The 144,179-nt window shown below is 33.8% G+C and overlaps 1 protein-coding gene, 1 long non-coding RNA gene and 1 other non-coding gene across 14 annotated transcripts; all 3 read right to left on the bottom strand.

The window, feature by feature from the left end:
- Positions 1-42,318: 42,318 nt before the first annotated feature.
- Positions 42,319-48,547, bottom strand: LOC107887313 (uncharacterized). 12 transcript variants are annotated; one of them, XR_005913884.1, is made up of 7 exons: positions 48,395-48,534; positions 48,217-48,313; positions 46,324-46,393; positions 45,232-45,913; positions 45,072-45,165; positions 43,244-44,274; positions 42,319-43,136 (listed from the first exon to the last, which is right to left on the bottom strand). It is a non-coding gene; the product is annotated as an uncharacterized lncRNA (long non-coding RNA). The 12 variants fall into 12 exon arrangements; XR_001681115.2 differs by having other exon boundaries at positions 43,244-43,591; positions 44,160-45,913; positions 48,395-48,545; XR_005913876.1 differs by having other exon boundaries at positions 43,244-45,165; positions 45,857-45,913; positions 48,395-48,545.
- A 15,767-nt stretch (positions 48,548-64,314) lies between these two features.
- Positions 64,315-64,421, bottom strand: LOC121225509 (small nucleolar RNA R71). The gene has a single exon (XR_005923384.1). It is a non-coding gene; the product is annotated as a small nucleolar RNA R71 (small nucleolar RNA).
- Positions 64,422-69,795: 5,374 nt separating this feature from the next.
- On the bottom strand, positions 69,796-139,293 carry LOC121217894 (uncharacterized). Its single transcript, XM_041094478.1, has 5 exons — positions 139,079-139,293; positions 138,271-138,554; positions 137,780-137,979; positions 137,139-137,437; positions 69,796-69,964 (listed from the first exon to the last, which is right to left on the bottom strand). Exons 1-5 carry the CDS (start codon positions 139,291-139,293, stop codon positions 69,796-69,798), a joined length of 1,167 nt encoding a protein of 388 aa, XP_040950412.1.
- Positions 139,294-144,179: the final 4,886 nt, after the last annotated feature.

The raw sequence follows: 144,179 nt of genomic DNA, 5'->3' as shown, positions 1-144,179 counted from the left end.
TCATATAGCCTGTAACATCCTACATTAGGGTCTAATCGGAACAGTGGTTTTGAGACCATAAATTCTGGAATAGATTATTTTATGATTATTTGATGGTCCATGATATGATTGTATGCTTGTGTAAAATTTTCATGAATAAATTCTATGCCTAAGATGTCCAATTTGACTTTAGGGACTAAATTGAATAAGTTGCAAAACTTGTGTTCTAGAAGCTTTAAGCATGAAATTGCATTGGATTATTAATTAGAGGTTCTGAAATAGAAATTATACCAAGTTCTAAAAATTTGGACAAAAAGGGGCATGAATAGGAAAATTTTGAAAGAAAGGCCTTAAGGGCATTTTTGTCATTTGGTAAATAAAAGAATAAAAAGGGAAAATGAAGTGAAAATCTTGTCCATCTTCTTCAAGCCATAGTCGAATTTTACAAGGGTTCTATAGCTAGGGTTTTCAACTTTTCAAGCTTCATTGTAAGTGCTCCCTAGCCTCTTTTTTATGTTCTTTGCATTTTTGAAGTCATTGAAGCGTGATCTATCCATATCTACCATTATTTTGAGCTAGGGTTCATGCATGAAATTTGAACCATGTGTAACATGGTTGCATCTTGATGTTCAGTGGAAGAATATGAATGTTTGATGTGTGATAAACATCTTTTGCTAAGTGATTTTTAGTGAAAACACCTAAAAATGACTTGTTTGTAAAAGGTGTAAAAATGAGTAGTGGAAATGTGAAATAAAGGAAAATTTGGGCTGATATGAGGTAGAATATTGATCGGCTAGGCTTGGATAACCAAGAAATTGCGTGCATTTCATTTTATGAGCCTAGAGACTAAAGTGTAAATAAGTGAAAAGTTAGGGGTAAAAAGGTAATTTTACCAAAGTATATGTTATGAGTCGATACGAGTAATGTGTGTATTAAGAAAGTTAAATTTGGAATTATAGATTAAGAAAAACATGATTCAGGTCTTGATCAAGGGAAGAACAAGGTTTACGAGGATTAGGCTCGTTTCTATCATTTTTGTATCGAGGTAAGTTCACTTGCAAATAATGCAACATATACCATGCTTTAAATTCTTTAATATTGCATGTATGGTAAGTACATACATATTTAATGTGATGTTGCCTAAATTGTATCATGAATTATGCTTTGATTTCTCCATGAATATGTGATTTGGTGCTATGAGCATTGAAATCGAAGTTATGAGGAAGTTAGACCACAATGTGGTATCGAAGAATCTCGTTTGAACCTTAGGAATTGTTTAGGATACAAGTGACATGTCACTAGGAATTATGTAATCTGAACTCATTGAGTTGTGTCTGAGTTCATGATATATGTGACATCTGAACTCATTGAGTTGTGGTCTGAGTTTGTGATATGTATGACACATGTTTTGGCGTCCGGGTACTGGTCTCGTATATGCTATTAATGGCAAGGTAGTCCGGCATGAGTTGCGGATACCTGACGGCCTGTATGAGTAGTCTCGTGAGTAGCTCGTAAGTGAGCAACATGTGGTCTGAGATATGGAGTAGCATTGGCTACATGTGAGGCACTTAGGTACAAGTTTTTGATTTATCCGATAGTATTCCGAGTGTTCAATGAATAGTTCAAGAAAAGCTCAATGAGCGATCTTAATGATTGCATCAAGACAAGAAAGTAAGTTATTATGCGTAAGTGGCACACGTATGTACATCGAACTCATGTGAATGACATGAAATATGATGAGCTTGTGGTAAGAGCATGTATATATATATATGAGAAATAAGTTCATGAGATTTGATAAAATGTAAGGTTATGTTCATTATTTATATGCATGATTTATGTTTGTTTAAGTTGCATGTTATTTGTATGTGAACTTACTAAGCTTTATGCTTACCCCCTTTATTTTCTATCTCTTATAGTTTTGCCAAGTTAGCTCGGGGATCGGAAGACGTCAGAGGCACGATCACACTATCAATTGAACATTTGGGGTATAGCTAGCCTTATTATTTTGAGTATGGCATGTATAGGGACTTGACCTTTTTGTTATGTGTCATATTGATTAGCCAAATGTGTTGGCTCATGATGGTATCATGATTATTTTGTATATGGCCATGAGAGGTGGCTCATATTGATTATTCTGGGTTGTAGCCCTATTTATTGATGCATGCATGCAAATGTGTTGATGCTTTAATATGGTTATGGTTGTTTGTGGTTGACGAGTGTGATGGTTGGCATGTATGTTTGGTGATTGTGATATGGTTAATAAGTATGCAATAAATGTGGTGAAAATGTGTAACTTGAAAGTTAATTGGTAAAGAGGATAAATAAACATGAAATTGGTGTGGAATGCCATATGAAAGTATGATAATTTGAATGGGTGACATGTTAACTTTACTAAGTCATTGTTTAATCATGAATGTGAATGTTTGAATAATCAAATGTGCCATGTTGCATGCTATGAAGTGAGTGTAAATGTGTGAGTGTTTGAGGGTGGACAATGCTTGGAAAATAGCCTAGAAATTGTCCACATGGTTAGACACACGGGCATGTGTCTAGGCCGTGTGTGACATACGGTTTGTCCCATAGGCGTGTGCCCTCGCCGTAGGAAGTCTGCACTTAATTTTTGGAATTTAATTCGCCACACAGCCTAAGCACATGGGCTTGTGACTTGGCCGTGTGACCTTATTTTGTTGATGATGTCATATTTAGAGAGTTACACGGGCTGAGGACACGGGTGTGTCCCGAGCCACACGGGCGTGTGTAACCACACAGCCTACCCACACGGGCGTGTGACTCTCCAAAATAAGAAAAAAATTTTAAGTGTTTAAAAGCTTCTGCAAGTTCTCGGTTTAGTCCCAAACCGCTTTCGATGCATGTTTCGGGTCTTGTAGACCCTTATAAGGGACAATTTGCATGTGATTTAAAAGTTTTAAATTTGGGACGAAATTTTATGACTCAGTTTTACATGAATGTTTATGTTTAAGTCTAGTAATGCTTCGAACCCTGTTCCGGCGTCGGATACGTGTAAGGGGTGTTACATAGCCTATCTGTATTTGGAATTCACCAATTGGGGAACTATGCAACTGTGCTAAGTTGGAAAGGCTTATTTGAATTATATGTAACTATTGCAATGTTTTCTTCTAGAACTCGTCAAGTTATTTGAACTTAGTTACCTTTCCTTCTTAGGTCTGCTAACGAAGTAAAGGAATCTTTGAAGACTACGTCAGATGAAAACCATTATCATGAGACTCATTGTATTTTGTATTATGCATGACATGGACTGATGCCAATATGTCCTCAGTTGAAGAACAATTTTTGCATATAAACATATGCTTATGAAACTATGATTTTAATGAAGTTTCAGTAAAGTATCTATTGGCTTTCAAAGTGTATTATCTTATTTATCTTCGTATGAAAAATAGTTTTTATTTCATACTAACTTAAACTATAGTAAATTGGTATATGCTAGATACGGATTCCAAGAAAATGATTTCAAGACAGTGACACACCATTCTTGGATCCTCCTTAGGATCGGATATGGAGTGTTACACAACATCTATGAGTTGGTGTTGTGACATTGACACCTTAATGCTCTTATTCTATTTCAAAGTTGGTTGTCACGACATCCTAGTTGGATGTTGTGACATTGAAGAAAGTCACTAAATCCTTGGCCAAAATTGATATGTTGCACACTTAATCAACCTATTAGTCTTCCTTTATAACCAGATTGGCCTAAAAAGTCATAAAACATATAAAAATGGTCATTTAATTAATTTTAGCAAAAGGAGTACTAAAACAAAAATCTAACTAAAATGATACTAAAGTACTTGAAAACAAGCTCATTAAGTGTTAAAACGAACCTAATTTGCCATAACAAATTGTGGCAGATAAAACTCCCTACACTTAAGTATTTACTTGTCCTTAAGCAAACAAGCACACCACATCCAATAAAGACATCTCTTGGATTATATTAACTACTATGAAACATGGTTAGCAAATATTGAAGTTGTGTCGATTCCATCTTACATGCAACTTAATATTGATAATTCAATAATTTGAAAACTTCTAAAGCAAATTTCCTAGTTTACAAAGTTAAATGACTAACAGACTTAGAAGTAACCAAATGCCTAAATATTTAATCATATTACCATTAGTCTAAGTCATATAGATATATAGTAGATACAAGCATAGAAATTAAAAAACACTCATTAGATTTAATTATTAGCAAGTTTGGAAAATTATACAAAGAGAATGCTTAAGTCACTTAAGTCTTCTAGGCTTGTAACGATATGAGGTTTTGGATGATATGAGTTCAAAGAAAACATGACTAAAAACGGTCCAAACACTAGAAATAGTTAGGCATATGACATTGTTCATTTTCTCCCTCAATTTTAGATTTTAGGCTTACCACTTATCTCTCCAAATGTAAGACACGATATAATATTGGTAAATATAGTCAACTTAGTGAGTTTTGTGCACTATGAATGAAAATTTCCTAAGAAATAGTGATTTTTAATGGATCACTTTGTTTTGCTATTTTTCACTCACACTGCTTTTAACCCATTCCATGCTTTTATCCCTCTCACTTTGCTTTTAATCCTTACAATACTTTTGTAACAGCCCAATTTCAGTGAAATTGGAACAGTGGTTGCGAGACCACAAATCCGAGCCGAAAATAAAATTTAATTTAATTTTGTTACATGGTCCGTATTATGTTAGAAATGTCATGTGAAAATTCTAATAAAAAAATTTTACCGATTATGTGTTTAGTTACAGGAAGGACCAAATCACATAAAATTCAAAAGTTAAATTCTAGTAGCTAAAAGGATTAAATAGCTATGGAATTCAAAAATTGATGTCCTTATATGGTAATTAGACCATTAAAGAAAAGTACGTAGATATTTTTGGTGACTCATCCATGGAAATTTAGAAAAAGGGTAAGGACTAAATTGGAAATTGAATTAATTTAATTAATTAATTAAAATATGATAAAAGAAATATCATTTTATTTATGTCATCTTCATCCCCAAAATACATGAAAACCCTAGGAGAGAGAGAAAAAAACTTTCTTGGCTTAATTGGGTTTTTCTTGTCTCGTTTTTAGTAATTTTGATGTTTTTGAAACCAAGATAGCTTAATCTATCTATTTGGGGGATCGATTTGAAAAGTTATCAAAGTATGGAAATTAGGTCATGGATGAATATGCTGAAAATTTGAAATTTCTGGTAGGAAATGAAAGGTTATTGATAGATAAACAACTTTTACAAAGTGATTTTTGATGAAAATATGATTTAGGGACTAAAATGTAAAGTTGTGAAAATTGAAGAAAAATTCTGAATTTTATAGAATGTATGTGTTGTAAATTTTATAGTGAAATTTTGGTTAGGCTTGGAATAGGGAGTCAATTGCTTAAATTTCATTTTTTCCAAGCCTAGGGACGAAATTGAAATTTATGGAAAAATTAGGGGCAAAATGGTAATTTTACCTAGGATGTAAATTGAGTCCACTTGAATGTGAAATGTGATAAATTAATGAATAAATTCATTTATATAGATCGGATAACACAAATTTGAAGCTAGATCAATGAAAAAAGAAAGTTTCAGATTCGTAGATTTATATACACGAACAACTGTCGAGGTAAGTTCGTGTAACTGAATTGATCTTGTAAATATGATAAATTGAATGTTGTGTTATATGGAATGTGTTTTATATTTATGTGAGTTAATTTGAATGTTATAACATAAAATATGATTACATGCTTGAGATTGTTTGAAAAGGGTTAAATTCCGTTTGAATATTGGATTTCGATGGATAAACGAAATTTCCTTACTGAATGAGGTCCTGCATTGTTCCTGAGGGGATTTAGCCTGGACTGGTAATCCTAATATAATCCCCCTCGAGCATATGTTACAATTCGGATTTAGCCTGGACTGGTAATGTAATATCCCGAAAATTTTTACAGTAAAATATTATTCGTGATATAGTTAAATAAGGAAATAAAGTGACAAAAAAGGAAATTTTGAGATATGACAATATTGTGAAGTATATTATGGTATATTAATTCAAAAAAGGACTAAATTATAAAAGTGAGAAAAGTTTTGTTGCACAAAAGTAAATACTCAAAATTTGAGGGTTAAAGTGAAAATATGAAAAATTTGAAGGACCAATAGTGTAAATATTTTAAGGGTGGAATGATCTAAAAACTAAGGAAAATTGATGAATTAGGACCATATTGAATAGATGAAGAACTATGAGGGACTAAATAGCAATTTTACCAAATTAAATGATGACTCAAGGATGGAATTTTAAAAGATAATGAAGGGCAAAATGGTCAATTGGAAGAGAGAGAAATCTAGAAAATAATAATGATGCTAGAGATATTTTGATATTTTATAATTATTTAATTAGATAAATAGTATTTTATTAATATTTTAATAAGATATTTTATTATTATTTTATTAGTATATAAAGAAAGAAAGATGAGAAATTCTCATCCATATTTCTCATGCACTAACGTGAGAGAAAGAGAGAAAGAAAAAAAAATTACTTTCTTTACAATTTGGTCATTTTACCAAAAATTCACCATTTTCACCCAAAAATCAAAAGAATTTCCATAGCTACCAAGAGAGAAAAATGTTAAGGAGACTATGGGAAGTTAGAATATCAAGTTGGATTCAAGAAATGGAAGCTGAAGGAGAGAGAAAATCAAGATGAAGATTGAAATCAATATAACAAGGTAAGAACATCATGATTTTAATATATTTTTAGGTTTGATATTATTGAAAAAGCATAGGATTAATGTTAATGTAGAGTTTCCTTACATATGGTCCTATGTTCTTGATATGTTAGTGAAGAGAAAACAAGAGAAAGTGGTGAGAAATAGTGTAGAGAAAGAAAATAAGGGTGTTATAAATATGGTAAATAATATCTTGCACTAAAACAGTTTTGGACAGTAGCAGTAGTCTAATTTTGAAAAATCACCAAAAATTGTATAAATCGAATTATAGGATGAATAAAATATGAAATTAAAAATTATTGAGTCTTTTTTCTTATAGAATAAATTACGTAAGCAATGGAATTATAAATCATGAGATACAATAAATTTTATGAGACAAGGTCAGAATGATTTGAGTTCCCCTGTTTTGACTTTGGAAAATCATAACAAATTGGATAAAAATAATTATGAGCTCAAATTTATATGTTTAGAATCCTTAATGAGTATATTTTTAATATAAACAAACAAGAACATCATTTGAGTTCTGTACAAGGAGATAATTAATTTTTAGTGAAGAAGGGTCAGAACTATCAGACAGCAGAACAGGGATAACTTTAAAGAATAAACTGTACTTATTGGCTAAACCAAAAATTATGAAAATTTTATGGTAAGAATATATATGAGTATAGTTTCAGGGAAAATTATCATATCTTAATTTGGAGTTTTATAGCTCTAGATATGAATAATTTAGTGACTATGATACAGATGGACAGCTTGAATATTCATAAAAGTAAATAATAAAAAAATATAGATAATGTTACTTACAAGTGTGTTATATACATTAAGTATGTGGAATGGAGAGGAGGAGGAGGAAAACATATATGAATATTCATTTAGCATGGCTAATTTTCTTATTTTAGGCTCAGGGACTAAATTGAATAAAAGTAAAACTTTATGGGTAATTTTGTAAAAATGTCAAAAATGACCAAATTGCATGAAATGGATTAATTTTATTATTTAAATTACAAATTTGAATGAAATTATTAATTTAGTTCAAGATTGGGGGAAAACATGTTTTAGGGATTAAATTGAAAAGTGTTGAAATTATGGAAAATTCTGATATTTTATAGAATTCACGGATTGTTATCAATATGTATGAGAATAATATCTGGAAATAAGGATTAAATTGCAAGAATTTTATTTTCCTGGCCCTAAGGATGAAATCGTCATTAATTAAAAGTTTAGGGGGAAAATGGTAATTTTTCCTAGAGCATTAATTAAATGCATTAGAATATGAAATGAATGAAAATGATGATCAAATTTATTTATAAAGGTCCGGACGACTCAAATATGAGACTTGATCGTGGAAAAGAAAAGATATCGGATTAATGAAATTATAAACACAAACAAGCAATGAGGTAAGTTTGTGTAACTTGAATTGTATTTTAAATACTTGAAATATGTGGTTATGTGATGAAAATATGATTTGAATGTTCAATTCATGATAATTGATGAAATATTGCTAATACTCGATATAAATTGAAAATAAATCCCAGTTGAATGAAAGGAAAATTCGATGGATCTCTGAAAAGGAATTGACGGTAAAAAGGATCTAGCCCAGACGGGTAATCCTATTCTGATATAGCCCTCCCGAAGAATACAGGTAAAATGGATTTAGCCCAGACGGGTAATCTGAATTAGGGTCTGAATTTAGCCTGGACTGGTAATTCAGATCCAAGCTCATTAGAGTAATTGTCGTTGCAGGGGATTTAGCCTGGACTGGTAATCCCGACAATACTCTATGAGTTTATATTACAGGGGATTTAGCCTGGACTGGTAATCCCACTATAAGGATGAGGTTCGCGGGAGTGTGCTCTCTGATATGAAATGTGTAAGACCATGGTTGAAAGATACCATGGCAACGTGATATGAAATGTGTAAGACCATGGTTGAAAGATACCATGGCAACGTGATATGAAATGAATAAGACCATGGTTGAAAGATACCATGGCAACGTGACATGAAAAGAATAAGACCATGGTTGAAAGATACCATGGCAACATGACAGAAAATGAGTAAGACCATAGTTGAAAGACACTATGGCATCATGTCAAAGATAAATAAGACCGTAGATGGGAGACGCTATGACATCTATTGAACAATTGATATTCAGGTAATACGTATCAGATGACGAATGGTTATATGAAATGGTTGTGTGAAATGTTTACAAGAACTGGTCATATGGAAATATATGTACAAAATAGTTGTATGAAATAATTATGAAGATAGATAAACGAAATAAGTATAAGTACATGGAATATAATCTATGTTAAGTTTGATATAAACTATTACCGAAATAAATATACATAAAATATATGGAAATGATGGAGCATGAAATATTGATATAATGAAATGAATGATATATGCTTATGAAGAAACGGTAAGAGCATGATATGTTTCATGACATGTACTTATATGATTTTCTTTGATATGTTGATACAAGGAAATTATGTAAGTTGAGACTATTATTAAACTCAAGTGCGATATGTAGAGAAAATAAGTATATCAATGTTGAATTTAGATGAAATATGTGCAAGTATACTAACAATGATATTGTTTGACGCTTAGACAAGTGCCAAACTATTGATTGAATGGTAACATGTTTAATTATAAGGAGCATTGAAATAGTAAGTACTTAGATGAAAATAAAATTTAAGATTTTACGAAATTTTTTTATAATCCCGGTTTAATTCCGGTTGGTTTCTAATGTATGTTTGGGACTTTGAGGGACCAATAGAGAGACGTTATGATTATTTTCAAAATATGAATAATAAATGACTCAAAATTATCTGAAAATGTTCAGTAAACTCCGGTAATGCCGCGTACCCTATTCTAGCAATGGATACGGGTAGGGGGTGTTACAGGTAATCCTAATTGAACTCTTCTTAGCATATATTACAAAAAGGATTTAGCCTGGACTGATAATCCTGTTATATGTTATGAGGCTCGAGAGTGTGCTTTCTGATTTAGTGCCTTAATGGGTACTCCTGAATATGAATGGGCAGGTTGTTAAATTGTACACCTTAAGTGTACTGTTTAAATATCCATCAGAATTTCAATGATTCAACAGATAAAATACTTAACATGATATGAAAATTATGAGACGAAATTAATGATGTCTTGAAAGAATATAGTATGATGAGCTCACCTATGCTTACTTGATGTTTATGTGAACATTAATGTAATTAACTTGTTTGATTGAGTGTATGTGTATGGGCAAATTTTCCAAATTGATGAAAAAGCACGTTATTGAATGCTTAATGTTAAAAAACGTAAATTGGTAAGTTTTAATTCCTATTATACGAACTTACTTATAGTGCATGTATGCTTATTTAGTTTTAATTTTCCCTGTTTTATAGTGCTCGAAAGCTCGTGAAGGTTGGAGATCAGTTAGAGCATCATCACACTATCCACTAGCTTATTTTGGGTATATATAGTAAAAATCATTTTGATATAATGGCATGTATAGGATACTTGGTCATTAGTAGCTTGAAAATGATGTTTGTAACCTAGCCATTGGAATGGCTAGTAATGGTTTATTTTTGTATTATAAAGTAAGTTATTATGATAAACACATGTTATGTTAAGTGCATGTGGTCAAATGATGTTAATGCCTAGGTTAAACCAAGGTAAGATTATAATCATATGTGTATGTTATGTTATACCATATTTAGATGTTAAAATTTGCTTGAATTGGTCTTGAAATAATGCTTGGATTGGTTGGTATTTGGATGCAAGTTTTGGTGCAGGATATTGGTAAATTTTTGGGTGAAAAATGAAGCTAGAAATGACTTTATTTTGTCCACACGGGCAAACACACGGGCATGTGTCTAGATCGTGTGTGACACACGGCTTGGTACATGGGCGTGTAGTTAGGTCGTGTGTCCCTTGCATCTTAAATTTGAGAAATAGAATGCTCATAATTGAATACACAGGCAAAGACACGGGCATGTGTCTCAGCCATGTGAGCTACACAACCTAGAACATAGATGTGTATCTTGGTCGTGTGAACCCTGCACCTAATTTTTTAAAAGTAAATTGATCACACGGCCTACTTACACGGGCGTGTGGCTGGCAATGTGGCACAAGTCAGAGAGTTACATGAGGTCGAACACGGCCTGCAGCATGAGCGTGTCTTAAGGTCACACGGGCGTGTGAGCCCTGCATCTAGGAAAATTTTAAAAAATTTTGCAAAAAATTCTTGGACTTCCCGATTAAGTCCCGAATCGATTCTAATACTCAATGTGGGCCTCGAGGGTCCATTTAAGGGAAATTATGAATAATTTCAGTAAATGAATAGTAATTAATGTGAATCATTTGTAAATGTTCTGAATGTTTCAGTAATGCTCCGTAACCCTGTTTCGGTGACGGATACGGGTTAGGGTGTTACAGCTTTTGTTCTCTCACTATTTTTTATTTAGGCACTTCATTGCAAGAATCTTATGCTTACTGTATCACATTGTTTCTTACTTTTTCACTTTAAATTTTATACTGAAACCCTCGAGATGTCTCTAGCTAAACCCTCAATTTCTATGTCTTGACGTCTATTTCATAATGTGGAACGGGATCAAAGATAAGAAAAAGTTTAAGTTTTAATTTAAATTGGGCTTACAGGCTCAATATTTATGGTTCATCAAGAAGAAGTCACTAGGCTCAATTATTGGAACTAGGGATAAATAACATAAGGATATGATTTGTAATAGCCCGTTTTTAGTCATAATAGTGGTTTCAAAACCAAAAATCCGAGGTTAAAATATTTATTTTATTATAATTTTAATGTTTACATCATCATTGAGTGATTGTACAGAAATTTCGTTAAGTAATTTTATCGTTTGAATGCTTACTTCGGTAAAAAAGACTAAATCGCGTAAAGTGCAAAAGTGATGTTCTATTAGCTAAAGTACCTAATAGCTATAGAACCTTAAATTAAAGGTCCTTATGTTTTAATTAGACCAGTATAAAAGTGGGTCGACATTTATGTGGTTAATGAAATTTTAATGGTTTAATATAAAGGATAAAAAGATAAATTTAAAAATAATCTTAAGTAAATAACATAAAAAAATTAAATTCATCATCTTTCTTAAAGGAAGCAAGCCTTAGTGAAGACCTAGATTCGGCCAAAGCATTTTTTTCAATTAAGGTATGGTTTTTGTTCCGTTTCTAATGATTTCTGTGTTTTTGAGATCATTGCAGCTAGTACTAGCTAGCCCACGGACTATTTGCCAAAACTGTTAAAGATTTTGAATGATGCCATTGATGAATACATGTGTCTTTTGAAGTTTTCTTGATAGGTTATGAATTATTGTTGATAGACATACAAGTTTTGTTAAGTGATTTTTAGTGAAAATGCAAAATAGGGATTAAATTGAGAAATGTTGAAACTTAGTGGTTAAAATATGAAATAAGTGAAAAATATGGGCTACTAAGGGTATTATGGTAATTCGACTAGCATGGGTTTTTTTGAATTTCATGAATTTCTAATTTTATGTAGTAAGGACTAAATTGTAAAAATGGTGAAATCCTAGGGGTAAAAGTGTAAAAGTGCTTAAATGTATATTTTGGATTGAATTGAAATAATAGATGATTAAATAAGTTAATTTTGAATATATTTAAGTCAAGAAAAGAAGAATTCGAATCTAGATCGGGGGAAAACAAAAGTTATCAACTAAATGACTTATTTCGTCGTTTTCGCATTCGAGGTAAGTTTGTATGTGATAAATTTCAATAAAAATGTTTTTTTTATGGTTTGATATTGCATAAATGGCAAATATGAGACTGAGGATATGAATGATAGTGTTTCAACGACGATTCGACATTTGAAATTTCGGTTGAACCTTAGGAATAGTTTAGGATGCTAGTGACATGTCATTAGGGGATGCATTGAGTTGGTTTCGAGCCATGATATAGCACTTCGGGTGCTAGTTATACCGATTTGGCTTCGGGCCATGCATATCAACTGATTTGGCTTCAGGCCATGATATTAGTACTTTGGAGATAAGTTACCTTCCTTGATTTGGCTATTGGCCATGGTATAAGTACTTATCGTGTGAGATCCTTGAGTATCTGAATTCTATTTCGAATGGTTCAACGGGTAAATGAAAGAAGAGAATGTGTATGAGATTGATATGAGATAGTACAAGTATGCGCATAAACTATTTTAACGTTGAACCGAAGAAATGATGATGAAAGTGTATAGTTTTGTGAATCAGTATTTCAAAGGTTTATTAGCTACTGTAAGCTACATATTAGTGTATTCAAATTATTGAATTATGTTTATGTGATTGCATTAAGTTTATTTCATACGAGCTTACTAAGCTTTATAGCTTACATCGTTTAATTTTCTATGTTTTATAGTGATTACAAAGCTAGCTCAGATTCGGGGATTGTCGGAAATCGCTTTACACTATCCACCTATCTTTCGGTACGTATAAACTTGGTATTTTAAGTAAATGGCATGTATAGGCATTTTGAGTTATTTTGATTATGGATTGATAATGACTTTGGTTATTTGTAATGTCTTGCAAATGTATATGTTTTGGTTATTTGTAATGTCTTGCAAATGTATATGTTGACTTAATTTGGTGAATTTGGTTATGTGTATATATGTGCATATATGGTTGATATTTTAAGTTCATGGATGCTTACGTAAATGGCTTATATTATGAGGCTTGTGGATATTGATATGGTAAATATTAAATGGTTGATATTATATTTTAATTGTGCTTGTGAATTGGTGTAAAATGATGAATGTTTGGTAAAGGCTTAGTTAGTTAATTTATATATGTGTTTTGGTATGTTTTAATTGAGTAAAACATAAGTTATAAGCATGTTGGTTGTTAGTATTGGAAATGGTATGAATTAGCCTTGATTGTGGCTAAATTATATGTTCATTTATGCTTTGAATTGGTGCTATTTAGGTTGTGTAGGTACATGCAAATTAGGGTGGCAAATTGGCTTGGTAAATAGCCTATTTTTGTCCACACGAGCAGAAACACGGGCATGTGTCTCAGCCGTGCGCCTCAGCCATGTGTGACACACGGTTATGATACATGGCCGTGTACCCCCTGATATGGTTTTAGAAATCAAGTCAGTATGCTCTACACGGCCTCACACACGAGCATGTGGCTCAATCGTGTGGCATAAGTCAGTATACCCTATAAGTTTGGCACAGCCTAGCACACGGGCGTATAGGGCCATTTTTAGGGCACATGGGCTAGCCACAGAGGCATGTGTGTTGGTCGTGTGGCTCAAGTTAGAGAGTTGCACGAGATCGGGCACGGGTTGGGACACGGCCATATGCTCCCATGTCGAATGGCCACACGGCCTGTGGCACGGGCGTGTTTGGTGGCCGTGTGAGACACACGGCCTAGCCACACGGGTGTGTATCCCCTGTTTTGAGAAATTTTTCTAAGTTTCATGAAAGTTTCTTGAGCTATCGGTTTAGTCTCGAACCACTTCTAAAGTATGTTTAAGGTCCCGAAGGCTTGTTTTAGGAATATTATGCTTGAGTTTGATTAATGTTTGCATGAAATGTGAATTTATATGAGAATTGAATGTTTAAATGTGTTGTAAGTCTGGTAATGCTCCGTAACCCTGTTCTGGTGTTGAATACGGGTGAGGGGTGTTACATCTATTGGTATCAGAGCTGTGGTTTAGTCGATTCTAGGACTAACGTAGCGTATGTGAGAGTCTAGCTATACATGCCATATATAAATTGTGATAGTGTGATGACTTCTGACATTTTAAAATATGTTTTCATATAGTAAATGGATCTCAATCAAGCTATAGCTGATGAGGTTGAAAGTAATGCGCCAGCTTCCATTCAAAGGATAGCATCGTTAGATTCTAGACTCCTGTCAGGTAGCCAGAGAGGAGAGGCTAGAGAATCCTTCTTCCAAATAATGAACAAATGGTTCATGCAATATATCCAGACAAACCCGACTGCTCAACAACCTCTACCCCCTCCTAATCCCCAACCGATTCCCGTAGCTTCTTAAGAGTAGAGCTTTTAATATTGAATAAGCCTCCAGTTGACAAGATCCATAAACACGGGGCTGAAGAGTTTAGAGCTAATGTTGATGACGATCCTAAGAGAGCCAAATTTTGGCATAAAAATAAGATTCGAGTGTTTGATGAACTTTCTTACACACCGACTGAGTGTTTAAAATGTGCTATATCATTTTTGAGGGACACCGCATACTAGTGGTGGATTACATTAGTATCAGTGGTGCCGAGAGAGAGGGTCACCTGGGAGTTCTTTCAGACCGAGTTCCAGAATAATTCAATGGTTTTTAGATCAAAAGCAAAAATATTTTTTAGAACTGAAACAGGGTCATATGACTGTAACCGAGTACGAGAGAGAATTTGTGCAGTTGAGTAAATATGCTCGAAAGTATGTTTCTACCAAAGAAATTATGTGCAAGCAGTTTGTCGACGGGCTGAACGAAGACATTAAACTTCTGGTCGGGATTCTAGATTTGAAAGAATTTGTTGTGTTAGTTGATCGAGTTTGCAAAGCCGAAGATTTTAGCCAAGAAAAGAAGAAAGCTAGTTCAGAGGCTAGAGATTCGAGGAAAAGACCGATGAATAAACCTTATCATTCTTCATCAAAAAAATCCCGAGATTCATATAATTGATCAAATGCATTTGTGGGATATCAGAATAGAGATCGTGGAAATAAACATGTGAGTTCTAAAGCTTAAGCAACTTCTGTCTTGAGCGTTGGCAGTATAAGGAACAACAAACCCGAGTGTCAACAGTGTAGGATATGTCATTTTAGAGAGTGCTGGAATAAGAAAGTTAAAGTTTGTTTCAAATGTGGCTCACCAGATCACATTACTCGAGATTGCCTAGAGTTATCCGATAAAGATAATTTTAGAGTGCAAGACTGAGTAATATGAATACTAGAGGGAGACCACCGAGAAATATGGGGATTGTGTTTAGTGGTAGAGGTGTTACTAGGGATTCAGCTGTGAGATCCGAAGCTAGAGTACCAACCAGAGCTTACACTATTCGCGCTCGCGAAGAGGCATCGTCTCCATATGTTATTACTGGTACATTCTCTCTTCACGACACTAATGTGATTGCTTTAATTGATCCTGGATCAACACATTCGTATGTTTGTGAGAATTTAGTGTCTAGTAAGAAATTACCTGTATCGAACCCCTTAGGCAAGTATGTTCTAGTTGACAAAGTATGCAAGAACTGTCCTTTAATGAATCGGAGTTACTGTTTCCGGCCGACTTGATGCTTTTACTATTTGATGAGTTCGATGTGATTCCGAGTATGGATTGATTGACTTTACATGATACCGTTGTGAACTGTAGACGAAAGATTATAGAATTGTGGTGTCAGAATAATGAAAATTTTCGGATTGAATCTGAAGAACCATATGGATTACCAGTTGTGATATCGACTATGTCAGCTCAGAGATATGTGAGGAAAGGTTGCGAAGCTTATCTCGCTTACATTTTAGATACCAAAGTGTCTGAAATGAAGATTGAATCGGTGCTTGTGGTTTGTGAATATCCGAATGTATTTCCAGAAGAATTGTCCGGGTTGCCACAGTCAGAGAGGTTGAGTTTGCTATTGAATTGGTACCAGGAACATCTCCGATATCTATAGCTCCGTACAAAATGGCTCTGACCTAATTGAAAGAGTTGAAAGCTCAGTTACAAGATTTAATAAATAGAGGTTTTGCACGACTGATTTTTTCGCCCTGGGGTGCACCATGTTGTTTGTAAAGAAGAAAAATGGGTCAATGAGTATGTGTATTAACGATCATCAGCTCATCAAGGTCATGATAAAGAATAGGTATCCATTATCGAGAATAGATGATTTTTTGATTAGTTAAAAGGTGCTACAGTGTTTTTAAAGATTGATTTGAGATCTGGTTATTATCAGTTGTGAGTTAAAGACTCAGATGTGTCAAAAACTGCATTTAGAATGTGGTACGAACATTATGAATTTCTTGTTATGCCTTTTGGATTGACTAATGCTCCTACCATTTTTATGGATTTGATGAATCAGATCTTTAGACCGTTTTAGACAGATATGTTGTTGTGTTCATTGACAACATTCTGATCTATTCTCGAGATGCGTCTGAGCATGCTGAGCACTAGAGGATTGTGTTGCAAACCTTGAGAGACAAGCAACTATATGCTAAATTCAGTAAGTGTGAGTTTTGGCTCTGGGAAGTTGGATTTTTGGAACATATTGTCTCGGTGGATGGCATTCGAGTTGATCTGAGCAAGATTTCTGCAGTTATTGATTGGAAATCACCTAGAAATGGATTTGAGGTTAGAAACTTTCTGGGATTGGCTAGTTACTATCGACGTTTTGTAAGAGGGTTTTTGATGATTACTACACCGATGACTAGACCGTTATAAAAAGATGTAAAGTTTAAATGGTCCGAGAAATGTCAACAAAGTTTTGATTAATTGAAAACATTGTTAACTGAGGCACCAGTGTTGGTTCAACCTAAATCGGGTAAAGAATTTGTGATTTAAAGTGACGCGTCATTGAACTGTTTAGGTTGTATATTGATGCAAGAGGGAAAATTTGTAGCTTATGCCTCCAGACAGTTGAAACTGCATGAAAAGAATTATCCGATGCATGATTTAGAGTTGGCCCCTATTGTATTTGCATTGAAAATTTTGCGACATCATTTGTATGGTGAAAAATGCCATATTTTTACTGACCATAAAAGCTTAAAACATATTATAACTTAAAAAGATTTGAATTTGTGACAACGGAGATGGATCGAGCGACTAAAAGATGATGAGTTAGTAATCGATTATCATCCAGGGAAAGAGAATGTAGTCGTAGACACTTTGAGTAGAAAATTGTTATTTGCTTTGAGAGCAATGAATACACAGTTCAATTTTTCTGATGATGGTTCGGTATTAGTTGAATTAAAGGCTAAATCAATTTTTCTTCAGCAAATTTGTGAAGCTCAGAAGTGTGATACTGAGTTACAAGCTAAAAGAGCGCAAAGCGAGTCGAATAGTGATTCAGAGTACCGAATCAGATTCGATGATTGTTTGATGTTCCGATATCGAATCTGTATACCGAAAAGTACAGAGTTGATTTAGAAAATTTTGCACGAGGCACATAGTAGCAGTTTATCTATTCACCCAGGGAGTACTAAAATGTACAATGATTTGATGAAATCGTATTGGTCGGGTATGAAATGAGATATCTCTGAGTTTGTACAAAAGTGTTTGATTTGTCAGCAAGTGAAAGCCAAGCATCTAGTGCCTTCAGGTTTGCTTGAACCTGTGATGATACCGGAGTGGAAATGGGATAGAATGACTATGGATTTTGTATCGGGATTACCCCTGTCTTCGAAGAAGAAAGATGCAATTCGGGTTGTCGTTGATCGACTGACGAAATTGGAACATTTCATTCTGGTACGTATTGACTATTCACTTGAACGACTAGTTGAGTTGTACATTTCTGAGATCGCTAGACTGCACTAGGTGCTAGTTTCGATTATTTTGGATAGAGATCCGAGGTTTACGTCACAATTTTAGAAGAAATTACAAGAAGCACTGGGTACAAAGTTGAATTTTAGTACAGCTTTTCATCCGCAAACTGATAGACAGTCTGAACGAGTAATTCAAGTTCTTGAAGATATGCTCCGATGTTGTGTTTTAGAGTTCGAAGGCAATTGGGAGAAATATTTGCCATTGGTTGAATTCGCATATAATAACAGTTTTCAATCGAGTACAAAAATGGCACCATACGAAGCTTTGTATGGTTGTAAATGTTGAACACCATTATACTGGTCTAAGCTTAGCGAGAAACAGATTCACAGGGTTGACTTGGTTAGAGAAACCGAAGAGAAAGTGAAAGCAATACACGACTATTTGAGAGCAGCTTCAGATTGTTAGAAACTGTACGCGGATTTGAAACGAAAAGGTATTGAATTTTGGTGATAAAATGTTTTTGAAAGTATCTCCGTGGAAGAAAATACTTCGTTTCGCAAAGGCAAATTGAATCCGCGAGTCATCGGATCATATGAGATTATTGAACGAATAGGGCCAGTGGCATATCGGCTAGCATTACTTATTGAGTTAGAAAAGATTCACAACGTGTTTTATGTATCGATGTTACACTGATATAGATCTGATCCATCCCATGTGATTTCTTCATCGGAGATCAAAATTCAACCCGATATGACGTACAACGAAGAACCGATCAGAATTCTAGAATGTAAGGTTAAATAGTTGAGAAATACATGCATAGCTTTGGTGAAAGTTTTATGGCAACGACACAATGTCGAAGAGGTTATGTGGGAGTCTAAGGAAGCTATGAAAAAATAGTACCCTAACCTTTTCACTGGTAAGATTTTCGGGGACGAAAATCCCTAAGGGGGAGAGTTGTAACAGCCCGTCTTTAGTCAAATCAAAATAGTGGTTTTGAAACCACAAATCCGAGGTCAAAAAATTTATTTTATTATAATTTTAATGTTTACAGCATGATTGAGTGATTGTGTGGAAATTTCGTTAAGTAATTTTATCGTTTGAATGCTTAATTCGGTAAAAAGAACTAAATCGCGTAAAGTGCAAATGTGATGTTCTATTAGTTAAATGTATCTAAAAGCTATAGAACCTTGAAGTCAAGGTCCTTATGTTGTAATTAGACCATTATAAATTGGGTGGACATTTATGTGCATGGTTAATGGAATTTTAATGGTTTAATATAAAGGATAAAAAGGTAAATTAGAAAATAATCTTAAGTAAATAACATAAAAAAATTAAAGTCATCATCTTTCTTAAGCATGCTCCACCAAAATTAAAAGGGAGAAAGCCATAGTTGAAGACCTAGGTTTGGCCAAAGCATTTTTGTCAATTAAGGTACAGTTTTTGTTTCGTTTCTAATGATTTCTGTGTTTTTGAGATTGTTGCATCTAGTACTAGCTAGCCCAGGGACTGTTTTGTAAAACTATTAAAGATTTTGAATGATACAATTGATGAATACATGTGTATTTTGAAGTTTCTTAAGAGATTATGAATTATTGTTGATAGATATACAAGTTTTGTTAAGTGATTTTTAGTGAAAATGCAAAAATAGGGATTAAATTGAGAAATGTTGAAAATTTGTCATTAAAATGTGAAATAAGTGAAAAATCTACGAGTATTATGGTAATTCGGCTAGCATGGGTTCATTTTGAATTTCATGAATTTGTGATTTTATGTAGTAAGGACTAAATTGTAAAAATGGTAAAATCCTAGGGGTAAAAGTGTAAAAGTGCTTAAATTTATATTTTGGATTGAATTGAAATAATAGATGATTAAATAAGTTAACTTTGAATATATTAAGGTCAATAAAAATGGAATTTGGATCTAGATCGGGGAAAAAAAGTTATCAACTAAATGACTAATTTCGTCGTTTTCACATCTGAAGTAAGTTCGTATGTGACAAATTTAAATACAAATGTATTTTATACGCTTCGATTGCACAAATTGCAAACACAATACTGTGGATATGAATGATAGTGTTTCGGAAACGATTCGACATTTGAAATCCCGGTTGAACCTTAGGAATAGTTTAGGATACTAGTGACTTGTCATTAGGGGATGCATTGAGTTGGCTTCGGGCCATGTTTTCAGTACTTTGGACATAAATTACCTTGATTTGGCTACGAGCCATGGTATAGGTACTTATCGTGTGAGATCCTTGAGTTTCCGACTTCTATTTTGAATGTTTCAACAGGTAAATGAAAGAAGAGAATGTGTATGAGATTGATATGAGATAGTACTTGTATGTGCATAAACTATTTTCATGTTGAACCGAAGAAATGATGATGAAAGTGTATAGTTTTGTGAACCGATATTTGAAAGGTTTGTTAGCTAATGTAAGCTACTTATTGGTGTATTCAAATTATTGAATTATGTTTATGTGATTGCATTAAGTTTATTTCATACGAGCTTACTAAGCTTTATAGCTTACATCGTTTAATTTTCTATGTTTTATAGTGATTACAAAGCTAGCTCAGATTCGGGGATTGTCGGAAATCGCTTCACACTATCCACCTATCTTTCGGTAGTATAAACTTGGTATTTTAAGTATATGGCATGTATAGGCATTTTGAGTCATTTTGATTATGGGTTGATACTGATTTTGGTTATTTGTGATGCCTTGTAAATGTATATGTTTTGGTTTGTAAATTTATCCATTAAAGTTGGCTTAATTTGGTGAATTTGGTTATATGTATATATATGCATATACGGTTGATATTTTGAGTTCATGGATGGTTATGTAAATGGCTTATATTATGAGGCTTGTGGCTATTGATATAGTAAATGTTAAATGGTTGATATTAGATTTGAATTGTGCTTGTGAATTAGTGCAAAATGATGAATGTAATAGCCCAATTTTGAGGCTGGTCGGACTAGTGGTATCGGGACCATAAACCTGACATAGAAAAATTTATTTTTATTATATTTTTATGGTCTACAGTTTTGCTGTGTGAAAATCTCGTTCGAAAATTTTAACGTTTGGGCACTCAATTTAGTAAAAAGGACTAAATTGTAAAAAGTGCAAAAGTTGAGTTCTACATGTTAAAGGTGTCCAATTGCTATGAGATTTTAAATTGGAGGTCCTTATATTATAATTAGGCCATTTGTTAAGTTAGTGGACAAAAATGGACATGAGGTAAGAGAATTTTAATGATTTAGAAAAAGGGCATTTTGGTTATTTGGTTTATAAAAGAATAAAAAGGGAAAATAAAGCAAAAAATTGCTCATCTTTCTTCAACCATGGTTGAAACTTGGAAGAACACCATAGCTAGGGTTTTTTCATCTTTCAAGCTTTATTGTAAGTACTCCTAGCCCTGTTTTTAATGCTCTTTATATTTTTGAAGTCGTATTCACCAGATCTTTCTATTTCTACCATTGTTTTGAAGTAAAGTTCATGTTTAAAATTTTACCCATGTATGATATCCATGTGTTTTGATGTTTTATGGTAGAAAATGAAAGTTTGGTGTGTAATAAACAACTTTTACTAAGTGATTTTTGAAAGAAATACATAAAATGACCTATTTGTAAAAATTTATAAAATATGTAGTAAAGATGTGATTTGATGAAAAATGTGGACTAATATGAGTATGTGTAGGATTCGACTAGGGTTGGGTCTTGATGAAATTGAATAGATTTCAGTTTATGAGCCTAGGGACCAAAATGTAAATATGACAAAGTTTAGGGACAAAAATTTAATTTTTCTATTGTGTGATTTTTGGACTAAATTGAGTAACGTTGTTAGTAAATGAGTTAATTTTTCTATTATAGATAAAGAAAAATGAGATTCGGACCTAGATCAGGGGAAAAACAAAGTCTTTGATGATTAGGTCCATTTCCACTATTTTTTTTACCGAGGTAATTTCGGATGTAAATAATGCATTATTATTTATGTTTTAATTGCTTTAATATTGTATGAGTTATGATTGACTCCTTGGATGTAATCGACAAATTTCGATAAGAGAAAAGTCTCAGTTGAACCTTAGGAATAGATAGGATACAAATGTCATGACATTAGGGTTATTTGAGATTACGTGTAAGACCATATCTGGGTTATGGCATCGATATCAGACTTCGTGTAAGACCACAGCTGGGCTATTGGTATCGTTATGAGATCCCATGTTAGACCATATCTAGGATATGGCATTGGTATAGTACTATGAATGTGAGATTTCTCAAGTATCCTTTAGTATTCTAAGTGGTTCAACGGGAATCATAACAGAAATGTTAATGTTGCATAAGACAATGGTATGTTGCAAGATGGTACAGGTATGTACATAAAACTTAAGTTTAATGAGCTTGATATGTGATGAATCCCTCGGTAAGGTTATGATTGTGCAAGTTATGATACTAAGGTTATAATAATATCCATGCCAAGTTGGACTATGAGATTTATAATAACATATATGTTAATTCACTTCATGTTAATTGCATGAATAATGTGAGTTTATGATGCTTATTATTTGCATAGGAACTTACTAAGCTTTAAAGCTTACTCTCTTTCTTTTTTCCTTGTTTTATAGTGTCACCAAGCCAGCTTAGGGATCGAAGACTGTCGAAGATCCATTCACACTATCAATTTAACATTTTTGGTACCTATGATTTTAAAATTTTGAGTTATCGCATGTATAGGGACTTGGTCATTTTGTTATGTGTCATAATAGATTGGGCCTAACGTGTTGGCCTATATTGGTTGATAATTCATTTTATAAATGGCCATATGAAATTGGCTAATATTGGTTTAAGTATTTATGCATAAGATGAGGTTTTCATGGATGAGGAAGTTTGCATGATTGAAGTTGATAGGTATGAGATGTTTGTATGTGGTAAATGGTGCTATGTTTCGGTTGTGTAGATTGTTGCATGGAAGGGTGACAGAATGGCTTCGTAAATAGCCTTGTTTTTGTCCACACGGGAAGACACACAGGCATGTGTCTGGGCCGAGTGTGACACACGGCTTGCCCCATAGACGTGTGTTCCGACCGTGTGTCCCCTACACCTTAAATGTTGCAAAATAGAATGCTCAGCATCGAGCACACGGGTAGAGACAGGGGGTGTGTCTTAGCAATGTGGACGGCACGACCTCAGGCACGGGCGTGTGCCTTGGGCATGTGAAGTCTGCACCTATTTTATGAAAAATTATGAAAATTAAATCGACCACACGGCCTAAGCACACGGATGTGTGCCTTGGCCGTGTGACTTCAATTTGTTCATGGATGACAAACAAAGAGTTACGCGGGTTAGGGACACTGGTGTGTGTGACCACACGGCCTACCCACACAGGTGTGTCCCAAGCCACACGGGTGTGTGGCTCTTAAAACATGAAAAATTTTCTAAGTATTGTGAAATTTTTCAAAGTTCTCGATTTAGTCCCGAACTGCTTCCAATGCATATTTTGGGCCTTGTAGGCCTGTGTTAGTAACTTTATGCTGGTTTTCAAAAAGTTTTAAATTTGGATGCAAATGTATGTCTCGCTTTTTATGTTTGCTTATGTTTAAGTCTAGTAATGCCTCGTACCCTGTTCCGATGTCAAATACGGGTAAGGGGTGTTACAATGAATGTTTGGTAAAGGCTTAGTTAGATTATTTATATATGTGTTTTGGTATGTTTTGATTGAGTAAAACATAAGTTATAAACAAGTTGGTTGTTAGTATTGGAAATGGTATGAATTAGCCTTGATTGTGGCTAAATTAGATGTTCATTTATGCTTTGAATTGGTGCTATTTGGGTTGTGTAGGTACATTCAAATTTGGGTGGCAAATTGGCTTGGTAAATAGCCTATTTTTGTCCACACGGGCAGAGACATGGGCGTGTGTCCAAGCCGTGTGTGACACACGATTATGATACACGGTAGTGTATCCCTTAGTTTCGTTTTAGAAATCAAGTCAATATGCTCCACACGGTCTCACACACGGGCGTGTGACTCGGCTGTGTGGCATAAGTGAGTATACCCTACAGGTTTGGCAGGACCTAGCACACGGCCTGGCACACGGGCGTGTAGGGCCATTTTTAGGGTACACAGGCTAGCCATACGGGGGTGTGTGTTGGCCATATGACTCAAGTCAGAGAGTTGCGCGGGGTCAGGCACGGGCTGGGATACGGCCATGTGCTCCTATTTCAAATGTCCACACGGCCTCTGACACGGGCGTGTCTGGTGGCCGTGCGAGACACACGGCCTGGCCACATGAGCATGTGTCCCCTATTTTTAGAAAAATTTTCTAAGTTCCGTGAAAGTTTCTTGAGCTATCGGTTTAGTCCCGAACCATTTCCAAAGTATGTTTAAAGCCTTGAAGGCTCGCTTTAGGGACATTATGCTTGAGTTTGATTAATATTTGCATGAAATGTAATTTTATATGAGAATTGAATGTTTAAATGTGTTGTAAGTCCAGTAATGTTCTGTAAACCTATTCTGGTGTTGAATATGGGTGAGGGGTGTTGGGTGTTACATGGTTATTAAACACTAGTTATTCAAACAATGCCTTAGGTCATCCCTAAACATTCCACAACACATAATTTCTTTCATGCCTTTAATTTAGCAGATGAATAAGAATCAACTCAACCATCATGTACCTACAAATATCCATCATGCTTATTTATCCTATGACACACAATCATACATTTTTACATAGGTATTTCTAGTCTATTATGCAATTTAACAAAGTAGCCTAATTAATCTAGGTTGAAACTAAACAAATTATTTCATATCAATAAAAAATTTGCATGCTTGACAGAAATTAATACATACTTCATTATCTTCAACCAATTATTTATAGTATTAACATAACCTAAGCACCATGCAATTTAAACAAAAATATTTTTTAAAAATAAAATAAATAATATACTAAACATAAAAAACACTCAACACAATCTTATGTAATCCCCCCACACTTTAGAACATACATTTCCCTCAATGAAAAAACTTACAGCGTAGACAAGAAAACTTCCCTAAAAGGCTGAATCTTTATTGTTGTGCTGACATTGAGATCCTGTGTGCTCTAAGCGGACAAAAAAGTACATAAAAATATAAAACACTATGACCAAACAACATGAAACGTAATAAAAAAAACAAAAATAAAAGAAGAGATGTTGGCAATGGATAAAAGAACTTCAAAATAAATAATTTCGGAAGAAACCTGGCCCTTCAGTTACTTAAGGGATTGTTATATTGGAGAAAATTACTATTAAATCAATTACCCAAAAAATTACTAGTCTAATTGAGTTGCGAATTAGTAGTGTGGATTCCAAATTAAAACAATAATAAAACTAATTAGATTAAACTAAACTAAAACTAACATTAGGTTAAGTTATTGGAAATCCCTCTTCTTAGTTTCGACAATGCGAGCTATTTAGCCTAGAATCAATTGAAGCCCTAATTGTTAACTATGTTGATAATTACCTTTAATTCAAGTACTTGCCACCCTTAGCTAGGAATATCCTTTTGGTCTCATATTCACTAAGGACTACCACCTAAGATACCCTTTCGGTCTCACTTAGGCAAAGGGATACCCTTTTGGTTTCACCTGCCTAAATATTCTACTAGGGTTGTCAATCCTAGTATACTATGTTCTTGTTAAAAGTAACATTGATAATGACAATATAGAACGATCTCAAAGTAAAAGAAAAGAAAAATAAAACAAAAATTTTATGTGGAAACCCTTTCAGGGAAAAACCATGGACAGAGGAGGAGAAATTCACTAATTTTGAAAACGAAATGATATAAGAAGAGTTTCAACTACATCTATTTAAAGGTTGAAAAACCTTATTCTAATCAATGTCAAACCTTATCCGGGTTAGAAATTGATTTTTTTGCACAATGAAAAATAAGTTTTTTTTTCTAAAATTGAGTGGTTATGTTGTTAATATCAATAAACCCTTTAACAAATTTGTACATGTGTTTTGGAATAGGCAAATTTGGTTGTTTCCCAGCTTTCAACCTACATGATCTTCTCCACCATTCTCAAACCCTCCTCTTGCTTAGAGTATGTGATCTAATTCATGGAACAATAAATATAATGACAACTTTATTGATATTCTAGTAGGGAAGATAAATTTCTATCTATGAGCTAGAAACCAAAGACTAACTCTCTTGAAATATGATTTATTAGAACATAATCTCTATTTATAGAGAAAATCACAAGAGTCTTAGTTGAATAAGAAGAAGCTAAATAATAATATGGAAAAATACATAATACCATTAGGATTATAGGGAGGTGGGTAACACACCCTTATTGGGAACTAGAGTTTCCACCATCACATGTCAAATGGGCCTGTTGGGCATGTCTCATGCATTGGGTGCAACTAAATGCTTCTTATTGGTCTTTTAAACCGACCCATATAATTTATTCAACCCAATAAATTATTTTCTATTCTAAAACATTATTTATTTATTTAAAATAAATTTAATTGATTTCACTCAATTAAATGATTTTCTCAACCCAATCCTAATCCTGTTAAAGTCATGACAACTTTACTGTACTAGAATCAATGAGTAGAAAAATTTAATAATTTTGTTCAATTAAGTTGTGATGACCAATTAGTTTAATTTTCACTTCATACTTCAAATATTTAATTACAATCAACTAAATAATAATTTGAAAAAGTTAATTTAATCTTTAAGTCATGTTTTATTCATAGCAAGAAAACGCATTCACTATAGATAGTGGTACATGTGGTTTATTTGTCTAACTTGTCATTTTCATTTATTCATTGTATTGGTTCAAATGCAAACCATCAAGGGTTGTATCAAGCTAGCGGAGAGATTTACTGGACATATAAAATTAGGGCTCAAATAATTTGTAATTAAGTTCTGACTCTTCGCCTATTAATTACAATATTATTTAGTCATGGAGTGAATCTACTAAAAGTATCATGACTTTATTAAGTGATCATCCAATGACATTATAATGTGTATTACCTTCATAAGATATCATTAATCTTTTTGGGTTAAATCTGTTCACCCAATATAATCTTATATTATCGCATGGTAACTATTATATCTCCTTCATAATGGAGTAATAGAGGGTTGAGTGCACTTATTTTCTATAGCTTCCCAAGTAACTTCATCGATTAATAATATAAAAACCCTCATGAAAGCCTTTTAATAGTCATAGTTTGATGAACTGAGTAGTAGCAAGGCTCGAATAATTGAATTAACTTTCTTTATAGGTTTCATGGTTGAAACCCAAATACAAGATCAGTTCCAAACAACTATTGAAACCTACTTTGATACCAATTGAAAATGCACTTGGTTTGTAGGGTGTCCCAATTCGATGTCCTAATTAGCAATATTTGTTAACAGAGTTTGAAGAAATAACCCGACATTTACGGGGCCTAACTTAATGAATGATTTTATCCAACAATGGATCTGAAACCCTATTGGGTAAAGCACAATCTACCTTTACACAAAAGATAATTGCAACCCCATCAAAGGATCCCGATGTTACAATCACTCGCCCTAAACAACCTCACTTACAAGTCATAATAACTATCCAATAAAAAGCCTAAAACAAGAGTGCAAAAATAAAAAGTAAAGAAAGCACAATACTTATTGAAAAAATTTCCAAAGGCACAAAGAGCAAGTCAACCAACAACCTATTTATTGGCTAATATAAGAGCTCTTCAGCAACATTTTTCATAAGCTTAAAACTCTCAATTGAAGGCTGAATTTATCTCTTAAATTATCTGTAATAATTGTCCCATAAATTCCATCATATGCAAGTCTCTCGTCAGCTTCAAATACATTTAAAAATATAAGGATAAGATTCATCAAATTCTTATCAGAGATATGGAAAATACGATGGTTTTGAAGCTTTTGGGGCGTAATATTGGCTTTTCAATACTACAAAATAAAATTTATAGTTTTTGGAAACCCTTATCATCGTTCCATTTAATAGACAACAAGAATGGATATTTCTTGGATGAATTCCAGAACAAGATTGATTACGAAAAGGTGCTCTCGAAAGGACCTTGAATTATTTTTTGCCGTTATGTGACAGTGCAACCTTGGTTAGTATCCTTTAATTCTGCGTAGTCATTTCCGAGAGTTCTGTTACTGTGGATTAAACTTTTGGGCTTGCTAAATTACTTATATAAATAAAAAATTCTGGTCAAAATAGGGGGTTAACCGGTAAGGTAGCAAAATTGGATCTGAACACGGATAACAAAGTTAGAGGTCGTTTTGCCTGTATGGCTGTGTATGTAAACTTGGACAACCCTTTAGTGTCCCAAGTTTTAATTAGTGGAAAAAAAGAGGGTCGAGTATGCGTTTTTACCTGTAATTTGTTTTCAATATGGGTGATATGGCCATGCTAAGGATGTTTGCCCCATTAGGGATTCTGAACTTACCGCTGAAAAATGTGCAACAATGTCGGAAACTTCATCAGAGGTGGTTGTTATGGTTGTTGATAGAGCGAGGAGAAAAGCGATAATTATGAACCCTAGATGCTAGTGGAGAAAAAATCACACCGTAAAACAAAAGATTCAGTACATTTAGGGGATGAAATTAAGGCTAAGATAAATGAGGGGTCTCGTTTTAAGGCATTGACTGATATGGAGGCGACTGTTGATAACAAATCTCGGACAACTAAACATTTATTGGATAGTCGATCTAAAAAAAGGAAAGAAATTGTACCTGATGCGACTGGATTGCTTAATGAAGGCCAACTAAATGCTCATAGCAATGATAGAGGCCTACTTAATGCCTTGGGCTTTAAAAACTTAGCAGGCCCTGCTAGGTTGTTTAATAAAGTTAGTGGGTTTGCTAATAAGGCCGGTTCATCTACGGTGCTGGTAAGTAATCTAAATGAAGCCCATTCTAGGACTTCCAAGGACTAAAGGATTGTAACGTGATGAAGGTTGGTACTTCGGGCCAAAAAATAGGGCTGGTTAGTGGGTCGATGGCTTTTTGTAAACTGAAGTTATCGAGTCGGGGCATAGAGCAATCTAGAAATTCCCTTAAAAATTTGGTGGTCTTGGAATTTCATGGAAGGGCTGAGGATGGTGGGTTTGCTATTGGAGTGAACTCGTCTTTTTTGCACTATGTACGAGGGGGATAGTCGGGAAATGGGTTGGTAGGAAAGGTGCTCATCGGAGGTGATTGTAGATGTTACAACTTTGAAATCGTGGAATGGGCTTGACCCTAGTAGACACTCAGCGATCACCTTCAAGGAGACTCATGAACCCAGCACCAACAACCTATTGGAAAGGCGAATTGTTGTGATGATGGGGAAAGGAAAGAACGAGGTTGCTGGGAAAAATTCTAGGGAAAATAAAGGTTTAAGGATGCCAAAAAATCAAAATAAAGCGTTATGTGGAAGGGGAAACAAATTTAAAATGGTTAGTATCCCTCAGTTTCTTTTAAGGGAATCAATGGCCCACTTGGCTGAGGTCATATCCATGCAACCATATATTCTTTGGCCTTAGTTGATCCAAGCTTAAAGGCCGAGTAAGAGGAAATGAGGCAACCTATTGTTTAGAAGGTCTTGTTTTGGTTTTTATTGTTGATGTTATTTTAATATTTTATATGGATTTAAATCTAACTATTTTCTCAAAGAATTGCCAAGGTTGTGTTAGTAATAAATTTATTCGTGTTTTTGTGAATATAATATCGAATATGGGTCAGATATTGTGTGCTTGTTGGAGTCGAGAGTAAACAGTAAAAATGCTAATTTTATCATTGAGAAACTAGATTTTATTATTCTCATCATGTTGAAGTTGTTGGTTTTTCAAGAGGAATCTGAGTAGGTTGGAAGGATTCTATTCGGATTGAAATTATCCAAAATTATCAACAATTTATTATTCTTCGTGTCTATGGTAGTTTTCAATCTAATTCCATTTTTATTTCATTTTTTATGGGAGTCTGGACAAAAGGAAATGGAAAGGTATTTAAGAAGATTTAAAATCTGCTTTACCTATTGATTCTTTTCCATGTTTAATTATGGGTAACTTTAATACTATTCTTTCAACTGCTTATAAGAAAGCAGTTATGTCACAAGGAAGAGATGTAACCTTTTTGGCAATTTTGTAGATTCTTGTAATTTGTAGGATTTAGGTTACATCAGTCTATCCTTCTCTTGGCAAAGAGCTGGCACGTTTGAGAGATTAGATCGAGCGTTTGCTAATGATACTTGGGTTTCAACTTTTCCACAATGCCTATTTCTCACTTGCTAGTGATTAAGGCTGATCATAGGCTTATTCTTTTGATGACCAAACCAGAAATTAGATTGGCTACAGGGAGACCTTTTCGGTTCCTAACGGAATGAATGAAGCATGCTAAATTCCCTTCCTTTTGTGAAAGATAAGTGGAAATTTTCGAGCAATATGGCTAGCTTTCTCACTAATTTTACTGTGCAAGTTAAGAAATAGAACAAGACCATCTATAAATTTATTGGTACTCACAAAAGGCAACTTATGCAGTCACTTTCTAGTATTCAGAGGGCACTGGATCATTCTACCTCTAGTCAATTTGCTCAACTAAAGGTTGATGTTAATGATGAGTTGGAAAATTACTAAATCATAAGGAGCTCCTTTAAAGGAAAAAAGCTAGATATGACTGGCTCTAGTTTAGTGACCATAACACCAAATTTTTCCATAATCGTACGATCCAAAGAAAGAAATTCAATCGTATCATGGCTTTGCGCATTGACAATAGGGAGTGGCGTTCCAACCAGAATATCCTTCAATAAAAGAAAATTAGTTTTTTTGAGAATATTTATGGAAAAACACTTGAACCTATGAGAGATTTGCCTTCCAACATTTTCCATCAGCTTAAGACTCAAAATATTGATTTTTTGGAAAAGTTAGTGCCCAATGAAGAAATAAAGAAAGCTTTACTCGACATGGATTCATTGAAAGCTCTAGAAAGTGATGGCTTTCATACGCATTTTTTCAGAGTCAGTGGGGTGCTGTAGGCAATGCAGTCTGTGAGAGGGTTCAAGAAGTTTTCATTGGTAACACCATTGATCCAGAGTTGAACAATTCACTGATCACACTTATCCCGAAGAAAGATAATCCTGAAGGATTTAGCCAATTTCGTCCTATTAGCTTGTGTTTAATAATGTAAAAATTCATGATGAAAGTAATTGCTAATAGATTCAAATTGATTTTTTCATAACTTTATCTCACAGGAACAAGCCGATTTCATTATAGGATGTAACATTTTTTATAATGTTATTATAGCACAGGAAGTAATTCACTCCATGCGGAAAAAAATGAGGTGGTAAAAATTGGATGGCAGTCAAGTTGGATTTGGGAAATGCTTATGACAAAGTGAGTTGAGAATTTATCGGTGTCTCATTATAAGTTGCGGAGATTTCAGATTTTCTTAATTTAGTAATCATGGTAGCCATTTCTTCCTTAATTATACAGGTTATCTAGAAAGAAGTTCCTATTCAAAAATTCAAACCGACCAGAGATATCCGGAAGGGTTGTCCATTATCACCTTACCTTTTTGTGTTGTGCATAGAATGACTAAGCCATATTATTCACACAAAATGTATAGAAATAAATGGTGCCCTTTTTGCATTTGAAGATTAGGTCATGTTTTGTCTCATTTATTTTTCGCAGATGATTTGGTCATTTTATATAAAGCAGAGTCGGAGCAAACCCATTTGTTAGTAGGTATATTGGAGCTTAGTAGGTATATTGGAGCATTTTTGCGCTTCTTATGGGCACAAGATTAATGCTCGAAAAAAAATATATTTATCAAAAGGACTGAAAGATGGTATTTGCACTTGAATCAGTCAATTACTTAGCTTTCAGGTTGTTCAAAACCTTGGTATGTATCTAGGTGTACCTCTGCTCCATGATATGGTTACTAAAAGTACCCTGAGTTTTGTTGTGGAAAAGGTAAGGCGTAAATTGCATAGTTGGGAAGCAAGGAAGTTATCCATTATAGGAAGGGTCACTCTATCCTCTTTGCTATCTAAAATTACTTTATGCATACTATGATGATCCCAAAAAGAGTTTGTGAAGAAATTGAACGAATTGTAAGAATGTTTATTTCGGCTGCACTAGCAATCATCCAAAACTTGCTTTGGTCGGGTGGGATTCCATTTGTCAGCCTAGATCCCAAGAAGGCCTTGGATTTTGGCATTTGTATGACCAGAATAACTCGTTTCTTATAAATATTAGGTTCAATTTATTCAATAAGGCAATGCCTTATGGGTTCGTGATCTTCATACAAAATATGGGGTCAATGACCAACTTCCGAACTCTATCACCAAGAGCCAATGTTCCCACTTATGAAGGTCTCTTTCTAAGGTATGACCACTTTTATGTGAGAACCTAGCTTGGTAAGTGGGTAGTGGTACCAGTATACGATATTAGAAGGATTCTTGGATACTTAGAATTGGTCCTTTAATTTCGCATATTTTTGCTCATGCAAATCTTGATTTGGAGTGCATCCTTAGCGATTTGGTAACGCTTGATGGAACTTGGAATCTGGATCTTTTTCATGTGTGGTTACCTAACAAGGTGATTGAACGAATAGTAAGTATTCCTTTTCCACATCCGGATTCGGGTTTTGATTCCTTGATTTTAGGTTCTTTTTCTGTTTGTAGCGTTTTCTGGTTAATAAAACAATATTCTTGGAATCCTAAAGATATCCATTGAAAGAATACCTGGAAATATCAAGGACTTCAAAGAGTTTATTTTTTTTCTTTAGCTTACTTACAAGCAGATATTATTAATTAACTCGGTACACACCAAGTAAGGATTGGGTCACAACAGCTCTTGCCTTATATGTGGCCATGAAGTAGAATATGCTCTCCATGTCCTTCGAGATTGTTCGATTTAAAAGGAAGTGTGGATGTATGTGGTCCCAATTGAATAGAAAAATAGGTTCTTCTCTAACCCTTGTCAAATTTGGTTATCTTCTAACCTTTTTTGTCACATGAGATTACAGGATCGTAGCGTCATTTGGTCGTGTCTCTTTGGTATAATCAGTTTGCGAATTTGGAATAATAGAAATCTCTTCATCTTTCAGAATGTTACTTGGTTAGCTTACGAAATAGTCAAAGCTTCCTTTAATTGGGCACAACAATTTGAATCAAGTCAGAACATTTATAAGCCCAATTTCCTAAAAGAGTGTTACCAAACGTAAATTGAAGGAATGTGGGTTCACCTATTTTCTAATGGTGTTGTGGAGCGAGTCACTGGGAATGCTTCTGCTAGTGGTGTGCTACGAGATTAGTCAGGTAACTGGATTTTGGGTTATAATCGCTACCTGTGTAGTTGTACCCCTTTTGAGGTTGAACTTTAGGGTATACTAGATAAGATTCTCATTCTATTAAATAAAGGTTACAAATGGGCCACAGTTTAGACAGATAGTTCAGATGTGGGTAAGGCCTTGACAGATAAGGGATTAGAAGACTCAGGCATCACAATACTTAGACGAGTTCAAAGGATTATGCATTCTGTAGGACAATGGCGGGTTAGATATGTGCCCAGAGAGAGAAACCTAATTGCAGATCGATTGGCTAAGCTTTGCCTAGCCTGGAAGTTAAGTTTACAGATTTTTTGTTGTATCGCCTATTGAGGTGGTGGGGGCTTTTCAACAAGATAAAGCTTGTAATGCTTTTAAACAATTGATTTGATGTAATTTTTTTATTTTTAACCCAAAAAAAGAGATAAGGATAAGATTGTTATGAATCAATCAATCATTCTCTATTCTTTTCTTTGAAATAAAATCCACCAACAAGCTAAAAAACAATTGCAGCTTCAATTCTTGGATTATTTGTTAATAGAAAACTAATCAAAATGAACCAAGTTAAAAATGCCAACAAATTTAGTGCACTTTAACTGTCCAAATTCATTGTCTCAAATGATTCCCTAACTTACTATCCCAATTAATGTTGGAACCATAAGTAAAACAAGAACGCTATAAATAGGAGCGGATTTAGGGGGCTGGCAGCGGCCTCAACCCCCCCTTAAAATTTAAAATTTTTATTTAGCTCCTTAAAATTTTTAAAAAAAATTTAAATTAGTAAAGGTAAAATTACACTTTGGCCCACCTAAAATTATAAAAATTTGATTTAATCTTTAAAAAATTATAAATATATAAACTATAAAAAATTAAAATTTCATTCATCCCCTAAAAATTTATTCTGGCTTAGCCCTCGCTATAAAGAGTTAAAATCCCAAACAATAAATGATAAATAGTAATGCACCATAAAATATATTTGTAAAAGCGTAAATCCATCACATGGGCTACTTTCCTTTTCAGAATTGGCAGTGTGTATTCTCATTTCATTTCTCTCTAATCTTTAAAGGTACATTTGAAAAGCTAAAAAAAACAGGAACACCTTTCGGCATTACATTGGCCACAAAAACGCAGGATTCACGAAACTCATTTTGCCAAAAACACTTTATAGTCATGAAAGAATTCTGAATTCAACTACTCACTGCGTAGGTGTAGATTATCTCATTAATTACTAAAAGAAAAATAAAAAAGAAACTAAGAGCTCCAATGAAAGCGTGAAAATTTCAATCCTTCTAAACTTTTTGCATGGGAAAATCACGAGTTATCTAAGCTGGTGGTTTGGTCGTGGGAAAGGTGATGAAATCCATGAAACATTGATTGGTTGAAGCTTTTATTCTCTCAGGGCAAGAAGAAAAAAAGGTGAAAAGAAATGGCAATGCATGCATGACCAAGTTGAGAACTACAAAAAAAAAAAGAACATAAACTATATGATCAGTCAAATATCACGCAAGGCCCGACAAAAGTTAAAGACAAAAAAACCGTTGAAGTTTTCCGCTCTAGGGAATGATTAACTTCCACAGCGCTGTTTGTAACAAGCCTTGAGATACTAGGCAGCACGCCATTCAACATCTCACATCTCACATCTATATTTTCGCGTTATTTTAGGTTAAAATTTTCTATTAGTCCCTTTACTTTGTGAAAATTATGGATTTAGTTTTTACACTTTAATTTGATCAATTTTAGTTCTTTTACTTTTTCGAATTGGTCAAATTTAGCTCTTGTACTTTTACAATTTTGAAATTTAAAATTTTAGTTTTAACTCAAACAATAACAGTTAAATTTAATTACTAGTCTTGTAGTATGTGGAAGGTTATAAAGTTAGTCCATCTTTTCCAATTAGACCATTCTAAGTCTCCATACTTTTCAAATTTTAAAATTTCAGTCTTAACACAAATGACATTTGTTAATTCATTAACTAGAATTTTTAGTGTGTAATATATAGAAATAACAAGTTGACTTTGCATTACACAAATGATAATATGTTTGACGCATCAGAATTTGAAAATGGCATAAATTAACTTCATGAATTTAATAGTTATTATTTGATGAGGACTGTGATTTTAAAATTTAAAAAGTATAGGGACTAAAAATAATCAAATAAAATGATTAAATTCACAACTTTCGCAAAGTACAAGGACTAACAGCGAAATTTAACCATTGTGTTATTTTAAATATTGTTGCTCGAATATCTATTTAGCTTGTATACAAATATAAATATATGAAAAAATTTTCAAAAAGGATTAAAAGAATAAATGATATATTCTCCTACTTTCAATTGTTAACCTTCAATTAATGGGAAAATAAAAAAAATCGATTTTAGCAATTATTTCACTTTAGAATTTTTACCAGTTGACTCTCAAACTTGTTAAACGGCTAGTTGATTCGATTTTCTAATCAGTGATATTAGTTGACATTCTTAGAAGAAACTATATCAATTTTATATGACAAAAATTGAAATTTAACTAACCCTGTTTTTATTTGTCTAATATTTTCTAAGTAAACTATACTCAAGGTCACTAAATTATTGATAAATTTATATTTGGTCATTTAACTTTAAAAAGTTACAAAATGATCATTGAACTATTTGAAAATTTTCATTTAAGTCACTAGATTGTTAAAATTGTTGTTATATGACCTTTTTTGTTTATACCATATATACCAATTGGAAGCTCTTATTCTTCTTCTTTTCTACAATTTAGTTTTTTTATGAAACAATTTTGAACATCATAAATCTGTGAACTAAAATGAAAACAATTTTCTTCTCCAATTCGATACTAACTATTAGATCAGCCTGGATCTAAGGTATATTATTCTACTTGTCGATGGATACTGATCCATTATATTGGTCGTGGAATCGTCTCTTGGAACTCACTATCCGTGCTTTTTTTTGATAAAAACTTAATAGCCTAATGACTTAAATAAAATCTTTCAAATAGTTCAATGACTTAAATGGAAACTTTCGAATAATTTAGTATCATTTTATAACTTTTTGAAGTTATGTAACTAAAACGTAAACATACTAATAGTTTAATGACATTGAATGTAATTTACCTTATTTTTAAAAAAATTTCAGCCTTAAAATTTGAGTAATTCAAATGTAGTTTTGTTCTAAGTTCAAGGGTTGGGAACGTAACAACTTAACATAATGCTTTCAGTAATCAAGCAAGGACAAACAACTAAATGCTAGAGGGGAGAGTTATCGGTAGACCTATTCATAGGTCGAGTTATTCGCCCAAGCTAGAAGGCCAGCTCGAAATTTGGGAAGATTTTGGCAAAAATGTTATGCTCGAAAAATGGGTTTGGGCAAAAGATTTAGGCCCGTTTAAAATATGGGTTGGACTTATGTTTGATCAGTCAAGGCTCGAGCCCAACCCAACTTGTTTTTAAGTTAGTAATATTTTATGTTATGTTATTTTTATATATTATATAATTTATAACACATAAAAAATTAAATTTATAATAATATATAATAATATTACTATGATGTAAACATTCAAACTTTTTAAGGTGACTATATACAATTTTAATAAATAAAAAATATTTAAAATTATTAAATATTAATTAAAAATAATATAAATATATATTGAAAATGGACGAATATATGGCTTTTGTACAATTACACAAATAATATAAACATAAATTAATATATATTTAAAAATTAAATATTAATTTTTTGTTAATAGGAGTAGGTCTAAAATGAGTTTAAGTTAACTATTTATAAATGTGGATATATTTGGATAAAATTGTAAACTCATATTTCAGATTAACCGGGCTTAAGTAAATATAAAATGTGTTAATATCATATACAGATTTAACCTATGAACACCTCTAATTTCTCCATGTTTCATATCATTTTAAGATAATAGCAATATTAATGCTTAAAATATGCAAGTTGATGTTACAAGGAACTTTCCCCCTCTCTCTCTTAAAAGGAATTAAAACTCTCTTTCTTTAAAAATAAAATAAAATAAATAAAGTTCAACTTTTGTTTTAATTTGTTACTTCTCTCGTGATTTAGCTGATGTAGATTTTATTTTTACATGTGAACCAATTTAATTCAAACCTAATATATTTGGTTCAATTGATGCATGCTAATTTCTTTTATTAAAATTTATACTCATATAATCATTGAATTATGATTTGATAATGTTGTTGCTACATGTTGTGAACCAATTAGCTCGATGGGTCCGCCGAGTAGTCATTGGTTATTTCAGAAAGTCAAAAAGGTTGAGAACTGAAAATTCAGGTCTCTACACCTTTTGGGAGCCATGATTAGTGTAGTGATTAAAAGAAGTTGATGTTTGGTTTTTAAAATTGCTTTAGTTGGCTCACAAAATATTAATCAAAATGGGATTTAAAACAATATATATATATGTGTTAGAATTAAAAATTTATTATAGTAATTAATTCAAACTTGATTAAAAATTTAATATCTTTGTAATAGGTGATAGATTACTCTTTATCCATTCTACTAATAAATAAATAAATTAATCTATGTATTCTAGATCAAAGAGCAATTGATCATTTTTTATAAAAATTTTATTTATTTTCTATTGTTAAAAAATGACATGGTTAACAAATAACCAAATAGTGACATTTGGCATGTTACGTGTATTTCATACTGACATATAAATACCAATTTTTAACAGTAAAAATAAATAAAATTTTTAATAGAAATACCTATTTATTTTTTTATTTGATGTATAGAAATTAATTTATCTATTTTTGAGAGATAAAATACAAATTACATATAGAAATTATTTTATTTATTTTCAAAAGATAAAATATAAATCTAACTCTTAATACAATAGTTTAATAATACTTTTTAAGATTCAAAACTTTTGCATTAACTAATAATATCAAAACTTCACTAATTATAAAACAAAATATAGTTAATCTTATAAAAACCAACCGTACAAGAATTGCCGACACAATCTGTCACGCTTCCATCGCACTACTACCCAACGTATCTAGAGAGAATAGCGTTTAATGATATGCCTGCCACTGGCAAATTGCAAATTTACAAAAGTATTGTCATTAATTATTCTAAACCCCAAAAAAATGATGGGCCCGATTAGCTAGGTCTGAAATCAATTCTATTTAGGCTTAGTTTGGATGGGCGGTGTGTTTACCTTCGGTGAGGTTAAAAACAGCGGTGGCGGTGAGATTAGTTACTGTAGCGGTGAGATTGGATACTGTAGCGGTGAGATTAGAAACAGCGGTGGAGTGTGTGTTTGGATTCAAACGCAGCTGTAGCGGCGAGATGAAAATGAAAAATGACTATTAAGGACATTATATTAGAATTGATATATAATAGAAGTTTTTAAATTATTTTACTTATATAAAATTATTAAAATATGTGAATTTATAAATTTATTTAATAAAATATTAAAATGTATCTTTTAATATTTTATTATAAATATTTTAATGAATTATATAATCAATTTAAATTATTTATTAGATAAAATGATAATAATTTTTAATTTTTTATAGTTAAATATTCTTTTATAACAATGATAAATATTATTTTCGTAAATAGTAACATTATACTTGGATCAAATTTTGATTATCTAAACGAATGATTTTCAATAAAAAAAAATATATATATTAACATAAGACATAACAAGTTTCATTATTACTAGAAATTAGGTTTTGATACAAATTTGTTTTTACAAATATTGATTCATTAAACGATTTGCTATGGTTTCCCTTAACATTGCAATTTCAAAGTCACTTTCATTGTTAGAAGAACTCGATTCACCTCTATCAAAATGGCCTGAAGAGATTGGCATGTCGGGTATATTCTCAAATTGTCGAAAATCCTCATCATTTGACCAAGCATGTCTTCGAATGTAATTATGCAAAACCATTGTTGCAATAACTATTAAAACTTGCTTGTCGAATGAATAACTTGGAATATCTCTTAATATTGGCCATTTTTTTTTCCAAACTCCAAATGTCCGTTCAATCACAGAGCGTAACGAAGAATGGGCATGATTAAAAATTTCTTTTTTTCCAGTTGCTCGATGATTACCTCGATGAAAGTCAGGTAAATGATATCGTTCCTCCTATATGGACTTAGAAAACCTGCCATTTGTGGATATCCTGAATCCACAAGATAATATTTTCCTACAAAAAAATAAAACATAATATCAGTTTAAAAATAAATTAAAAATTTTAATATTGTTTTTTATGTAAAGATTAATTAAAAAAATTAAAGTTCAACCTGGTGGAGGGTGTGGAAACTTTAACTGTTGTTTTCTAAGTGCTTGCAACAAAATTCTACTGTCATGTGCTGTTCCTTCCCAACCAGGAAATGCAAAAATAAAGCACATGTTGAAGTCACAAACTGCCATAATATTTTGAGTTGGTTCACCTTTCCGTCCGATATAAGGTATTTGACAAGAAGGCGAAATGCATGCTTTTATGTGTGTTCCATCTATGGCCCCAATACAATCCTTTAAAATAAATACAAGTAATGAGATAAAAGTTAGAAATAATTTATATTTTAAAAATATAAAGATTGTGTAAATTTTACCTTAAAGTGAGGCCAATATCTTGTATCATGTCGAATATGGTTCGGTACTTCCTCGAATTGACCTTCAATGGGTTTAATCGTGTCTATTCCCATTCGAACAAATATATGTAACATATCAGTAAAAATTCGACTAACGGTTTCCCCAGATCGTTGAAATCGTTCTGCTGCATTTGAATTTGATTCTCTATTTCCAAGAATATACAATGATAATGCTAACTTCTCCATCGCAGATACCTTCCCATGCTTTAAGCCATAATTTGTTTGCAAATCATGCAGCAACATGTGAAATATATTTTTTTGGCATCCTAAAACTATTCATGCAACGATCATCATGCCCATTTAACACTTCGTCCACCCACATTTGACCTGTATAATTTGAATCCATACACGGTTGCTTAGTGAAATAAGTTTCATGGTGTAGCAATACACTGCTTAACACTTGTTCTTCCTCTTCATGATAATTATTGTGCTGAACTTGTGTAACAATTGTGGCTATTCTTCATTGAGCTTCTTCACTTAATTCAGGGGTATCATAATTCATATAAAAACTATTATACATATTGTTAAATTCATCCATAACCTGAAAAAGTAATCAAATAAAAATAAATTAATAACTTGTGACATTCTATACAACATAAAAAATTGAATAAAATCATAGCTAAAAATACCAAACATAAAAAATGTAACACCCCCACGGCCGATACCGTCACCGGAGTCGAGCTTGAGGTGTTAATAAACCTAATTTTATCATTCGGACAATTTTAAACCATTGACTTCAACATTTATATTAAGCTGTTCATCTGCGTCACAGTCACTAAAAAAATCATATCTTGAGTTACAAAACTCAAAATTAAGATCCATAAATTTTTCCGGAAACTAGACTCATATATCTATTTACTAATTTTTTTATAGAATTTTTGGTTTGGCTAATTAGTACAGTTTATTAGTTAAAATTTCCCCTGATTTAGGACTCGACGGCTATGACCCCTGTTCACTAAGAATCATTTTTCTCTCTGTAAAAAATTCAAATGACTATGCCGTTTGTTTCTATTAAAATTAGACTAAATAAGAAATCTGCACATATAAAGTATGCCTCTTAATTATTTTTGTACAATTTTTAATGAATTTTCAACATCAAAACAGGGGATCCAGAAATCGCTCTGGCCCTGTTTCGCAAAAACTTAAATATCTTATAAAATACCTCTCATTTGCTTATTTCGTTTCTTCCATATAAAAATAGACTCATCAAGCTTCAATTTTATAATTTATTCATCATCTAATCCTGTCTCTACTAGTTTTAGTGATTTTTCAAACTCACGTCATTACTACTGCAGGATTCTGTTTTATAACAAAGTTCACCTTTTTTATGAATTTTCAAGGACTAGGTAGTACATTAAACATACATGACATATAGACATAGCCAAATTTCCTAGTATCCATAACAGCCTATATTCTACATTAATATTAGATTATTACCTTCGATTTTACCCTTTTTACAATTAAGTCCCCTTTTTAGGAGTTTTCACATAAAATTAGTAGGTACAAGTTGTTAAACACACACTAACACATCATATTCCTTCATTATTCATCAAAATACAATTATGTCACACATGGGTAAATTTTCATACATGCATTCTAGCTCAAAATATTACTAAAAAATGATAGAACATGCTTTCTAGATTTTAAAATCGAAAAGAACATTAAAAATGGGCATGGAAATCACTTACAATCAAGACTTGAAATGTTGAAAACCCTAGCTATGGTGTTAGGAGAATTTCAGCAGCTTCTATGGAGAAGATGAGCATATTTTTTGTGTTATTTTCCATTTTTAATGGCTATATTGACCATTTGACAAAAATGCCCTTAATGCCTTTCTTTATAATCTTTCATGTACAAGCCCATTTTTGTCCAAAATTTTAGAAATTGGTAAATTTGCTATTTAAATCCTCGTAATTAATATTCCAAATCAATTTCATACTAAAAACTTCTAGAATGCAAGTTTTGCAACTTATTCCATTTAGTTCCTAATTTCAAATTAAGCACTTTACATATAGAATTTCTTCACGAAATTCTCACAGTCATGCATTCATATCATAAACCTGAAAATAATTATAAAATAATTATTTCTATCTCGAATTTGTGGTCACGAAATCACTATTCCGATTAGGCCCTAATTCGGGATATTATAAAAAAATATGATACATTAGGTTTACGTATAAAAAAGTAGATCATACATTAGTTTTGCATATAAAAAAGTAGATAATACATTAGGTTCACATATAAAAAAGTAGATCATACATTAGTTTTGCAAATGAAAAAGTAGATCATACATTAGTTTTACATATTAAAAACTAGCATAGTTATATTACAATAATAATTCTAAGGAGCTTATGGTGGAGGTAGTGGATGGTATGGTTGGAAGGGGAATGAGGATGTTGCTACTAAGGATGAAAATGATACAATCGGATTTTGTTCAGCATACCCACGTCGAAGCCACCAAACTCTAACATCTAGATCTAAGTTCAAAAATACTTCTCGTTTCACCGGTATTTGGAACATTTTGATGGCAAAATAGTACAGTTCATCTTTTTTTGGAATTTCATCTTCCAAATCACGCAAAGCATCCATTGCATTTGAAATAGAATATTCAGAGTGAGGAAAAATAATTTCATTCACTGACTTCCTTGGACTAGCCATACTCTCACACAATTTCTCAATATGAGTAGCTAATGAATTTCTTGATGATTTTCTACTTGAACTTGATTTTTTTCCTTTACCGTGTACAACCCCAAGTGTTTCCTTTCTTCGATTAGGAGTTTCATGAGAAGGGTTTGATGGTACCTCATTAGGAGGGATATCTTCATTCTCATTGCTATTTTCATCTGAATCACCAAATCCTTCATTAGGTGTATCATCTCCCATAGGAACCCCACTTAGAAGAACACCAGACAAAGGTGCCCATGCATTCTCTTCAGTGGCTACAATGCCACCAAACATTTGCCACATTAAATCATTCAATCGTGGTTCAATTCCTTTCTTCTTAAATCCTTTAAAATTAGGATTTTCCTACATAAAATGTTAAATGTTAAACGTTATACTCAAATTTCTATATTTGTAAATGATTAATTTCAATAAACTTTATGCATTAAAATAATGACAACGTTAACACTAACCTGTATTTTTTCAGCCCACCATTCTTCGGTAGCATCGATCGTCCTTTTAGATGGACATCATCCAATACCTGTAGAGTCCTTAAGCAACTCCCTCCATAACCTCCATTCCTTTTTTAATGTATCCCACTTATTTTTCAATTGAGGTTTTCCATAATTTTTTTGTGTTTTTGCTTGAAAAAGAGCAACAACATTTTCCCATCATTTTGAGTTTAGATGAGTTGTCGGTCTATTACCAGCATTGACTTCATTCACGCAAAGTTCACAAAATATCAATGTCAGCTCGTCATCCCAAACAACTTTTGTTGCTAAGGTACTATCTCCCTCCACAAATTTTCGTGTCTTTACCATCTATTATTATTATTTTGAAATCAATAGGGCATTAAATAACACAAGTGTAAGCATAAATCAGTATGTAAGCATAAATCAGTAATACAATAGGGCACTAGGCAGTAGAAATAAAATCAATATGTCCTACTTTGGACAGCATAAATCAGTAAATAAAACAGGGCATTAAATAACAAATAACTTGTGCAGATACATATAACTCCATCAAACAAGTGTAAGCATGAAGAATCTTCCAAAATGAGATACAATTCATGTGTCATGTGTCATGTAGATATGAAAATAAAATAAGAAGGAAGTACAAAAGCCATATTACCGACAGGAAAATTTCACTCAATAGAGCAAAGAACAAGCCATACCTCCAACTATAAATAGTGTTCCTGTTATCCAAAAGTTAGCATACATCCTGTTATTCATGTTTTTTCATGCCTATGGTCTTCAACTGTATGCATTCAATATTTACTAATTAACTTTAGAGGCAGTAATTCACCAAAGATGCATTCTTACAATAATTCTGGCGATAACAGAGTAGCTAAGAATTATATCAATGCCATGTAAGTGATCAATTACTTACAGTTCCAAACACAACACCGTCGAAGGCAGTATGATACTCAAAATTTGGAGTTGGAAACTCAGGAGTGGGATAAGCAAAAGTAAGAGGAAGCTCAGGGCAGCTCAAAATGATGTACCTACAACAGAAAAGTAACTCAAGCATTAAGATTACCAATCATATTTAAATTTATTTATGTTATGAACCGAAAAGGCTAACATGTTTAATTGAATTGTGGATGGCAATGAATTATATGTTAAGAGTTTATAGAGAATGATAAATGACAATTGTATTTCGGAGAAGCAAGGGTAAATGATATAAATATGAATCTAGTAATGGCTAAGTGTGATAGCCGAATATGCTATGAATTAATATAAGTGAATGGTAACTTAAATATATTGTATCATGTAATGACCGAATGCATTATGAAATTGGATATTAGTCAATGCTATAAAGTGAATGAAATTACTATGTGTGATATTCAGGCTAAGAGCCTAGCAGGCTAGTTGCCATTGAAATGAATTCAAGTTAAATCTAGCAGGCTAAGTGCCGTTGAATTATTCCGAGCATGATATTAATGATATACCTACAAGGTAGTGATATACCTAAAGGTATGAAAACAATAGGAATGCAAACAACCTAGCATGCTCAATAATAATCTCAGTGGAGATATACCATGATAATAGTAGTACAGATATTTAGTTTATAGAATGCAACCCAAACACATTTTTGTCAACCAAAAGGATGCATAATTGGAAGCATTTTGCCAGAAAACCCATAATATGAATAGAGTTCAAATTATATAAACTATTAAGAAAATTAAAGGAACAACTTTTTTATGGTTCAGCTATAACACAGACACACACACCAGTAGACGCACAAGTGAAGCATAAAAAATACAGCCACTCAAAAATAAAAGAAGGCTAGGAACATAACTTCAGTATGGAAAGATAAAACAAAATTGATGGCTCATCTAACATTAGTCTCATCAAAGTTGAACACTGCATAGTGCTGTGTCCCACCAAATTTACTGCAAAAGATCAAGAAAACGTATAAAGAAGCCAAATCTATGTGAAATTAAAAACATTTAACCAACCTGCTGCATCTCTACTTTCAGCATGGCAACTGGAATTCTTCTAACTTCCCTACATTTTTTACCCAAAATATCTAAAAAGCATCAACTAGGATCACAATGAATAACCATGTTGGTATTACCAGAAAGCATGTATGGTTAAGTCAGTTTCTTAATCAGTCACACAATTTAACACTCAATACAAAGTGATCCCATTTCTTCAGAAGAAACCTAAAAGATTAACATTAAACCACTAATAAACCCAATCGTTGGTCTTCAGCGTAGCCTACAAGTTCTAATCACTTGTTGCAACACATATTTAACTCAAGCTTGGAGTAGTTTCCTTCTTTATCAGAAGCTTAATGAGATACAACATAAAACCATCAAGATTATTAATATTACTGAGAATCAATAGTGAAATTAGTGATACAAAAACTAATGATACAATTGGAATCAGAATCATAGAGTTGTAACACATATTTAACTCAAGCTTGGAGTAGTTTCCTTCTTTATCAGAAGCTTAATGAGATACAACATAAAACCATCAAGATTATTAATATTACTGAGAATCAATAGTGAAATTAGTGATACAAAAACTAATGATACAATTGGAATCAGAATCATAGAGTTGTGGAAGTAAATTTCTTACCTGCACTAATGAAGAAATTGAAAGAAGAGATTTCTCACCAACTTTCTTATGTTGAGCCTTTAAAAAGAGAAAGAGTTAAATAAGAACAACAGTTACATCTAACAAACGATATAATAAAAAGAATCTGAACATTTCATAAGATATAATTGATGGACTTGTACTTCCACTAATCTTTGAAATGCAACTGTTCCTATTCCTACTGAATGCTAATAGCAAGCACACTGATCTTATACAGGCTCTGCTTAGTAACTTTTTCTAACACTGTACGTCAATCAGCACAAACAATTTTTATCTTAGCAATCCCTCTAATTTCCACAACTAATGCAGCAGATCTCTCTGTCCTTGACACCTCTAAATTATCTGATAATGGTTAGAAACGAACATAATCTATTTGTTCCTGCATGTCAGGAGTGTCCCCACTAAATATAATTTCTATTGTCTTATACAAGGAGAATTTGTGAGCTTACAGAAATAGTTGACGAATTTTGTAATCCCGTCCCTCTTTCAGACCCCTCCTGTTTACTTTGACTTATCTAACTGGTATAGAAAACAAATCTAAATCAACCTTAAATTCAACAGGTAAAACCAAAACTCAATTGAGAATACAACTCCAAAAGGGCAAAAGAGTCATGAACTAGACACCAAACTTGATTTAGTGAAGAATAGGGATTCAATAGGAGAAAATGGTCTAAGCCTCACAAACTTTATGATAATTAAAGCAGAAAAAACAAAGAATAAATGGCAGCAATACTTAGTAAAAGAGTTCAAAATTTCACAAGAGGGTTTATCTGCATGCTGAATGTGATATGTCTAACAAACTATATATGCTGACTCAATCCTTCAATGTTGACTTATTTATAGCTAAATGAACACTTGACAGGCATATGAACCTGTTTGTGGAGTTCTTAAACCCCATTTTACCTATATGGGTGAAAAAACACCTCCTATTCGAAAGTTGAAGGTTAATAAAATGCTAGAAGTACCTGGAACAAGAGCATAATAATTGCGAAAATAACTTTGGCCACCTCAGTGAGAAAGTTAACGCAAAAACAAAACTAATGTTCAAAACTTATCAACATGAGAAGGAATAACAGTAATATGGGGATGTGAATGATACCACCCAATAACTCGTGTTGTTCTGCCTCGATGCAGTCATTCTGTATCTTGAAGTTAATTTCACAACAAAGCTAAGAATCTTGAACATGTCACTAAATCAGAACACACGAAAGATATTTCTAGTAAAAGTTATACTAGCTCTACGTTTTTATGCCGATGACATTTGGTGTAAGTTGCAGAAATTAACAAATTCAAGTTAGCTCTAAAAATGGCTTTTGGTGAAAGCAGCTAAGTAGAAAAAATTATCATTTCAAATTAAACACAGTGCAAGCACATTTATAAAGACTAAAGCTTTAGATAATAAGGCAATGTTTAAAAATTATCATTTCAAATTAAACACAGTGCAAACACAGTGCAAGCACATTTATAAAAACCAATCATATTACAGAGCAATACTCTTTGTCATATGAAACCAATGTTTAAAAAGATCAGATTTATCATCAGTTAAGTTACGTATAAAGATATTCAAGTTCCTAGGAGCGTGTTTCAGTAAAAATGGCTTATTGAATGCAACAATCCACAAAGTCAAAATGAACCAAAGGTAGATACACTTCCAACATTGTTTTTTAGAAATACATAACAAGAACTACATCTGCTAATGTATAAAATTAATGCAATAAAGGGATTTTCCACATCAAAATCAGGAAAGAGTAAGGTGTGAATTTCTTCAGTTTATTTGCATTATCCAAACTAAACAAGAAATTGGTAAAATTCAGTCCCTTAAACAAAAAAAAAAATTAAGATATATAATCTATTGCTTACTATAAGCACACACATTCAGAAGAAAAAATCAAAGACTAAAGTACTTCCCAAGGATCCAATTAACCTCAAATAAGCAAAAAGTTACACCAATTGTTGGATCAACAAAGAAATGAAGAAAACCCAAAGTTTGAAACAAAAGAAATAGCAGAAAAAAAACTATGAACAAAAATCATATTGCAAATGGAGAAATCAATTAAAAAAGGAAAGGAAAAGAAAACAAGAACTAACCGATGCCATGGTCAAAGAATGATGATAAAGTTGGGTCAATGAATGAAGTCTATCTTAAGAATGGAAAAAATGAGGGATTTTTATTAAAGGCATAAGCCATAGGGGGGAAAGCAGATTGGGAGACAAGGGAGGTTTGGGGATAGTGACAGGGCGTGGGAGAGAAAATTGCACAAATACACCCAGAAATGAAAAGAAATGGCACACAGAAAGTATCAAGAAGACTCCAAAGGGATAAATTTGAGCTTAACACTTACAATCACAGGCGTATCAATCTTTGATTGAGGATGACTTGGCACAGCTTGCAGAAGAGGTATTTCTTTCCCCGTTATCAGCAGAATTTGGCTGCCAAATCTGAAAAAAAAAACAGATTGATAAAAAACTTTAAGGATAAAATAGTAAAATAATAAATGAAAGTTCAACCAGTGAGCTTACAACTGCTGAAAGCTCCAGTTGATTTTTGGGATAGGAGTGTGGTGAGAATTGATTTTGGTTGCACTGAAACACTCAACCAAACAGCTTCCCAGTGAGGTTGGTAGTCCAACTGCACCTCACTGGCTTCAAACGGTGAATCAAAGGAAGCCTTAGTTTTCTTTGAATCAGATTAGTTTTAATCAAACTGAAAACAGTAACTACAGATATTACAACAGTAAAATTAAAATTAACAAAAAGAAAATAGATTCAAGCGCAGTAATAATAAAGTCATCAAAATAAAAAATGACCATTAAAAATATTTTTAGATATTAAATTAAATAATATATAATAAAATATATTTATATTTACGTTAAATTATAATAAAAAAATCATATTTATATTGAAAATTAAATGTATAAAAATACTTATATTATATTTACAATAAATAATAACATTAAAATTATGTTATACTAAATAATAATTAAAATCATTATTACACTAAAGAAATAATGATAATGAAGGGTAAAATGAAAATTGCATTATCTATTAGAGGTCCAGATGCACCGAAGCCTGAAGCATCAAATGGAAAATGAAGGGTTAGCGTGGTTGAAAAGTCAACTGGAGATCATCCAAATTAACCTCCATTTCGGTTGTAATTTTTATTTTTATTTTACTTAAAAGATGCTATATAACGAGCAGTAGTGCATCCAAAAGAAGTCAAATCCCAAATTTGATTACGAGTTTTGTGATTTTCATAGTATAGGACCTCAAACCTACCTTAAAAAATTGTGTATAATCAACTTCCTAGTTGAAACTCAATGCTTTGAGTTTGACTCAATAGTCAAATGTAGTAGATAATGAAATCCGTGTATCAGATTGAGTAATTCGTAGACATTTTGATTATAAGGTTTTGGAAGAGATAAGGGAAAAAGCCTTATATTTTATTCATTGACGATTGATTAAATAAAATATGAGGAAACCTAACATTTGCAAAAACAAAATGGCAATAGTATTCCTTTATGAGAAGGAAAGTTATAGAAATAACAAACAATTCAAATGCTGCAGTATTAGAATAACAAAATAAGGGTGTGTTTGGTTGATGTTGGAACTTTAGCTGTCCTGTATTTGAAGTTTGAACAACTCCTTGAACGGCATGTTTTGTCACTGTATTCTGTTCTTTATTTGAACAACTATTAGTACAGACCTTTAATAAGCAGTTTGGACATAAAATTGACATTTTTTTTACTTTGATCATCATGATGTGTTACTATATTATCAAATGATCCTCAAGCCATATTATATTCTATCCTTAACATTGCTTATCGAACTTGGAGAGTAAAAAAAGGATCAACTTTCATACCTTATCCTTGTCTGTTTACTTGGAGACCAAACTGGTTGTTTTACTTGGATATGAAGGAAGTTATGGGATAACTATTGAAGATATTTCAAAAGATTAATTCAACCTTTTTACTAAGAGTTTTAAGCTTATGAAAATGCTGCTTAAAAGCTCTTGTATCAACCTATAAATAGGTTGCTTTGTCACACATTTTGATGTGGTTTTTTAGTGTCTTTTGTAATCAATTTTTTTAGAGGTTGTACTTGTTATTTTGTGACACTCTTTTTTTCTTGGAGAGATATTATTGATATCAATTTAGGTTCGACTTTGGGACTATAATTATCCATTGTTAGAGGGTAGATTGGGCTTAAGCCAATTGTTGTACTAGGTAAATTGTCGAGTGAAAATCATTCTCTAAGTAAGGCTCCGTAGACATAGGATTGTTGATCCAAATTGTGTTAACAAACATCATGTGTTGATTTCTCTCCTTGCTTTACTCTCCATTTATAAACTATTGTAAACTTATCCTATTCAGTTTGTGTCCAAACATCAAGTGGGACATTAAGTAAAGACAATGAGCAAATCGACTTGCGTTTTTCCAGTTGAGTGGAAAAGTGAAAAGATGGAAGGAAGGAGAAGAAAATAGAGAGATGATAAAATTTGATTATGCTTGATAGATAAGAAAAGAGAGATGAAAATAATTTATCCAAATACATAAAAGAAATTATTCTAAATTTGAAGAGAAGAGAAGAGAAAATGAGAGAGGTATGTAAGTTAGTTTATACAGATTTCAAAACGACAATAAACTTTCCTCTCAATTTTCAACTCAACCAACGATGAATAGATATATATATATTTTTGACTTTTCTATCTTTTCTACCAAGCTCATGAATGATAACAATATGTAGCTCCAAGATTATAAGAGAAAATATGAGGAGGACGAGAGAGAGGAACCTAGAGTTCTTTCAAGAGGTGCATCACGTAAAGTATTTTAGGGTAGTAACAACCCTATAATCAACTTTAGTTGAGGATTTTGCTATAGTTGGATGCTATTGGATGGTATTTTGACAATTAACTGATGGAAGCAAATCCTAGCAAGAGAATGCAACTAGTGGGGGAAGTACAATCTCCAGCATCCTTAACCCAAATAGCTCCCACATATATGTAAAGATTGTTTTTCCGAAGTGATGAATGATGCATCTGGTAATGCCTAAATATTTTGATTTGACATCTGACATTGTTCTAGGCTCGAAAATAGTAAAATTTCAAAAATAATTTCAATATGTTTCAGATAGGGCTTAGGGTTCATGAAAGTAATATTAAATTTGGATATGGAAAACAATAAAAAGAATTGTAGATGTGAAAATGTGAAGAAATGACTAAATTGTAAATTAGAAAAGTTGAAGGACTAAAACAAAAATTTGATCAAAACGAGAAATATGAGTTATTGTTAATTATTTGGCACGAAAATAATTTGGGATATGTATCAGTGTGATGAAAATCATTTTTGGGACCAAATTGGAAATATTTGAAAGTACGTAGACTAAATCACAAATTTCTCATTTTTATTGAGAAAAGGGAAACTGTGTCATTTTCATCACACATAGGCTTTTATTAAAGATTAAATATCAATCACGAGATTGAAATTGACTAAATGCCTAATTTTTTGAAAAAATTATTTTAAGAAGTAAAAAGGGGCAAAATGGTAATTTTACCATATAAGGGCATTCAAGTCATTTCTCAAGAATCGCATATTGTAATTATTATTTTTTTTTATGAGATATTTGATATGTGGAACAAAGTTTAGAGCATTGGATGTGATTATTTTGAAGAGATGGAATGTGAACTACACATTGTGTTAGTTGGGTTGACTTGGACTTTGACCTTAAACTTTTAAATGGAATAAAAGGAAGGAAAAAAGGGGGAAAATATCATCTCCCTTGTAACACCCCTTACTCAAATGGAATTATATCTCAAGTAAGGAATATCACATTTCAACGCGATGATCGCTTAACTAGAACATTTATTTAAACACTTCATTTTAACATATATAAGCTTATTTGAAATTATTCAAGTCATTTCTAGGCTTCTTTTAAAGTTTGGTAACAAACAAGGACCATTTAGGGCCATTTCAGGTCAAAACAGGGTTAATGTCGTGAAATTGAAAACTGGGTGTCACAACACAGAGGGAACAATATTCTAATGACTCCAATATTTCGACAATGACTTGTGGTGTCATGACATGGCCCAATGTCGTAACCTTAAATGTTGGATGTTGCGACACTAGGGACAGATTGCCCAAAAACTGGCTTAAACACCAAAAGCTAAGTTAAAATTAAATCCAATCATTCTACAACATTTCTAAACATTTTTAGAATTTAAATATATCAAAATGTCATTCAAAAACCAAATATAAAACATGTATATACCCACCTAAGAAAGATCGTCCCAAGGTACAAAATGATTTTAAACATGTATGACATAAGTTTGAAACCACTTAGCTAATTTACTTTAAAGATTACAATGGTTCTAATCCTATGTATAAGCCACTCAATTACCAAAATACAAGTTCCATACACTTCATCCTTGCTTGATAATGAGACGAGGATGAGGATGACCACTTCAAAACATGTTTTCAAAATGATCTTTACCTACGCGTTAAGCTTGTGAAAGCTTAATTAGTACTCAAGAATTCATATCTTACCTTTGAATTCAATTAGCTAATTCCATAAATAAATAAATAAAATTAACATGATTACAAGAATTAAACCAAAGATAAAGTACCCAATAGCAACAATGTTAATTAACATATTTTCCCTTACCATACTTTCATCATTCGTTCATCATACATGTGCCACTCGCGTTTCCCATTGTAGACTCAAGTGAACAACAAGGATATACGAATTATAATCATATGTATACAAGCACGTAAGTGTAACAGCCTATTTTCAATGAAATCGAAACATTGGTTTCGGGACCACAAATTCGAGTCTATAAAAATTATTTTAAAATTATTACATGGTATGCATCATGATAGGAAAGACGTATGAAAATTTTGATAAGAAAATTTTACCGATTTCATGTTTAATTATAGAAAGGACCAAATTGCATAAAATGCAAAATTTGAGTTCTAGTAGCTATAGGTATCAAATAGCTATGGAATTCAAAACTTGAGGTCCTTATATGGTAATTAGACCATTAAATGGAGTTATTAGATATTTACGATGAATCATCCATGGAAAATTAGAAAAAGAAAAGGACTAAATTGGAATTTGAAATAAATAAAGATGATAATAACTTGATATCATCGTATTTCATCATCTTCCCCATATTACTTCTATGGAAACCTTAGCTAAGAGATAAAACTTCAAGCAAGCTTAACTAGGTAAGTAATCATGTCCCGTTTTTAGTAATTTTACATTTCCAATATCGTAACAACCTAATTTATCTATTTTGGGGATTAATTTGCAAAGTTATCAAAGTATTAAAATTTTTCCATGGATGAATATGCTGAAATTATAAAATTTTTGGTAGAAATTGAAAGGTTGTTAATAGATAAACAACTTTTGTAAAATGAATTTTCATGAAATTGTGATTTAGGAACTAATTGTAAAGATGTAAAATTCATGGAAATTTTTTGATTTTTATGAAATATATGTGCTGTAAATGTTATATGTAGAAAAAATCGATTAGGCTTGGAATAATGATTGAATTGCATGGATTTCATTTTCTGAGCCTAAAGACGAAGTCATCATTTATGGAAAGTATAGAGGCAAAATGGTAGTTTTGCCTAGGGTGTGAATTGAATTAAATTGAGAATGAAATGGATTAAATTGATGTTAAATTAATTTTTATAGATCCAGATAGACCTAGTACGGAGTTGGATCGAGAAAAACAAAAAGTATCAGATTAGTAGATCCTTGTATACGAACATTTATCGAGGTAGGTTCGTGTAACTAGATTATGTATATTAATATGTTTGGAATTGAATGTTGAATATCTGTGAATTGTATAAATGTTTAATGTATAAAATTAATTGCATACCTGATATTGCTCGATAAATAATAAGACCTGTTTGAATAGATGGGATTCGATGGATAAAAGATTTTCCGATTGGTATTGGTCTTGCATATGTTGCAGACACACCTTAGCTCGAAAGAGCATCCTGTTAAAAGCCATATCGAGTTTCCTGTTACATGGTTCCTGTGAGCATCCTGATCGGTAGTAATCCTGCATGTGCTGCAGACTATCGTAGCTCTTTGTGAGAGTCTTGATATAGGCTCTTTTTGAGCTTCGTGATATGGCTCGCTTGAACTTCTTGTTATATGGCTATCCAGAGCTCCCTGATAATAACTCTTCGGAGTTACCTGTTAAACAATGAACTTTCTATTTTAAACTCTTATGAGTTTCCTGATTTATCCCGGATAAGCTTCTTGTTTCATGATTCACATGAGCATCCTGTTATATGGCTCGAGAGAGTGCTTCCTGATTATGTGCCCTAATGGGTACCCCTGGATATGAATTGATGGATTTTCAGTTTTGTACACTTTAAGTGTACTACATAAGCGTATCCATCGATATTTCAAATAAATTCAACGGGTAAAGTTCTAACATGGCTAAATTGAACTTGAAATGATTTGTCATGGAAATGTACATGTAATATGGAAGTATTACATAGGAAGCATATGCATATGAAAGTTATTATATGATGAGTTCATCTTTGATTCTTGAAATTTATATGGAATAATGACTAACATGTTTGATGAAGTTGTGTGTTTTAGGCTATTAGCCAAATTGCTTGGATGTATTTTTATATACTTACCTTAAATGTAAACGTATGGTAAGTTAAATTTTTGTTATGCAAATTACTAAGCATTAAATGCTTACTTTGTTTTATTTTCTTCTGTTTTATAGTACTTGGAGGCTCGTGAAGGTTGGAACTTGGTCGAAGTCACATCACACTATTCCTCGGACCTCTCGGTATATGAAATAAGCTAACTTTTGATATAATGGCATGTATAGATTAAGTAGATTAAATGATAAAATATTTTGGCTGCAACTAGCCATTGGAATGGCTAGTATTATGCATACTTTGATGTAATTATATAAGGGCTTATCATGTTTAATGTGTATTGAAAATGGTTTTATGGTGGAAGGTATATAAACCATTTGATGAATGGATTTGATATAGTATAATTGATAAAATTTACATATAAACATAAATGCAAATTTGGTAAGTTTAATCACTTGAACATATGTGCTAATATGTTATACATAATACTTGTATTTGGCTTGATTTAAATGACTTGAATTGGTTTGGAAATGTGTTAAAATGTTAATGTAGCTACAAGGCAAAATTTATGTGAGAAATAAGGCTTAAAAAATGACGTTATTTTGTCCACACGAGCAGAGACACGGGTGTGTGTAACACCCCTAACCTATATCCGTCGCTGAAACAGGGTTACGGAGCATTATCAAAACTTTCACAACATTTTTCAGATAATTCACGTAAATTACTATTCATTAGCTGAGATTATTCATATCTTCCTTTAAATGAACCTCGAGGCCCAAAACGAGCATTAGAATCAAGTTGGGACTTAATCGGAAACTCTAAGAATTTTTCGTGAAATTTTAAATTTTTCTTCCAAATTACAGGGCTCACAATCTCATGTGGTCCAAGGGACACTCCCATGTGACCCTAGGACACGCCCGTGCTGTAGACTGTGTTTGACCCCATGTAACTCTCTGACTTGTGCACACAGCCATGCCATACACCCGTGTGCTAGGCCATGTGCTTAATTAAATTCTTTTGAAATTAGGTGCAACTATCACACAGCTAAGACACACGCCCATGTTCTGGGCCGTATAGCACACACGGCTGAGACACTCGCCCGTGTGCTTAATTCTGAGCATTCTATTTTCTTGAATTCAAGGTGCAGGGGTCACACGGCCTAACTACATGCTATGTACCCAGCCGTGTGTCAGACACGGTCTAGACACATGCCCGTGTGGACAAAATAAAACCATTTCTAGCTTCATTTTCACCCAAAATCACACCCATGTCCTGCACTAAAACTCACATCCATAAACCAACCAATTCAAGCATTCAAATTAAGCAAATTCCATCATTCATAAGGCACATCATTACATGCACACATGTTCACAATCTTACCTTATTTTAGTCCACATGTTAGACATAATTTGATCAACTACTTAACATTTTGAAACTACTATAGTATGACATCACAAGCACATCAAAACATGCCATTACTAGCCATTCCAATGGCTAGGTTACAAACATCATTATCATTCACATGCCAATATGGCCAATATAACCTATAGATGCCATTATAACCATAATTGATTACCATATTGTACCGACATGGGCCGATGGATAGTGTGAGTGATCTCCGCCAAGCTTCCAATCCAATGAGCTTTCAATTTACTCTAAAAAAGGGAAATGAAACTAAGTAAGCATAAAATTCTTAGTAAGTTCATATAACATGGTACTTAACTTACCATTCATTCTATTTTGTGGTAACTATGTAAGGTATATTCAATCAATTTGACCTCAAGCCTTACACACATCCTCATTGCCCTTGTTAGTCATATACTCCATAATAACATCAAAACATATATGGGCTCAACAACAATCAAGATTCCAAGCACATATGCTTTCCACAACATGTATTCATTCATCATGCATAATTCATCTCATTAATACAAGTATAATTTCATACTAGTTCATTTCAAGTTCAGATCATTTCATAGAAGAACTTTACTCGTATTACTCAGAATATCAAGGTCAAGACTAGTACACTCAAGGTGTACAAGTCTATAATCAAGAATGAACATATATTCATCAAATAAAGTCCATGTACAAATATCATCATCTCATTTTTTCATATATCATTTGTTATGTCTCATCACTTTTTTGTATTTCTGACGGATACGTGTAATAACTCATTTCTTATTCATATATTCTCATGTCAAGATTTTTACCCTTTGAATTTATCTGAAATATCGATGGATACGTACACTCAAGGTGTACAAATTAGGATCTGTCAATTCATATTCAATGGTACCCATAAGGTACTATTTTAGAGAGTACACTCTCGAGCCACACGTATATACAACAGGATTATCAGTCCAGGCTAAAGCCTGTCTATAATATTTATACTCAATAGAGCTTAGTCAGGATTACCAGTCTAGGCTAAATCTTTTTTATGACATATGCTCTAAATAGTTTGATCTGGATTATCCGTCTGGGCTAAATCCTTTCAGAAATGAGGTCAATAGGATTACTCATTCGAGCTAAATCCCACTAGCAACAAATGTTAGACCTCATTCATTTCGAGAAATCACATTTATCCATCGATTTTCATTTATTCAAACGAAATTTAACATTTTTCAAGCATTATCGGGTGTGATTATTTCATACATCTATAATCATCCATATAATTCAAATGATCACATTCCACATTTATTCCAAGCATAAAAGTAATATTTTCATCCTTTATCCTTTATCCTCTATCGGGTATTATCATTTAATTTAAACATTTTTATTTATCGGGCTTGATCGGATATGTAATCATTTCACATATTTATGACATTTATACAATTTACATAAACACAATCAATGCAAGCATGTAAATAAACACAATTTAGTTACACGAACTTACCTCGACAAATGTTCGTGTACGTAAAATCTACTAATCTGACATTTTTCTCTTTCCTCGTTCTAACTTTGAATTTGGTCTATCTGGATCTATACGAGTAAATTTTACATCAATTTATCACATTTCATATTCAAGTGGACTCAATTTACATCCTAGGAAAAATTACCATTTTGCCCCTAACTTTTCCATAAATTCCCATTTTGTCCCTAGGTTCGAAAAATGAAATTTGTGTAATTTACTCCCTATTCCAAGCCTAACCAAAATTCCACCATAAAATTTATAGCACATATATTCTACAAAATTCAGAATTTTTCTTCAAATTTCACATGTGATAGCCTGATTTTGGGTCAAAACGAAACAGTAGTTTCGGGACCAAAAATTCGTAGTCAAAATGTTAATTTTATTATTTCTCTACAGTATAATTTAATGATTTTTTGAAAATTTTGTCAATAAATTTTATCGATTGGGCACTCAAATTTAGTTAAAAAGACTAAATTGCAATAGGTGCAAAATGTGTGTTCTAGAAGCTAGAGGTTTCTAATTGCTATGAAATTTTAAGTTGAAGGTCCTTAGATGGTAATTAGACCATTTTTAATTAGATGGAAAAAATGGACATGATTAGGTGAAATTTTAAAGTTATGAATGAAGGGCATTTTAGTCATTTGTCAAATAAAGACAAAATTTACTAAATAAAACATCCCCATCTTCTTCAATTTCATCCCTTCATCGAAATTTACAAGAGGAAGACATATCTAGGGTTTTTCAAGCTTCCAAGCTTGATTGTAAGTTCATTCTAACCCCATTTTTAATGATTTTCTTGTTTTTGATATCCTTGTAACCTAATCTAGCTTTTTCGTGGACTAATTTGAAAGAAAGATGAAGTTTAAAATTTTACCCATGTTAGGTATTTGTGTATTTTGATGTCTAATGGTAGAAAATACATGTTTGGTGTTAGATAAATAACTTTTGCTAAGTGATTTTTGGTAAAAATGTCAAAAAGGACTTATTTGTAAAAGTTATAAAATAAGTAGTAAAAGTGTGATTAAGTGGAAAATGTGGGCTGATATAAGTATGGAAATGGTTCAGCTAGGCTTGGGTTTTAAAAAAGTTGAATACATTTCATTTTACGAGCCTGGGGACTAAATTGTAAAAATGTGAAACGTTAGAGGCAAAAATGTAATTTTTTCATAATATGATTCTTGGTCTAAATTGAATAATGTGAGTATTAAATGAGTTAAATTGTTATTATAGATCAAGAATAATGAGGTTCGGACCTAGATTGGGGGAAAAACAAAGTGTTTGACGATTAGGTCCAATTCTACTATTTTTGTACCGAGGTAAGTTCGTATGTAAATAATGCATTATTTGTAACACCCCTCACCCGTATCCAATGCTGGGATAGGGTTCGAGGTGTTACCGGACTTAAACTTTTACCAACATACCAAACCGGGTCACTAAATTTTGCCCCAATTAAAACTTTTCAAACACATGCATATCGTCCCTTATATTGGCCTTCGAGGCCTAAAACATACATCAGTGCGGTTCGGGATAAAACCAAGAACATTCAATAAATTTTGGACAGCTTAATAAATTCTCTTGCTTTAGTGAGTCATACGCCCGTGTGGGTGGGACCGTGTGGTCACACACGCCCGTGTGACTTGGGACACGCTCGTGCCCTCAGCCCGTGTAACTCTCTGTTTATGACGTTAGCATGCATTTAGGGGCACACGGCCAAGACACACGCCCGTGTGTCTAGCCCGTGCTCAAAACTGACTTAAAATTTTAGGTGCAGGGGACGCACGACCATACCACACGCCCATGGGGGCGATCCGTGTCACACATGGCCTAGACAAACGCCCGTGTGTCTACCCATGTGGACCTTGTAAGGCTATTTTTCAAGCCCTTAGTCACCCTCTATCAACAAATCACACTTATGGGTTACCTTAATACATAATAAAGCCAGATTACACACTTACATATAATTTTGATAAACCATATTGCATGTAAACCTCATATCATCGGTTTTATACATGCTAGGTTAATTCCCTTTTTGTATTAAGGGTTCCCATGCCTCATTTACACATTTAAGATTGGCTCATTCTTGTAACTCATTGCTAATTATAGCCAAACCATCCCATGCAAACATAAGCATACATAAATTTGTAGGTCATAGCCTACTTCAAAATAAACCAATTCCCATGGCCAAATACAAGGAGATATGTAAACTTTTACAAGCCTTCATATGGGCAATTCAAATGACACATATCACAAAATGAACCAAAGCCCTATACATGCCATTGAACAAAATAAAAGTGCCTATATACCAAAGCTAGACTAGTTGATAGTGTGTTGACTCTCCAACCGTCTTCCAATCTTTACGAGTCCTTGAGCTCTGTAAGACAAGAAAAGAGAGGCGTAAGCATTTACATGCTTAGTAAGCCCGAATAACTGGAAAGTAAACTTACCGATTAATTAGCATACATCCATATTAAGCAATAGAACCAACAAGAATAAAATGGTTTCCCTATCACATGCACTCAATCAACAAGTTAGTCACAATAATAATGTACCATGTAATTTGTCTTAGATGATCTCATCCTTGGAAATCTCGATGGATTATCCATTTACCGTCAGGTCATAAGAGAGATCATCTCATGTATGCACTCCCGCGAACCTCACATCTTACAGCGGGATTACCAGTCCAAGCTAAATCCCCCGCATCGTAAACTCATAAGGTGAAGTCAGGATTATCAATCTAGGCTAAATCCCTTATAGCGACAAACACCTTAAATGAGCTCGAATATGAATTACCAGTCCAGGCTAAATTCAGACCCTAATCGGATTACCCATCCGGGCTAAATCCTCAATGCACACATATTCTTCGGGAGGCTCAATCACTCAAGGAACACCCGTCCGGGTTGGATCCTTTCTATATTTGAGATCAATGGATTACCCATCCGGGCTAAATCCTTTCTGCAACACATGCAGGATCTCAAGTCATATGTAAACATGGTTCATCCATCGAACTTCCTTTTCAACCTTAACCGGGACAATTACAAACATGTTATTATTAATAATGCATTTCATAGATTGTCATGTCATCATAAAATACAATTATCATACATTCATAAATCATGCAATTAAGCATACAATGAGTTTACTTTGAGTTATTCGAACTTACATGGTATTTGTCTCGATATCGTGTTTCGGTTATTCCGAAACCTTTCATTTTCCTCGATCGACCTCCGAAATTTGTTCCTCGGGGTCTATAACAATAAGAATAAATCATTAACACTCACATTATACTTTTTGAGTCTTAATTTCACCCCCGGTCCAAATGACTGTTTTGCCCCTAACCTTTCATATTTTTACGATTTAGTCCCTAGGCTCTTATAATGAAATGCATGCAATTTCCACCTTACCCTAGCCTAGCCGAATGTTTTTCCCTCTTATGCCAGCTCACATTTTTCCATTTTTTCTCATTTCTACCACACATTTTACACCTTTTGCAAAAAGGTCCTTTTAGGGGTTTTTCATGAAAATCACCTAGGAAAAAATGTTTAACACAAATCAAACTTTCATATTCCTTCATAAACCATGAAAGTACAAGTAACTCATGCATGAGTAAATTTCCAATCATGAACCCTAGCATGAAATATGGGTAGAAATAGAGTGAGTAAGCTACCGGGATTTTAAAAATACGAAGAACATTAAAAACGGGGCTTGGGAGCACTTACTATTGAGCTTGAAAATGTTGAAAACCCTAGCAATGGTGGCTTGAGAATTTCGACTGGACAAGGGAGAAGAATGGCTGATTTTTGCCTTCTTTTTCCCATTTTATTTCATTAAAATGCCAAATGACCAAAATACTCTTAAGCCTTTTCTTTAAAATTTCATCCATACAAGCCCATTTTTGTCCAAAAACTTAGAAATTCGAAAAATTGCTCTCTCAGACCTTCTAATTTATAATGTAAATCAATTTCATACAAATTGCTTCTAGAATCTAAGTTTTGAAATTTATTCAATTTGGTCCTTATTTCCCAATTGGACCCCTTACTCAAAGAATTTCTTCATGAAACTTTAACACATACGTATTCTCATATTCTAAACCTGATAATAATCATAAAATAAATATTTCAATGTCGGATTTGTGGTCCCAAAACCATTATTCCGACTAGGCCCTTTTCAGGATGTTACATTATTATATTTATGTTTTAAATGCTTTAATATTGTATGAATTGTGATTGACTCTTTGGATGTATCTGAAAAAGTTTTGACAAGTGAGAAATCTCGGTTGAACCTTAGGAATAGAATAGGATACGAGTGATATGTCACTAGGAACCCATGTGTATATGCGATTATGTAATCCGGGTGCTAGTCTCGTACGTCCTACTAGTGGCTGGGCGGTTGTAAACGTAAAAATATATAGGATTTTTCCTATGTCATTTATTACATTTTTACTTAAAATTGTTGTTAAAACTAAGTAATAGTTTAATAAATTAATGAAATATGTGAAAATATGAGATTAGGACATAGAAATTATTAAAATGTGATTTTATGCTTTATTATATAGTTTTCATGCAATAAATGGCTTATTTTATATTAATTTGAATTTATTAAATTTTTTAAGACATAAAGTGTGCTATGCATGATTAATTTAAATAATAAAATATAAAATTATATTTAATAATTCATTTTAAAATATTTCATTAATAACTTGGGTTTTAAATTAGTAAATTAAATTGGATAAATTTTATTCTTTGGTCCTCTAACTTGTAGATTTATTTTGGACAGGTCTAATAGGTTTGCTGGATTACAAAACCATCCAAATTGGGGACCAAATCAACCCAAAATTCAGCTGCACATAGCTGTCCATAAACCAATTTTTGGTTTAATTGCACAAGGTCCTTGAAGTGTTGAAGAAATTAGAGATTTACTTGAAGATTTGCAATTGACCGATTCTCATTCCTAACTTGTTGTGGCACTCAAATTGACCAAAAATCAAGAAAAAATCAGCTCAACTTCCTCAATTTATGGCCGGCCACCCATGGAAGATGATTCAAAAGATAAAAACTTCTATTTTTAGTAAACTATCCCCCTCTCCTCACCTATAAATAAGACCTCATTCTCACATTTCTACTCATCCCTCATCATTCATCATTCTCTCCTCTCTAAATTCTCTTAGCATTCTTCTTTTCTGCCCATGCCTATCATCAACTTTTCATAAAGATTTTAGCATTTGAGTCTCTTAAAGAACCCTTGGTCGACCATCTCGGAGAGCCATCAGTAAAAGAGCGAAGCAAAGGAACGAAGGAGCCTGTCAGTCAGAGCCTTTGGTGGGTGACAGCCACTCTGAATTGGGTTTAATCTTCTTTTTTTTTAATTTAATTTAAAGATGTTTGCTATGTGTTCATTGTTCTTATTTACAACAATGTTAGCTTAATTTTATTTAAGCTAGGATGATTGCTTTGATTAAATAATATTTATTAGATTCATGCTTAAAATGTTTGTGCCTCAATCGATCATGTTTTCAATTAAAATCAAGTCTGTATTTAGTTCATACGTGATTGAAATGCACCTGAATTAGCTGAGCGATCCTAACCAGATGATGGCTAGTGGACCCATAATTGAAATGTGCATTGTCAATTTAGATCCTAACCCGATTAAATTGCAGGTTGCATAACAACCCTAACCAGGCTCTGTTATCTGCATAGTTTTTAGATTTGTGTGATTAAACTGTTTCAAACCTAACACGTCCCTGTTACCTCGCACGAATGCTAAGAAACCCTTAGTAAATAAGGATCAGTAAAATGCGTATTTACTAAGTAAAGGATTCTGAAAGGACCTAACATGGTTTCCAAACTCATGAAAGATCGAGCTGCCATGGAATGTTTTTCTAAATATTATTAAGCATGTTGATAATAAATCAAGTTTAATTAAAGTAATTTTCCTAGTTTATTTATGTTATAATTGTTGCAAATTGTGTTTAATTTTACTAAAATCTATTTCATTCATATAGTTTTCATATTTAGGATAATTTGCATTAGGGATCATTGCATTTAGTTTCATATACTTAATTTTTCATCACTTCTCAATTATATTGTTTTTATTTATCAAATTGTTAAGATAATTTTACAAATTAAGTGACTTAGCACAAATACAATCCCAGCGGAGACGATAACTCGATACTTACTTATTACTTGATAACGACTGTGTACACTTGCACAAACCTACGCGTTACAAGTTTTTGGCGCAATTGTCGGGGATTGTCAACTGTTGCCATAGTTATTTCTTTCTTGAAATTATTTATTTTCAATTTAATTTATTTCTAACAGTACCAACATATTCCTTTTAATTATTTTTATTTTTTTAGGGGTTTATGAGCATAGATCGGATTATCAATTTACTTCCTGTAGACCTTGAAATTAGGCAAACTTTCAAACAAAGAAGACGTGAACGAACAACTCAAAGAGAAGTCGAGATGGACCTTGGAAATCAGAATCAAGACCAAGGTAATGAACCGATCATGTACGAAATCCTATCCTCACGATAATAGGGATCTATGCATCAGACAGTATGCTGTGCCACTTTTCAGTGAGTTAAATCCAGGAATTAGAAGGCCAAATATTGAGGCAACCCAATTTGAATTGAAACCAGTGATGTTTCAAATGCTCCAAATGGTGGGCCAATTTAGTGGTATGCCCATAGAAGATCCACATTTCCACTTTTGATTATTTGTGGAGGTGAGTGATTTATTCAAGATAGCCGGTGTGATTGAAGACGTAATGAGGTTGAAGTTGTTTCTGTACTCGTTGTGAGGTTGAGCACGAGCATGGCTCAATTCATTGCCACCAAGTTCTATATCTACATGGCAAGAATTAGCAGAGAGATTTTTGGTTAAGTATTTCCCGTCTAGCAAAAACGCTAAGTTGAGGAACGAGATCACAACTTTCCAACAATTGGATGATGAGTCTTTCTATGAGGCTTGGGAGCGATTCAAAGAGTTACTTCATCAGTGTCCTTATCATGGGATTCCTTATTGTATCTAGTTGGAGACATTCTATAATGGTCTCAATGCACATACAAGATTGATGGTAGATGCTTCTGTGAATGGTGCAATTTTTTCTAAGTCTTATAATGAGGTTTATGAGATCATCGAGAGGTTTGCGAGTAATAACTATCAATGGCCAACAAATCAAACAGCTTTAGGAAGACGTGTTTTCAGAGTTCATGAAGTTGACGCCCTCACTTCGTTATCAGCTCAGGTATCGTCTATTTCCTCTATATTAAAACAGTTTACCACTAATAGTGCTAATAATTTTGTTGCTTAGCCACCAAGTCCGTTCGAATTAGTTTCCTGTGTGTATTATGGGGAAGGTCATTCTTTTGAGAATTGTCTATCAAATCTCGAGTCAGTGTACTATATGGGGAACCAGCATCAAAATAGAAGTGGACATGGACCCCAGTCCAACTTCTACAATCCTTTATGGTGTAATCATCCTAAATTTTCTTGGAGCAACCAAGGAAATGGACTGAACCACAACTTATTGCAGCATAGACCCAACCAATCCCAAGGGTTTAATCAGCAAGCTCCAAAACCCTCAAGTTGAGGCATCAAACAGTTTGGAGAACTTGTTGAAAGAGTACATGGCAAAGAATGACGCCTTGATCCAAAGCCAAGCAGCAACACTGAAAAATTTAGAAAACTAAATGGGCCAGTTAGCTATAGAGCTTCGTAATAGACCGCAAGGAACCTTGCTGAGCTATACTAAGAATCTAAGAAATTTGGGTAAAGAACATATCAAGGCAGTGGCAATGCGAAATGGTAAAATTCTGGAACCCCGATTGATTGATGTCGAAGATAATCCCATTGAAAAGAATCATCCAGCTGTTAACATTCCTACACAAAAAGAATCAGAATCTGCAAAGATTGACAAGGTAAATCCTAACTTAGTGAATTCAGATACTTTAACATCTTCTTTGGAAGTAGATTTACCTACTCAGAAGAGTTATCCAATTCAACCGAAAGTTTCATCACCTCCATATCCAAAAAAATTGCAGCAACACAAGCAAAAATAGGAGGTGCAATTCAAGAAGTTTTTGGATGTTCTAAAGTAGTTATACATCAATATTCCGTTGGTGGAGGCTTTAGAAAAAATGCCAAATTATGTGAAGTTTATGAAGGATATAATGTCTAAAAAGAAATGACTGAGTGAGTATGAGACTGTTTCCTTGAAAAAGGAATGCAGTGCGTTCCTGTAGAACAAATTGCAACCAAAATTGAAGGACCCATGAAGCTTTACTATACCTTGTAACATTGGTGAATCTTACTGTGGTAAAGCTTTGTGTGACTTAGGAGCAAGTATTAACTTGATGCCTAAGTCTATTTTCAAGATGCTAGGGATAGGTGAAGTAAGACCTACAATTGTGACGCTTCAGCTAGCGGATCAATCTTTATCATATCCCGAGGGAAAGATCGAGGATGTTTTGGTAAGAGTCGATAAATTTATTTTTCCTGTTGATTTCATTGTCTTAGATTTTGAAGTTGATAAGGAAGTGCCGATCATCCATGGGAGACCTTTCTTAGCCATGGGAATAACGTTAATTGATGTGCAGAAAGATGAACTCACCATGTGGGTTCAAGACTGTCAGGTAACCTTTAACATTCTTAAAGCGATGAAATTTCCCGATCCGGAAGAAGAGTGTTCAGTTATGGAAGAGATAGAAACCTTGATTTCTATAGAAATAAATTTTGTAGAAGATCCATTGGAGAAAGTTTTAGATCTTGACCCTTTGAAGGATGAAGAAGGTGAAGAAAACATGGCTTTGATGGAAGCCAATCCGAGAAATTTTATTCAATCCACATGGTTTGAACCATTGGAGTTAGAGGTCAGAGAATTATGTAACCCAAGTTGTCAATTGAAGAACCACCTAAACTCGAACTAAAGGTACTTCCTTACCATTTGAAATACGCTTATTTAGGTGACTGTTCTACTTTGCCTGTGATTGTTTTAGCATAACTGACGAAAGATCAAGAGGAGCAACTAATTACTGTTCCAAAGAAATTTAAGAAAGCAATTGGTTGGACCATAGCTGATATTCGAGGTATAAGCCCTTCTTTTTGCATACATAAAATTATTTTAGAAGGAGGTGAAAGAGCTCAAATTGATGGGCAAAGAAGGCTCAATCCTATTATGAAAGAAGTGGTGAGAAAGGAAGTGCTTTAATGGTTAGATGCAGGAATCATCTATCCTATTTCAGATAGTTCATGGGTAAGTCCGGTATAGTATGTGCCAAAGAAAGGTGGAATCACGATTGTTGAAAATGAGCGTAACGAGTTAATTCTAACGAGAATTGTTACTGGTTGGAGAATCTGTATTGATTACAGAAAGTTGAACAAAGCCACTCGGAAGGACTATTTTCTGTTGCCTTTTATAGATTAGATGTTAGATCGACTGGCAGGTAATGAATTTTATTGTTTTTTAGATGGCTATTCGGGATATAACCAAATAGTTGTAGCTCGAGAGGACCAACATATAAAAACCTTTACTTGTCCATACGGTACGTTTGTGTTTAGGCGAATGCCTTTTGGTTTATGTAATACACCTGCAACATTTCAACGATGCATGATGGCAATATTCACTGATATGGTTGAAAATTTTGTTGAGGTTTTCATCGATGATTTTTCTATTTTTGGTAACGCTTATGGTATTTTTTTGAATAATTTGGCTAAGGTACTAAGGAGATGCGAAAAGACGAATCTTGTCCTTAATTGGGAAAAATGTCATTTTATGGTTAAGGAAGGGATTGTCTTAAGACATAAAATCTCAAAGAAATGAATTGAAGTCGATAAAGCAAAGGTGGATGTAATTGAAAGATTACCGGCCCAAATGAATGTGAAAGGAGTTAGAAGTTTCTTAGGCCATGCCAGTTTTTACTAAAGATTTATCAAAGATTTCTCGAAAATTTCTAAACCGTTGTGTTTGTTGTCAGCGAAAGATGCAGTGTTTGATTTCAACAAAGCATGTTTGGAAGCTTGTGAATATATAAAGAAACGATTAATTTTAGCCCCAATAATCGTTACACCTAATTGGAACTCACTTTTTGAGTTGATGTGCGATGCAAGTGATTATGCTATTGGAGCTGTGATAGGTCAAAGAAGAAACAAAGTGTTTCACCTTATTTACTATACAAGTAGAACTTTGACGGGAGCCCAACTCAATTATACGGTAACTAAAAAGGAACTCTTTGCAATAGTTGTTGCTTTTGACAAATTCCTTTCATATCTTATGGGTACCAAAGTTAAAGTATTTACTAACCACGCGACCATTAAATACTTGCTCACGAAGAAAGATAGAAAACCAAGGCTAATTCTTTGGATCCTTTTACTCCAAGAATTTGACCTTGAGATCCAAGACAAAAAAGGTGTCGAAAATCAAATAGCTGATCATCTGTTGAGGTTGGAATAAGATGAGGTAACTCAATCATGTGTGCTTATCAAAGAGAATTTCCCAGAAGAACACTTATTTGAGGTAAGAAGAATTCATGAAACACCTTGGTTTGCTAATTTTTCCAATTATCTTCAATGTGAAATAATTCCTTGAGAAATGACATACCAACAAAGGAAAAAGTTCCTTCATGATAGTTGGTATTATTTTTGGGAGAATTTGTTTTTGTTTAAATAGTGTGCAGATAATATAATCCAAAAGTATGTAGCTAAAAGTGAGATTGCTGAGATCTTGTATCATTGCCATTCATCTCAAAGTGGAGGACACTTTGGTAGTTCACGTACTGCAGCAAAGATTTTGCAAGTAGGTTTCTTTTGGCCTACGCTATTTAAAGATGCTTATGCTTATGTGAAGAATTGTGATAAATGCCAAAGGACTGGGAATATATCAAGCAGGAATGATATGCCCTTAACAAACATTTTGGAGATTAAATTATTCGACGTATGTGGTATTAAGTTCTTAGACCCGTTTCCTTCTTCGTATGGGAACAAATACATCTTAGTTGCTGTGGACTATGTATCCAAGTGGGTTGAAGCTGAAGCATACCCTACAAATGATACTAAGGAAGTCATGCGATTACTACATAAGCATGTGTTTACACGATTTGGGACACCAAGAGCTACGATTAGTGATGAAGGTTCTCACTTTGTGAACAAATGGATTAAGTGGTTGCTTGAAAAATATGATGTGAAGCACAAGATTGCTACTACCTATCACCCCTAGTCTAATGGGCAAGCTGAGAGAGTGAACTTTGAAATCAAAGGTACCATTGAAAAGGTAGTACGCCATAGCAGAAAAGATTTATCTCGAAGGCTCAATGATGCATTATGGGCATATCGAACAACATTTAAGACACCGTTAGGAATGACTCCTTATCGGTTAGTTTTTGGGAAGGCATGTCATTTGCCATTAGAGTTGGAGAATAGAGCTCACTAGGCCTTGAAGCAATTGAACTTTGATCTTAAGGAAGCCAGTAAGAGAAGAATGTTACAACTGTATGAGTTGGAAGAGTTGAGGTTGTTTTCCTATGAGAATGCGAAAATGTGTAAATAAAGATAAAAAAGATGGCATGATAGTCATATACAACCTCGCGAGTTTAAATAAGGTCAGAAGGTTTTGTTGTTTAATTCAAGGATGAAGTTATTTCCTGGGAAGCTTAAATCCCAATGGAAAGGACCCTATACCATCTACCGAGTGTATCCTTATGGAGCTGTTGAATTATATGACAATCACGGAGGTACGTTTAAAGTTAATGGTAAACGTCTCAAACATTATTGAGATGGTGAAGTTAAGCGAATTGAATCCTCGTTCAAATTAACAGACCTTTGATATTTCATGAACTTGTTTTGTAAATAAATAAATAGTTAGAATTTATTTTCTTAATTTAGTACATTTAATTAATTCTGTCTAAGGAGATTGGAACTTAAGCAGGACTGCTGTGAGCCCCCCAACCTTTCTTGGGAATTAATTTAATGTAATTTATTGAGAAGAAATTTTCTAATTGAGATTTAAAATTTTTAAGTTTAATTTGTTTTGTTTAAATTTTTAATTTTTAAAGGGGGTCAAATTTGACCCAAGTACTAATTAGTTTTTTTTTCTCTTGAGTAAGCCTAAATATACAATCTAAATTTCAGGCCCAAGATAGCAGAAAGGAGGGAAAAATCCATACCTAGTGCCGCTACTCCCATTACTTGCCGCCCAAGTAACCCTAATGTAGCTAATTTTTTGCTACATATTGCCCTAATTTTTCCCTATATAAACCCCTCTCCATCCCACTAATTGTCATATCTCTCAAATAATTGCTTACAACCTAAAAAATTCCTAAAATCTCCCTTTAGTGCTGTCAACCCAAAATCCCAAAAGAATCCCTAGTTCTTTTTCCCTTTTTGCCAAAATTCCCTATTGCTGCCGCAAAGAGATTGCCGAAGCACCATCGTTGCTGCTGCACATAGCTGTTGCTGTTGCCACACCTTGTTGTTGCTGCCGCACATTACTGTCGCTACCGCACCATTCTTCCCATCGCAAAATTTCTGTCGTATCAAGTTCTACCCACTTGTCAATTTTTCTTCTTCCCAGTAAGCAGAAACTTTGTCAAATTTTCGAGAAAAGATACCATGTCTTGCAAAAGAACTAGATCATCAAAGACTACTCCTGAAAACTCGATTTTGATCAATGAAGAAGTGAAAGAGAGATTTGATTCAATTTTCAAGCATCAACCTATGATGCCGAAAAAAGGCTTTAACTTGAAGAGTAATGATTTAATGGTTGTTCTAGTTCCAATTAGAAAGATAATCAATGCTCTCAAGTGGGAAAAATTTTGTGATGCTCATTCACTTTTCGATGATGAACTAGTTCAAGACTTATATGCAAGTTTGACGACACAAGATGCTACTGAGGTCATCGTTTGAAAGAAAAATGTACCTCTTACTTCTAGGTCCATCAATGATTTGTTTAATTTACTTGATGTTGAAGAAGATGAGTACTACCCTATGATGAACAACATCAATTAGAATTTTCTTCAATAAGTGCTTGATGTTGTGACAAATCCGGGATCCCAATGGATTATAAGAAAGTATAGGAGTCATTCTTGTCGAAGGGAATACTTAAAACCAGTAGAAAAGGTATGGTTTTATTTCGTTCGCTATAGTTTTAGCCTATCTCACATAGTTCCACCATCTCGATGGAACGAATGCTTTTGTTATATGCAATCTTGACAGAAAAGTCCTTTAATGTTGGGAAAATTATCCTCAAAGAGATTCACGATTGTGGGAAAAAAGAAGGCAGGAAGTGCTTATGTCCCATCATTAATCACTTCAATTTGCATAAGGGCCCTTGTTAAAATACAAGCAAATATGAAGGGGTGATATGATCAAGGGTGTATTTCAAATTATGATCTTGAAAGATTAGTAGAGAGGGTGCATGAGCTGAATCAAGGCGAGCAAGAAGAGCCAACTGAGCCAGATACCAAGGAGTCAACAGACAAAACTGAGACTGAAGCTAATTCAATTACAGACACTTAAGAGGAAGAATCTGATAAGGAACCAAACATTCCTGAACCAAGATTTGAGCCAGAAGAAGAACCAGTCAAGCTAAGTGTTGAACCTGAATATACAACTCCCATGTCGACTTCTGCAAATACTTCAAGGAAATCAAAGTTGTCAATTTTGATAGATATGTGCAAGTTCATGCACAATCAACAACAAACTTACTGGAAATATACAAAAATTAGAGATGACTCAATTCAAAATTCTTTTAAGAATATCTCTAATAATTTTGTTCTTGAGTTCCCAGATGCTGTCTTTGAGACATGGATGGAAGATATAGACGATGCAAGCAGAGATGAAGTTGAAAAAGACAAGGGGAATGAGTCAAGAAAATAAAAGGGAGGACTCTTATCTTATTATTTATTTATTTTTAGGTTCTTAGGAATTTATTTCTTTCGTAATTAGGATTTAATTTCTACAGAATAAAACATAGCAAGCATGAATAAACTTAACACTTCTTTAGAAAGAAAAAGACTTGGTATTTAAGCAGTCTTAATGACTCACCTCTCTTTCTTTACAACCTTACTTGGTGTTCAGTTTTCATTCATTACTTTGTTCTTGCAATGAGGACATTGCTTCTTTTTAAAGGGGGTAAGGCAAATAAATTGCTCAAACTTTAATTTTTTTTTCAAGTATGTTTCAATCATTTCTTTCATAAGTATGTTTTAGTAAATGAATGTTTAGAGATATTTTTTGTTAATAAGATAGTTTGTATGCAAGTATGAATGATGATTTTATCTGAGTGAAAATATGTTATCATGAAGAATGGAATGCTTGTATGGTCTTATCCTTAGAATATTTGCCATGAATACTTAGTTTCTTTTGAGATTAGACATGCATGAAGGTTTATATCTTTAGAATTGACTTAGTAACTTTCTTGAGGCGAAGTCCTAGGGGACATAAAAATCTAAAATGATATAGGCACTATTTCTTTGGATTGTTTGAGACTTTTCAAGCCAACCCTATGATATTTGACCCTTGAAACTGAAATTTTGAGCTTAAAGGCCTATTTATTGCAATGAACCTACATTATAAGCCACATTACCATCTTTTAAAGTTATCCTAATTTTGTGCACCTATCTTAACTAAAGTTGTCTTGGTAATCAACAGTTGAGGAAGTTTTCATAAAGATGTATGTGTTCATGCTTAAAAGAAAAAAGAGCAAAGAAAAGTTAAAGGTTCACTTAAAGAAAAAGGTTGTATTATGAAAAAACCAAGACGAAGTTAAAGGTTAAGATTTCTAAAATTGAAATGTCCCATCTCTTAAAATCCTACCTTTTACTAAGCCCCATTACAACCTTATAAAAGACCTATTGATTTGATGATTATGTCACCTACAATAGTGGAGAGAAAGTCCTAAGTTAAACATATGAAGATCATAAATAAGCCTTGTGATTGTTTGTTTGATTGATAGGAAATTATGTTGAATGAAGAATGTTATCTATGACTATGACATACATGCAAACTATGATTCATGTTGGCAAATTTTGAAGCTTAGTATAATCTTAAGGAATGTTTGCATATGAATTACTTGTTAATAAAGAAGATTGATGAGCATGAAGTTATTAATGCATGATTATGAGACAAATATTGACGCTACTTACACAATTAGAATAGGAAACGAGTGACATGTCACTAGGAACCCATGTGTATATGCGATTATGTAATCTAGGTGCTGGTCTCGTACGTCTTAACAGTGGCTGGGTAGTTGTAAATGGAAAAAATATATAAGATTTTTCCTATGTAATTTATCACCTTTTTACTTAAAATTGTTGTTAAAACTAAGTAATTGTTTAATAAATTAATGAAATATGTGAAAATATGAAATTAGGACATAGAAATTATTAAAATGTGATTTTATGCTTTATTATATAGTTTTCATGCAATAAATGGCTTATTTTATATTAATTTGAATATATTATATTTTTAAGACATAAAGTGGGCCATGCATGATTAAATTAAATAACAAAATATAAAATTATATTTAATAATTAATTTAAAAATATTTCATTAATAATTTGGGTTTTAAATTAATTAATTAAATTGGATAAATTTTATTCTTTGGTCCTCTAACTTGTTGATTTATTTTGGACATGTCTGATAGCTATGCTGGATTACAAAACCGTCCATAAACCGCTTTTTGGTTTAATTGTACAAGGTCCTTGAATATTTGAAGAAATTAGAGATTTACCTGTAGATTTGCACTTGACCGAGTCTCAGTCCTGACTTGTTGTGGCACTCAAATTGACCAAAAATCAAGAAAAAATCAGCTCAAATTCCTCAATTTCTGGCTGACCACCCATGGAAGATGCTTCAAAAGATGAAAACTCCTATTTTTAATAAACTATCCCCCTCTCCTCACCTATAAATAAGACGTCATTCTCATATTTCTACTCATCCCTCATCATTCATCATTCTCTCCTCTCTAAATTCTCTTAGCATTCTTCTTTTCCCCTACGCCTATCATCATCTTTTTACAAAGATTTTAACATTTGAGCCTCTTAAAGAACCCTTGGTTGGCCACCTTGGAGAGTCATCAGCAAAGGAGTGAAGCAAAGGAATGAAGGAGCCTCGTCAGTCAGAGTCTTGGGTGACAACCACTATGAATTGGGTTTAATATTTCTTTTCTTTAATTTAATTAAAAGATGTTTGCTATGCGTTTATTGTTATTGTTTACAACAATGTTAGCTTAATTTTATTTAAGCTAGGATGATTGCTTTGATTAAATAATATTTATTAGATTCATGTTTAAAATGTTTATGCCTCAATCAATCATGTTTTCAATTAAAATCAAGTCTGTATTTCGTTCATACGTGATTGAAATGCACCTGAATTAGCTGAGCGATCCTAACCAGACGGCGACTAGTGGATGCATAATTGAAATGTGCATGCTCAATTTAAATCCTAACCCGATTAAATTGTAGGTTGCATAACAACCCTAACCAGGTTATGTTATCTGCATAGTTTTTAGATTTGTGTGATTAAACTGTTTCAAACCTAGCACGTCCCTGTTATCTCGCACGAATACTAAGAAACCCTTAGTAAATAAGGATCAGTAAAATGCGTATTTACTAAGTAAAGGATTCCGAAAGGACCTAATGTGGTTTCCAAACTCATGAAAGATCGAGTTGCCATGAAATGTTTTTCCGAATATTATTAAGCATGTTGATAATAAATTGAGTTTAATTAAAGTAATTTTCCTAGTTTATTTATGTTATAATTGTTGCAAATTGTGTTTAATTTTGCTAAAATCTATTTCATTCGTATAGTTTGCATACTTAGGATAATTTACATTAGGGATCATTGCATTTAGTTTCATATACTTAATTTTTAGTCACTTCTCAATTATATTGTTTTTATTTATCAAATTGTTAATATAATTTTACAAATTAAGTGACTTAGCACAAATACAATCCCTATGGAGACGATGACTCGATACTTACTTATTACTTAATAACAACTGTGTAACTTGCACAAATCTATGCGTTATAGTAGTCTGACATGTGTTGTAGATACCTGAGAGCTTGTGTGAGCAACACTGTGTAGCTACGTCCTGACTGACAGCTTGTGTGAGCAGGCCCATGAATAGCTAAAAAACGAGCCCATATGTATTATGAGATATGAGGTAGCTTCAGCTACGTATATGGCCATTATGTGCAAGATTTTCGAGTATCCGTTAATATTCCGAATGTTCAACGGGAATGTCAAAGTTGAAAAAAGATATGGTTATGTTGCGAGTTGGTACTGGTATGTACGTAAAACTCATAAGTAATGGGCTCGATATGTAATGAACTCTTGGTAGGATTATGATTGAGTAAGTTATGACTATGAGATTTTGATAACGTTCATGTCAATCCTCATCATGTTGATTGTATGTTAAATGCATGGTTATGATGCTTATTATTCGCATAGGAACTTACTAAGCTATATAGATTACTACCCTTTCTTTCCCTTGTGTTATAGTGTCACGAAGCTAGCTCGAGGTTTGGAGATCGTCGGAGATCCATTCACACTATCAACAATTATTTTGGTCCCAATAAATTCAACATTTTGATTTATGGCATGTATAGGGGACTTGGTCTGTGACAGCCCTAATTTGACCCTAGTCGGGAAGTGGTTTTGAGACCACAAAACCGAGTTATAAAAATAATTAACTTTTATATTCTATGCTTATTATATGTGTACATGCATATGTGAAAGTTTCATGCTTTAATTTTGTCATTTGTATGTGAAATTATTAAATAGGACTTATGTGAAATAATTGTGAAAGGTGATAGGTAAATTTAAAAGGGGTCTATTAATGCATGTCACAAAAAGTTTGGACTTGCATGTCAAATATCTAATTTTTGATTATGGTGGCCGGCCATAATGATTGTTGATGGGTAATATATGTTTAATTAAATATTATAAAAGGAATTTGCATTATTTTGAAATAAAATAATAATTAGTAAAATAAGGTAAAGAAAATAAAATTAAAGAATGCTCATCTTTCTTCTTCATTGTCGAAACTAAGAAATAAAAGATTGAAAAAGAAACCAAGGCATTCGGCCATGGCTATTCCAATTTAAAGGTATGCATTGTGATTTTATTTTAATTGATTATGAGATTAAGTTGATAAGTGTATAGTCTAGTTAACCCATAGTTTAGATTCATGAATTCTTGAATAAATGAAACCATTCGGGAAGTAGATAAATTTGTGTTAATTTGATGAGTTTTTGGAAGATGTTTTTATATGTTAAATTAGCTTAATTGAATAAGTTGAATTCATTGTTGGGAGGTAAGAATGGAAGTTGCCGTATGTATATGTATTTATGCACTTTGGAAAGAAGATTTTTGTGTTATTTGAGTTTTTTTTATATATATGTGTGTATGTGTATTCGGTCATTAGGAGTAATAAGATGAAATTAAAATGTTGTGGCTTGTTTTTAAGGATGGTTAAATGGTTGTTGTTTCATGTTCTTTTGATGAATAATGTTAGATAGGTGAAGTTGAGCTAAACAAATTAAGCATATATGTGCATTAGATGCTAAGTAGGAAATCGGCTAATATGTTGGGTGTACTATGGCCGATTGTGGACTTGAATAAAATTTAGTAATGTATGTGCTTTAAATGTGTTATGAACTATTATAGATTGAATTAGATTGAAGCTTGGTAAAATTGAATAATTGTGGCTTAATTTCTTAATGGCAATTGGCTATTATGGTGAAATGCAAATGTTAATATTTAGTTGCTAGTGTTTATATGTGTATTAGCCGAAATGGAACTTGAATAATGATTTGAGCTCAATGTGTTGTATTGATATTATGTTTAAGTGAATTTATAAATATATATGATGAAATCGATTGGTGATATACATGCTTAAATAATATGTAAGAGTAATTTCGGCTTGTTAAATATGTGGTACGTGTATGGCAAATTGCATAAACATGATGTATTGAAGTTACCCTATAAGGTCGAAATGAGTAATTAAATTATTAGTGTGTATGTATTTTATTCATTGTAACTTGGCATCTGAAATGGGTGTATGATAGTTAATATGTGTGCTTAAGGTGATGTGATAAAATAATTAGGTATATGGTTTGGTTTCATTATTGAGTATAAGGGTTAAGTGCTTTAAAAGGCCTTTGATGTTCGAAATGATTAAACAAATTCATTTGTTTAAATTAAGCTCAAGAGCAAAGAGGAACTAGACCAGATAAGGGAAAGGAGAAAGCGATCGAATAGCCTATCTGCAACTGTTCAAAAAGATCCGAGGTAAGTTTTGAGTAATTATAATTATTAGATAATTGATGTAATGAGATAAGCATGATAAATGAATTGCAATCTATTGTCTCTACTTGAATGAGGTTGTTTAATAAATAACTTGAGTATATGGAATGTAATCGAATGGATATTAGGAGTTAAGCTGAGATAGTGAAATGGTTATGTGTTATTGCGTAAAAGTGTTGAACCGAAAGTTATATTGAAAATGTTTGTTGGATGCTTTTACTCGAATGAAGAAAGTGAAGTACAAATGTGACATGTTATATGAGCCGAATTATCATGTGGATAAATATGCTTAGCTCTCGATATATTGTATATCCGGGTTAGATCCCGCAGGCTTAGTGCTGGTAATGTATATCCAGGTTAAATCCCGCAGGCTTAGTGCTGGTAATGTATATCCGGGTTAAATCCCGCAGGCTTCGTGCTGGTAAAGTATATCCGGGTTAAATCCTGCATGCTTAGTGCTGGTAATATATATCCGGGTTAAATCCCGCAGGCTTCGTGCTGGTAAAGTATATCCGGGTTAAATCCCGCAGGCTTAGTGCTGGTACTATATCCGGGCCTAAAGTCCTGCAAGCTTTGTGCTAGTAACTGGATTCGGGTTTTGAAACCTAGCAGGCTTAACGCCAGTGATTCGAATGAGATTTCAAATTCAAATGATCAAAGCAAACTATTATCGAATATGTATGATACATGGAAATGACCAGGTACGTATTATATACTGATATGTGAATTGATTGCAAAGTGAGTCATTAGTATCAAACAATGATAAAATTGTATGAATGATTAATATATCTATGAGTAAGAGAAATGACCTATTCGATCGATGTCTGCCATTATATGAAAATATGTGAATTAAATTAGTTGTATGAGCCATAAAGTAAAGTGAAGCATGTGCTGAAAATTTCTTTGTGAATTTATATTCGGCTAATAGTCTTTATGTGTGGTATACTTGTGAATATTCAGCCTAGTGATTGTAATTAGAATATGAGTTTGGTAATATTCATTGTTCGATTTAAGTGACATGTTTTAATTGTTGAAATACTTAAAACTTATTAAGCATAGTAATGCTTACTTTGTTGCCTTAATTCTCTATTTTGTAGATTTTGTTCGTCACTACGGTCTCGGGGATCTCAAAGTCAAAGTCGTCCACACTATCTAAGCTTTTTGGTACTCTAGTAGTTAAATTTTGATATTGGCATGTATAGGCTTAACTTTTTGTTGTTAAATAATTATCTTTTTGATGATGTATATATATTTAGCCATGCGAAAATGGCTTGATAAGTTACTGTATGTGTTCCAAATGTTAATGTGAATGTGTGGTTGAGATTTAATTAATGTTTTAAATTTCTGATGTGAATTGAACTTAAGAAATGAATCACTATACCTAATTATCTTGATATGACCCTTTTGTATATAGTAATACTCTTTAACCCTCCGGTGACGGGTACGGGTTAGGGGCATTACATTGTCATTTTGTTATGTGTCATAATTGATTTGGCCAAATATGTTAGCTTATATTGGTTAATAATTCATTTTGAATAAGGCTATTTGAAATGAGCTAATATTAGTCATAAGTATATTCGTATAATGATGCATTTCATGAATGATGTGTTGATGTCTTTGTAATACCCCTACCCGTATTCATTGTTGGAATAGGGTACGAAGTATTACCAGAGTTTACGAATTAAATTTTTTTTAACTTAATATAACCCCTTTATAGATATCTAACCTTCCTTGAAATTTTAAACCAAAAACAATCCACATCAACCAATCCAATTCAACATATTTTCAAGATAAATTCATGCATATTTATAAAATAACGTCATCACATACCCAAAACCAGGTTTGTTAACCATACTAATGGCTAACTTTACATTCATTTCACGTCAACATTTACTTTATTAGCTTATACATGCCATTGACTTCCAAAATAAATTTTCTTTATATACCGAAATCCTGAGGTTGATAGTGTGATGTGTCTCCGACCAAATCTGACCTCCGAGCTCTTAGCACTACAAAATAGGGAAGAAGGAAACGGGGTAAGCACTTCGTGCTTAGTAAGCTCATGTAACAAGAATTATACTTACCTAATATTTTCAATACAATACAATAAACATTCCTATATCCATTCAATGCATTATTACCCTAACATGCACAAACTCAACATTCAAGTTAGTACAATAATTTCCATGTACCAATAATATATACCATGATTGGTGAGCTCATCAATACCATGATTTCCATTTCCTTATTATTTTTCCATATTTATCCCGTTGAATTTATCGGAATTTCAATGGATTTTTCATAGGTACACTTTTAGTGTACAATTCTGGGTCCGTCAATTCATATTCATGTGCGCACATTTCCATTTCAGAGAGCACACTCCCGCGAACCTCAACCTTGCAGTCGGATTACCAGTCCAGGCTAAATCCCCTGCAATATAAACTCATAAAGTATTGTCGGGGTTACCAGTCCAGGCTAAATCCCCTGCAACAACAATTACTCTAATGAGGATCTGAATTATCAGTCCAAGCTAAATTCAGACCCTAATTCAGATTACCCGTCCGGGCTAAATCCATTTTACACATATTCTTCGGGAGGGCTATATCAAGATAGGATCACCCATCCGGGCTAGATCCTTTTTACCGTCAATTCCTTTTCAGAGATCCATCGAATTTTCCTTTCATTCAACCAGGATTTCTTCCCATTTTATCAAATATATCAATGTTTAATTAATTTCCATATAATGAACATTCAAATCATATTCATATAAAAAAACATGCATTTCAAGCATTTAAGAATATAACTCAAGTTACATGAACTTACCTTGATACTTGTTTGTAAAAAAAATCTATTAATCCTGAACTTTTTCCTTTCCTCGATCTAGCTTCGTATTTGAATCTTCTAGATCTAAATAAATAAATTTACTTATCAATTTAATACATTTCATGTTCATATGCAACATTCTCTATAATTCAACTATTATTATTTATAGTTTATTCAAAGCTGTCTATTTGAGTTATAGTCACTAAATTATTTATAACTCGAGCTACAGAACTTAAAATTTAGATTTGTTAATTTTTCCTAAAACTATACTCATATATCTTCTTACCATAAAATTTTCAGAATTTTTGGTTTAGCCAATTAGTACAGTTTATTCTTTAAAGTAACCCCTGTTCTGCTGTCTAACAGTTCTGACCCTTCTTCACTAAAAATTAATATTCTCTTCATACAGGATTCAAATGATGTTATTGTTTGTTTATTTTAAAAATATACTCATTCAGGATTATATAAATATAAATTTAAGCCCATAATTATTTTTATTCAATTTTTTATGATTTTTCAAATTCAGAACAGGGGAACCCGAATTCATTCTGACCTTGTCTCACAAAATTCATTATATCTAAAAATTTAAAAATCCATTTCTTACACTATTTCTTCTATAAGAAACTAGACTCAATAAGCTTTAATTCCATATTTTTTTCATCTTCTAATTCGATTTCTAAAATTTATGGTGATTTTTCAAAGTTAGTCTACTGCTGCTGTCCAAACTGTTTTTGTGCAAGCTGTTTATTACCATTTTTCCCCTAAGCTTTTAATAAATGATAATTTCATCCCTACTCAATTAGCCTCTCAATTGAGCTGATTTTTCTCAATTAACATTTCATTCTATCACCTTAAACTAGTTTAAAACCTTTAGAAATCAGAATATCAGCAATAGACTTTAATTCTAAGCATTTTCACAATTAGGTCATAAAAATCAATTTCTATTGAAATTACCTAATAAAATCATCTCATAAACAAATTAAAGCTTTAATTTCATTCTATTTCATCATAAACTTACAGCACTCAACCATGGTGACTTTTCAATTTCATCCATGAAATAAAAAACTAATGAATTTAATAGTAGGACCTAGTTGTAAAAGTCTTAGAAACACAAAAATTACAAGAAAAAGGCAAGGATTAACTCACTTGGTGAAAAATTATGGAATACCAGCTTAGAGAACCCTCCTATGGCATTTTTAGCTGCTGTAATTGAAGAGAAATGAAGAGAAATCTAGATATTTCCTATTTAGTCCTAGCTTTATTTAGTTAATTTTGCAATATTCCAATTTTGCCCTTAATTTATCAATTTTCCTGCTGATTTCATGCCCTTGCTGTCCAGCCATAATAAATTTTGGGTCTAATTTCCTTTTAAATCCTTTCTCATTAGACTCTTAAGCTATTTAATCATTCTAGTAACTTTTACACCTATTACAATTTAGTCATTTTCATTTAATTGACTACCCAAACATTAAAATTTCCTATCGAAATTTTAATACCACATTACTAACATTTCATAAATATTTATAAAATTATTTTCGACTCAGTTTTACGAGATAGAGGTCTCGATACCTTGTTTTTACCCAATTACTTCAATAATTTTTTTTCTAACTAACCACTAAATCGGTAAAATTTTTCTATCAATATTTTCATACGATTTCCTATCATATCAATTGTCATGCAAAAGTATTGAAATAAATTTCTCTTTAAATTAGATTTGTGGTTACGAAACCACTGTTCCGATAACTTTGAATTTAGGCCATTACAGTCTTGGTTGTGGATGTTGGTTGTATGTATATGCTTAGATTGTTGGTAAGTTATGTTATGTAGGTGTGTGCATTAAACGGTGACAAAATGGCTTGGTAAATATCCTTATTTTTGTTCACATGGGTAGACACACCAGTGTGTGTCTAGGCCATGTGTGGCACACGACTTGCCCTACGGGCATGTGTATAGGTCGTGTGTCCCTTGCACCCTAATTTTTGTAAAACATAATTCCTAATATTGAGTACACCAGCAGAGACATGGCCGTGTTTCTCAACTGTGTGAGGACCACGGCCTTGCACACGGGCGTGTTTCCCGGACATGTGAAGCCTACACTTATTTAATGAAAAATCATAAATTTTAAATCAACCACACAACCTAGGACACGGGCGTGTGTCTTCAATTTGTTCTTGGGTGACAAACAGAGAGTTACACGGGTTCGGGACACGGGCATGTGTGACCACACGGCCTGCCCACACGGGCGTGTCCAATATCCACACGGGGTGTGACCCCTGTTTAGTGAAAAATTATCAAAGTTTTGTAAAATTTTCTAAAGTTCTTGGTTTAGTCTCGAACCACTTCCAAAGAATGTTTTGGGCCTCGTAGGCTTGAATTAGGGACATTATGATTAAATGCAAAAAGTTTTAATTTGGATGCAATGTATAACCTAAAATTGTATGTTTATTTGTGTGATAAATTCGGTAATGCCTCGTACCCTATTCCGGCGTTGAATACGGGTAAGGGGTGTTACATCACAACTTTACATTTTAGTCCCTGAATCACGTTTTCATCAAAAATCACTTTGTAAAAGTTGTTTATCTATCAACAACCTTTTATTTTCTACCATAAATTTCAAATTTACAGCATATTCATCCATGACCCAATTTCCATACCTTGATAACTTTTCAAATTAATCCCCTAAATAAATAGATTAAGCTATCCCGGTTTCAAAAATATCAAAATTACTAAAAACGGGACAAGAAAACTTACCCAATTTGGCCAAGAAAGCTTGCTTTCTCTTTCCTAGTGTTTCCATTTATTATTTTGGGGAAGAAGATGATATAAATGATTTTAATTTCTATTTAATTAATTTATCATCTTTATTTATTTTGATTTCCAATTTAATCCTTAGCCTTTTTCTAATTTTCCATGGATGAATCATCCAAAAAATCTACTAATTTTTTTTATTAATGGTCTAGTTGCCATATAAGGACCTCAAGTTTTAAATTCCATAGCTATTTAATCCTTATAGCTACTAGAATTCAACTTTTGCATTTTATGCATTTTGGTCATTTCTGTAATTAAACACATAATCGGTAAAATTTTCTTAACAAAATTTTCACATGACATTTCTAACATATTACGGGTCATGTAATAAAATAAAAATAAATTTTATTTTCGGATCGGATTTTTGGTCCCGAAACCACTGTTTCGATTTCACTGAAAAATGGGCTGTTACAACTCTTCCCTCCTTAAGGAATTTTCGTCCTCGAAAATTTTACCAGTAAAGAGATTCAAATATTACTTTTTCATAGTTTCCTCCAGTTCCTAGGTAGCTCTTTCTATATCATGTCATCGTCAAAGAATTTTTACTAATGCTACATTTTTATTTCTCAGTTTTCTTCTTCAAGTGCCAGAATTTCAGTCAATCTCTCACTGTAAATTGTGTCAGGCTGAATTTAACATTTAGCAAAGTAATAACAGATGATGGGTCTGATCGATACTGTCACAACACATATACACTTAAGAACATTGTGAATTTTGTAAAGCTCTGATAATATTACCAATCAATACGTTACAGACCCAATTCTTTGCTATAATCTTATATAACTTGATAAACCATAAATTTAATTTGCCTTTACAACCAAATTGGAGAACTTTCTTCCTTCGTGAAACGTTAAAAAATATTATGTTGCCAATATGAAACTCTATTTCTTTTCATCTTAGATCCACATCGGATTTTTTACGATCAAATACTATTTTTATACTGTCTCAGATCACTTTCACCTTTTTTTTTTGGTCTAAATGAATCAAACCAACTACATGTATCTTTCCTCACTAAGCTCAGTCCAAAACACCAGAGTTTTACATTATAACCATATAAAGTCTTGTATAGTAAATTTTTTATACTTGACTATTAACTGTTACTGTATATGATTTCAGCTAACGACAAATATTTCTTTTTCAATTGCCTTCGAATTCTAAAATACAACACCGAAACATATTTTCAAAAATCAGAATCATGTATTCAGATTGATCATCCGTCTAAGAAAGAAATACAGTGCTAAAATGTAACTGTATACCCAGAGCTTCTTGTAACTTTTTTTCAGAATCAGACTATGAATTGTAGATCTCTATAAAAAATAACAAAAAACTAGCACATCATAAAATCTGATAGTCTCAAAAACAGACAATTAAAACAATCTATTAAGTGAGAAATCCATTCATACCAAGATAAAATGTGCAGGCTTCGTTAAACAATTGATAATTACGCAAATAGTATTGTTCTTTTCATAGACAGGGAGAATCTTGATATAAAATTCATAGTAATTTTGTCCCATTTCCATTTCGGTATTTTCACTGACTATAACCATCTTAAAAGTATCATCTTTATCTTGCTAATCCATCCAGCATTTAAATATATATTCAGAAATACCACATTTCATTCTGGGCTACCAGTACATCTTTTCAAGCCATTGTGTAACACCCCTATTCGTATCTGTCGCTAGAACAGGGTTTTGGGGCATTACCAGACTTACATCACAAACAATCATATAATTCTGAGTTATAAATTTACGTCCAAATTAAAAACCATTTGTAATTAATCATAAAGTCCCTAATATGAGCTGTAACACCCCTTACTCGTACCTGACGCAAGGATAGGGTTCGAGGCGTTACCGAACTTAAACATAAACATTCATGCAAAACCAGACATAAAATTTGGACAAAATCAAATTCATCCAATCACATGCATATCGTTCCTTATACGGGCCCACGAGGCCCAAAACATAAGTTGGGAGTGGTTCGGGACTAAACCGAAAACTTTTGGAACTTTTACTACAATTAGAAAATTTTCATACTTTGGAGAGTCACACACCCGTGTGGCTTGGGACACGCCCATGTCCTCAGCCCGTGTAACTCACTGTTTATGACGTCATGCACAATTTGGGGTCACATGGCCAAGTCACATGCCAATGTCTCGAGGCCGTGTCCTTCATACGGTTGAGACACACGGTCGTGTCTCTGCTTGTGTGGCCAAGGAAATAACTATTTACCAAGCCATTTGCCACCCTCATTTGCACAATTACATGCACACTTTCAATGGAACTTAACATGGCACAATCAAGCTACCAACACAACCATAATCAAGGCTTAAATATATCAAAACAATTATTTACTATTCATAACAAAACTGTCCACTTGAGTCATGTCACTAAATTATTTATATCTTGAGCTACAGAACACTAAATTAAGATCCGCTTAATTTTTCTGAAAATAGACTAAAATATCTTCCTACCATAAAATTTTAAAAATTTATGGTTTAGCCAATAAGTACATCAAATTCTTTAAATTAGTCCCTGTTCTACTATTTGACAGTTTCGACATTTCTTCACTAAAAATAATTATATCTTAGTACGGGATTCGAATGGTGTTCCCGTTTGTTTCTGTTGAAATTAGACTCATTAAGAAATCAAAAATATAAATTTAAACCCCCAAGTATTTTTATACAATTTTTAATGATTTTCCAAAATAAGAATAGGGGAACCCGAAATCATTCAAAACTTGTCTCACAAAAATTCAAATATCTCATAAAATGAAATTCTTTTGCTTACACCGTTTCTCCTATGTAAAACTAGACTCAATAAGATTTAATTTCATATTTTATTCAACCTCTAATTTGATTTCCACAATTTTTGGTGATTTTTCAAAGTTGAACTACTGCTGCTATCCAAAACTATTTTAATTGTAATTTTACTCTTTCATGATTCCCTTATACTAACTTTCATTAACATGCCATTATAAACCACATCACACAATGACATTGGCATGGGCATATGAGTAATTAATATGCTTGCAACCCATTAGCCAATATAAGCCAATTTATATGGCTACATACCAAATCAAATCCTTATTCATTTCAAGCCAATTTATGACACATACACAAAATGACTTAGTCCCTATATATGCCATAGACTCAAAGGTTCGCGTTCATTTACCCAACATGATAGCTTGATAGTGTGTAGAATCTCCAACGATCTCCAACCCGAGCTAGTGAAATAAACCTATGAGAGGTGGGAGAGAAAAGGGGGTAAGCTATATAGCTTAGTAAGTCCGTATGAAAATAATAAGCGAATCATTTACATGCATTTACCAATTTCATCAATATGTTCTCGTGGTTACACATTAATCAATTCTAATACTCATCTTTTAATCTATAAACATAAATTTATCCTGTCTTGACATTCGTCAAGCAAACATAAACTCTCATAATAAAACACTTCAACATTTGACAAATCATTTCAGCATTCATAACAAAAGTGCGTATTAATTATGTATATTCATACTTCCTAATTCATATAGGTTAACATCCTTCAATGGTTCAAAAATCTTAGCTATCCATACTTTCATATTGATTTTTATTAGGCTTTTATGCCGGTCTTTATCTCTTTTCATTATTCATTAAATCACAACATTAAAAGAATAAGCACATCATGTCTCAATTCAATTTGGCCTAAAAGCCTTACACATGATTCTCAATCGAATTCAACGTATATTTTTACGTCATAAATATAAGCCTATAATCACAAGGTCATCATAGAAAATCATTCTCATAGACATAACTCATTCATTTGCATTCTTACCACATACCAAGCTTAATGCTCATGAGTTTTGAGTACGTACTTGTACTATCTCATAACATAACCATATACTTATTTTTAACATTGACTTACCCCTCAGGTTTTCTATCAAGTTATCGATAATTTACCCGTTGACCACTTGGAATACCATCGGATACACTGGAATCTCGCACCTAAGTGTCCTATATGTAGCCAATGCTACCTCATATCACATATCACATGTTGCTTGCATTCGAGCTACTCACAGGTCTACTCACACAAGTTGTCTGTCATCCGCAACACATGCCGGACTACTCAGCCACCGGTAGAACATATAAGACCAGCATCCGGACCGCCATAAAATGTGTTATATATATCATGAACTCAGACCACAACTCATGAGCTTAGATCACGTAGTTCCTAGTGACATGTCACTTGTATCCTAAACTATTCTTAACGTTCAAACGAGATTTCCTTAATTACACGTCTTCGTTGAACTCGTCCAGAGGACCAATCACATAACTCATGATAACGATTAATCACATAATTCTTCATAATGATAATAATAAATATAATCACATTTAAACATGAAATTTTAGCTCATCAAAATGTCATCAAGTATCATAGACATATTTTAGATCATATCATTGCACAGTGTCTCATAAAATCTCATGGTCATTTCCGTAATACCATACTCTATACATTCGCATTTCATTTTAAGAATAAGGCATTTATCGCAATTATAGCAATGAAAAATTTCAACATGTACAATTAAATGCTTATTAAACATATGAACTTACCTCAATACCAAAAATGGTGAAAAAGACCTAACCGTCAAATACGCGTTTTTCCCCGTTCTAGGTCCAAACCTCATTTTCGTTGATCTAAAAGATCACATTTAGTTTATTTATTAGTCACATTATTCATTTTGACCAAAAAATCATATTATGGAAAAATTATGTTTTTTTCCTTAAACTTTATCATATTTACATTTTTGCCCCTAGGCATGTAAAATGAAATTTATTCAATTTATTTGTACTTTAAGCCTAGATAAACCATTTTCATAACCGCAACAGCCCACAATTTTCATTACAACACACTTTTACTACATATTTTATAACTTTTACAATTTAGTCATTGTAAGCATTTTCACCTAAAATCACTTAGCAAAAATTGTTTCTCCACCATAAAAATGCATAATCTACCATTAAACATCAAAATGTACAAATTTCCAACATGATTCAAACCCTAGACATTCATCATAACTCAAATAAATGGTAGAAATAGGTAGATCTTGTTACGAGGATTTCAAAAACGTAAAAATCATTAAAAACGGGGCAAGAACGGACTTACAATGAGCTTGGAAGCTTGAAAAACCCTAGCCATGGTTTCTTCATGTAAAATGCGGTCAAGGAAGAAGATGGACAAGACATTTTGGTTTTTATTTTGTTTTAATTCATTTCAATTACTAAATGACCAAAACGCACCTAACTTAAAAATATTCGATTTCACCTATTTCATGTCCATTTTTGTCCAAAAAATTAACCAATGGTCTAATTACGATTTAAGGACCTCTAGTTTAAAATTTCATAGCAATTAGACACATCTAGTTTCTAGAACTCAAGTTTTGCACTATTTACAATTTAGTCCTTTTGATTAAATTGAGTGCCCAAATGTCGAAATTATCGAACGAAATTTTCACGAAATAATTCTTTGAAATTTTAGACCATAAAAATATAATAAAAATAAATTTCTCCCCGTCAGATTTGTGGTCCCGAAACTATTGTTCCGACTAGGCCCAAAATCGAGCTGTTACAACTCTCCCCCTTTAGGGATTTTCGTCCTTGAAAATCTTACCAGTAAAAATTGCTTTCAACTCTCATGAATTACTTCCACTAATTTCTCAGAATCACAAATCAAATCAACCTCGTATATCTCTTTCTAATCACCTTTGAACTTTAACACATAGTGTCGGAGCATATCGTCAAAGTTTTGAATTACTCTCAAACTTACCACCAATTTACAGGTGTATTATCGTGCCAAGATGCAACTACGTACTCAAAAGTTCCTGTAGCTTTTTTTCCCATAATTGGGATATAGCCCTCGAATCTCAATCCAAAATAATGGAGACTGATCACATAATCAAATAATCCTAGAAACATTTTACTCGGCTGGTTTGTTAAACAAGAAATCTATACACGAACGATCAATCACAATCCGATAACATCTTCTTTTTTGGAGATAAAGATAATTCAGATACAAAATTTATAGTAACTCCATCTCATATCACATCAAGGTTATGACTGATTGCAATAGACCTGAATGCTCTTGATATTTGACTTTTATCCATTATCAAATCGACATCTGATCATAAATTCAAAAATATCAGGTTACATACCCGATCACCAAAACATCTATTTCAAATAACTGCACATTTTTATTACTCCTAGAGTGAACCACCGAGCTACTACTGAGCCTCGTACAAAAATTTCCTGCATAAGCTTTAAATTCATCTACAGGCAATTTCTATCTCAGAACAATAACATCAATCATCAGGTCAGACCTGAAATTCAGAATAAAAAATCAACTCATGCTGAACTCGTTTAGCTTACCATTCGTTAACACATTTATGAGATTCTCAATCTTGCAATGAAAACATCACTTTTAGCTTTTAATCTAGCTAAAATTAGATCATCATCAATTAAGATCAATCGTGTAACCCACTCAGAAAATAAACAAAGATTTTTCCATTCAGCATCTGTAACTATATCTGCTTTCCCAGAGATTAATCAATAACTACTCGTGATCTTTCAATAGCTCAAGTCTTCAACACTCTATTAACTTCAAATCTTTCTATGACATTCGATACTTTAATTCTTGAAATCAGGGAACATGTGACACCTTTCGTCGAATAAATGATATCACTAAATTCTCAATATGGACATAAAAGTGACCATCTTTAAATCGCTATTTGAACAGTTCTTTTTAATGTGACATTAACTGTATGAAAACATGAACTATCACTTTATATTCTAGTAATAAAACACATTCCAATCCGTTCAATAGTGCATCACTGAAAAATCATAAATTCATTACTTAATTTAAACTAAACTCAGAACCAGAGCTTTGGTTAATAATACCTTCAACTGTTTTCAACGTTGCTAACATGCAAAAACCATCCAAATTTTCATAAATGTGATAACCATATCATTCAGAACAGCTTTAACTCATAATAACATCATCATATTAGAACAAATCTAATAGGTATATCTCAGTATTATACTCTCTAGAATATCAATTCTTCATTCAGACTGTCCATCGATATATTCGTGGATGCATAAAATTTATAACCATAACTGAGGATACTTTAACTACATGTAACTCAAATCACATTTCAACTGACCAGCTCACTCTGATAAAAACAACCAAGCCAATTTTGTCTATCAAATAATAACATAACAAAATGCTTCTTTCTTCATGCTATTAAAACAACTTAAACACACAATCTTTCAAAATTCTCTTATCATGCTAATCGAAACCCATACAATTGCATTAGCTCAAAGAAACAAAGACATCTCGATTGAATGCATTGACTTTAATTAACTTACCTGAGAAAAGAAATCCATCATACAAATTGAAGCTTGTGATTTCACCAGTTATACCTTTGCCGATGTCAATTCCTTACACGAAAATTAGAGAATTCCAGATACCGAAATCACCACGTTTCTATGATTGAACCAAAAGCATAATCATAATAGACATAGTTATCACAAGCTGAAGAACACATTTTAACGATAAGCGATGGTTGATAATTCACGAAATAAGAATGATAGAAAAATCGAGATAAGGAAATCCAAGATACGATACCATACTGGAAGTTCAAGAACATAACTCACAAGAAGATAATAAAGATCTTGATAATTCCTCAGAGAAAGCTAGAAGAAAAATACTACTTACCGACTCTGGACTTTCATCATAACAGATATAATATATTTCTCGCATATAGAAAAGAAAACTATAATCAGTAGAAACATTAGATTAGTGTCACATAATTTTTTACCATCGACTTCATTCCAACATATCAGAATAAAATTCCAAAGAGATAAAGAAATGCCAATCATAAACCAACCAGACCAACAGAACTTTTGTCTAACATTATAGTCAGCTAATATTCTTACACGATAAGAATTTCACCAAAAAATAAACAATCACACACACATCTTTGAGGATAAAAGAATATATAGAGTACCCAGAAAAGGACATCATATTCACTTCAACTGTAACTGTCACACACAGACATCTTTACTACTCAATTATCATTTCTCTGACTAATTCTGTCATCATGAACCCCGCATCATTCCATTCACTAACGAAAACCAATTTGGGAAAAATTTTAGTAAATACATACTTTAGACATCATATCTGAATAAGTCGATTAGCCGAGATTAACTTTTTCTTTAACCGTGACATTGCTTAACCTGAATAATCTTTAGAAGACTCTGATATCCTTCCAAAATTGTTTCCACTTTCCAAACTATTCTTATCTCTGTATACATTACTAATTATTTCACCACTAAACTCTTTAGTTTCACATTTATGGACTTATTCCACATGATTCTCGTGAATTTTTGTTATAAAGCAACACTGGTAAGGTGGTAAGGTCGTAAAGCCTCTAATTTGACTCTCATAAATACACATATATGACATAGCATTCATCACCAACATCATATCTTCACAATTACATAATTCACTTCAAGCTAATTAACATACATAGTCATTTTACACGAACTTTTTCGATTATCTTATTCAATAAAGTGTACATAAACACACATTCCGTCAATTTGAGCAAATTTACTTATCGTATTCACTTAATCAAATAAGTTGGGCACATAACATCATATGCATGCCAAACAAACATGGATGGGCTTATCACCATATAAACTTTCATTTCATTCCACTTTTTACATTTCTCAACTTGTGGTTATCTCATTTCGTACATTAACACATACATATCGTGAACTTTTATTCATACCTTTCCAAATTTTGACACATATAAGCACATTTCAATCATTTCAATATCATTATCAACATTATCAAAAATAGCTCGATTGGAAATCATCTCTTTCTTAACAAAACAATTTCTTCAGAGTCAGAAGATATCACACTATCACGAGTAGTAATATGACATGTATAGCTACACTTACATACAGTATGTTAGTCCAAGAATCGACTAAGCTGTTGCTCTGATACCACTAAATCTAACACTCATTACCCGTATCCGACACCGGGATAGGGTTCGAGGTGTTGCCAGACTTAAAATAAACATTCATAAAAAATTGAGCCATAAAATTTGGACCAAATCAAATTCATCCAATCACATGCATATCGTCATTTATACGAGCCCACGAGGCCCAAAACATACATTGGGAGTGGTTCGGGACTAAACTGAAAGCTTTTGGAACTTTTACTACAATTAAAAAATTTTCATACGTTGGAGAGTCACAGGCCCGTGTGGCTTGGGACACGCCTGTGTCCTCAGCCCGTGTAACTCTTTGTTTATGACGTTATGCACAATTTAGGGTCACACGGCCAAGTCACACGCTTGTGTCTTGAGGCCTTGTCCTTCACACGGCTGAGACACATAGCCGTGTCTCTGCCCGTGTGGCCAAGGAAATGGCTATTTCCCAAGCCATTCACCACTCTCATTTGCATTGGGAGTGGTTCGGGACTAAACCGAAAGCTTTTGGAACTTTTACAACAATTAAAAAATTTTCATACGTTGGAGAGTCACAGGCCCGTGTGGCTTGGGACATGCCTGTGTCCTCAGCCCGTGTAACTCTTAGTTTATGACGTTATGCACAATTTAGGGTCACACGGCCAAGTCACACGCTTGTGTCTTGAGGCCTTGTCCTTCACACGGCTGAGACACATAGCCGTGTCTCTGCCCGTGTGGCCAAGGAAATGGCTATTTCCTAAGCCATTCACCACTCTCATTTGCACACTCACATACATACTTTCAGTGGAACTTAACATGACACAATTAAGCTACCAACACAACCATAATCAAAGCTTAAAAATATCAAAGCAATTATTTACTATTCATAATAAAATTGTCCACTTGAGTTATAGTCACTAAATTATTTATATCTTGAGCTACTGAACTTTAAATTAATATCCGCTTGATTTTTCCAAAGCTAGACTCAAATGAATTCCAACCATAAAATTTTCAGAATTTATCGTTTAGCCAATAAGTACAGTTAATTCTTCAAATTCATCCCTGTTTTGCTGTTTGACAGTTTCGACCTTTCTTCATTAAAAATTAATTATCTCTTAGTACAAAATTCAGATGATGTTCCCGTTAGTTTCTCTTGAAATTAGACTCATTAAGAAATCAAACATATAAATTTAAATCCCCAATTATTTTTATACAATTTGCAATGATTTTCCAAATGCAGAATAAGGGAACCTGAAATCATTCTGACCTTGTCTCACAAAAATTCAAATATCTCATAAAATGAAATTCTTTTGCTTACAATGTTTCTACTATATAAAAGTAGACTCAATAAGATTTAATTTTTATGATTTATTCAACCTCTAGTTTGATTTCCACAATTTTTGGTGATTTTTCAAAGTTGAACTACTACTGTTGTCCAAAACTATTTTAATGCTAATTTTACTCTTTCATGATTCCCTTATACTAACTTTCATTAACATACCATTATAAACCACATCACACAATGACATTGGCATAGGCATATGAGTAATTAATATGCTTGCAACCCATTAGCCAATATAAGCCAATTTATATGGCTACATACCAAATCAAATCATTATTCATTACAGGCCAGCCATATCATAATGACATATACACAAAATGACTAAGTCCCTATACATGCCATAGACTCAAAGGTTTGCGTTCATTTACCCAACATGATAGCTTGATAGTGTGATAGAATCTCCAATGATCTCCAACCCAAGCTATAGAATAAACTTATGAGAGGTAGGAAAGAAAAGGGCTAAGCTATATAACTTAGTAAGTCCGTATGAAAATAATAAGCGAATCATTTTCATGCATTTACCAATTTCATCAATATGTTCTCGTGGTTACACATTAATCAATTCTAATACTCATCTTTTAATATATAAACATAAATTTATCCTGTCTTGACATTAGTTAAGCGAACATAAACTCTTATAATAAAACACTTCAACATCTGACAAATCATTTCAGCATTCATAATAAAAGTGCGTATTAATTATGTATAGTCATATTTCCCAATTCATTTAGCTTAACATCCTTCAATGGTCAAAAACTCTTAGCTATCCATACTTTCATATCCACTTTTATTAAGCTTTTAGGCCGATCTTTCTCTCTTTTCATTATTCACTAAATCATAACATTAAAAGAATATGCACATCGTGTCTCAATTCAATTTGGCTTAAAAGCCTTACACATGATTCTCAATCGAATTCACCATATATTTTTACGTCATAAATATAAGCCTATAGTCATAAGCTCATCATAGAAAATCATTCTTATAAACATAACTCATTCATTTACGTTCTTACTACATACCAAGCTTAATGCTTATGACTTTTGAATACGTACCTGTACTATCTCATAACATAATCGTATACTTATTCTTCTTATTAACTTACCCCTCAGGTTTTTCGTCAAGTTACTCAATAATTTACCCGTTGAACACTTGGAATACCATCGGATACATTAGAATTTCGCACCTAAGTGCCCCAGATGTAGCCAACGCTACCTCATATCACATATCACTTGTTGCTCACTTTCAAGCTACTCACGGGTCTGCTCACACCAGCTGTCGGTCAGTATGTAGCTACACAGGCTACTCATACAAGATGTCAGGTATTCGCAACACATGCCAGACTACCCAGCCACCGGTAGAACATACAAGACCAACACCCGGACTCCAATAACATGTGTCACATATATCATGAACTCAAACCACAACTCATGAGCTCAGATCACGTAGTTCCTAGTGACATTTCACTTGTATTCTAAACTATTTCTAAGGTTCAAACGGGATTTCCTTAATTACACGTCTTCGTTGAACTCGTCCAGAGGACCAATCACATAACTCATGATAATGATTAATCACGTAATTCATCATAATGATAATAATAAAGATAATCACATTTAAACATGAAATTTTAGCTCATCACAATGTCATCAAGTATCACAGACATATTTTAGATCATATCATTGCATAGTGTATCATAATATCTCATGGTCATTTCCGTAATATCATACTCCATAGCATTTTCATTTCAGTTTAATAATAAGATATTTATTGCAATTATATCAATTAAACATTTATACATGTACAATTAAATGCTTATTAAACATACGAACTTACCTCGATACCAAAAATGGTGAAAAAGACCTAACCGTCAAATACGAGTTTTTCCCCCGTTCTAGGTCCAAACCTCATTTTCCTTGATCTAACATATCACATTTAGTTTATTTATTAGTCACATTATTCATTGTGACCCAAATATCATATTATGGAAAAATTACATTTTTTCCCCTAAGCTCGTAAAATGAAATTTATTCAATTTATTTGTACTTTAAGCCTAGCCGAACCATTGTCATAACCATAACAGCCTAAAATTTCCACTTGAACACACTTTTACTACATATTCTATAATTTTTACAATTTAGTCCTTATAAGCATTTTCACCGAAAATCACTTAGCAAAAGTTGTTTCTCCAACCATAAACATGCATAATCTACCATTAAACATCAAAATGAAGAAATTTCTAACTTGGTTCAAGCCCTAGACTTTCATCATAACTCAAATAAATGGTAGAAATAGGTAGATCTTGTTACGAGGATTTTAAAAATGCAAAAATCATTAAAAATAGGGCAAGAATGGACTTACAATCGAGCTTGAAAGCTTGAAAAAACCTAGCCATGGTTTCTTCATGTAAAATTCAGCTAGGGAAAAAGATGGACAAGAAATTTTGGCTTTTATTTTGTTTTTAATTCATTTTAATCACTGAATAACCAAAATGCCCCTAACTTAAAAATATTCTATTTCACCTATTTCATGTCCATTTTTGTCCAAAAAATTAACCAATGGTCTAATTACAATTTAAGGACCTTTAATTTAAAATTTCATAGCAATTAGATACCTCTTGGTTCTAGAACTCAAGTTTTGCACTTTTTACAATTTAGTTCTTTTTACCAAATTGATTGCCCAAACGTCGAAATTTTCGAACGAAATTTTCACAAAATCATTCTGTGAAATTTTAGACCATAAAAATATAATAAAATTAAATTTTTCCTCGTCAGATTTGTGATCTCGAAACCACTGTTATGACTAGGCTCAAAATCAGGCTGTTACATAAGCCTACAAAGCTCAAAACATGCTTAGGAAGTTGTTTGGAACTAAACCAAGAAATTTAGAAATTTTTTCAAAAATTACAAAATTTTCCACTATATAAGGGTTGCACGCCCGTGTGGGTAGGCCGTGTTGTCATACACACCGGTGTCCTGACCCTGTGTAACTCTCTGTCTTGTAACTCATGAACAAATTGAGATCCCATGGCCAAGTCACACGATCGTGTGCTAGGCTGCATGGTTAATTAATTTAATTTGAATTAGGTGCAGGTTTCACATGGCCACGATTCACGCCCGTGTTCTAGGCTGTGTGGAACACATGGCTGAGACACACACTTATGTCTCTGCCCGTGTGCCCAATTCTGAGCATTCTGTTTCTCAAAGGGGACAAACGGCCTAACCAAATGTCCATGTTACCAGCAGTGTGTCATACATGGTCTAGACATACGCCCATGTGTCTGCCCGTGTGGACAAAATGAAGCCATTTCCTAGCTTCATTTCTTATCCAAATTCACCCAAAAATGTAACATCCTAATTTAGGGTCTTGTCAGAATAGTGGTTTCGAGACCATAAATCCGACATAAAAATTTTATTTTTATTATATTTTTATGGTCTACGGTTTCACGAAATGATTTTGTGAAAATTTCGTTTGAAAATTTTGACGTTTGGGCACTCAATTTAGTCAAAAGGACTAAATCGTAAAAAGTGCAAAAGTTGAGTTATACATGCTACAGGTGTCTAATTGTTATGAAATTTTAAATTGGAGGTCCTTATATGGTAATTAGACCATTGGTAAAGTTGGTAGACAAAAATGGACATGTTTAGGCATGTTTCCAAAGTTTTTCATTAAGGGCATTTTGGTTATTTAGTTATTAAAATGAATTAGAAACAAAATTAAAAGCCAATTTTTGTCCATATTCAACCCCATAGCAGAATTTCACAAGGGGAAACCATGGCTAGGGTTTTTCAAGCTTCCAAGCTCGATTGTAAGTCTGTTCTAGCCCTATTTTTAATGATTTTCATGTTTTTGAAATCCTCGTAACAAGATCTATCTATTTCTACCACTAATTTGAGATATAGTTAAAGTATAGGGTTTTGGCCCATGATGAATATGTGCGTATTTTGTTTTTAATGGTAGAAAATGAATGTTTATGGTTAGAGAAATGACTTTTACTAAGTGATTATCGGTGAAAAAGCCTAAAAGGACTAATTTATAAAAGTAATAAAATATGCCATAAAAGTGTGATTTAATGAAAAATGTGGACTTCTATAAGTATAAAAGAGGTTCAGATAGGCTTGGGAATCAAAGAAATTGAATAAATTTCATTTTACGAGCCTAGGGGTAAAAGTGTAAATATGATAAAGTTTAGGGGCAAAAATGTAATTTTTCCATGGTATGATTTTTAGATCACATTGACTAATTTGACTAATAAATAGACTAAATTTGATATTATAGATCAAACAAAATGAGGTTCGGACCTAGAATGGGGAAAAAACGAGAAATTAACGGTTAGATCCCTTTTTGCCATTTTGGTGTCAAGGTAAGTTCATGCATAAATAATGTAACCTTATGTTATGTAATTAATATTTCAATATTTCATGAATTGAATACATTTTATTTTTATGAAATTGATTAATGATGATTTTGATGAAGTTTCGAGAAATGGGAAATCCTAATTTAACCTCAAGGGTAGAATACAAATGTCATGATATCAGGGCTACCGAGATTCCGTATAAGACCATATCTGGGATATGGAATCGGTAAGTGATTTCGTATAAGACCATGTCAGGGACATGGTGTCGATATGATATTTCATGTAAGACCATATCCGGGATATAACATTGATATGGTACTATGGGTATGAGATCCCTGGGCATCCTTAGTATTCCAATATGGTTCAACGAGTAAATCAAAGATGAGCATGATAATGAAATTACTACGAGTAAACAGGCATGTACGTAAGCTTATAATTGTAAATTCATGATTATTGTGGAAATAATTGTTCATTACCTATAGTGATTGATAGTGCACATACTTGTGATGTTGGATAAATGATGAATATGAATGATGATTATGTGTTAGGCTGATTGGACAAATTGAGATATGACCTAATATGTTTATATGCTTGAATTATATTTCAATAGGTATGCTAAGAACGAGAAAGTATGTGACTATATTAGGAGTGGTACAGGTATGTACACGGTACTCATGTGAATTTGATATATGATGAATTCTTGGTGAGAATGTACATGAACAAGTTATGCTTGTGAAACATTGATAAACTTGCGACAAATGGTCTACATTTATGATGAATGGATGCATGATAAGATTTGATAATGATTATGTGATAGGCTTAGGAGCCTAATTGATTGTAATATATTACGGTTCATTTATTAAAATTTGTGTTTTATTGGATATGAGGAAAAGAAAGATAGACATAATTGTTGAATAAAGACATTATGAGAATATAGTAAGACACGAGCTTAGACAAGTGAAAGGTGGTTGAACTATATGTTGAAATTATGATTACTCAAAAATAATGTGCATGTGATTAAGAGGATGGAAATAACTTGTTAGTTAATGTGATATGTTATAATGGGAAGACTATAGTGGTTAGGCTAATGCCAAGGCATGTAAATGGTGTTTATAAGTTAAAGGAGTAAACACTATGAATGAATAAGTAGAAATCTTAAAATCTAATGCCAATTGAAATTATAGTACTCTTATGGATGGATTAAGTAAATGAATGATAATAGTTGTTTATTATTTGCATATGAACTTTCTAAGCTATATTATATAGCTAACCCCCTTCCTTTCCTATGTCTTATAGGTTAATTTAGCTAGCTCGTTGGAGACCACCGGAGATGTCATCACACTATCAAGCTATCATCGTGGGTAAAAATGAATACAGACTTCTTAAGTTTATGGCATGTATAGGGACTTAGTCAATTATGAATGTGTCATTATGATTGAGCCAAAGGTATTGGCTTGTAATGGTTAAGGGTCTGATGTAATGTAAAGCGATGTAAATTGGCTTATATTGATATTTAATTCATTTTGTATAAGGCCATGAGATGTGTCTCATATTGATTATTGGTTGTAAGCCTATTTAGTTAAGAATACATGTGCCTCTGCAATGGTGATGTGATTAGTGGTTGTGTGAATGTGATGAGATGTGTTGTGGTTATGAATGCTTGATGATCTAATTGGGATTTGTTTAATATGATGATAAACATGGCTTAAATGAGAATTGGTAAGTTGGGCTTGACAAAGTATGAAGTCTTACGCATGTATAAGTAAAGATGAAATGACCACAGTCACGTCTTGTTTGTAAATGTTTAAGTGCTCACTTATGCCATGCTAAATGCCTTTGAAGTCATGTATGTGTATGTGCAAATAAGGGTGGCAACTGGTTTGGAAAATAGCCTCAAAGTTGTCCACACAGGTAGGCACACGGGCATGTGTCTAGACCGTGTGTCAGCTGTGTGTCCCCTGTACCCTAATTTGGTAAAATAGAATGCATAGTAGTAAACACATGGGCAAAGACACGGCCATGTGTCTCAGCCGTGTGGAGGCCACGGGCTGAGCATACGGGCATGTGACTTGGCCGTGTGACCTCAATTTTACTGATGATGTCATAAACAGAGAGTTACACAGGCTGAGGACACGGGCGTGTGAGACCACATGGCCTATCCACACGGGGGTGTGACATTCCAAAATGGGAAAATTTTCAAAGTATTGTATAAGTTCTGTGAGTTCTCGGTTTATCCCAAACCACACCCAATGTATATTTTGGGCCTCGAGGGCCTATATATGAGACGATATGCATGTGAATGGAAAGTTTTAAATTTGGATGAAAATTCATGTCTCAGTTTTGAATGATTGTGTGAGTTTATGTCAGGTAATGCCTCGTACCCCATTTTCGCGTCGAATACAGGTAAGGGGTATTACAAAAAACCTGCATATAAAACACTCAACCAATTCTAGCCATTTCAAGCATTCCAATTGAACAAATCCATCACTTATCAAGGCGTACCATTTCATGCATACATGGTTACAAACTCACTTTAGCTTAACATAGGCAATAACAACATTTGATCACATGATCTTAGCATAAAACAAGGGTATATATATCATAATAGGTTACTAAATCATACCCAAAATGAACCATCACTAGCCATTCCAACGGCTAGGTTACAAAATAACATTTCAAGCGACTATTGGCGAATTTTCCCTATACATGTCATTATACCAAAATGATTTCACTAAATATACCAAAATGCTAGATGATAGTGTGACAATGCTCCAACAATCTTCCAGCCTTCACAAGCTTCTGAGCACTATAAAACAGGGAAAATAAAAGGAGTAAGCATTACATGCTTAGTAAGTTCGCAGAACATAAATTAAACTTACCAATCTTGATTATTAAATCTAAGCATGCAATATAGTGTTTCCATCCATTTGACAAAATTTAGCTAAGCACATACTGTGACAGCCCTAATTTGACCCTAGTCGGAAAGTGGTTTCGGGACCACAAAAACTGAGTCGTAAAAATAATTAACCGTCATATTTGATGCTTATTATATGTATATATGCATGTGTGAAAATTTCATGTTTGAATTTTGTTAATTGTAAGTGAATTTTATTAAATAGGACTTATATGAGAAAATTTAGAAATGTGCTAGACAAAGGTAAATGTGATCTAATAGTGCATGATGTAAAAAAATGTACTTGCATGTCAAATTAGCCAAATTTTAGATAGTGGCCGGCCATGTTATAGATTAAAGAATATTATAACTATTTTATGCTAATAGTTTATGTTACAAAATGAAATAATGAATAAGGTTAATAAAATACCAGTTAGTGGGAGGAGAAACCAAAGTTAGCCTATGTTTTCTCCTCCATTGCCGTAACTAGAGAAAGAAGAGGAAGAAAAGTCTTTGGGGAAGAAAATTCGGCTAAGGTAGATAGCTAAAGTAAGGTAAGTTCAATGTCATTCTTGGAAAACTTATGCACCATTTGGATGATTAGTTTAAATTCTACCTATTTTATGGTTTGAAGATAGGTTTTGTATGAGTTAAGTTTCGGTTAAGGTGGATTGTTTTGATGTCATTAGCATGCTAAGTGAGAAGCTTTGTAATGATACATGTGATGGTGGATTGATTAATTGGGTTTTATAAGGAAATTATGCCATAGCCGAATGTGTCTTGAAGAAGATGTCATATGTGCTTATTATAAGTATATGTGTATTCGGCTAATGAGTTTGAATTGAAGTTTCGATAGGTTGTGGGTTGAGTGGCCGAGTGAACTATAGGCTTTGCAAGGATGGAATCTTTTGTTTATCTTAGGGTTAAATTAAAGAAAATTCCATTGGGTGCTTGAATAAAATAATTAGAGATTATTTTATATATATAAATCAAAAGGTTCGGCTTTGTAAATGAATTTAAGAGTTTAAATCTTGAATAATGTTATGCATAGGTTTCGGCTATGAATCCTTGTGTTATAACACTTGCTTAATAATGAAAGAACATGAGCTTAAAGCTTGAGTAACACTCGGCTTTAGTGTAAGTTAAAATTTGTTAGAAAATAATTTCCAAGTTAGTAGATTATGTGTTAAGTGAGGGATTTAGATTGAATGGTATACATGTATTAAATTGTATGGTATACATGTATTAAATTGAATAGCTAAATTGATAAGTTATTTAATAAAATCTATTTGTTGAATCAAGCTCAAGAGCTAAGAGGGTCAAAATCAGATAAAGGAAACGAAAAAGCAATCGAGTAGTCCATCCGCAACTGTTCAAAATATCCGAGGTAAGTCTTTGAGTAACGGAACTTAGCTTATGATTTTATAGGTATCATATAAAGCATAGTAGATAAATTGTGATCTTATGGTTCTATATAAATTACATAGTGAAACAAATGATTTTTATTTTATATGACTTGGAGTCGAATGGTTAAAGAATTCATGTGGAATAGCGAAATGAAATCGTATTACGTGTATGTAGCTATTGAGCCGTAAGAGTAAGGGTTGATAAGCATGTTGAACTTGTTTTCTAGTAATGTAATGGAAATGCTAATGGGTTATGATATATATGTGCATAGCATTCGTGCGGGTTATTATAACCGGGTTAAGTCCCGAAGGCATTCGTGCGGGTTATTATAACCGGGTTAAGTCCCGAAGGCAGTCGTGCGGGTTATTATAATCGAGTTTAGTCCCGAAGGCATTCGTGCGGGTTATTATAACCGGGTTAAGTCCCGAAGGCATTCGTGCTGGTTGTTATATCCGAGCCAAATTCCGAAAGTATTTATGTTTGGAAAGGTGCGATTCTGTCGTAATAATTCCGATTAATGTGCTCATAATGCCTAATATGACTAGGTATGGATCGTATATACATTGGAAAAATTTGGTACAGTATAAGTTGTGATTATGTAATCGAATAATGTTCTCCCGGCCATTTCTTAGGGTTATATGAAGTCTATAGCTCACTCGAGTTACATGAAATTGATTCAAATGAAATTTAGTTAAGTTTGACTTCGAGTGTGTAAACATATTGAGAGAAGTGTAAATTAAAATGAATATGTGATCTTGTGCAAAGGCATTTATTTATCCTTATGAATGCTATTTCTTTTGTGTTTTTGTTTCAAATGATTTCCTTACTTATAAACTTACTAAGCATCGAAACACTTACTCTGTTGCTTAAATTCTCGGTATTATAGATTTTGTTCGTCAGCTATCGGACTCGGAAGTGTCAAAGTTGAAGTCATCCACACTATCTAAGCCCCTTTTTGGTACTCTTTTAGTTGAACTTTGATAATGGCATGTATAGGACTGACCTTTGTTGTTAATTAAGTATCTTTTGGTAATGTATATTCGTATAGCCATGCGAAAATGGCTTGTATATTTTGAGTATAGCATTATAATCATTTTGTATATATGGTCTTATGATATGGTTATTGAGTGGTATGGAAATGCTTGGTAATGATTAGCCATTGGAATGGCTAATCATGATCATATTTGGTGCTATGTATGTCAAATTGCTAGCTAATCCATGGAAACCATGAAATAGGTAAAATTTACCACAGAATAGATTCAGACAGCAGTAGTGATGTGAATTTGAAAAATCACTAAAAATAGTAGAAATGGAATTAAATAATGAATAAGTTATGGAATCGAAGCTTGATGAGTCTATTTTCATATGGAAGAAGTAAAATAGGTATATGAGCTATATTTTATGAGATGTTTAAACTTTTGTGAAATAGGGCCAGAGCGATTTCTGGATCCCCTGTTATGACTATGGAAATTCACCATAAATTTTAAAAAGATAATTATAAGTCATGATTTATATGTACAGATTCATTATTGAGTCTAGTTTTATTAGAGACAAATGGCATAGTCATTGAAACTCTGTACAGGGAGATATCTGATTTGTAATACACAGAGGTCAGAGTAGTCGAACCCTAAAACAGGGGAGACTTTAACTAATAAACTGTACTAATTGGCCCAACCAAAAATTTTGGAAAAAAATTAGTAGATAGATGTATGAGTCTAGTTTCAGGAAAAATTTACGGAACTGGATTTCGAGTTTTGGAACTCGAGATATGATTTTTAAAGCGACTGTGATGCAGTTAGCTAGCTTGTCTGGAAATTTTAAAATGAATTGTATGAGCTGTTTAAGTAATGAATTAAGTCCGTTAACACCTCGTGTTCGACTCCGGAAACGGTCTCGGGTACAGGGCGTTACATTTTATTGGTATCAGAGCTATGGTTTAGTCGATTCTAGGACTACCGTAATACGTATGGGTATAGCTATACATGCCATTATGCGTTTATCTGATAGTGTGATGATTTCTGACAGTTGAAATGTGTTTTTCGTATAATAATGGATTCTGATCCTGATCGAGTAGTAGCTGACGATATTGAGAGTGTAGCGCCTGCTCCCACGCACGGGACAGCGCCGATTGACTCTCAATTAAATGCAAGTAATCAAAATGATGAGGCAAAACAAGCCTTCTATGCTATGATGAACGACTGGTTTACCCAATATGTTCGAACTAATCCGGCTGTTGCACAACCCTCACCCCCGACTAATACAAACCTTGCACCTGTAATATCTCCTGTAGTTGACCCGTTGAGGTTGAACAAGCCCCCGGTTGATAGGATTCGAAAGCATGGGGCTACTGAGTTCAAGGCTACTGACAGTGATGATGCTGAGCAGGCTGAGTTTTGGCTTGATAATACCGTTCGTGTGTTCGATGAATTATCGTGCACACCTGATGAATGTTTAAAATGTGCTATATCTCTTTTATGTGAATCTGCCTACTATTGGTGGAATACTTTGGTTTCCGTCGTGCCGAGAGAACGGGTTACTTGGGAATTCTTTCAAACCGAGTTCCGGAAGAAATATATCAGTCAAAGATTCATCGATCAGAAACGGAAAGAATTTCTTGAGCTTAAGCAGGGTTCTATGTCAGTTACTGATTATGAGCGAAAGTTTGTCAGACTTAGTAGATACGCTCGGGAATGTGTTTCGTCCGAGGCTATCATGTGTAAACACTTCGAGGACGGGTTGAACGAAGATATAAAACTGTATGTTGGCATTCTTGAAATTAGAGAATTTATAGTACTTGTCGAGCGAGCTTGCAAAGCCGAAGAGCTCAGTAAGGAGAAAAGAAAAGCTGAAGTGGAAGCAAGAGAGTTTCGTAAGAGATCTTCGAGAAAGCCCTTTCAACAATCATCGAAGAAATTTAGAAATGATCCAGGCCGATCTAAAGACACTTCGGGCTTTTCCAGACGAGATCGTGATCGACCCCCTGTGAGTACGCGAGTCACTTCGGTTGCCAGTGTTGGAAATGATTGTCGGGACAGGACAGAGTGCCAGTATTGTGGTAAATGGCATTCGGGGAGTTGTAGATTCCATGACCGCTCCTGTTATAAGTGCGGATCAGCTGACCACTTTATCAAAGATTGTCCGAGACTGTCTGAACAGAATGTAAATCAGAGTGGGAAACTGGGTGCTACTATAGCACGAGGTAGGCCACCTAGGAATACGGGGAACGCTAGCAGCGGTCAGAGAGGGTCTAAAGATGTTACCACCAGATTTGAGGCTCGTGCTCCTGCTAGAGCTTATGCTATACGTGCATGCGAGGATGCTTCTTCGCCTGATGTTATTATCGGTACTTTCACTCTCTTTGATACTGATGTGATTGCTTTGATTGACCCTGGATCTACTCATTCTTATGTATGTGAGACTTTAGCATCCAGTAAGACTTTACCTGTTGAGTCTACTGAGTTCGTTATTAGAGTGTCGAATCCCTTGGGTCGTTATGTGCTTGTCGACAAGGTGTGTAAGAAATGCCCCTTAATAATCCGAGGCTCTTGTTTTTCGGCCGACTTGATGCTTTTATCGTTTGATGAATTTGATGTTATTCTCGGTTTGGACTAGTTGACCGTACATGATGCAGTTGTGAATTGCAAAAGTAAGACTATTGATTTGAGGTGTGCAAATAATGAGATAATCCGAGTTGAGTCTACTGTTTTGAATGGATTGCCAACAATAATATCCTCGATGTTAGCTCAAAAATATGTGAGAAAGGGGTATGAAGCGTATCTTGCATACGTACTTGATAATAAAGAATCAGAAAAGAAACTTGAATCGGTACCAGTGGTTTGTGAATATTCGAATGTTTTTCCCGAAAAATTACCGGGGTTACCACCTGTTCGGGAGGTAGAGTTTGGCATCGAACTTGTACCTGGGACTACACCGATTTTGATAGCTCCGTATCGTATGGCACCAACGGAATTAAAGGAATTGAAAGCTCAGTTGCAAGAGTTGATGGATAGAGGTTTCGCTCGACCGAGTTTCTCACCTTGGGGTGCACCAATATTGTTTGTGAAAAAGAAGGATGGAACCATGAGGTTGTGCATTGACTATCGTCAGCTGAATAAAGTGACAATAAAGAATAAATATCCGTTACCGCGTATTGATGATTTTTTTGATCAACTAAAGGGAGCCTCAGTGTTTTCAAAGATAGATTTGAGATCGGGTTATTATCAGTTGCGAGTTCGAAATTCAGATATACCCAAAACTGCTTTTAGAACGAGATACGGTCACTACGAGTTCTTAGTGATGCCGTTTGGACTCACTAATGCCCCTGTGGTATTTATGGATTTGATGAATCGGATCTTCAGACAGTATTTGGATCGGTTTGTAGTTGTGTTTATTGATGACATTTTGGTCTATTCGAGAGATGAAACCGAACATGCTGAGCACCTGAGATTAGTGTTGTAGATTTTACGGGATAAGCAGTTATATGCTAAGTTCAGTAAATGTGAGTTCTGGTTGAGAGAAGTTATCTTTTTGGGTCATGTGGTATCTGCATCGGGTATTCGAGTTGATCCGAGCAAAATTTCAGCCATACTTAACTGGAAGCCTCCGAGAAATATTACTGAGGTTCGGAGCTTTTTGGGACTTGCCGGTTACTACAGACGGTTTGTAAAGGGTTTCTCGATGATAGCCACACCAATGACGAAACTACTTCAGAAAGATGTTAAGTTTGAATGGGCAGAAAAATGTCAGAAAAGTTTCGATCAACTAAAAACTTATTTGACTGTAGCTCCAGTACTAGTGCAGCCCGAATCAGGCAAAGAGTTTGTCATTTACAGTGATGCATCCTTACTTGGGTTGGGTTGTGTATTGATGCAAGAAGGTCGAGTTGTAGCTTATGCATCGAGGCAATTGAAGCCACATGAGAAAAATTATCCCACCCATGATCTCGAATTAGCTGCCATCGTATTCGCTTTGAAAATATGGTGACATTACTTATTTGGTGAGAGGTGCCATGTATTTTGGATCACAAAAGTCTCAAATATTTGATGACTCAAAAAGATTTGAATCTGCGACAAAGACATTGGCTTGAGTTGTTAAAAGATTATGAGCTTGTCATTGACTATCACCCGGGAAAGGCTAATGTGGTTGCGGATGCTTTAAGTCGTAAATCACTGTTTGCTTTACGAGCGATGAATGTACACTTGTCTGTTCTATCCGATAATGTGTTAGTAGTAGAATTAAAGGCCAAACCATTGTTGATTCATCAAATTCGTGAAGCTCAGAAAGTCGATGATGAATTGGTTGCAAAACGGGCTGAATGTGTTTCGAATATGGAATCAGAGTTTCAAATTGATGATGACAATTGTTTGAGGTTCAGAAGTCGTTTGTGTGTTCCAAGAAATTCAGAACTTATTTCGATTATTCTGAACGAAGCTCATTGTAGCTGAATGTCAATTCACCCGGGGAGTACGAAAATGTACAACGATCTGAGATGTCAGTTTTGGTGGCATGGTATGAAACGAGACATTTCTGATTTTGTTTCGAAGTGTTTAATATGTCAACAAGTGAAAGCGGAACATCAAGTGCCTACAGGTTTACTTCAGCCGATCATGATACCTGAATGGAAATGGGATCGAGTCACGATGGTTTTGTATCTGGGTTGCCGTTGTCGGCAAGTAAGAAAGATGCGATTTGGGTTGTTGTTGATAGACTGACTAAGTCGACTCATTTTATTCCCGTACGTACGGATTATTCACTGGATAAACTAGCTGAATTGTATGTTTCTCAGATTGTAAGATTACACGGGGTACCTATTTCTATTGTGTCAGATAGAGATCCGAGATTCACCTCGCGAATTTGGAAGAAATTGCAAGAAGCTTTGGGTACCAATTTGCATTTTAGCACCGCTTTTCATCCCCAGACTAATGGTCAATCCGAGCGGATAATTCAGATACTCGAGGATATGTTGAGATGTTGCATCCTTGAGTTTAGTGGTTCATGGGAGCGGTATTTACCTTTGATTGAATTTGCTTACAACAATAGTTTTCAATCAAGCATTAAGATGGCACCTTACGAGGCTTTGTACGGTCGTAAATGTCGTACACCCTTGTTTTGGACCGAACTCACTGAGAATAAGATTTACAGAGTTGATTTGATTAAAGAAGCCGAACAAAAAGTAAAAGTGATCCGTGAAAATATAAAAGCAGCATCAGACCGTCAGAAATCGTATGCAGATTTGAAACAGAAGGATATAGAGTATCAGGTCGGAGACAAAGTGTTTCTTAAAGTTTCACCGTGGAAAAAGATACTCAGATTTGGCCGTAAAGGAAAATTGAGCCCAAGATTTATCGAACCATACGAAATTTCAGAGTGGATTGGACCGGTTGCCTATAGACTACTTTTGCCACCTGAACTTGAAAAGATTCACAATGTTTTTCATGTTTCGATGCTTCGTCGGTACACATCCGATCCTTGTCATGTGATTAATCCAGCAGAGATTGAAATTCAGTCTGATTTAAGTTATGAAGAAGAACCGGTTCGTATTTTGGCTCACGAGGTAAAAGAATTATGGAATAAGACAATTTCGTTAGTAAAAGTGATGTGGGTCAAACACGGGGTTGAAGAAGCTACTTGGGAGCTTGAAGACTCCCTGAAAGAACGATATCCTAATTTATTACTGGTAAGAGTTTCGGGGACGAAAATTTCTAAGGGGGAGAGAGTTGTGACAGCCCTAATTTGACCCTAGTCGGAAAGTGGTTTTGAGACCACAAAAACCGAGTCGTAAAAATAATTAACCGTCATATTTGATGCTTATTATATGTATATATGCATGTGTGAAAATTTCATGTTTGAATTTTGTTAATTGTAAGTGAATTTTATTAAATAGGACTTATATGAGAAAATTTAGAAATGTGCTAGACAAAGGTAAATGTGATCTAATAGTGCATGATGTAAAAAAAATGTACTTGCATGTCAAATTAGCCAAATTTTAGATAGTGGCCGGCCATGTTATAGATTAAAGAATATTATAACTATTTATGCTAATAATTTATGTTACAAAATGAAATAATGAATAAGGTTAATAAAATACTAGTTAGTGGGAGGAGAAACCAAAGTTAGCCTATGTTTTCTCCTCCATTGCCGTAACTAGAGAAAGAAGAGGAAGAAAAGTCTCTGGGGAAGAAAATTCGGCTAAGGTGGATAGCTAAAGTAAGGTAAGTTCAATGTCATTCTTGGAAAACTTATGCACCATTTGGATGATTAGTTTAAATTCTACCTATTTTATGGTTTGAAGATAGGTTTTGTATGAGTTAAGTTTCGGTTAAGGTGGATTGTTTTGATGTCATTAGCATGCTAAGTGTGAAGCTTTGTAATGATACATGTGATGGTGGATTGATTAATTGGGTTTTATAAGGAAATTATGCCATAGCCGAATGTGTCTTGAAGAAGATGTCATATGTGCTTATTATAAGTATATGTGTATTCGGCTAATGAGTTTGAATTGAAGTTTCAATAGGTTGTGGGTTGAGCAGCTGAGTGAACTATAGGCTTTGCAAGGATGGAATTTACTTATAAGTTGTGTGTGTATGGCTTTATTTGTTAATGACATTTAACATTATTTTTCATTTATATATATTTGTGCATTCGTTTTTTTTGGGAGATATGGTAAGGGATAGATTGATGTTCTAACGGTTTAATGGAGTTTGAACTAGTTAATACTTAATTGTTGGTATTTATATGTGAAAGAGATGAACTTGAACTTATTAAGTTGCATGAATAAATCTTTTGTTTATCTTAGGGTTAAATTAAAGAAAATGCCATTGGGTGCTTGAATAAAATAATTAGAGATTATTTTATATATATAAATCAAAAGGTTCGGCTTTGTAAATGAATTTAAGAGTTTAAATCTTGAATAATGTTATGCATAGGTTTCGGCTATGAATCCTTGTGTTATAACACTTGCTTAATAATGAAAGAACATGAGCTTAATAATGATATCACTAAAATCTCAATATGGACATAAAAGTGACCATCTTTAAATCACTATTTGAACAGTTCTTTTTAATGTGACATTAATTGTATGAAAACATGAACTATCACTTTATATTCTAGTAATAAAACACATTCCAATCCGTTCAATAGTGCATCACTGAAAAATCATAAATTCATTACTTAATTTAAACTAAACTCAGAACCAGAGCTTTGGTTAATAATACCTTCAACTGTTTCAACGTTGCTAACATGCAAAAACCATCCAAATTTTCATAAATGTGATAACCATATCATTCAGAACAACTTTAACTCATAATAACATCATCATATTAGAACAAATCTAATAGGTATATCTCAGTATTATACTTTCTAGAATATCAATTCTTCATTCAGACTGTCCATCGATATATTCGTGGATGCATAAAATTTATTACCATAACTGAGGATAATTTAACTACATGTAACTCAAATCACATTTCAACTGACCAGCTCACTCTGATAAAAACAACCAAGCCAATTTTGTCTATCAAATAATAACATAACAAAATGCTTCTTTCTTCATGCTATTAAAACAACTTAAACACACAATCTTTCAAAATTCTCTTATCATGCTAATCGAAACCCATACAATTGCATTAGCTCAAAGAAACAAAGACATCTCGATTGAATGCATTGACTTTAATTAACTTACCTGAGAAAAGAAATCCATCATACAAATTGAAGCTTGTGATTTCACCAGTTATACCTTTGCCGATGTCAATTCCTTACAAGAAAATTAGAGAAATCCAGATACCGGAATCACCACGTTTCTATGATTGAACCAAAAGCATAATCATAATAGACATAGTTATCATAAGCTGAAGAACACATTTTAACGATAAGCGATGGTTGATAATTCACAAAATAAGAATGATAGAAAAACCGAGATAAGGAAATCCAAGATACGATACCATACTGGAAGTTCAATAACATAACTCACAAGAAGATAATAAAGATCTTGATAATTCCTCAGAGAAAGCTAGAAGAAAAATACTACTTACCGACTCTGGACTTTCATCATAACAGATATAATATATTTCTCGCATATAGAAAACAAAACTATAATCAGTAGAAACATTAGATTAGTGTCACATAATTTTTTACCATCAACTTCATTCCAACATATCAGAATAAAATTCCAAAGAGATAAAGAAATGCCAATCATAAACCAACCAGACCAACAGAACTTTTGTCTAACATTATAGTCAGCTAATATTCTTACACGATAAGAATTTCACCAAAAAATAAACAATCACACACACATCTTTGAGGATAAAAGAATATATAGAATACCCAGAAAAGGACATCATATTCACTTCAACTGTAACTGTCACACACAGACATCTTTACTACTCAATTATCATTTCTCTGACTAATTCTGTCATCATGAACCCCGCATCATTCCATTCACTAACGAAAACCAATTTGGGAAAAATTTTAGTAAATACATACTTTAGACATCATATCTGAATAAGTCGATTAGCCGAGATTAACTTTTTCTTTAACCGTGACATTGCTTAATCTGAATAATCTTTAGAAGACTCTGATATCCTTCCAAAATTGTTTCCACTTTTCAAACTATTCTTATCTCTGTATACATTACTAATTATTTCACCACTAAACTCTTTAGTTTCACATTTATGGACTTATTCCACATGATTCTCGTGAATTTTTGTTATAAAGCAACACTGGTAAGGGGGTAAGGTCGTAAAGCCTCTAATTTGACTCTCATAAATACACATATATGACATAGCATTCATCACCAACATCATATCTTCACAATTACATAATTCACTTCAAGCTAATTAACATACATAGTCATTTTACACGAACTTTTTCGATTATCTTATTCAATAAAGTGTACATAAACACACATTCCGTCAATTTGAGCAAATTTACTTATCGTATTCACTTAATCAAATAAGTTGGGCACATAACATCATATGCATGCCAAACAAACATGGATGGGCTTATCACCATATAAACTTTCATTTCATTCCACTTTTTACATTTCTCAACTTGTGGTTATCTCATTTCGTACATTAACATATACATATCGTGAACTTTTATTCATACCTTTCCAAATTTTGACACATATAAGCACATTTCAATCATTTCAATATCATTATCAACATTATCAAAAAATAGCTCGGTTGGAAATCATCTCTTTCTTAACAAAACAATTTCGTCAGAGTCAGAAGATATCACACTATCACGAGTAGTAATATGACATGTATAGCTACACTTACATACGGTATGTTAGTCAAAGAATCGACTAAGCTGTTTCTCTGATACCACTAAATCTAACACTCATTGCCCGTATCCGACACCGGGATAGGGTTCGAGGTGTTGCTAGACTTAAAATAAACATTCATAAAAAATTGAGCCATAAAATTTGGACCAAATCAAATTCATCCAATCACATGCATATCGTCCTTTATACGAGCCCACGAGGCCCAAAACATACATTGGGAGTGGTTCGGGACTAAACTGAAAGCTTTTGGAACTTACTACAATTAACAAATTTTCATACGTTGGAGAGTCACAGGCCCGTGTGGCTTGGGACACGCCTGTGTCCTCAGCCCGTGTAACTCTTTGTTTATGACATTATGCACAATTTAGGGTCACACGGCCAAGTCACACGCTTGTGTCTTGAGGCCTTGTCCTTCACACGGCTGAGACACATAGCCGTGTCTCTGCCCGTGTGGCCAAGGAAATGGCTATTTCCCAAGCCATTCACCACTCTCATTTGCATTGGGAGTGGTTCGGGACTAAACCGAAAGCTTTTGGAACTTTTACTACAATTAAAAAATTTTCATACGTTGGAGAGTCACAGGCCCGTGTGGCTTGGGACACGCCTGTGTCCTCAGCCCGTGTAACTCTTTGTTTATGACGTTATGCACAATTTAGGGTCACACGGCCAAGTCACACGCTTGTGTCTTGAGGCCTTGTCCTTCACACGGCTGAGACACATAGCCGTGTCTCCGCCCGTGTGGCCAAGGAAATGGCTATTTCCCAAGCCATTCACCACTCTCATTTGCACACTCACATACATACTTTCAGTGGAACTTAACATGGCACAATTAAGCTACCAACACAACCATAATCAAAGCTTAAAAATATCAAAACAATTATTTACTATTCATAATAAAATTGTCCACTTGAGTTATAGTCACTAAATTATTTATATCTTGAGCTACTAAACTTTAAATTAATATCCGCTTGATTTTTCCAAAGCTAGACTCAAATGTATTCCAACCATAAAATTTTCAGAATTTATCGTTTAGCCAATAAGTACAGTTAATTCTTCAAATTCATCCCTGTTTTGCTGTTTGACAGTTTCGACCTTTCTTCACTAAAAATTAATTATCTCTTAGTACAAAATTCAGATGATGTTCCCGTTAGTTTCTCTTGAAATTAGACTCATTAAGAAATCAAACATATAAATTTAAATCCCCAATTATTTTTATACAATTTGTAATGATTTTCCAAATGTAGAATAAGGGAACCTGAAATCATTCTGACCTTGTCTCACAAAAATTCAAATATCTCATAAAATGAAATTCTTTTGCTTACAATGTTTCTACTATATAAAAGTAGACTCAATAAGATTTAATTTTTATGATTTATTCAACCTCTAGTTTGATTTCCACAATTTTTGGTGATTTTTCAAAGTTGAACTACTACTGTTGTCCAAAACTATTTTAATGCTAATTTTACTCTTTCATGATTCCCTTATACTAACTTTCATTAACATACCATTATAAACCACATCACACAATGACATTGGCATAGGCATATGAGTAATTAATATGCTTGCAACCCATTAGCCAATATAAGCCAATTTATATGGCTACATACCAAATCAAATCATTATTCATTACAAGCCAGCCATATCATAATGACACATACACAAAATGACTAAGTCCCTATACATGCCATAGACTCAAAGGTTTGCATTCATTTACCCAACATGATAGCTTGATAGTGTGATAGAATCTCCAATGATCTCCAACCCAAGCTACAGAATAAACTTATGAGAGGTAGGAAAGAAAAGGGCTAAGCTATATAACTTAGTAAGTCCGTATGAAAATAATAAGCGAATCATTTTCATGCATTTACCAATTTCATCAATATGTTCTCGTGGTTACACATTAATCAATTCTAATACTCATCTTTTAATATATAAACATAAATTTATCCTGTCTTGACATTAGTTAAGCGAACATAAACTCTCATAATAAAACACTTCAACATCTGACAAATCATTTCAGCATTCATAATAAAAGTGCGTATTAATTATGTATAGTCATATTTCCCAATTCATTTAGCTTAACATCCTTCAATGGTAAAAAACTCTTAGCTATCCATACTTTCATATCCACTTTTATTAAGCTTTTATGCCGATCTTTCTCTCTTTTCATTATTCACTAAATCATAACATTAAAAGAATATGCACATCGTGTCTCAATTCAATTTGGCTTAAAAGCCTTACACATGATTCTCAATCGAATTCACCATATATTTTTACGTCATAAATATAAGCCTATAGTCATAAGCTCATCATAGAAAATCATTCTTATAAACATAACTCATTCATTTACGTTCTTACTACATACCAAGCTTAATGCTTATGACTTTTGAATACGTACCTGTACTATCTCATAACATAATCGTATACTTATTCTTCTTATTAACTTACCCCTCAAGTTTTTCGTCAAGTTACTCAATAATTTACCCGTTGAACACTTGGAATACCATCAGATACATTAGAATTTCGCACCTAAGTGCCCCAGATGTAGCCAACGCTACCTCATATCACATATCACTTGTTGCTCACTTTCAAGCTACTCACGGGTCTGCTCACACCAGCTGTCGGTCAGGATGTAGCTACACAGGCTACTCATACAAGATGTCAGGTATTCGCAACACATGCCAGACTACCCAGCCACCGGTAGAACATACAAGACCAACACCCGGACTCCAATAACATGTGTCACATATATCATGAACTCAAACCACAACTCATGAGCTCAGATCACGTAGTTCCTAGTGACATTTCACTTGTATTCTAAACTATTTCTAAGGTTCAAACGGGATTTCCTTAATTACACGTCTTCGTTGAACTCGTCCAGAGGACCAATCACATAACTCATGATAATGATTAATCACGTAATTCATCATAATGATAATAATAAAGATAATCACATTTAAACATGAAATTTTAGCTCATCACAATGTCATCAAGTATCACAGACATATTTTAGATCATATCATTGCATAGTGTATCATAATATCTCATGGTCATTTCCGTAATATCATACTCCATAGCATTTGCATTTCAGTTTAATAATAAGATATTTATTGCAATTATATCAATTAAACATTTATACATGTACAATTAAATGCTTATTAAACATACGAACTTACCTCGATACCAAAAATGGTGAAAAAGACCTAACCGTCAAATATGAGTTTTTCCCCCGTTCTAGGTCCAAACCTCATTTTCCTTGATCTAACATATCACATTTAGTTTATTTATTAGTCACATTATTCATTGTGACCCAAATATCATATTATGGAAAAATTACATTTTTTCCCCTAAACTTTATCATATTTACATTTTTGCCCCTAGGCTCGTAAAATGAAATTTATTCAATTTATTTCTACTTTAAGCCTAGCCGAACCATTTTCATAACCATAACAGCCGAAAATTTCCACTTGAACACACTTTTACTACATATTTTATAATTTTTACAATTTAGTCCTTATAAGCATTTTCACCGAAAATCACTTAGCAAAAGTTGTTTCTCCAACCATAAACATGCATAATCTACCATTAAACATCAAAATGAAGAAATTTCTAACTTGGTTCAAGCCCTAGACTTTCATCATAACTCAAATAAATGGTAGAAATAGGTAGATCTTGTTACGAGGATTTTAAAAATGCAAAAATCATTAAAAATAGGGCAAGAATGGACTTACAATCGAGCTTGAAAGCTTGAAAAAACCTAGCCATGGTTTCTTCATGTAAAATTCGGCTAGGGAAAAAGATGGACAAGATATTTTGGCTTTTATTTTGTTTTTAATTCATTTTAATTACTGAATAACCAAAATGCCCCTAACTTAAAAATATTCTATTTCACCTATTTCATGTCCATTTTTGTCCAAAAAATTAACCAATGGTCTAATTACAATTTAAGGACCTTTAATTTAAAATTTCATAGAAATTAGATACCTCTTGGTTCTAGAACTCAAGTTTTTCACTTTTTACAATTTAGTCCTTTTTACTAAATTGATTGCCCAAACGTCGAAATTTTCGAACGAAATTTTCACAAAATCATTCTGTGAAATTTTAGACCTTAAAAATATAATAAAATTAAATTTTTCCTCGTCAAATTTGTGATCTCGAAACCACTGTTATGACTAGGCTCAAAATCAGGCTGTTACATAAGCCTACAAAGCTCAAAACATGCTTAGGAAGTTGTTTGGAACTAAACCAAGAAATTTAGAAATTTTTTCAAAAATTACAAAATTTTCCACTATATAGGGGTTGCACGCCCGTGTGGGCAGGCCGTGTTGTCACACACGCCGGTGTCCTGACCCTGTGTAACTCTCTGTCTTGTAACTCATGAACAAATTGAGATCCCACGGCCAAGTCACACGATCGTGTGCTAGGCTGCATGGTTAATTAATTTAATTTGAATTAGGTGCAGGTTTCACATGGCTACGATTCACGCCCGTGTTCTAGGCCGTGTGGCACACATGGCTGAGACACACACTTATGTCTCTGCCCGTGTGCCCAATTCTGAGCATTCTGTTTCTCAAAGGGGACAAACGGCCTAACCAAATGTCCATGTTACCAGCAGTGTGTCATACATGGTCTAGACATATGCCCATGTGTCTGCCCGTGTGGAAAAAATAAAGCCATTTCCTAGCTTCATTTCTTATCCAAATTCACCCAAAAATGTAACATCCTAATTTAGGGTCTTGTCAGAATAGTGGTTTCGAGACCATAAATCTGACATAAAAAAATTATTTTTATTATATTTTTATGGTCTACGGTTTCACGAAATGATTTTGTGAAAATTTCGTTTGAAAATTTTGACGTTTGGGCACTCAATTTAGTCAAAAAAACTAAATCGTAAAAAGTGCAAAAGTTGAGTTATACATGCTAGAGGTGTCTAATTGCTATGAAATTTTAAATTGGAGGTCCTTATATGGTAATTAGACCATTGGTAAAGTTGGTAGACAAAAATGGACATGTTTAGGCATGTTTCCAAAGTTTTTCATTAAGGGCATTTTGGTTATTTAGTTATTAAAATGAATTAAAAACAAAATTAAAAGCCAATTTTTGTCCATATTCAACCCCATAGCAGAATTTCACAAGGGGAAACCATGGCTAGGGTTTTTCAAGCTTCCAAGCTCGATTGTAAGTCTGTTCTAGCCCTATTTTTAATGATTTTCATGTTTTTGAAATCCTCGTAACAAGATCTATCTATTTCTACCACTAATTTGAGATATAGTTAAAGTATAGGGTTTTGGCCCATGATGAATATGTGTGTATTTTGTTTTTAATGGTAGAAAATGAATGTTTATGGTTAGAGAAATGACTTTTACTAAGTGATTATCGGTGAAAAAGCCTAAAAGGACTAATTTATAAAAGTTATAAAATATGTCATAAAAGTGTGATTTAATGAAAAATGTGGACTTCTATAAGTATAAAAGAGGTTCAGATAGGCTTGGGAATCAAAGAAATTGAATAAATTTCATTTTACGAGCCTAGGGGTAAAAGTGTAAATATGATAAAGTTTAGGGGAAAAAATGTAATTTTTCCATGGTATGATTTTTAGATCACATTGACTAATTTGACTAATAAATAGACTAAATTTGATATTATAGATCAAAGAAAATGAGGTTCGGACCTAGAATGGGGAAAAAACGAGAAATTAACGGTTAGATCCCTTTTTGCCATTTTGGTGTCAAGGTAAGTTCATGCATAAATAATGTAACCTTATGTTATGTAATTAATATTTCAATATTTCATGAATTGAATACATTTTGTTTTTATGAAATTGATTAATGATGATTTTGATAAAGTTTCGAGAAATAGGAAATCCTAATTTAACCTCAAGGGTAGAATACAAATGTCATGATATCAGGGCTACCGAGATTCCGTATAAGACCATATCTGGGATATGGAATCGGTAAGTGATTTCGTATAAGACCATGTTAGGGACATGGTGTCGATATGATATTTCATGTAAGACCATATCCGGGATATAACATTGATATGGTACTATGGGTATGAGATCCCTGGGCATCCTTAGTATTCCAATATGGTTCAACGAGTAAATCAAAGATGAGCATGATAATGAAATTACTACGAGTAAAAAGGCATGTACGTAAGCTTATAATTGTAAATTCATGATTATTGTAGAAATAATTGTTCATTACCTATAGTGATTGATAGTGCACATACTTGTGATGTTGGATAAATGATGAATATGAATGATGATAATGTGTTAGGCTGACTGGACAAATTGAGATGTGACCTAATATGTTTATATGCTTGAATTATATTTCAATAGGTATGCTAAGAACGAGAAAGTATGTGACTATATTAGGAGTGGTACAGGTATGTACAGGGTACTCATGTGAATTTGATATATGATGAATTCTTGGTGAGAATGTACATGAACAAGTTATGCTTGTGAAACATTGATAAACTTGCGACAAATGGTCTACATTTATGATGAATGGATGCATGATAAGATTTGATAATGATCATGTGATAGGCTTAGGAGCCTAATTGATTGTAATATATTACGGTTCATTTATTAAAATTTGTGTTTTATTGGATATGAGGAAAAGAAAGATAGACATAATTGTTGAATAAAGACATTATGAGAATATAGTAAGACACGAGCTTAGACAAGTGAAAGGTGGTTGAACTATATGTTGAAATTATGATTACTCAGAAATAATGTGCATGTGATTAAGAGGATGGAAATAACTTGTTAGTTAATGTGATATGTTATAATGGGAAGACTATAGTGGTTAGGCTAATGCCAAGGCATGTAAATGGTGTTTATAAGTTAAAGGAGTAAGCACTATGAATGAATAAGTAGAAATCTTAAAATCTAATGCCAATTGAAATTATAGTACTTTTATGGATGGATTAAGTAAATGAATGTTAATAGTTGTTTATTATTTGCATATGAACTTTCTAAGCTATATTATATAGCTAACCCCCTTCCTTTCCTATGTCTTATAGGTTAATTTAGCTAGCTCGTTGGAGACCACCGGAGATGTCATCACACTATCAAGCTATCATCGTGGGTAAAAATGAATACAGACTTCTTCAGTTTATGGCATGTATAGGGACTTAGTCAATTATGAATGTGTCATTATGATTGAGCCAAAGGTATTGGCTTGTAATGGTTAAGGGTGTGATGTAATGTAAAGCAATGTAAATTGGCTTATATTGATATTTAATTCATTTTGTATAAGACCATGAGATGTGTCTCATATTGATTATTGGGTTGTAAGCCTATTTAGTTAAGAATACATGTGCCTCTGCAATGGTGATGTGATTAGTGGTTGTGTGAATATGATGAGATGTGTTGTGGTTATGAATGCTTGATGATCTAATTGGGATTTGTTTAATATGATGATAAACATGGCTTAAATGAGAATTGGTAAGTTGGGCTTGACAAAGTATGAAGTCTTACGCATGTATAAGTAAAGATGAAATGACCACAGTCACGTCTTGTTTGTGTATGTTTAAGTGCTCACTTATGCCATGCTAAATGCCTTTGAAGTCATGTATGTGTATGTGCAAATAAGGGTGGCAACTGGCTTGGAAAATAGCCTCAAAGTTGTCCACACAGGTAGGCACACGGGCATGTGTCTAGACCGTGTGTCGGCTGTGTGTCCCCTGTACCCTAATTTGGTAAAATAGAATGCATAGTAGTAAACACATGGGCAAAGACACGGCCATGCGTCTCAGCCGTGTGGAGGCCACGGGCTGAGCATACGGGCATGTGACTTGGCCGTGTGACCTCAATTTTACTGATGATGTGATAAACAGAGAGTTACACGTGCTAAGGACACGGGCGTGTGAGACCACATGGCCTATCCACACGGGGGTGTGACATTCCAAAATGGGAAAATTTTCAAAGTATTGTATAAGTTCTGTGAGTTCTCGGTTTATCCCAAACCACACCCAATGTATATTTTGGGCCTCGAGGGCCCATATATGAGACGATATGCATGTGAATGGAAAGTTTTAAATTTGGATGAAAATTCATGTCTCAGTTTTGAATGATTGTGTGAGTTTATGTCAGGTAATGCCTCATACCCCGTTTTCGCGTCGAATACAGGTAAGGGGTATTACAAAAAACCTGTATATAAAACACTCAACCACTTCTAGCCATTTCAAGCATTCCAATTGATCAAATCCATCACTTATCAAGGCGTACCATTTCATGCATACATGGTTACAAACTCACTTTAGCTTAACATAGGCAATAACAACATTTGATCACATGATCTTAGCATAAAACAAGGGTATATATATCATAATAGGTTACTAAATCATACCCAAAATGAACCATCACTAGCCATTCCAACGGCTAGGTTACAAAATAACATTTCAAGCGACTATTGGCGAAGTTTCCCTATACATGCCATTATACCAAAATGATTTCACTAAATATACCAAAATGCTAGATGATAGTGTGACGATGCTCCAACAATCTTCCAGCCTTCACGAGCTTCTGAGCACTATAAAACAGGGAAAAATAAAAGGAGTAAGCATTACATGCTTAGTAAGTTCGCAGAACATAAATTAAACTTACCAATCTTGATTATTAAATCTAAGCATGCAATATAGTGTTTCCATCCATTTGACAAAATTTAGCTAAGCACATACTGTGACAACCCTAATTTGACCCTAGTCAAAAAGTGGTTTCGGGACCACAAAAACTGAGTCGTAAAAATAATTAACCGTCATATTTGATGCTTATTATATGTATATATGCATGTGTGAAAATTTCATGTTTGAATTTTGTTAATTGTAAGTGAATTTTATTAAATAGGACTTATATGAGAAAATTTAGAAATGTGCTAGACAAAGGTAAATGTGATCTAATAGTGCATGATGTAAAAAAAATGTACTTGCATGTCAAATTAGCCAAATTTTAGATAGTGGCCGGCCATGTTATAGATTAAAGAATATTATAACTATTTTATGCTAATAGTTTATGTTACAAAATGAAATAATGAATAAGGTTAATAAAATACTAGTTAGTGGGAGGAGAAACCAAAGTTAGCCTATGTTTTCTCCTCCATTGCCGTAACTAGAGAAAGAAGAGGAAGAAAAGTCTTTGGGGAAGAAAATTCGGCTAAGGTGGATAGCTAAAGTAAGGTAAGTTCAATGTCATTCTTGGAAAACTTATGCACCATTTGGATGATTAGTTTAAATTCTACCTATTTTATGGTTTGAAGATAGGTTTTGTATGAGTTAAGTTTCGGTTAAGGTGGATTGTTTTGATGTCATTAGCATGCTAAGTGAGAAGCTTTGTAATGATACATGTGATGGTGGATTGATTAATTGGGTTTTATAAGGAAATTATGCCATAGCCGAATGTGTCTTGAAGAAGATGTCATATGTGCTTATTATAAGTATATGTGTATTCGGCTAATGAGTTTGAATTGAAGTTTCGATAGGTTGTGGGTTGAGTGGCCGAGTGAACTATAGGCTTTGCAAGGATGGAATCTTTTGTTTATCTTAGGGTTAAATTAAAGAAAATTCCATTGCGTGCTTGAATAAAATAATTAGAGATTATTTTATATATATAAATCAAAAGGTTCGGCTTTGTAAATGAATTTAAGAGTTTAAATCTTGAATAATGTTATGCATAGGTTTCGGCTATGAATCCTTGTGTTATAACACTTGCTTAATAATGAAAGAACATGAGCTTAAAGCTTGAGTAACACTCGGCTTTAGTGTAAGTTAAAATTTGTTAGAAAATAATTTCCAAGTTAGTAGATTATGTGTTAAGTGAGGGATTTAGATTGTATATATATGTATACGTATTTATATTGAAATATTAAGGCTATGATAGCCAATTGAGGGTTTCGGCCAAAATATTAAAATAAATTGGTGTGAATGTTTGAGTGATGAATTTGACTCTTGTGTCGATTTGGGACGATATGTGTATTTATATGAAACTAAATGATGTTAAATAAATTCGATTATGCATGGTATTAAGCTAGTAGTATGTTCGTTGGTACATGAGTAGAGCATATGTATGATGTTTAATATCTAGTTAATAACATCATTTGTACTTAATTGTATGGTATACATGTATTAAATCGAATAGCTAAATTGATAAGTTATTTAATAAAATCTATTTCTTGAATCAAGCACAAGAGCTAAGAGGGTCAAAATCAGATAAAGGAAAAGAAAAAGCAATCGAGTAGTCCATCCGCAACTGTTCAAAATATCCGAGGTAAGTCTTTGAGTAACGGAACTTAGCTTATGATTTTATAGGTATCATATAAAAGCATAGTAGATAAATTGTGATCTTATGGTTCTATATAAATTACATAGTGAAACAAATGATTTTTATTTTATATGACTTGGAGCCGAATGGTTAAAGAATTCATGTGGAATAGCGAAATGAAATCGTATTACGTGTATGTAGCTATTGAGCCGTAAGAGTAAGGGTTGATAAGCATGTTGAACTTGTTTTCTAGTAATGTAATGGAAATGCTAATGGGTTATGATATATATGTGCATAGCATTCGTGCGGGTTATTATAACCGGGTTAAGTCCCAAAGGCATTCGTGTGGGTTATTATAACCGGGTTAAGTCCCGAAGGCATTCGTGCTGGTTGTTACATCCGAGCCAAATTCCGAAAGTATTTATGTTTGGAAAGGTGCGATTCTGTCGTAATAATTCCGATTAATGTGCTCATAATCCCTAATATGACTAGGTATGGATCGTATATACATTGGAAAATTTTGGTACAGTATAAGTTGTGATTATGTAATCGAATAATGCTCTCCCGACCATTTCTTAGGGTTATATGAAGTCTATAGCTCACTCGAGTTACATGAAATTGATTCAAATGAAATTTAGTTAAGTTTGACTTCGAGTGTGTAAACATATTGATAGAAGTGTAAATTAAAATGAATATGTGATCTTGTGCATAGGCATTTATTTATCCTTATGAATGCTATTTCTTTTGTGTTTTTGTTTCAAATGATTTCCTTACTTATAAACTTACTAAGCATCTAAACACTTACTCTGTTGCTTAAATTCTCGGTATTATAGATTTTGTTCGTCAGCTATCGGACTCGGAAGTGTCAAAGTCGAAGTCATCCACACTATCTAAGCCCCTTTTTGGTACTCTTTTAGTTGAACTTTGATAATGGCTTGTATAGGACTGACCTTTGTTGTTAATTAAGTATCTTTTGGTAATGTATATTCGTATAGCCATGCGAAAATGGCTTGTATATTTTGAGTATAGCATTATAATCATTTTGTATATATGGTCTTATGATATGGTTATTGAGTGGTATGGAAATGCTTGGTAATGATTAGCCATTGGAATGGCTAATCATGATCATATTTGGTGCTATGTATGTCAAATTGCTAGCTAATCCATGGAAACCATGAAATAGGTAAAATTTACCACAAAATAGATTCAGACAGCAGTAGTGATGTGAATTTGAAAAATCACTAAAAATAGTAGAAATGGAATTAAATAATGAATAAGTTATGGAATCGAAGCTTGAGAGTCTATTTTCATATGGAAGAAGCAAAACAGGTATATGAGCTATATTTTATGAGATGTTTAAACTTTTGTGAAACAGGGCCAGAGCGATTTCTGGATCCCCTGTTATGACTTTGGAAATTCACCATAAATTTTAAAAAGATAATTATAAGTCATGATTTATATGTACAGATTCATTATTGAGTCTAGTTTTATTAGAGACAAACGACATAGTCATTGAAGCTCTGTACAGGGAGATATCTAATTCGTAATACACAGAGGTTAGAGTAGTCGAACCCTGAAACAGGGGAGACTTTAACTAATAAACTGTACTAATTGGGCCTACCAAAAATTCTGGAAAAAATTAGTAGATAGATGTATGAGTCTAGTTTCAGGAAAAATTTACAGAACTGGATTTCAAGTTTTGGAACTCAATATATGATTTTTAAAGCGACTGTAATGCAGTTAGCCAGCTTGTCTGGAAATTTTAAAATGAATTGTATGAGCTGTTTAAGTAATGAATTAAGTCCGTTAATACCTCGTGCTCGACTCCGGCAACGGTCTCGGGTACGGGGCGTTACACATACATTCAATCAAACATGTTAGTCACCAAAATCTTCATATAAATCAAGTAACATAGATGAGCTCATCAAGGAATGTTCTATCTAGTCATTACTATTTCATCTCAAGGTTTTAATGCCAAGTCATGAGTTATATGTCCTTTGAATCATTGAATTCCAATGAATGCTCAAATAGTACACTCGAAGTGTACGATTCAACAATTCATCAATTTCTTGTTCAAGTGTACCCTTTATAGCACTTAACCAAGAAACACTCTCTCGAGCCACATATCAATTAACAGGATTACCGGTCCAGGCTAAATCCTTTATATAACGTATACTTAGGGGAGCTCAATTAGGATTACTAGTCCAGGCTAAACCCTAATCATAACATATGCTCAAGAGGTATTACATTGAGATTACAAGTCTGGGCTTAATTCTTTTTATAACAAGGTCAATGGGATTACTCATCCGAGCTAAATCTCGTCCGCAACAAATGCAGGACCTTATCCATTTTAGGAAAGTGCTATATTTATCGGAATTCAAAATTCAATCGGGACTAACCCCTTTATCATCATTTCATGCACATATAAATTTTCCATCATAACATACATATAAGGCACATTATATAAATCAATTACATACAATGTAACATTTAATTAAAATAATTACATACCCGATTAAGTTACACAAACTTACCTCGACACTTATTCGCGTAAAAGTCTACTAATCCGAAATCTTTTCTTTTCCTCGATCTAGCCTCAAGTTTTTGTTTTTCGAATCTATATAAATGAATTTTATCATCAATTTCATACATTTCATACTTAAACGAACTCAATTTCTGTCCTAGGCAAAATTACCACTAACTTTTCCAAAAATTCCATTTTCGTCCCTAGGCTCGGAAAATGAAACTTGTGCAAATTACTCCCTATTCCAAGCCTAACTAAAGCCCCATTACAAATTTTCCAGCACATGTATTCATAAAATTTCAGAATTTTTCATCAAATTTTACAACTTTTCATTTTAGACCATAAATAATGTTTTGATCAAAAATCACTTTGTAAAAGTTGTTTATCTCCCAATAATCTTTCATTTTCTACCATAAATTTCTAATTTCATTAATGACCTATTTTCATACCTTGATAACTTTTCAAATTAATCCCTCAAATAGAGAGATTAAGCTATCCCAGTTTCAAAAATGCAAAAATTACTAAAAACGGGACAAGAGAACTTACCCAATTGGTCCTTGAAAGTTTCTTTTCTCTCTCCTAGGGTTTCCATGTGCTTTTAGGTTGAAGATGATGAAAATAGGATGATATAATTTCTTTTCATCTTTTAATTAATTAAGTATTTTGGTATTTCTAATTTAGTCCCTTGTCTTTTTCTATAATTCCATGGATGAGTCACTAAGAAAAATCTACATACTTTTCTTAATGGTCTATTTACCATATAAGGACCTCTAGTTTTGAATTCCATAGCTATTTGATCCTCATAGCTACTAGAATTTAACTTTCTCATTTTATGCAATTTAGTCCTTCTAGTAATTAAACACTTAATCGATACAATTTTCATATCAAAATTGTCATACGTCATTCCTAACATTTTATGGGCCATATGATAAAATAAAAATAAAATATATTTTAGGTCAGATTTGTGGTCCCGAAACCACTGTTCCGATTTCACCTAAAAATGGGTTGTTACAACTCTTCCGCCCATGTTTGCGGATTTTAACTATCAGAAGCTTACCAATCCTAATAGGTTCAGCACCCTGCGGTACCTCAGGAACTAGTTGAGGAGCAAGTGGGAGAGGTCGTTGTATAGCGGGGTTTGTTCTCAAGTATTGTGTAAACCATTCATTCATCATTTGAAAGAAGGCTTGTTTTGCCTCCTTGCTTCGGCCCTCAGACACGGGCCTTTCACTACCAGACACAGAGGTGACTCTTTGCACTGAAGCTAAAGCATTGCTCTTAGCTTCCTCAGTTTCGGCTCTAGCTCGGTTGGATGACATTACTATATGAAAAACACATTTAAAAATGATCAGAAGTCATTACACTATCACAATTTATATAATGGCATGTATATCTAGACTCGTGTTTGCTACGTCAAATCTGAGAATCAGCTAAACCGTAGCTCTGATACCATTAAATGTAACACCTCTATCCATATCCGTCGCCAGAACAGGGTTTAAGGGCATTACTAGACTTACATCACAAACAATCATACAATTTTGAGTTATAAATTTGCGTCCAAATTAAAAACCATTTGTAATTAATCATAAAGTCCTTAATACGAGTCTACAAGGCTCAAAACATGCTTTGGATGTGGTTCGGGACTAAACTGAAAACTTTAGATTTTTTTTCAAAACTTAGGAAATTTTCCACTATATCGGGGCACACGCCCGTTTGAATATGGGACACGCCCGTGTGGGCAGGCCATGTGGTCACACACACCTGTGTCCCGACCTCTTGTAACTCTCTGACTTGTAACTCATGAACAAATTGAGATCACATGGCCAAGTCACATGTCTATGTCCTAGGCCGTGTGGTTAATTAATTTAATTCAAATTAGGTGCAGGTTTCACACAACCATGATACACACTCGTGTTCTAGGCCGTGTGGCACACACAGCTGAGACACACGCCCTTGTCTCTGCCCGTGTGCCCAATTCTAAGTATTTTATTTCTCAAAGGGGACACACGACCAGACCACATGTCCATGTTACCAGGCCGTGTGTCACACACGGTCCAGACACACGCCCATGTGTCTGCCCGTGTGGACAAAATGAAGCCATTTCCTAGCTGCATTTCTCACCCAAATTCACCCAGAAACTTGTACATAAAACACTCAACTAATTCTATCCATTTCAAGCATTCTAATTGAACAAATCCATCATTCATCAAGGCATACCATTTCATGCATACATGGTTACAAACTCACCTTAGCTTAACTTAGGCATTAACAACATTTGATCACAAGAACTTAGAATAACACATGTGTATATATATATCATAATAGCTTACTAAATCATACCTAAAATGAACCATCACTAGCCATTCGAATGGCTAGGTTACAAAATAACATTTCAAGCTTCTATTGGCCAAGTTTTCCTATACATGCCATTATACCAAAATGATTTCACTAAATATACCAAAAATGTTAGACGATAATGTGACGATGCTCCAACGATCTTCCAATCTCCACGAGCTTCCGAGCACTATAAAATAGGGAAAAATAAAAGGAGTAAGCATTACATGCTTAGTAAGTTCGTATAACGAAGATTAAACTTACCAATCTTGATTATTAAATCTAAACATGCAATATCGTGTTTCTATCCATTTGACTAATTTGCCTAAGCACATACATTCAATCAAACATGTTAGTCACCAAAATCTTCATATAAATCAAGTAATATAGTTGAGCTCGTCAAAAACATTCTATCTAGTCATTACTATTTCATCTCAAGGTTTTAATGCCAAGTCAAGAGTTATATGTCCTTTGAATCATTGAATTCCAATGAATGCTCAAATAGTACACTCGAAGTGTACGATTCAACAATTCATCAATTTCTTATTCAAGGGTACCCATTAGGGCACTTAACCAAGAAACACTCTCTCGAGCCACATATCAATTAACAGGATTACTGGCCCAGGCTAAATCCTTTATATAACGTATACTTAGGGGAGCTCAATTAGGATTACTAGTCCAGGCTAAACCCTAATCATAACATATGCTCGAGAGGTATTACATTGAGATTACTAGTCTAGGCTTAATCCTTTTTATAACAAGCTCAATGGGATTACTCGTCCGAGCTAAATCCCGTCCGCAATAAATGCAAAACCTTATCCATTTTGGGAAAGCGCATATATTCATCAGAAGTTAACATTCAATTGGGACAAACCCCTTTATCATCATTTCATGCACATATAAATTTTCCATCATAACATGCATATAAGGCACATTATATAAATCACATTACATACAATGTATCATTCAATTAACATAATTACATACCCGATTAAGTTACACGAACTAACCTCAACACTTGTTCGTGTAAAAGTCTACTAATCCAAAATCTTTTCTTTTCCTCGATCTAGCCTCGAGTTTGTGTTTTCTGAATCTATATAAATGAAATTTATCATCAATTTCATACATCTCATACTTAAGCAGACTCAATTTCTGTCCGAGGTAACATTACCATTTTGCCCCTAACTTTTCCAAAAATTCCATTTTCAACCCTAGGCTCAGAAAATGAAACTTGTGCAAATTACTCCCTATTCCAAGCCTAACCAAAGCCCCATTACAAATTTTCCAGCACATGTATTCATAAAATTTTAGAATTTTTCATCAAATTTTACAACTTGTCATTTTAGCCCCTAAATTATGTTTTCATCAAAAATCACTTTGTAAAAGTTGTTTATCTACCAATAATCTTTCATTTTCTACGATAAATTTCTAATTTCATTAATGACCCATTTGCATACCTTGATAACTTTTCAAATCAATCCCTCAAATAGAGAGATTAAGCTATCCCGGTTTCAAAAATACCAAAATTATTAAAAACGGGACAAGAGAACTTACCCAATTATGCCTTGAAAGTTTCTTTTCTCTCTCCTAAGGTTTCCATGTGTTTTTAGGTTGAATATGATGAAAATAGGATGATATAATTTCTTTTCATCTTTTAATTAATTAAGTATTTTGGTATTTCTAATTTAATCCCTTGTCTTTTTCTATAATTCCATGGATGAGCCACCAAGAAAAATCTACGTACTTTTCTTAATGATCTATTTACCATAAAAGGACCTCTAGTTTTGAATTCCATAGCTATTTGATCCTTATAGCTACTAGAATTCAACTTTTGCATTTTATGCGATTTAGTCCTTCTCATAATTAAACACTTAATTGATAAAATTTTCATATCAAAATTTTCATACGTCATTCCTAAAATTTTACGGGCTATATGATAAAATAAAAAATATATATTTTGGGTTGGATTTGTGGTCCCGAAACCACTGTTCCGATTACACTGAAAAATGGGCTATTACGTGTTGTGCATCTTATCATTTCCTAAATAAATAGACATAGTACCACTATGGTCATTCATGTAAACTTTTCGGTAAAAGTTCCAAATTCTTTAGTACACAGGCTCTATCTCGGAATAACAGACAATCATCAGATTGAAATCTGCTATCCTGATTCAATAATTATTTCGTTATGTACCCATTTAACTTACAACTCATTATCACTTTTTTGGGCTTTACAGATTTGTTGCAGAAACATCAGTCTAGCTTTAAGCCAGCTAAACTTATTTTTTTATCAGACAATAGCAATCGAGTATTTATCGCTCACAAAGCAAACAAAGAATTTTCTACTCAAAATATCAGCACCTATAATTACTTTTCTTGAATGATAATCAATTACTAAATCAGGGTCTTTTAATAATTCAAACCATCTACTCTGTGTCAGATTCAAATCTTTCTATACCATTGGGTGTTTTCAAATTTATGATCAATATAAATATATATATGATATTTTCACGATACAGATATAGTTACCAAATTCTCAGTGCAAACACAATAATTGTCAATCCAAGATCATATATCGGGTAATTCTTTTCCTGTAGCTTTATTTGGCTGGAAGTATAAACATTACTTTACCTTTCTTCATCAAAATACAGTCTAATCCATTCAATGATGTACCACTGTGATAATAAATTCCTTACCTGATTCATACTGAACTAGAATAGATGCTTCGGTATCAGGGCTTCCAACTGATCAAAACTTTACTAACATTTTTTAGTCCATTCAAATATTACATCTTTTTGTAATATCCATATCATTGATGTAGCTATCATAGAAAACACTTTCACAAAAATTAAAAAGGATATCAAAGCTTTAAATTATTTCGAGGTTACAATCATCAGATAGGTTAAAACCATAATACTATAATAGATCTGACGTTTTCACTATATAAATGGAACAATACCTCAACCTCAATAATATTTTTAAAATAAAAGAGGAAAACCAAAGATGGCTCCAATATCAACTAGTGCAATAATATAGTTTCTATAATCTGTGTAACACCCCTTACCCGTACCTGAGATCGGGACAAGGTATGAGGCATTACCAGACACATACTCGGACATTTTCGAAAAACACTGGTTATAAAATTTCATTCTAATTTAAAACCAATCAAACAACATCATAGTGTCCCTATTATGGATCTACAAGATCCAAAAAATACATTAAAATCGATCTGGGACTAAACTGAGATCTATTGAAAATTTTAGTAAAATTCCTAGGGTTATGCCTCATACGCCCGTGTGGAGGCAAAGCACATGCCCGTGTGCTTAGGGACATGCCCGTGTCCCTTGCTCGTGTTGAGTTATTAGAATTTATTTTTCATTTTGAACCAACAAGGGTTTCCATAGGACAAAGCACATGCCCGTGTCCCTGGCCTGTGTCCCTCACACGGCCTAGACACGCCCGTATTTAAAAACCTAGACATTCTATTTATGACATCATCATTCATTTTGAGGCACACGGCCAAGACACACGCCCATGTGCTTAGGCCGTGTCCATCACACGGTTGAGATACACAGCCGTGTCTCTGCCCGTGTGTTTACTACCATGCAAACTGACCCAAAATTTTAAGTGCAGGGGACACACGACCAGGTGTTATTTTAAGTACAAACTGCCCGTGTGTCTACCCGTGTGGACCTTTTTAGGGTTATTTTCCAAGCCTTTGGTCACCCTTTATCACCTATACACACTTAATGACTTTAATGGTATTTAACATGGCCTAATTAGTATTTCACATGGCCTAATTATACTCTTAAACAACCTTGGTATAATTTATTGTATGTTAACCTCATCTCCTCGATTTAATACATGCTAAATTATCCTTTTTGTATTAGGAATTAACATAGCACATTTTACATTTTACCCTTAGGCCATATTATAACCATATACCATTATATGCTATGTCCACTCTCAAATTATTAGGTCCCATTTCAATCATCCATCCATGATAACCCTCATCATCATATCTTATGAAACATTTAAACATAAACATGCATCATTAGTAGGTTAACAACCTACATCAATATGGGTCAATCTCATGGCCATATACAAAAGAATAAGTATACCATTTAAGCCTCTACATTAGCTAGCCAAATGACACATATAACAAAAAAAATCAAAAACCCTATACATGCCATTAAACAAAATAAAGTATCTATATACCAAAGTGGGACAAGTCGATAGTATGTTGATTCTCCAACTGTCTTCTAATCTTCACGAGTCCACGAGCTCTGTAAGATAGGGAAAAGAGGAGGGGGTAAACATTTATATGCTTAGTAAGTCCGGATAACTGGAAAGTAAATTTACCGGTTAATTAGCATACAACCATATTTAGGCAATAATTCCAACAAGCATGAAATAGTTTCCCTATCACATGCACTCAATCATCAAGTTAGTCTCATAACAGTACATCATGTCATTAGTCTTAAATAAGCTCATCAATTCAATATTTTCATTCTTTATTTCTCATGTTAATCCTGTTGAATTTCTCAAATATCTCAATGGATAGCCCAAGAACGCACTCCTGTGAACCTTACATCTTATGGCGGGATTACCAGTCCAGGCTAAATCGCCCGTAGTAATAACTCATAGAGCAATGTCAGGATTACCAGTTCAGGTTAAATCCCTTTTTATGAAAATTTCTCTCATAAGCTCAGATCTGAATTGCCAGTCCAGGCTAAATTCAGTCCTTAATCAGATTACCCGTCCGGGCTAAATCCTTATTGCACCCATATTCTTCGGGAGGCTCGATCACTCAAGGAACACCAGTCCGGGCTAGATCCTTTCTATTTTGAGATTATTGAATTACCCGTTCGAGCTAAATCCTTTTCTGTAACACATGTAGGATCTCATGTCATGTAAGCCATAATTTATCCATCGGATTTCCCTTTCTATTTCAACTAGGACATTTATCATCCTTTTCAATTACATCAGCACATTTCATGGATTTTCATGCAATGAATATCTAAATTTTCATACATTCAAGAACATACATATTTAAGTATATTAAGAGTTTACTTAGGGTTATACGAACTTACTTGGTAATCGTTTCAGATTCGTATCTCGGTTATTCCGAAACCTTTCGTTTTCCACAGTCGACCTCTGGAACTGGTTCCTCGTGGTGTATATGAGTAAAAATAAATTATTAATACCTCACATTGTTCATTTCCGGCTTAAAACTCACCCTTGAGCAAAATGACCAATTTGCCCCTAACCTTCCACACTTTTACAATTTAGTCCTAAGGCTCGTAAAATGAAATGCATGAAATTTCTAAGTTACCCAAGCCTAGTCGAATCTTTTTCTTGCCTATAGCAGCCCACATTTTCTTCCATTTCACATTTTTCTACCCATTTTCACCACTTTTACAAAACGGTCCCTTAAGCCATTTCCATGAAAAACTACTTAGTAAAAGTTGTCTACTATCCTTTAAACTCTCATATTCCTCCATAAATCATCAAAACACAAACATCTCATGCATGGGTAAATTTTTGCATATGAACCCTAGCTTGAAATATGGGTAGAAATAGCGAGAGCATGTTACGAGGGTTTCAACAATACGAAGAATGTTAAAAACGGGGCTAGGGAACACTTATTATTGAGCTTGAAATGTTGGAAAACCCTAGCTATGGAGACTCCTTCAAATTCGACAACATGGAGAAGAAAAATGAGTGAAATTTTAGCTTGATTTTCCCTTTTTATTTTATTAATTAACCAAATGACCAAAATGTCTTTCTTTACTAACCTTTCCAAATTTTCCATGCATGTCCATTTTTGTCCAAAAACTTAAAAATTGGGCAAATTACTCTTTAAGGACCTCTAATTAACATTCAAAAGTAATTTCATACAAATTGCTTCTAGAACCCAAGTTTTGCAACTTATTCAATTTGGTCATTAATTTCTAATTAGACACCTTACACATAGAATTTCTTCATGAAACTTTAACACATGCATATTTTTGTATCCTAGACCTCATAATGATCATGAAATAATTATTTTAATGTTAGATTTGTGGTCCTGAAACCACTATTTTGACTAGTCCGTATTTTGGGATGTTACATTTCTCCCCTTTTAGGGACTTTAGTCCTCGAAAGTCTTACTAGTAAACAAGTTCAGATATTGACTTCTCATGGTTTCTTCATGTTCCCGTGTAGCCTCTTCCACTCCATGTCGATGCCATAAGACTTTCACCAAGGCTACATTTTTGTTCTTCAACTGTTTGACTTCCTGATCCAAAACCTTAACCGGTTCTTCACTATAAGTCATATCCGATCTGATCTCAATTTTCATCGGTGAAATCACATGAGAGGGGCTTGAACTATATCGTCACAACATGGATACATGGAATGCATTATGAATCTTTTCCAATTTGGGTGGCAATGCTGAACGGTAGGCTGATGGTCCAAGCCTTTCGGTGATCTCATATGGTCTGATAAATCGCGGACTCAATTTGCTTTTCCGGCCAAATATCAATACCTTTTTCCATGGAGACACTTTCAAGAAAACTTTCTCTCCAACTTGAAATTCGATCTCCTTTTTTGTCAAATTAGCATATGACTTCTGTCTATCCGAAGCCGCTTTCAAACAGTCTTGTATCACTTTAACCTTTTCTTCAGTTTCCCTGACTAAATCAACTCCGTGAATCTGCCTTTCCCTGAGCTCTGCCCAATAAAGCGAAGTTCGGTACTTCCGGCCATACAATGCCTCGTAAGGTGCCATCTTTAAAGTTGTCTAGAAACTGTTGTTGTAGAAAAATTCCACCAATGGTAAGAAATTTTCCCAACTACCCTGAAATTCAAAGACGCAACACCGCAACATGTCCTTAAGAATCTGAATCGTCCGCTTAGACTGACAATCAGCCTGCGGGTGAAAATTCGTGCTAAAACTCAACTTTGTACCCAAGGCTTCTTGCAGCTTCTTCCAAAATCTCAAAGTGAATATCGGGTCCTTATTTGAAATAATCGATATTGGTACCCCGTGTAATCTCACAATTTTAGATACATACAAGTCGGCCAATTTGTCAAGTGAGTAGTTAGTTCGTACTGGAATAAAGTGAGCCATCTTCGTTAGCTTATGAACCACAACCTAAACAACATCTTTCTTTTTCAAGGATAATGGCAATCCAAACACAAAATCCATGGTAATTCTATCCCATTTCCATTCAGGGACCATCACAAGCTGTAACAAACCTGAAGGTACTTGGTGTTTAGCTTTGACTTGCTGAAATATTAAGCAGTTCGAGGCCAATTCATGTCCCAGACATGTCTTACACTAGCTCTCGTCTCAATTTCGATGCCATGTCCCAGACATGGTTTTACACTAGCTCTCATAATGTGGCCGATGCATGTCCCAAACATGTCTTACACTAGTGCACAAATAACTCGAATGTCATGGCATGTATATCCGATTCATTTCCTAATGTTCAAATGGGAGTTTTACTATCTCAATATTCATCATACATAATCATTTCCGTGAACAAACAATTTATGCTATATCAATTCAAACACATATAATAATAATGTAGTTGTATTATTTACATACAACTTACCTCGGATTACAAAATGTAGACGACTAGTTCGGTTTAGTCCACTTGTTTTGGTTTTCCCCGGTCTAGGCCCAGATTTTGTAACTCTTGATTTGTAGAGAGACTAAGTGGCTGAAATTCCAAGCTTCAAAAACCCCTCTAATGGCTGCTATTTTCGGTGGAAAATGAAGAAAAAAGATGACCCTTTTGATTTTATTTTAATATTCAATTTGCTAATGTCATCAATTACCAACCCTAGTCATCTTTTGAATTTTTTTGACTCCTCATGTCTCAATGGCCGACTAGCTTTTCTTTTAAGGGTTTAATTGCCCTTTAAAGACCCCCAATTTAGGTTCTCTAGCTTTTTGACACCTTTAGCTATCAAAATAGGACTTTTTCACTTTATGCGATTTAGTCCTTTTCACAATTAAGCATGAAATTGCTAAAATTAATTCACCAAAATTTTCATACTCTCATATAATCATGCCACAACACATAAAATAATATTAAAAACAATTTCTCTGACCTTGAATTAGTGGTCCTGAAACCACTGTTCTGGCTGGGCCCAAAATCGGGCCGTTACAATTCTCCCCCTTAGGGATTTTCGTCCCTAAAAATCTTACCGATGAATAGATTCGGGTATTGGTCTCTCATGGTCTCCTTGGGTTCTCATGTGGCTTCTTCGACTCCATGTCTATGCCATAATACTTTAACAAGTGCAATACTCTTATTCCTCAATTTTTTTAATTCCCGAGTCAAAATCTTAACTGGCTCCTTGCCATAAGTCATGTCCGAGCTAATCTCAACCTCTGTTGGTGAGATCACATGCAAGGGGTCCGAACGGTAGCGACGTAACGTAGGCACATGGAATAAATTGTGTATCTTTTCTAACTCTGATGGAAATGCTAATCGGTATGCTATTGGTCCAATTCTCTCAGTCACCTCATAAGGTCCAATAAACTGTGGACTTAATTTACATTTCCTTCAGAATTGGAGAACCTTCTTCCATAGGGATACTTCCAAAAATACTTTATCCCCGACTTGAAACTCGATCTCTTTCAGTTTCAAATTTGCATAGGTTTTCTGTCTATCTGAAGTGGCCTTTAAACAGTTGCGAATCCCCTTACCTTCTTTTCGGTCTCTTTAACTAAGTCAACCCTGTGTATCTAATTCTCTCTCAGCTTAGTCCAATACAAGGGTGTTCGACACTTACGCCCATACAAAGGCTCATAAGGCTCCATTTTCAGACTTGACTGATAACTATTGTTGTAGGCAAATTCGACTAGCGGTAAATACTTTTCCCAACTGCCTTGGAACTCGAGAACACAATATCGCAACATGTCTTCTAAGATTTGAATCACTCTTTCTGACTAACCGTCAGTTTGCGGGTGAAAAGCCGTGCTAAAATTTAGTTTTGTTCCGAATGTCTCTTGTAACTTTTTCCAAAACTGCAAGGTAAACCTCAGATCTCTATCTGAAATAATTGGCAATGGCACTCCATGAAGTCTTAAGATCTTAGAAACATATAGACCGGCCAATTTCTCAAGGGAATAGACAGTACACACTAGTATAAAATGTGCCGAGTTAGTAAGTCTATCAACAGCGACCCAAACTAAATCCTTTTTCCTTGGTGTGAAAGGCAACCATGACACAAAATCCATGGTTACTCGGTCCCACTTCCACTCAGGAACCATTACGAGTTGAAGCAAACCTGAAGGTACTTGGTGTTTGGCTTTCACTTGTTGACAAATTAGACACTTAGAAACTACTCTGAAATGTCTCTTTTCATTCCCGTCCACCAGTACATTTTATTCAAGTCATTGTATATTTTCACACTACCCGGGTGGATAGACAAACAACAACTATGTGCTTCTCATAAAATCTTTTGAATAAGCTCATTATCCTTTGGTACACAAACTCTGTCTTAGTACATCAAGCATCTGTCGGTACTAATCTGAAAATCTGATTCAACACCCGACTCATACTAAGTTCTCTTGGCTTGCAATTCACCATCGTTATTTTGAGCTTCACAAATTTCCTAGAGAAACATTGGTCTAGCCTTTAATTCTGCTAGAACCAAACCATCTTCTGACAAGGCCAATTGGGCATTCATTACTCTCAAAGCAAATAAGGATTTTCTACTCAATGCATCTGTGACCACGTTCGCCTTTCCCAGATGGTAGTCGATAATCAACTCATAATCCTTTATCAATTCTAACCATCGCCGTTGTTGTAAATTCATCTCCCTTTGAGTCATCAAATACTTTAGACTTTTATGGTTAGTAAATACTCGGCATCCCTAGCCATACAAATGGTGTCTCCAAATTTTTAATGCAAACACGATGGTTGCTAGTTCCAAATCATGGGTCGGGTAATTCTTCTAGTGTGGTTTTAGCTGTCTCGAGGTGTAGGCTATCACCTTGCCTTCTTGCATGAGCACACACCCTAGCCCATTCAAGGATGCATCACTATACACCACAAACTCTTTTCACGGTTTCGGTTGCACTAAAACTGGGGCTTCGGTCAATAAAGCCTTTAGTTTCTCAAAATTTTGTTGGCACTTCTTCGCCTATTCGAACTTAACATCCTTTTGTAACAACCTTATCATCGGAGTAGCTATCATGGAGAATCCATTCACAAATCTTCTGTAGTACCTAGCTAAACCAAAAAAGCTCTGAACCTCTGACACATTCCTCGGTGGTTTCCACACAATAATAGCTGAGATCTTGCTTGGATCAACTTTAATCCCATCACCCGACACAATGTGTCCTAGGAATCTGACCTTTTGAAGCCAAAATTCACTCTTACTAAACTTTGCATATAACTGTTTATCTCTCAAGGTTGGTAAAACTGTTCTCAGCTGCTCCGCGTGTTCACTCTCATCACGTGAGTAAATCAATATGTCGTCAATAAAGACCACTACGAGCTTATCCAAATACGGCCGGAAAATGCGGTTCATCAAATCCATAAACACCACAAGGGCATTTATTAAACCGAAGGGCATAACAAGAAACTTGTAGTGCCCATACCTCGTCTTAAATGCGATTTTCGGTACATCTTGTTCCTTAATCCTTAGCTGATAGTAGCCAGACGTTAAGTCAGTCTTAGAAAACACAATGGCTCCCTTCAATTGATCAAATAAATCATCAGTCCGTGGCAAGGGATACTTGTTCTTCACAGTCACCTTGTTGAGCTGTCTGTAATCCATACATAACCTCATCGACCCGTCTTTCTTTTTCACAAAAAGTACCAGAGCACCCCACGGGGAAAAAATTGATCTTCTAAAACACTTATCAGTTAGTTCTTGCAACTGTACTTTCAACTCTTTTAATTTCGTCGGAGCCATCCTATACGGAGCAATCGAGATATGAGCCATACTAGGGACGAACTCGATACCAAACTCAACTTCTCTAGTTGGAGGCAATCTGGACAACTCTTTCAGAAACACATCCAGATACTCACATACCACCGGTACTATCTCAATTTTCACTTTAGACGCTTGGGTATTCAACACAAATGCAAGGTAGGGCTCATACCCTTTTCTCAGATATCTTTCTGCAGTCATGGACGATATTACTACAGGTGAATCTTCTGATTCATTTAGTTCAACCCTAAGAACATTACCGTCTTCACATTTTAACTCAATAGATCTCCTTCCATGGTCCACTACAACACTATGATAAGTTAACCAATCCATTCCGAGGATTACATTGAATTCATCAAACGGCAACAACATAATGTTGGCCAGAAAATTATGACCCTTAATTGTCAAGGGACAATTTCTACATACTTGGTCAACTAACACATGCTTGCCTAATGGGTTAGATACTTTTACTACAAATTTAGTAGGTTCAACTAACATATTCATACTCGGTACCAATTTCATGTAGACATAAGAATGGGTAGACCCCGAATCAATTAAAGCAACAACAAAAATATCATGAAGAGAAAAAGTACCGGTAATCACATCTAGTGAAGATGTCTCTTCGCGAGCGCGAATGGCATAAGTCCTTACAGGTGCTCGGCCCTTGGACCTCATAGTTGTATTTCTTAGAGCACCTCTGCTGCTAGCCCCACTGCTTGGCTTCTTTTGTGGTCTACCCCTCGAAGGAGCACTATTTGCCCTCATATCTTGCCTTTTCTCTTTGTTGTCTAATTCCTGGCAGTTTCGGATGAAGTGGTCTAGTGATCCACATTTGTAGCAATCCCTCTTATTCCCTCGGCACTCGCCGAAATGACTCCTACCACATTGTGAACACTTGCAATAGAAGTGGTTTGAGCTTTAGACGTCGTGTGCTGCTTGTTCATGCTCTTGCTTGAGAACCCTGTTGACGCGTTTGATCGGGTAGGAAACTCTCTTAATCTCGTAGATGAGGTCTGCTATGATTTCCCCATCTATCTTTTCCTTGAGTCTCGAGACTCGATGTTAGCTTTTCTATTCTCTTTGGCCAATTCCTCGGCCTTACATGCTCTCTCCACGAGCACCACAAATTCCCTCAATTCGAAGATGCCAACTAATAGATGGACATCTTCATTCAATTCGTCCTCAAATCTCTTGCACATGATGGCTTCAGTAGATATGCACTCTCTAGCGTATTTGCTGAGCGTCACGAACTCACGCTCATACTCTGTTACTGTCTTTCAGCCTTGCTTTAGTTCAAGAAATTCTTTCTTATTTTGGTCGATGAACCTCTGACTAATGTACTTCTTTCAAAATTCTTCCTGAAAGAATCCCCAAGTTACTTGCTCTCTCGATACGACTGACAGGAGAGTATTCCACCATTGGTAGGCTGAGTCTCGCAGGAGCAACACTGCACACTTTACGCCTTGCTCAGGCGTGCATGATAGCTCATTAAATACCCTAATGGTATTTTCTAGCCAAAACTCTGCTCTTTTCGGGTCATCATCAATATTCATCCAGAATTTCTGGGCCCCTTGTTTACAGATTCTGTCCATTGGAGGTTTCTCTCTCCTAACCATCTCTACTCCTTGAGGAGCTATATGAACGGGTTAAGAAATTGGGGGAGGTGGGGGAGGTGGAGTATTCAGATTCGAACGAATGAACTTCAAATATGACACATCCACCATGTGGAGGTAAGCTTCTCTAGCTCCTCTACCCTGACTTATTGTTGCGGGCCCACTATCTACTGGCGCGGTCCTTTCAGCAGGAGCCGGCACATTACTCTCCCCATTATCCGTCGTAGCTACGTCAGGATCCATTTACTATATAAATAAAAACACAATTTATCTCGTCAGGAGTCATCACACTATTAATATACAGTTATGGCATGTATAGCTAAACTCGTACTCACACTATGTGAGTTTTAGAATCGAATAAACCATAGCTTTTATACCACTAAATGTAGCACCCTACACCCGTGCCCTACGCTAGGACGAAATATGAGGCGTTACTAAACTTAAACACATGCATTAAAACATTTTCAAGCCACCAAGACTTGATCAAATTTAAAACTCTATCGAACTTTGTTTAAACTCCATAATGTGGGCCTACATGGCCTCAAACATTCATTACAAACCATTCGGAACCAACTCGGGTCCTTAAATCGACTTAATAGAAATGACTCTTGAAACTGAGCACACGCCCGTGTGGAAGGACAACACGCCTATGTGGTCATTAGAACATGGCTGTATTGATGGCCCATATGACACACACGGCCTAAGTTTCTAGGGACACGCCCGTGTCCCATGCCCATGTGAATTAAATTCTAAATTTGAACTTACAGAGGTTTTCACACGGCTTGACACACGACTGTTTCTATGGCTCGTGTCCCTCACAGGCCATGACACGCCAGTATCCTAGCCTGTGTCTAAAAATCTTGACATTCTGTTTCTAAAGTCAGCAACCAATAAGGGGCACACGGCCAAGGCACACCCCTGTGGCCAGAGGCTGTGTCCTCCACATGGCTGAGACACAAGGTCGTGTCTCTGCCTGTGTGTTTACTACCGTGCATTCTTACTTGCAAATTTTACGTGCAGGGGACACACAGCTAAACAACACGCCCATGGGGCTGGCCGTGTGTGACACACGGCCTAAACACATGCTCGTGTAGACAATATAAGGCTATCTACCAAGCCCTTGCCACCTTGAAACACAATCTATCATCGACCAACATATCAAAGTCTAACTTAATATGATTTCTCAACCCAACAACCATAGCTAAGGCTTATATATACATTTCTTATATTCAACCATGCCAACAATTTCACATTCATGAAAGACTATCTTGCATTCATATATAAACTTTCAATATTAGCCATTTTTCATGGCCTTAAACAAAATGAATCAAATGCTAAAGTAAGCCAACACTTTGGCCAATTAACAATGACACAAAACTCAAAAGTCAGAGTCTTATACATGCCATAATCAAAATGAAAGATCTAACTATACCAAGAGCTTCTGATGATAGTGTGATCGATGCTTCCGATGTTCGATGATCCTCGAGCTAATTAGGCGGCACTATAAGAAAATGGAAAGGAGAGGGAGTAAGCATAAAGCTTAGTAAGTTGTATGCAAATAAATATAACAACTTTACCATTCATCATCTTGCTCATAGTACTAAAGTAGGTATATTAACAACTTACTCATCACTATCCAATACAAATCACACAACATATATTGAGCTCACATCTCATACATTTCAAATAGGTACCTGTACCAATCACAACATGGTTAAACTTTTCTCGTTTAACTTAAACTGTAACTCTCACCGTTGAACCATTGGGAATGCTATCGGAGATTCACTAAGCCTCATACATAGATTAAGATACCGATGCCATGTCCCAGACATGGACTTACTCTGGCTCATCCATCAAGTCGATGCCATGTCCCAAACATGGTCTTACACTGACTATCGAAATCAAGGCCGACGCCATGTCCCAAACATGTCTTACACTAGCGCACAAATAACTCGAATGTCATGGCATGTATATCCGATTCATTTCCTAATGTTCAAATGAGAGTTTTAGTATCTCAATATTCATCATACATAATTATTTCCGTGAACAAACAATTTATGCTATATCAATTCAAACACAGATAATAATAATGTAGTTGTATTATTTACATACAACTTACCTCGGATTACAAAATGTAGACGACTAGTTCAGCTTAGTCCACTTGTTTTGGTTTTCCCCGCTCTAGGCCCAGATTTTGTAATTCTTGATTTGTAGAGAGACTAAGTGGCTAAAATTCCAAGCTTCAAAAACGCCTCTAATGGCTGCTATTTTCGATGGAAAATGAAGAAAAAAGATGACCCTTTTGATTTTATTTTAATATTCAATTTGCTAATGTCATCAATTACCAACCCTAGTCATCTTTTTACTTTTTTTAACTCCTCATGTATATATGGCCAGCTAGCTTGTCTTTTAAGGGTCTAATTGCCCTTTTAAAACCCCCAATTTAGGTTCTCTAGCTATTTGACACCCTTAGCTCTCAAAATAGGACTTTTGTACTTTATGCGATTCAGTCCTTTTTCACAATTAAGCATGAAATTGCTAAAAGTAATTCACCAAAATTTTCATACTCTCATATAATCATGCCACAACACAAAATAATATTAAAAATAATTTCTCTGACCTCAGATTAGTGGTCCCGAATCTGGATGGGCCCAAAATCGTGCCGTTACATGAAAATTTTGATACAAAAAATTTATTGATTTAGTGCTTAATTATGAGAAGGACTAAATCACATAAAATGCGAAAGTTGAATTCTAGTAGCTATAGGATCAAATAGCTATGGAATTAAAATCTAAAGGTCCTTCTATGGTAATTAGACCATTAAAGAAAAGTAAGTAGATTTTTGGTGACTCATTCATGGAAAAATTGGAAAAGGTCAAAGACTAAATTGGAATTTGAAATAATTAAATTTATTAAAAGATGATAAAAGAAAATATCATCTTATCATTGTCATCTTCAACCTAAAATTTTATGAAAACCCTAGGAGAGAGATGGGAAAATTTCAAGACTTAATTTGGTAAGTTCACTTATCCCGTTTTTAGTAATTTTGGTATCTTTAAAACAGGGATAGCTTAATCTCTTTATTAGAGGAATTAATTTGAAAAGATATCAAGGTATGAAAATGGGTCATGGATGTATTATGCTAGAAAATAGAAATTCATGGTAGAAAATGAAAGCTTATTGATAGATAAACAACTTTTACAAAGTGATTTTTGATGAAAACATGATTTAGGGACTAAAATGAAAAGTAGAAAATTTTGATGAAAATTCTAAAATTTTATGAATACATGTGCTGGAAAATTTGTAATGGGACTTTGGTTAGGCTTGGGATAGGGAGTACTATGCACAAGTTTTATTTTCCGAGCCTAGGGACAAAATTGAAATTTCTGTAAAAGTTAGGGGCAAAATGGTAATTTTCCTTAGGACATAAATTGAGTCCTTTTAAATATGAAATGTGTGAAATTGATGGTTAATGAATATAGATTCAGACAACACTAATTCGAGGTAAGATCAAGGAAAAAAAAGATTTCGAATTAGTAGACTTTTACACGAACAAGTGTCAAGGTAAGTTCATGTAACTTAATCTGGCATGTAAATACGTTTAATTGAATGTTGTGTTGTATGGAATGTGATTTATACTGATGTACATTACATGAATGTTATAATGAGAAACTTAATACATGCTTGAAATGGTGATAAAGGGGTACGTGCTTGAAATGGTGATAAAGGGGTTAAGTCTCGATTGAATGTTAATTCCGATGATTGTATACACTTTCCCGAAACAAATAGCATCCTGCATTTGTTGCGGACGGGATTTAGCTCAGACAAGTAATCCCAATGACCTTGTTATAGAAAGGATTTAGCCTAGAGGGGTAATCCCTATATAATTTCTCTCGAGCATACGTTATGATTAGAGTTTAGCCTGGACTGGTAATCCTAATCGAGCCCCTCTGAGCATACGTTATATAAAGGATTTAGCCTGGACGGGTAATTCTGTTATATGTTATGTGGCTGGATAGGTTGTTTCTTGGTTAAGTTCCTTAAGGGGTACCCTTGAATAAGGAATTGATGGATCATTAAATCGTACACTTTGAGTGTACTACTTGAGCATCCATTGGAATTCAATGATTCAATGGACATATAACTCTTTACATGGCATGAAAATCTTGAGATGATATGATAATGACTTGAAAGAATATTGCTTGATAAGCTCATCTATGTTACTTAATTGATATCAAGATTTTAGTGACTAACATGTTTGTTTGAATGTATGTGATTAGGCAATTTAGCCAAATGGATGGAAACATAACGTTGTATGCTTAGATTTAATAAGCAAGATTGGTAAGTTTAGTTTTCGTTATACGAACTCACTAAGCATGTAATGCTTACTCCATTTATTTTTCCCCTATTTTATAGTGCTCGACAGGTCATGAAGGTTGGAAGATCATTGAAGCATCGTCACACTATCAACAAGTCATTTTGGGTATTCTTAGTAGAAATCATTTTGGTATAGTGGTATGTATAGGACAACTTGGCCAATAGTGGCTTGAAATATTACTTTTGTAACGTAGCCATTGGAATGGCTAGTAATGGTTCATTTTGATATTTCTAAGTAGGCTATTATTGTATATATATATACACACATGTGTTACGTTGAGTACATGTAATCAAATGTTGTTATTGGTTACATTAAATCAATGTAAGTTTATAAACACTTGTGCTTTCAATGATATGTCATGTTAAATGATGAAATTGCCTATTTTGAATTCTTTAAATGGTTGGTATTGGTTGTGTGTTTCAAGTGTAGGTCTTGGGTGAAATTTTGGGTGAGAATTGAAGCTAGAAATGGCTTCATTTTGTCCGAACGGGTAGACAAACGGGCGCGTTTC

Source organism: Gossypium hirsutum, chromosome A03, assembly GCF_007990345.1.
Source record: "Gossypium hirsutum isolate 1008001.06 chromosome A03, Gossypium_hirsutum_v2.1, whole genome shotgun sequence".
In the NCBI taxonomy this organism is placed as follows: domain Eukaryota; kingdom Viridiplantae; phylum Streptophyta; class Magnoliopsida; order Malvales; family Malvaceae; genus Gossypium; species Gossypium hirsutum.
This window is presented reverse-complemented; position numbering and strand designations above follow the sequence as displayed.

Excerpts from the sequence above, each read along its gene's own strand:
- LOC121217894 (XM_041094478.1), bottom strand. The coding sequence starts at position 139,293 with ATGGTTAGGAGAGAGAAACCTCCAATGGACAGAATCTGTAAACAAGGG. Across the intron at positions 137,980-138,270 it reads TTCACTAGATGTGATTACCG|TGGACCATGGAAGGAGATCT; the intron begins GTACTTTTTCTC and ends ATAGTGTTGTAG. Across the intron at positions 69,965-137,138 it reads CCAACCTTGAGAGATAAACA|AAGAAAAATTGACAAGTGGG; the intron begins GTTATATGCAAA and ends CTTACTGGGAAG.